Source organism: Somniosus microcephalus, chromosome 15 (assembly GCF_052327205.1).
Source record: "Somniosus microcephalus isolate GS21.2 chromosome 15, FLI_Smic_1.0, whole genome shotgun sequence".
In the NCBI taxonomy this organism is placed as follows: Eukaryota; Metazoa; Chordata; class Chondrichthyes; order Squaliformes; family Somniosidae; genus Somniosus; species Somniosus microcephalus.
Window position 1 is genome coordinate 106,648,104 of NC_141001.1, and position 144,179 is coordinate 106,792,282.

The 144,179-nt window shown below is 46.1% G+C and overlaps 1 protein-coding gene across 1 annotated transcript; it reads right to left on the minus strand.

Moving 5' to 3' along the window:
- Positions 1 to 10,287: 10,287 nt before the first annotated feature.
- On the minus strand, positions 10,288 to 88,129 carry chst1 (carbohydrate (keratan sulfate Gal-6) sulfotransferase 1). Its single transcript, XM_086008234.1, has 2 exons — positions 87,930 to 88,129; positions 10,288 to 12,836 (listed from the first exon to the last, which is right to left on the minus strand). The coding sequence occupies exon 2, from the start codon at positions 12,814 to 12,816 to the stop codon at positions 11,509 to 11,511; it is 1,308 nt and encodes a 435-aa protein (XP_085864360.1). The 5' UTR covers positions 12,817 to 12,836; positions 87,930 to 88,129; the 3' UTR covers positions 10,288 to 11,508.
- Between the last annotated feature and the right edge of the window lie 56,050 nt (positions 88,130 to 144,179).

Genomic DNA, 144,179 nt, shown 5'->3' on the forward strand with positions numbered 1-144,179 from the left:
ATTGCTCAGTTTCACCAGCCTCTTGAGTGAAGAAATTTCTCCTCCTCTCAGTCCTAAATGTCCTATCCTGAGACCGTGACCCCTCGTTCTAGGACCCCCCAGCCAGGGAAACATCCTCCCTGCATCCAGTCTGTCTAGCCCTGTCAGAATTTTATACGTCTGAGTATTGTATATTTGCGAATGGATCAATCGTTTCTTTTTTAAGAGGGCAGTTACACTGTCGGTTTGGTGTCACAGCTAAATGTGGCAGCATAACAGGAGGATCCAGAGAGTAGTGAATGAGATCCCCTTCATACCACACTATGTTTGACACAGCATGAAATATTATTGCATTGCAGTGTCAGACCTGGTGAAAATCTGTCCGGAAGTCTGTTACATTGCATAAGCTTTTTACATGCTTGTGGTGCAGAGTTGATTAAAATGTTTTTGAGAAACCTGGAACTCCTACGCATTCTATTTAAAAACAAAATTCCAAATTTACCGGCCAGGAACAGAGTTTCACGTCTGCATATGTCCAGGGCTCATCTCGCCAGGAGAGTCAGATTCGCAGCCAGGCGGTATAAATAATGTAGTGCCAACTGCAAATCCATACTGTAGTTAACAATCTGATCAGTAGCTCGAGCATAACTGCAGTCTAAAGGTATTAGATTTATTTTTAAACACACTATTTCATGGCAGGTGCTGGAAACCATAAACCGCCAAACTCCAGGGGCATCCTCCGGTTAACATAAATTATTTTCAATTTCCCATCTAGAATGATTAGCATCATTAAATCACCGACTAAATTTAGCAATTAAGGTACTGGCAGAATTCAATAATCAGCTTACTAAACGCAACAACAAAAAATCAATGTACTGATTATGTTATGAATTTCTCACTATATAATAATAAAACTTCTGTTCCTTTTATAAACCAGAAATATCTTGTTTCTGAAAAATGACATGGAGGAAGGTAGATAAAATAGTTTATATTTAAAAACATATGAGCTGTTGATGATTCTGCCATCGCCATTCACACCTCATCTAGAGTCACCTTTTGTTCCTTAAAACTTGTCCCATTACCTCTCTTTATAACAACAGAAAACGCTGGAAAAACTCAGCAGGCCAGGCAGCATCCGTGGAGAGAGAAACAGAGTTAACGTTTCAAGTCGAAGACCTTTCGTCAGAACTGGAAAAAAGCAGGAAATGGAAAGCAAGTTTAGGGGCTGGGAAAAGGGGGAGGGGATGAAAGAACAAAAGGGAAGGTGAGTGATAGGATAGAAAGCAGGAGAGATTAAGAGACATTGAGATATTCAAGGCAAGAGGAGGTGGTAATGGGACAGGTTAAGAAACAAAGGATGGCTCTAGATGAAGTGTGAATGGCACTGGCAGAATGAAGGGCAGCTGCCATGTGGGAGGGAAGAAAAAAAGGCCAAACAAAAGTGTGGATTAAAAAAAGGAAAATATATATGTGATAGGGGCCGAGGTTATGATCTGAAATTGTTGAACTCTATGTTGAGTCCAGAGGGCTGTAAAGTGCCTAATCGAAAGATGAGGTGCTGTTCCTCGAGCTTCCGTGGAACAATGCAAGAGGCCGAGGACGGTGAGGTCTGAGTGGGAATGGGGCAGTGAATTAAAGTGACAGGCCACCGGGAGCTCGGGGTCCCCCTTACGGTCCTCCTCTCTTTATGCCTTGCACCATGATCTCTTCTGTCAATCGCTCCTGCCCCCCAGCCTGTCACAGACCTTCCCTTTGTTAACATAAGAAGTAGGAGCAGGAGTAGGCCATACGGCCCCTCGGGCCTGCTCCGCCATTCAATAAGATCATGGCTGATCTGAACTTAGACTCAAGTCCACTTCCCTGCCCTCTCCCCGTAACCCCTTATTCCCTTATCAGCTAGGAAACTGTCTATCTCTGTTTTAAATTTATTTAATGTCGCAGCTTCCACAGCTCTCTTGAGGTAGCAAATTCCATAGATTTACTACCCTCTGAGTGAAGAAGTTTCTCCTCATCTCAGTTTTGAAAGGGCAGCCCCTTATTCTAAGATTATGCCCCCTAGTTCTAGTCTCACCCATCAGTGGAAACATCCTCACCGCATCCACCCGATCAAGCCCCCTCACAATCTTATATGTTTCGATAAGATCGCCTCTCATTCTTCTGAATTCCAATGAGTAGAGGCCCAACCTACTCAACCTTTCCTCATAAGTCAACCCCCTCATCTCCGGAATCAACCGAGTGAACCTTCTCTGAACTGCCTCGAGAGCAAGTATATCTTTTCTTAAATTTGGAAACCAAAACTGTACGCAGTATTCCAGGTGTGGCCTCACCAGTACCCTGTATAACTGCAGCAAGACTTCCCTGTTTTTATACTCCATCCCCCTTGCAATAAAAGCCAGGATTCCATTGGCCTTCCTGATCACCTGCTGTACCTGCATACTAACCTTCTGTGTTTCATGCACCAGGACCCCCAGATCCCTTTGTACTGTTGCACTTTGCAGTTTCCCTCCATTTAGATAATAACTTGCTCTTTGACTTTTTCTGCCAAAGTGCTTTCCTCCCCTTCTCCCTGCCCCTGCTTAAAAATCTCTCTTCTCCAACCTTTTTCAGTTCTGACGAAGGGGCCTCGACCCGAAACGTTAACTCTGTTTCTCTCTTCTACTAATGCTGCCTGACCTGCTGAGTGTTTCCAGCATTTTCTGTTGTTATTTCAGCTGAATTCTCATTCGAAGATGCTATTTTGGTCAGCGTAAGGAACAACTGCATTTACAACTCGTAAGCACAAGTGGTTTGAAGCACTCAGCAAGCCTTCTACCACAAGCATTATGATGTTTTCATTACATTTACTGAGAACATGGTGATTGGTTCCGCTCACTGATCATAGCTGCGTGTTGGTTTCTTCTAGTGTATTTCAGTCCCTTTTATCTCACTCTTTCACTTCCTTCCTTTTTGTTTTAAAACATTGCATTTCAATTTTCATTAGTATTGTACTTATGCTTCTGTCTTAACTTTAACCAGTAAAGCACCAATGGCCCACATTCCAGGGATCCTGGGCTTTATAAATAGAGGCACAGAGTACAAAAACCGGAAGTTATACTAAACTTTTATAAAACATTAGTTTGGCCCCAGCTGGAGTATTATGTCCAATTCTGGGCATCACACTTTGGGAAGGACGTGAAGGCCTTGGGAGAGGGTACAGAAGATTAGAATGGTTCCAGGAATGAGGGAATACAGTTACGTGGATAGACTGGAGAAGCTGGGGTTGCTCTCCATGGAGCAGGGAAGGGATAATGTGAGATTTGATAGAGGTGTTTAAAATCATGAAAGGTTTAGATGGAGTAAATAAAGAGAAACTATTTCCAATGGCCGAAGGGTGGATAACCAGCGGGCACAGATTTAAGGTGATTGGCAAAAGAACCAGAGGCGACATGAGGAAAAACTTTTTTACACAACGAGTGGTTAGGATCTGGAATGCACTGCCTGATAGGGCGGTGGATACAGATTCAATAATAGCCTCCAGAAAGGGAATTGGATAAATACTTGAAGGATATGGGGGAAGAGCGGGGGGAGTGCGACTAACTGGATTGCTCTTCAAAAGAGCCAGCGCAGACTCGATAGGCCGAATGGCCTCCTTCTGTGTTGTACTTGTCTATGATTCTAATCTGTACTGAGGTTTAGTTCCCCCCTTCATTTAGTTTTATTCACTTTTGTGCTTCTCTATATATTTTCTGTTGTATTATATTTTGAATTGTAAATATTAGCGAGTATAAAAATAGGATGCATGCTGCAGAACAGAAAATAAACAACTTTTTAAGAATGGCCTCTCCTGTGCTGTACGATTCTATCGGGATCTGGGGTGCGCTACCTGAAAAGATGGTGGAAGCTGATTCCATAAATAATATTAAATTGGAGTTGGTGACAGGCACTCGAGGATAAGGAACATACAATGTTACGGACAAAAAGCAGGGGATGTGGGACTGAGCACCACTGCTCTTTCAAAGAGCCAGCACAGGCAACGACGGGCCGAATGGCCTCCTTCCGTGCTGTAAGTTTCTGTAAGTCACAAATGTTACTAAATTAAATGATTTCATTGTGGCAGAACCACTGAATGACTCTGGCTAACTGTATATAATTCTCTTTAACGAGGTTCTAACACCAGCCTAAACCTGTACCATTGTGTTAGGCGTTACTGTGTTTTGTATATAGAGTTTGCATGTACGGGGCATGGCCCCTTTAAGAGCGTGGGAAAATGCGGGTAAACGCGATGACGTCATGTCGCAAACCACGGGACTGCCCAGTCAGTCCTCGTGGCATCTCCATTGAGTAAAGACCTGTTTAATTGTTCTCTGGTGTCGATCTCAGTTATTCGTAGGAATTCGTTAATTCCTGCATCATCACCTTCTTGCGGGCCATGACTAGAACTTTAATCATAGCATCCTCATTCAACACTCTCTGAGACAAAACAATGGCGGCATTGCAAAGCACCATAAAGCCCGGACCCGACTTCATATCAACTTTTTTTTGAGAAGAGTTGGAACACTATAAATGCCAGAGAATTAACTAATTGTGCGACATGCGCGTAAGCAGAAAGCACTTGAACAAGAAAAATAATGCCATTAAAAAAGGCGATTCATTCTGAAATGAAAGCAATCTTTTATGGATTGTTTTGAAAAGGTTTTTATGAATTGAGATGCACAATATAAAATGCCACTTTCCCCCCCATAATTTTGCTTCTAATTTCCAAGACGGGGAGCCATCTACTCCTTGAAGAAAGTTTAGCTACATACCTGCCACAAAGATTGTAATCAGTAAAACATTATTTCTTTCATCACTCAGTGAGATTATTCCGGCCTCTGCAGATAAATAGGCACAGCAGCATCTAAAATTTAAGTTCTGAAATCTTCTCTTGCAGATTTGCTTTTTTTCAAAACCCAGGGAAAAGTACAAGAAAACAGCTGATTAATTCATAATAAATATTAAATGCTGGCCTTGCTAGCGATGCCCACATCCCATGAATGAATGAAAAAAATATTTGTTGTATTCAGATACACCTTTGATGAATAATCAGCATATATTTTCAAGAAATGCAAAAAGCAAAATACTGCAGATGCTGGAAATCTGAAACATAAAAAGAAAATGCTGGAAATACTCTGCAGTTGACCTCCAACAACCACAACCACCTTCCTTTCTACGGGTTAGAGTCATACCTAGCACAAAGGAAGATGGTTGTGGTGGTTGGAGACCAATCATCTCAGCCCCAGGACATCGCTGCAAGAGTTCCTCAGGGCAGTTTCCTAGGCCCAACCATCTTCAGCTGCTTCATCAATGACCTTCCCTCCATCATAAGGTCAGAAATGGGGATGTTCGCTGATGATTGTACAGTGTTCAGTTCCATTCGCAGCTCCTCAGATAATGAAGCAGCCCTTGCCCGAATGCAACAAGACCTGGACGACATACAGGCTTGGGCTGATAAGTGGCAGATAACATTCGCGCCACAGAAGTGCCAGGCAATGACTGTCTCCAACAAGCGAGAGTCTAAACACCACCCTTTGACAACAACACTCAAGAAGCTCGACACCATCCATGACAAAGCAGCCCCCTTGATTGGCACCCCATCCACCACCTTAAACATTCACTTCCTCCACCACCGGTGTATCGTGGCTGCAGTGTGAACTATCTACAAGATGCGCTGCAGCAACTCACCAAGGCTTCTTCGACAGCACCTCCCAAACCTGTGACCTCTACCGCCTAGAAAGACAAGGGCAGCAGGCATATGGAAACACCACCACCTCCAAGTTCCCTTCCAAGTCACACACCATCGCTTGGATGTCAAGGGATATACGAGAATGTATTAGGAAAAAAAGGGGGGCTTTTGGCAGATACAAAAGGACTAAAGACAGAGGAAGCCCTAGAAGAGTATAAAGTGCAGGGGGATACTTAAAAAAGAAATTAGGATAGCGAGGAGGGGCCATGAAATAACACTGGCGAGCAAAATAAAGGAAAATCCTAAGGTGTTTTATAAGTATATTAAGGGCAAGAGGATAACTAGGGAAAGAGTAGGGCCTATTAGGGACCAAAGTGGCAATCTGTGTGTGGAGCCAGAAGATGTAGGTGGGGTTTTCAATGAATTTTTTGCATCTGTGTTCACTATGGAGAAGGACGATGTAGACATAGAAATCGGGCAGGGGGACTGTGATATACCTGAACATATTAGCATCGAGAGGGAGGAGGTACTAGCGGTTTTAGCAGGCTTAAAAGTGGATAAATCCCCAGGCCCGGACGAGATGTATCCCAGGCTGCTGTGTGAGGCAAAGGAGGAGATTGCAGGGGCTCTGACACAAATTTTCAGAACCTCTCTGGCCACAAGGGATGTACCTGAGGACTGGAGAACAGCTAACGTAGTACCATTATTCAAGAAGGGTAGTAGGGATAAACCAGAGAATTACAGGCCAGTGAGCCTAACATCAGTGGTAGGGTAATTATTGGAAAAAATTCTGAGGGACAGAATTAGTCTCCACTTGGAGAGGCAAGGATTAATTAGGGATAGCCAGCATGGCTTTGTCAAGGGAAGATCATGTCTGACTAATTTGATTGAATTTTTCGAGGGGGTGACTAGGTGTGTGGATGAGGGTAGTGCAGTGGATGTGGTATACATGGATTTCAGGAAGGCTTTCGGTAAAGTCCCGCATAGGAGACTGGTCAAGAAGGTAAGAGCCCATGGGATCCAGGGTGACTTGGCACATTGGATCCAAAACATGCTTAGTGGCAGAAGGCAGCGGGTGATGGTCGAAGGTTGTTTTTGTGACTGGAAGCCTGTGTCCAGTGGGGTACCGCAGGGATTGGTGCTGGGTCCCTTGCTGTATGTGGTCTACATTAATGATTTGGATGTGAATGTAAAAGGTGTGATCAGTAAGTTTGCAGATGACACGAAAATTGGTGGGGTGGTAAATAGCGAGGAGGGTAACCTCAGTCTGCAGGACGATATAGATGGGTTGGTCAGATGGGCGGAACAGTGGCAAATGGAATTTAACCCTGAAAAGTGTGAGGTGATGCATTTTGGAGCGACTAACAAGGCAAGAGAATACACAATGAATGGTAAGACCCTAGGAAAGACAGAGGATCAGAGGGACCTTGGTGTGCATGTATATAGATCCCTGAAGGCAGCAGAACAGGTGGATAAGGTGGTTAAAAAGGCATATGGGATACTTGCCTTCATTAGCCGAGGCATAGAATATAAGAGCAGGGAGGTTATGATGGAGCTGTACAAAACGCTGGTTAGGCCACAGCTGGAATACTGTGTGCAGTTCTAGTCGCCACACTATAGGAAGGATGTGATTGCTTTGGAGAGGGTGCAGAGGAGATTCACCAGGATGTTACCTGGGCTGGAGCGCTTCAGCTATGAAGAAAGACTGGACAGGCTGGGGTTGTTTTCCTTGGAGCAGAGAAGGCTGAGAGGGGACCTGATTGAGGTGTACAAAATTATGAGGGGCCTAGATAGGGTAGATAGAAAGGAACTTTTCCCTTAGTCGAGGGGTCAATAACAAGGGGGCATAGATTCAAGGTAAGGGGCAGGAGGTTTAGAGGGGATTTGAGGAAGAACTTTTTCACCCAGAGCGTGGTTGGAATCTGGAACTCACTGCCTGAAAGGGTGGTAGAGGCAGGAACCCTCACAACATTCAAGAAGCATTTGGATGAGCACTTGAAATGCCATAGCATACAAGGCTACGGACCAAATGCTGGAAAATGGGATTAGATTAGACAGGGCCTGATGGCCGGCGCGGACGCGATGGGCCGAAGGGCCTCTTTCTGTGCTGTGTAACTCTATGACTATGACTCTATGACCATCCTGACTTGTCAGAACAGCCACAGACGAAGGGTCACAGACCTAAAACGTTAACTCTCTTTCTCTCTCCACAAATACTGCCTGACCGGCTGAGTATTTTCAGCATTTTTCTGTTTATATTTTATTATTTTCACAAGTTTTGGTAATTGGTAATTATTTTTCAAGTCAACCTTTATTATTTTTCCACAATCTTTTTGGATTATGGAAGATAATCATTGACAGTGATCACAGTCTCTAGCAGCCTTGAGAGGTAAGTCAGAATGATATTTAGTGCTAATGAGTAACTAAACACTATATGAGAGATGGAGGATGAACAATGGGAAGAGAATAAGTGTAGTGGGCAGAAGGGAGGACAGGACATACAGGATCATCCACAACTAGCAATGTACACACAAAGAAAGACTTGCATTTATATAACACCTTCCATGACCACCGGACGTCCCAAAGCTCTTTACAGCCAATGAAGTACTTGTTGAAGTGTAGTCACTGTTGCAATGTAGGAAAAGTGACTGTGGAGGTGCTGGTTTCACACACCAGTCCAGGGGTAGAGTGAAAATCCACACCAGCAGCAGGCAGCGAAGACAATTGTGTTTTAATCCTAAAAGGGACTGGTACAGTTTTGCTTACATTATGTTCCCATTAAGTGTATCACTGACTTCCGGAATTTCTATAAACGTATCAGAAGTATACACTTAAGGAGTATGTGAAATACAGTGTACACAAAACTTTATTTAGAAATGGCTGTTCCATTCACAATAATCAGTTTTGAAATCCATGGCAATGCCCTTCCATTCGTTTCCCCCCTGTACACTGGTGTAAGTTGAAGACGTCTATCTGTTGAAAGAAATGCACTTTTCAGCTTGATCTATTTTAAACCTTTCAATGACATGGGATGTTGTCAAGCTCCAAAGGCTGGTATACTACTGGTCACTCGTGGTACATGAGTTGGGGCTTTAATTGGCTGGAAAACTGCCCTTTAAAAGCAGTTTCCAGCCAATGAGAACTGTTCTAAACAAGCTCCAGTATGGACGGTGCAACCCATATAATGATGCAAAAAGTTTTTAAATTAATATTTTGGGGGGAGGAGGTTAGGAAACATGGGATAAGTGTTCAACCTATTTAGCTTACTTTATTTCCCTAAAGGAGTCACACTTGTATTCCAAACATCCTGGCTGTCGCCTGGTTTCTGTTCAATTCCGGAGCCTGCCTAGTACCTGGGGCAAAAAGTAAATTCAGCAGAAGTACTTTTGTATGTAGTCACTGTTGTAAGGTAGGAATTGTGCACAGGACGATCCCACAAACGGCAATGTGATACTGACTGGATAATTTGTTTCTAATGATGTTGGTTGAGGGATAAATATTGGCCAGGATGCTGGGGATAACTCCCCTGCTCTTCGAAATATTGCCGGGAGGGCGGACAGGTCCTCGGTTTAATGTCACATCTGAAAGACGGCACCTCCGACAGTGCAGCACTCCCTCAGCACTGCACTGGGGCATCAGCCTAGATTTTGTGCTCAAGTCTCTGGAGTGGGACTTGAACCCACAACCTTCTGACTCAGAGGCGAGAGTGCTGCCCACTGAGCCACATAGCCTTGAAAAGTATAGTTTTGAAGTAGACTGTATTTGAGTCAATGTAGGCATTCACAAGTTGATTTCTTTAGCTATCTGATATTATGGGGACATTTAATGCTTTAATGCACAGGAGCCACAAGGTTATTCTGGACAGTCTGTGTTGTCAACATGTTTCTCCCTCTCATTGAAATGTATAAAATTCTGACAGACTGGATGCAGGGAGGATGTTTCCCCTGGCTGGGGGGGTCGAGAACGAGTGGTCACAGTCTCAGGATACGGGGTAGGACATTTAGGACTGAGATGAGGAGAAATGTCTTCACTCAGAGGGTGGTGAACCTGTGGAATTCTCTACTACAGAAGGCTGTGGAGGCCAAGTCACTGAATATATTTAAGAAGGAGATAGATAGATTTCTAGACACAAAAGGCATCAAGGGGTATGGGGAGAGAGCGGGAATATGGTATTGAGATAGAGGATCAGCCCTGATCATATCGAATGGCGGAGCAGGCTCGAAGGGCCGAATGGCCTACTCCTGCTCCTATTTTTCTATGTTTCTATGTCATCTGCTTTTTGTATGTTTATCAATAGGTGTTCAGTTCCTGGCACATTATTTCTGTTGTTGTATACCAATTAACACATGCTCTGTAGTGATGGCAGTGGGCAGATGACCCCATCTTTCAGAAGTTCAGGGCAAGTTCTCCTGGAGCACGTCGATCTGTGCAGGAACTCCTCCATGTAGAAAGGTTTGCACACAGCTGCTCTGAAGACTCTCCAACTAGAATTAGCCGGAGCAAATGCTGGTTTTCATAGGAGTCGTCCCGGCAGAGCTGTGCTTGCTTTTCAACAGGGGGCAGTCTAGTCCAGTGTTGGCAAATAGAAATCGCTGACAAGCCACAAGGCGACACCGTTTTATCCACATGCACTAATTGTAGTTATAAAACATCTTACACACAATACAGGTAAATGTACTATCACATCATGTGTATTTACTTAACAAACCTCTAGCACCATTCAGTAACAAAGGAAGTAAAGCACCCACAACGATCAAAGAACACTTGCCCACTCTCCTTTTTGTCTTATCATTTTACTAACAAACGCATCAAAAAGGTTAAAGTTCACATGCGTCTGCCGTGCGGATGAGTTATCGAGGTCACACGCCCAACGACGGTGTCTGTTACTCATTTTTAATTTGCTAATCAGAGATGCAGCTCGCCACATCTGGAATCCCAATTAGCCCCCTGTGGCTCATGGCTAAGTTATTGGACAACACTGGTCTAGTCTGATCTCCTTTCCCCTATCCATTTTATATTCTTGCTTTTCACTACTTGGTTCTTGAACCAAGTGCCTCAAACACAAACAGTGACAGTGAAACTCTGGTACTCTGTCACAATATACAAACAAGATTAGAAGAGAGGTGGGGGGTGGGAGAAATGGAAAATTGAGCAATTTGCAAAAGTATGAAAAATACTTCAATACAGAAATGTTGGTTCCTTTTAAGATCATTTGACATTTTAGAAAGATACAGTGCATTTAAAAAATATTCAAATATTTAACTTTTTAATAAACATTTTCACCTACATTAAAATATATTTTGGTTGGGAAGCTTTGTAAAATCTTTTGAACTTCCACCTTGGCCAACCAGCCAGCTTGAAAACTTGCGCAACTCCAGGACTTAGTAGTATCAGCGAAGATTATTTGAGAATTTGTGTGTATGTTAGGGGTTGCCAACCCTCCAGGATTGGCCTGGAGTCTCCAGGAATTGAAGATTCATCTCCAGGGCACTCATTGCGAGCAACACCCGGGAGAAAAATCATAGAGGCATTAAAATAAATTGTGTTTTTTTTTTCATTTTCTCTTTGAACACTTCTGTTAATGAGTTATAAAAGTATTGGAGACGGGGGAAAAAAGACCGAGAATCAAGCATCATCCAATAGGGTAATGAAGAGTCTTTTCGCCTTCCAAATGGCGTGATTCAAACCTCCAGGAATACAGTCAACCAGAGTTGGTAACCCTAGTGTGAGTGTGCGTAGGGGGAAAACTAAAATCCAACAATTTAAAAACACTTTTTTTATATATATATATCAAAAATATATAACTAAATGGCACAAACTATTTCTAATTACAAAAAGGGTAGAAAGGTCTTGTCTTCAGCTAAACTTACAGACACGTTTCTGAGTTCTTCGGGAGAGTTGACCATTTTGTAACCCAGCTGGGCCAGAGTCAAGTTGCAAATGTTCTGCACCAACTCGACCATGTCATAGTTAAGTTTGAACCTCCAGCCCTCGGCCGTGGCGGCTGAATCCCGCACCGTGGCGTACTTGTGGTTGCCCGAGGCGCCGGCCCCGCGGGTGTTGTTGAGGATCCACCGCTGCACGTTGCCGTCCACCGCGACCCCCAGGAACCGGTAGATCTCCTCCGTCTTCTTCTCGGGCTCCCTGGCCAGGTCCTCGTAGCGGACCAGCATGTACCTGCCCTTCAGCCAGCCGGGCCGGGCGAGCCCGGTGCCCGCCGAGTTGAGGAAGTCCTCGCAGGTGGCACTGAGGTGGGACGTGTCCAGGTTGTACGGTTTGCGGCCACTGTTCCGCCAGATCTTCCAGGCTCGGAAGCTCTCGGGGAAGGTGTCGATGCGGGAGGCCAGGATGCCCCGGGGGTCCCTCACCAGCTGGATGACCTTGAGGTTGAGCCGGGGGTCTTCCACCAGAGTGCGGAGGTCGCCGATCTCCGGGATCCTCACCGTCTTGATGGCGACGTGGTGCCGTCGGCCGCAGACCTGGGCGGCCAGGGTCAGGTTGAGGGCGCCGCACCTCCGGACGCACTCGCCTTCCTCCCAGCGCTCCACCGCCGCCTCCTGCTCCTGGTCTGGCTCCCCGCCGGGAGCGGGCGGCCGGGCGGCGCAGAGGGGTGGCGAGCACAGCGCCTTGCTGGCCCCCCGGCGGAAGAGCCGCTGGGTGCGGTGGTTGTCTGGCGCCGGCTTGACGTAGGTCTCCAGGTCGTGCAGCTGGCAGCCGAAGAGGCTGCGGAGCAGGTCGCGGTAGGCGCCCAGCAGCAGGCGCCGGCCGTCGCCAGCGGGGGAGGCGGGGTGTCGGATCCGCAGGCTGGTGTTGATGAGCGTGGTCTGCACGTGGTAGAGCGGCTCAAACAGGTAAAAGATGTCCGAGTGCTGGTTGAGCAGCTGCCCGATGAAGGAGGAGCCACTGCGGGTGGTGGCCAGGATTAAGATGTGGGTGACCGGTTGGGGTCGGGGTCGGGGGTCACAGGAGGCGGCTAGCCCCGGACCGCAGCCCGTGTGCTTGGGGATGCGGCAGATGGTGAAGGGTTTGGCGATGAATGTTCGGATCGCCGTGTACTGAACGGCCAGCGAGGCCACAACCAGCAGGAGTACCGCCTTCCAGGAGCACTCCATGGCTGTAGGCTTGAGTCCAGTCATTCAGTGTCCTGTGCTGTACCCTGCAACAACACAAAACCCAAAGGAAGTCATTGGCACAACCAACAGTCATTTAATTCTTCCGTCGAATATTACCCTCCCCTCCCCCAGCACTTTCTCCACCTTTAAATATTCTTCTTTCACATTTACAGGTTTTATTTTCCACCCCTTTTTTGCTGGACATAGGAACAGGAGTGGACCATTCAGCCCATCGAGCCTGTTCCGCCATTCAATCAGATCATGGCTGAGCTGTAAGCTCAACTTCATTTGCCCGCCTTTGCTCCATATCTCTCGATATCCTTGGCTGACAAAAATCTAGCGATCTGAGACTTTAAATGTAATCTAACCTGTGCCATCAAAGTTCGGCCATTGAAAACAGAACATGCTGCAAACAGGTTAACTAGGTTCTGATGAAGAGGTCCACACCTGAAAGCTTAACTCACTTCTTCTTTCTACAGATGCCGAGTGTTTCCAGCATCTTTTGTTTTATTTCAGAATTCCAGCATCCGCAGTTGTTTTTTTGGGGGGTTTTTTCTTTGAAAATGAAGAAAACAAGATCGGCCTAAATTCGACTGATTACAAGCTCCCAGCTTTGCAAGGCCAGCCTGCCATAGCCACCCAAGTAAAGTTATAATATTTGGCCAAATCTTGCTGGAAAAGTAACGGCGAGTTCGCAACGCATGCCGTTAGTAACGTGCAAATCGGCCAGCAAGTTCAGCGGATTAACATAGAAGATAGGAGCAGGAGTAGGCCATTCGGCCCCTCGAGCCTGCTCCGCCATTCAATGAGATCATGGCTGATCATCCAAATTCAGTACCCTGTCCCTGCCTTTTCCCCATATCCCTTGATCCCTTTAGCCTTAAGAAATATATCTAACTCCTTCTTGAATATATTTAATGAATTGGCCTCAACTGCCTTTTGTGGTAGAGAATTCCACAGGTTCACCACTCTCTGGGTGAAGAAATTCCTCCTCATCTCTGTCCTAAATGGCTTACCCCTTATCTTTAGACTGTGGCCCCTGGTTCTGGACTCCCCCGCCATCGGGAACATCCTTCCTGCATCTAGTCTGTCTAGTCCTGTTGGAATTTTATAAGTTTCAATGAGATCCCCTCTCATTCTTCTAAACGCCAGCGAGTATAAGCCCAATCGACCCAATCTCTCCTCATATGTCATTCCTGCCATCCCAGGTATCAGTCTGAATCTTCGCTGCACTCCCTCCATGGCAAGAACGTCCTTCCTCAGATAAGGCGACCAAAACTGCACACAATACTCAAGGTGCGGTCTCACCAAGGCCCTGTACAATTGCAGCAAGACATCCTTGTTCCTGTACTCGAACCCTCTTGCTACGCAGGCCAACATACCATTTGCCTTCTTAACCGCCTGCTGCACCTGCATGCTTACCTTCAGCGACTGGTGCACAAGAACACCCAGGTCGCTTTGCACTTCCCCTTCTCCCAATCTATTGCCATTCAAATAATAATCTGCCTTCCTGTTTTTGCCACCAAAGTGGATAGCCTCACATTTATCCACATTATAGTGCATTTGCCATGCTTCTGCCCAATCACCCAACCTGTCCAAATCATACTGGAGTTTCACGACATCCTCCTCACAGCATACCCTCCCACCCAGCTTTGTGTCGTCTGCAAATTTGGAGATATTACATCCAATTCCCTCGTCCAGATCATTAATATATATTGTGAACAGCTGGGGTCCTAGGACCGATCCTTGCGGTACCCCACTAGTCACTGCATGCCACTCGGAAAACGACCCGTTTATTCCAACTCTTTGCTTCCTGTCTGCCAACCAGTTCTCTATCCAAGTCAGTACCTTGCCCCCAATCCCATGTGCCTTAATTTTGCACGCTAATCTTGTATGCGGGACCTTATCGAAAGCCTTCTGAAAGTCCAAATACACCACATCCACTGGTTCTCCCTTATCTCTTTTACCAGTTACATCCTCAAAAAATTCCAGTAGATTAGTCAAGCACAATTTACCTTTTGTAAATCCATGTTGACTTTGTCCAATCCTGTCACTGTTTTCCAAGTGCTCTGCTATTACATCTTTTATAATGGACTCCAGCATTTTCCCCACTACCGATGTTAGGCTTACCAGTCTATAATTCCCCGCTTTTTCTCTACCACCTTTTTTGAATAGAGGGGCAACATTAGCTACCCTCCAATCTATGGGAACTGTTCCAGAGTCCATCGAATTCTGGAAGATGACCAGCAATGCATCTACTATTTCTAGGGCCACTTCCTTAAGTACCCTAGGATGTAGATTATCAGGCCCTGGGGATTTATTGGCCTTCAATCCCGTCAACTTCCCTAACATCATTTCCCTACAAATACTGATTTCATTCAGTTCCACCCTTTCATCAGACCCTATGTTCCCCGGCATCTCTGGGAGGTTATTTGTGTCCTCCTTTGTGAAGACAGAACCAAAGTATGTATTTAGTTGGTCTGCCATTTCTTTGTTCCCCATTATAAATTCCCCTGATTCTGACTGCTAGGGACCTATGCTTGACTTCACCAATCTTTTTCTCTTCACATATCTATTAAAGCTTTTACAGTCAGTTTTTATGTTCCCTGCAAGTTTACTCTCATATTCTATTTTCCTCTTCTTAATTAATCCCTTTGTCCTACTTTTTTGAATCCTAAACTGCTCCCAATCCTCAGGTTTACTGCTTTTTCTGGCCAATTTATATGTCCTCTCCTTGGTTCTTATGCTATCCCTAATTTCCCTTGTTAGCCATGGTTGAGTCACGTTTTTTGTTTTATTTTTATGCGAAACTGGGATGAACAAATTCTGTAGTTCATCCATTCGGTCTTTGAATGTTTGCCATTGCCTATCCACCGTTAACCCTTTGAGTGACGTTCCCCAATCAATCCTACCCAACTCGCGCCTCAGACCATCGTAGTTTCCTTTATTTAAATTTAGGACCCTAGTCTCTGAGTCAACGACTTCATTCTCCATCTTAATGAAGAATTCGATCATATTATGATCGCTCCGACCCAAGGGACCTCGTACAACAAGATTGCTAATTAATCCTTTCTCGTTACATAATTCCCAGTCTAAGATGGCCTGATCTCTGGTTGGTTCCTCGACATATTGTCCCAGGAAACCATCCCGTAAACACTCCAGGAATTCCTCCTCCACAGTATTGTTGCTAATTTGGTTAGACCAATCTATATGTAGATTAAAGTCACCCATGATGACTGCTGTGCCCTTATTGCACGCTTCTTTAATTTCCCATTTAATGCCATCCCCAACCTCTGCATTACTGTTTGGAGGTCTATATACCACTCCCACTAACGTTTTCTGCCCCTTAGTATTTCTCAATTCTACCCATACAGATTCCACATCATCAGAGCTAATATCCTTCGTTACAATTGTGTTAATCCCGTCTTTAACCAGTAATGCTACCCCACCTCTCTTTCCTTTTTGTCTATCATTCCTGAATATCAAATACCCCTGGATGTTGAGTTCCCAGCCTTGGCCATCCTTGAGCCACGTTTCAGTAATCCCAACCAAATCATATTCGTTTACCTCTATTTGCGCAGCCAATTCATCCACCTTATTACGAATGCTCCTCGCATTAAGACACAAAGCCTTCAGGCTTGTCTTTTTAATGCTCTTAGACCTATTAGAATTATTATTTACTGTGGCCACGTTTGATTTAAACCATTGATTTCTCTGACTGCCACTTTTGTTTTTCTCCTTCCTATCTTTTGCTTTTATCCTTGTTTTCCTTTCCTCTGTCTCCCTGCTCAGGTTCCCAACCCCCTGCCATTTTAGTTTAAACCCTCCCCCAGAGCACTAGCAAACGCCCCCCCTAGGACATCGGTTCCAGCCCTGCCCAGGTGCAAACTGTCCAGTTTGAACTGGTCCCACCTCCCCCAGAACCGGTTCCAATGTCCTAGGAACTTGAATCCCTCCCCGTTGCACCATTCCTCTAGCCACGTATTCATCTGAAATATCCTTCTATTTCTACTCTGACTAGCACGTGGCACTGGTAGTAATCCTGAGATTACTACCTTTGAGGTCCTATTTTTTAATTTACCTCCTAATTCCCTATATTCAGCTTTTAGGACCTCATCCTGTTTTTTACCTATATCGTTGGTACCTATATGCACCATGACAACTGGCTGTTCACCCTCCCTCTCCAGAATCCCCTGCAGCCGCTCTGAGACATCCTTGACCCTTGCACCAGGGAGGCAACACACCATCCTGGAGTCTCGTTTGCAGCTGCAGAAACGCCTATCTATTCCCATTACAATAGAATCCCCTATTACTATAGCTCTACCCCTCTTTTTCCTCCCCTCCTGTGCCGCAGAACCACCCCTGGTGCCAGGAAGTTGGCTGCTGCTGCTTTCCTCTGATAAGCCATCCCAACCAACAGCACTCAAAGTGGTGTATCTGTTTGAGAGGGGGATGTCCACAGGGGACCCCTGCACTACCTGCCTGCACCTAGTAGTCTGCCTGTTGGACACCCCTTCCCTTTCTGCCTGTCCAACCTCTACCTGCGGTGTGTCCAACTCCGTAAACGTGCTATTCACGATGTCCCGAGCACCGTGAACGCTCCAGTATGTATCCAGTCGCAGCTCCAGTGCCGCAATGCGGTCTGTCAGTAGCTGCAGCTGGATGCACTTCCTGCACATGTAGTTGTCAGGGACACAGGAAGTTTCCCTGAGTTCCCACATATCGCAGGAGGAACATACCACGTGGCCGGGCTGTCGTGCCATGATTACCCTTTAATTAATTGCAATTAAATTAAATCAATCGATCAATCTATCCCACTAATTACACTACATCACTGGGGCAGTAACTGGCTGTTTATCACTGGGACAGTAACTGGGCTGATTGTCACCGGGACAATAACTGGGGTGTTTATCACTGGGACAGTGACTGGACTGTTCATCACTGGGACAGTAACTGGGCTGTTCATCACTGGGACAGTAACTGGGCTAATTATGACACTGGCACAAAAACTCGGCTGTTTATTACACTGGCACTGTAACTCGGAGGTTGATCACTGACAAAGTAACTGGACTGTTTATGACTGGGACAGTAACTGGGCTGTTTATCACTGGGACAGTAACTGGGCTGTTCATCACTGGGACAGTAACTGGACTGTTTGATAGGCCATTGTCGGGAGCGGTGAGCGTGGAGTTTCAGTGAGCATTTAAACTCACTTTCGCGGGCTTCTTTACAGAAGCCAGTGTCGGGAGAGGTGAGACCGGAGATTCAGTGAGTATTTAAATCCACTTTCGTGGGCTTTTTTACAGAAGCCAGTGTCGGGAGCGGTGAAAGTGGAGTTTCAGTGAGTATTTAAACTCACTTTCGCGGGCTTTTTTTCACAGCCTTACCAATCTCACAGACCAGCGGCAGCGTTCCAGAGCCACGTCATGATTCAGAACTTGACGCGGACAGGAGGAAGCAGCTGATTGGGTGAGTGCGGCCAAGTGAGTATTTATACTACTCTATAGTTTGACAGTTAAGGTTCATAGTTTATAAAGTTTAGAAGGTCTTAATTTTGTGGTTATAGTTTCTAAGGTCTCTGTTGTGTAGCGGGGAGTGCTAGGAAACAAGGGCCCTTGAGTATATCATTTAGTTGTAGTATAATTGGTGGTACTGATTTAATTTAAATTAATTAAAGGGTAAGTCATGGCAGCAAAGCTCAGCCCCGTGGCATGCTCCTCCTGCACTATGTGGGAAATCAGGGACACTTCCTGTGTCCCTGACGACCATGTGTGTGGGAAGTGTATCCATCTGTAGCTACTGGCAGACCGCATTGTGGTGCTGGAGCTGCGAATGGATACATACTGGAGCATTCGCGATGCTGAGGACATCATGGATATCACGTTTAATCAGTTGGTCACACCGCAGGTAAAGGCTGCACAGGCAGGAAGGGAATGGGTGACCGCCAGGCAGAGTAGTAGGCGCAGGCAGGTAGTGCAGGGGTCCCCTGTGGCCATCCCCCTCTCAAACAGAAATACCGCTTTGGATATTGTTGGCTTATCGGGGGAAGGCAGCAGCAACCAACTTCCTGGCACCATGGGTGGTTCTGCTGCACGGGACAGGAGGAAAGAGAGCGGGAGTGCTATAGTGGTAGGTGATTCTATTGTAAGGGGAATAGATAGGCGTTTCTGCGGCCGCAAATGAGACTCTAGGATGGTATGTTGCCTCCCTGGTGCAAGGGTCGAGGATGTCTCGGAGCGGTTGCAGGGTATTCTGGAGGGGGAGGGTGAACAGCCAGTTGTCATGGTGCATATAGGTACCAACGGTATAGGTAAAAAATGGGATGAGGTCCTAAAAGCTGAATATAGGGAGTTAAGAGGTAAATTAAAAAATAGGACCTCAAAGGTAGTAATCTCAGCATTGCTACCAGTGCCACGTGCTAGTCAGAGTAGAAATAGGAGGATATTTCAGATGAGTACGTGGCTAGAAGAATGGTGCAAGGGGGAGGGATTCAAATTCCTGGGACATTGGAACCGGTTCTGCGGGAGGTGGGAGCAGTACAAACTGGACGGTTTGCACCTGGGCAGGACCGGGACCGATGTTCTAGGGGGGAGTGTTTTCTGGTGCTGTTGGGGAGGGTTTAAACTAAAATGGCAGAGGGTTGGGAACCTGTGCAGGGAGACAGTGGAAAGGAAAGCAAGGATAGAAGCAAAAGACAGGAAGGAGATAAGCAAAAGTGGAAGTCAGAGAAATCAAGGGTGTAAATCAAACATGGCCGCAGTAAACAGTAATTCTAAAAGTTCTAAGAGTGTTTAAAAAACAAGCCTGAAGGCTTTTTGTGTCTTAATGCGAGGAGCATTCGTAATAAGGTGGATGAATTAGCTGTGCAAATAGATGTAAACGGATATGATATAATTGGGATTACGGAGACATGGCTCTAGGGTGACCAAGGCTGGAAACTCAGCATCCAGGGGTATCCAATATTCAGGAAGGACAGGCCAAAAGGAAAAGGCGGTGGGGTAGCATTGCTGGTTAAAGAGATTAACACAATAGTAAGGAAGGATATTAGCTCTGATGATGTGGAATCTGTATGGGTAGAGCTGGGAAATACCAAGGGGCAGAAAACGTTAGTGGGACTTGTACACAGACCCCCAAACAGTAATGCTGAGGTTGGGGATGGCATTAAATGGGAAATTAGAGATGCATGCAATAAGGGCACAGCAGTTATCATGGGTGACTTTAATCTACATATAGATTGGTCTAACCAAATTAGTAACAATACTGTGGAAGAGGAATTCCTAGAGTGTATACGGGATGGTTTCCTGGACCAATATGTCGAGGAACCAACTAGAGATCAGGCCATCTTAGACTGGGTATTATGTAATGAGAAAGGATTAATTAGCAATTTTGTTGTGCGAGGCCCCTTGGGGAGGAGCGATCATAATATGATAGAATTCTTTATTAAGATGGAGAGTGAAGTAGTTGATTCAGAGACTTGGGTGCTGAATTTAAATAAAGGAAACTACGATGGTATGAGGCGCAAGTTGGCTTGGATGGATTGGGGAATGTTACTTAAAGGGTTGATGGTGAATAGTCAATGGCAAACATTTAAAGATCGCATGGATGAACTACAGAATTTGTTCATCCCTGTTTGGCATAAAAATAAAACAAAAAAGGTGACTCAACCGTGGCTAACAAGGGAAATTAGGGAAAGTATAAGATCCAAGGGGAGGACATATAAATTGGCCAGAAAAAGCAGCAAACCTGAGGATTGGGAGCAGTTTAGGATTCAGCAAAGGAGGACAAAGGGATTAATTAAGAGGGGGAAAATAGAGTAAGTTTGCTGGGAACATAAAAACTGACTGTAAAAGCTTCTATAGATATGTGAAGAGAAAAGGATTGGTAAAGTCAAGCGTACGTCCCTTGCAGTCAGAATCAGGGGAATTTATAATGGGAAACAAAGACATGGCAGACCAATTAAATACATACTTTGCTTCTGTCTTCATAAAGGAGGACACAAATAAACTCCCAGAGATGTCGGGGAACATAGGGTCTAATGAGAGTGAGGAACTGAATGAAATCAGTATTTGTAGGGAAATAGTGTTAGGGAAAGTGATGGGGTTGAAGGCCGATAAATCCCCAGGGCCTGATAATCTACATCCTAGGGTAATTAAGGAAGTGGCTCTAGAAATAGTAGATGCATTGCTGGTCATCTTCCAGAATTCTATAGACTCTGGAACAGTTCCCATGGATTGGAGGGTAGCTAATGTAACCCCACTGTTCAAAAACGGCGGTAGAGAGAAAATGGGGAATTATAGACCGGTAAGCCTGACATCGGCAGTGGGGAAAATGCTAGAGTCCATTATAAAAGATGTAATAGCAGAGCACTTGGAAAACAGTGACAGGATCGGACAAAGTCAACATGGATTTACAAAAGGTAAATCATGCTTGACTAATCTACTGGAATTTTTTGAGGATGTAACTGGTAGAATAGATAAGGGAGAACCAGTGGATGTGGTGTATTTGGACATTCAGAAGGCTTTCGATAAGGTCCCGCATAAGAGACTAGCGTGCAAAGTTAAAGCACATGGGATTGGGGGTAAGGTACTGACTTGGATAGAAAACTGGTTGGCAGACAGGAAGCAAAGAGTTGGAATAAACGGGTCTTTTTCTGAGTGGAAGACTGACTAGTGGGGTACCGCAGGGATCGGTCCTTGGACCTGAGTTATTCACAATATATATTAATGATCTAGACGAGGGAACTAGATGTAATATTTCCAAGTTTGCAGATGACACAAAGCTGGGTGGGCGTGTGTGCAGTGAGGAAGATGCAGAGAAACTCCAGTAAGATTTGGACAGGTTGGGCGATTGGGCAGATGCATGGCAGATGCAGTATAATCTGGATAAATGCGAGGTTATCCACTTTGGTGGCAAAAACAGGAAGGCAGATTATTATCTGAATGGCAATAGATTCAGACAATGGAAAGTGCAACGAGACCTGGGTGTCCTTGTGCACCAGTTACTGAAGGTAAGCATGCAGGTGCAACAGACGGTTAAGACAGTACATGGTATGCTGGCCTTCATAGCGAGAGGATTCGAGTACGGGAGCAAGGATGTCTTGCTGCAGTTGTACAGGACCTTGGTGAGACCACACCTTGAGTATTGTGTGCAGTTTTGGTCGCCTTTTCTGAGGAAGGATGTTCTTGCCATGAAGGGAGTGCAGCAAAGATTCACCAGACTGATACCTGGGATGGCAGGAATGACGTATGAAGAGAGATTGGGTCGATTAGTCTAACATTTGCTAGAGTTTAGAAGAATGAGAGGGGGTCTCATTGAAACTTATAAAATTCTAACAGGACTAGACAGACTAGATGCAGGAAGGCTGTTCCCGATGGCGAGGGAGTCCAGAACCATGGGTCACAGTCTAAGGATAAGGGGTAAGCCATTTAGGACTGAGATGAGGAGGAATTTCTTCACCCAGAGAGTGGTGAACCTGTGGAATTCTCTACCACAGAAGACAGGTGAGGCCAATTCATTAAATATATTCAAGAAGGAGTTAGATATATTTCTTAAGACTAAGGGGATCAAGGGATATGGGGAGAAAGCAGCAACAGTGTACTGAATTTGGATGATCAGCCATGATTACATTGAATTGCGGAGCAGGCTCGAGGGGCCGAATGGCCTACTCCTGCTCCTATCTTCTATGTTTCTATGGGCTGTTTATCTCTGGGACAGTAACTGGGCTGTTTATCTCTGGGACAGTAACAGTGCCGTTTATCACTGGGCAGTTTATCACCGGGACAGTAAGTGTGCTGTTTATCACTGGGACAGTAACTAGGCTAATTATCACTGGGACAGTAACTGGACTGTTTGTCACCGGGAGAGTAAGTGTGCTGCTTATCTCTGGGACAGTAACTGGGTTGATTATCACTGGGAAATTAACTGGGCTGTTTATCACACTGGCATTGTAACTGAGAATTTGATCACTGGCACAGTAATTGGGATGTTTATCACTGGGACAGTAACTGGGTTGATTATCACTGGGAAATTAACTGGGCTGTTTATCTCTGGGACAGTAACTGGACTGATTATCACCGGGATACCAACTGGGCTGTTTATCACTGGGAGAGTAACTGGGCTGTTTATCTCTGGGACAGTAACTGGGCTGATAATCACTGGGACAGTAACTGGGCTAATTATCACTGGGAGAGTAACGGGGCAGTTTATCACTGGGACAGTAACTGGGCTGATTATCACACTGGGACAGTAACTGGGCTGTTTATTACTGGGACAGTAACTTGGCTAATTATCACTGGAACAGTAATGGGGCTAATAATCACCAGGACAGTAACTGGGCTGATTATCACTGGGACAGTAACTGGGCTATTTATCACTGGGACAGTAACTGGGCTGTTTATCACTGGGACAGGAACTGGTCTGTTTATCACTGGGACAGCAACTGGGCTATTTATCACTGGGACAGTAACTGGGCTGTTTATCACTGGGACAGGAACTGGTCTGTTTATCACTGGGACAGTAACTGGGCTGTTTTTTACTGGGACAGTAACTGGACTGGTTATCACTGGAACAGTAACTGGGCTGTTTATCACTGGGACAATAACTGGGCTGTTTATCACTGGGACAGTAAGTGGGCGGTTTATCACTGGGACAGTAAGTGGGCTGTTTATCACTGGGACAGTAACTAGGCCGTTTATCGCACTGCCACATTAACTGGCGGTTTATCACTGGGGCAGTAACTGGGCTGTTGATCACCGACACAGTAACTGGGTTGTTTATCACTGGGACAGTATCTGGGCTGATTAACATTTGGACAGTAACTGGGCTGTTTATCTCTGAGACAGTAACTTGGCTGTTCTTCACACTGGCACAGTAACTGGGCTGTTTGTCACTGGGACAGTAACTGGGCTTTTAATCACTGGGACAATAACTGGGCTGTTTATTACTGGGACAGTAACTGGTCTGTTTATCACTGGGACTGTAACTGGTCTGTTTATCACTGGGGCAGTAACTGGGCTATTTATCAGTGGAAAAGTAACTGGGCTGTTTATCACTGGAACAGTAACTGGGCTGTTTATCACTGGAACAGTAACTGGGCTATTTATCACTGGAACAATAACTGGGCTGTTTATTACTGCAACAGTAACTGGGCTGTTTATCACTGGGAGAGTGGTCTGTTTATCACTGGGACAGTAACCGGGCTGTTTATTACTGGGACAGTAACTGGACTGGTTATCACTGGGACAGTAACTAGGCCGTTTATCGCACTGCCACATTAACTGGCGGTTTATCACTGGGGCAGTAACTGGGCTGTTGATCACCGACACAGTAACTGGGTTGTTTATCACTGGGACAGTATCTGGGCTGATTAACATTTGGACAGTAACTGGGCTGTTTATCTCTGAGACAGTAACTTGGCTGTTCTTCACACTGGCACAGTAACTGGGCTGTTTGTCACTGGGACAGTAACTGGGCTTTTAATCACTGGGACAATAACTGGTCTGTTTATCACTGGGACTGTAACTGGTCTGTTTATCACTGGGACAGTAACTGATCTGTTTATCACTGGGACAGTAACTGGTCTGTTTATCACTGGGGCAGTAACTGGGCTATTTATCAGTGGAAAAGTAACTGGGCTGTTTATCACTGGAACAGTAACTGGGCTGTTTATCACTGGAACAGTAACTGGGCTATTTATCACTGGAACAATAACTGGGCTGTTTATTACTGCAACAGTAACTGGGCTGTTTATCACTGGGAGAGTGGTCTGTTTATCACTGGGACAGTAACCGGGCTGTTTATTACTGGGACAGTAACCGGGCTGTTTATTACTGGGACAGTAACTGGACTGGTTATCACTGGAACAGTAACTGGGCTGTTTATCACTGGGACAATAACAGGGCTGTTTATCACTGGGACAGTAACTGGGCTGATTATCACTGGGACAGTAAGTGGGCTGTTTATCACTGGGACAGTAACTAGGCTGTTTATCGCACTGCCACATTAACTGGCGGTTTATCACTGGGGCAGTAACTGGGCTGTTGATCACTGACACAGTAACTGGGTTGTTTATCACTGGGACAGTATCTGGGCTGATTAACATTCGGACAGTAACTGGGCTGTTTATCTCTGAGACAGTAACTTGGCTGTTCATCACACTGGCACAGTAACTGGGCTGTTTATCACTGGGACAGTAACTGGTCTGTTTGTCACTAGGACAGTAACTGGGCTGTTTATTACTGGGACAGTAACTGGGCTGTTTATCACTGGGACAATAACTGGGCTGTTTATCAGTGGAAAAGTAACTGGGCTGTTTATCAGTGGAAAAGTAACTGGGCTGTTTATCACTGGAACAGTAACTGGGCTGTTTATCACTGGAACAGTAACTGGGCTGTTTATCACAGGAACAGTAACTGGGCTGGTTATCACTGGGACAGTAACTGGGCTGTTTATCTCTGGGACAGTAACTTGGCTGTTCATCACACTCGCACAGTAACATAAGAACATAAGAAATAGGAGCAGGAGTAGGCCAATCGGCCCCTTGAGCCTGCTTCGCCATTCAATAAGATCATGGCTGATCTGATCCTAACCGCCAATCTACTATCACAGAACCATCTCCTGAATCTAACAGAATTAGACACATGAAATAGGAGCAGGATCAGGCTACACAGCCCCTGGGCCCGCTCCGCTACCCACAGGGCCATGACCGATCCGAACTTAGACTCATGTCCAAATTCCTGCCCGCTTCCCGTAACCCTTAATTCCCTTTACTTCTAGGAAACTGTCTATTTCTGTTTTAAATTTATGTAATGATGTAGCTTCTACAGCTTTTTGGGGCAGCATATTCCATGGACCTACCACCCTCTGAGTGAAGTAGTTCCTCCTCATCTCAGTTTTGAAAGAGCAGCCCCTTATTCTAAGACTATGCCCCCTAGTTCTAGTTTCACCCATCATCGGGAACATCCTCCCCGCATCCACCCGATCCAACCCCTTCACAATCTTATATGTTTCAATAAGATCGCCTCTCATTCTTCTGAACTCCAATGAGTAGAGTCCCAATCTACTCAACCTCTCCTCATATGTCCATCCCCTCATCCCCGGGATTAACCGAGTGAACCTTCTTTGTACTGACTCGAGAGCAAGTATGTCTTTTCTTAAGTATGGACACCAAAACTGTATGCAGTATTCCAGGTGCGGTCTCACCAATACCTTGTACAACTGAAGCACTACCTCCCTATTTTTATATTCTATCCCCCTAGCAATGAAAGCCAACATTCCATTGGCCTTCTTAATCACTTGCTGCACCTGTATACTAACCTTTTGAGTTTCGTGCACCAGGACCCCCAGATCCCTTTGTACTTCAGTACTTTGCAGTTTCTTGCCATTAAGATAATAACTTGCTCTACGATTTTTCCTGCCAAAGTGCATAACCTCACACTTTCCAGTATTGTTTTCCATCTGCCAAATCTCTGCCCACTTACTTAGCCTGTCTATGTCCCCTTGCAGGTTTTTTATGTCCTCCTCACTCACTAGTGATAAACTGGGCTGTTTATCACTGGAACAGTAACTGGGCTGTTTATCACTGGGACAATAGCTGGACTGTTTATCACTGGAACAGTAACTGGGCTGTTTATCACCGGGACAATAACAGGGCTGTTTATCACTAGGACAATAATTGGGCTGTACATTGCTGCGACAGTAACTGGGCTGTTTATTACTGGGACAGTAACTGGGCTGTTTATTACTGGGACGGTAACTGGACTAATTATCACTGGGACAGTAACTGTGATGTTTATCACTGGAAAAGTAACTTGTCTGTTTATCACTGGGACAGTAACTGGGCTGTTTATCACTGGAACAGTAACTGGGCTGTTTATCACTGGGACAGTAACTGGACTATTCATCTCTGGGACAGTAACTGGGCTGCTTATCGCTGGGAAAATAATTGCGCTGTTTATCACTGGGACAGTAACTGGGCTAATTATCTCTGGGACAGTAACTGGGCTGTTTATCACTGGGACATTAACTGGGCTGTTTATCACTGGGACAGTAACTGGGCTGTTTATCACTGGGACAGTAAGTGTGCTGGTTATCTCTGGGACAGTAACTGGGCCGTTTATCACTGGGACATTAACTGGCTGTTTATCTCTGGGACAGTAAGTGTGCTGTTTATCACTGGGACAATAACTGGTCTGTTAATCATTTTCTTCTTAGGCAGTCCCTCGGAACCGAGGATGACTTGCTTCCACATTAAAAATGAGTTCGCAGGTGACTGATGAGTCCAATGCGCACCTATAGTCTCTGTCACAGGTGGGGCAGACGGTGGTCGAAGGGGCGGTTGGGTGGGGTGCTTGGGTTGATGTGTGCTCCTTGTGCTGCCTGCGTATCACTTCCGCTTGCTCCCGGCGAAGAGGCTCGAGCTGTTCGGCGCCTTCCTGGATGCTTCTCCTCCACGTTGTGCGGTATTGGGCCAGGGATTCCCAGGTGTCAGTGGGGATATTACACTTTTTCAAGGAGGCTTTGAGGGTGTCCTTGAAGCATTTCCTCTGCCCACCTGGGGCTCTCTTGCCGTGCCGGAGCTCCGAGTAGAGCGCTTGTTTTGGGAGTCTCGTATCGGGCATGTGGACAATGTGACCCGTCCATCAGAGTTGATCGAGCGTGGTCCAAGCTTCGATGCTGGGGATGTTGGCTGAGCAAGAACACTGACGTTGGTGCGCCTATCCTGCCAATGGATTTGCAGGATCTTGCGGAGGCAGCGTTGGTTGTACCTCTCCAGTGCTTTGAGGTGCCTGCTGTACATGGTCCATGTCTCTGAGGCATACATGGGTGGATATCACTGCTGCTCTGTAGACCATGAGCTTAGTGCCGGGTTTGAGGTCCTGGTCTTCAAACACTCTCTTCCTCAGGCGACCGAAGGCTACACTGGCACACTGAAGGCGGTGTTGGACTTCGTCGTCGACGTCTGCCCTTGTTGACAGTAGGCTCCCAAGGTATGGAAAATGGTCCACGTTGTCCAAGGCCTTGTCGTGGATTTTGATAATTGGTGGGCAGTACTGTGTGGCGGGGGCAGGTTGGTAGAGGACCTTTGTCTTACGGATGTTTAGTGTAAGGCCCATGCTCTCGGTGAAGGTGTTGATGACGGTTTGGAGTTCAACCTCTGAGTGAGCGCAGATGCGAGCGTCGTCTGCATACTGTAATTTGACGATGATGGGACGACCTTGGATCTCGACTGGAGACGATGGAGGTTGAACAGTTTCCCGTTTGTTCTGTAAATTAGCGCCACTCCAGTGGGGAGCTTACTGAGGGTGAGATGGAGCATTGCAGCCAGGAAGATCGAGAAGAGCACTGGTGCGATGACACAGCCTTGCTTGACCCCGGTTTGTACGTGAATTGGGTCTGTGGTAGAACCGTTGGTCAGGATCACGGCTTGCATGTCATCGTGAAGCAGGTGGAGGATGGTGACAACTTTTGAGGGCAGCCGAATTTGAGGAGGACACTCCATAATCCCTCACGGTTGACAGTGTCGAAGGCCTTTGTGAGATCAAAGAAGGCCATGTACAGCTGTTGGTGCTGTTCCCTGCTTTTCTCTTGTAATTGACGTGCGGTGACAATCATGTACATTGTGCCCCTTAGTGGGCAGAATTCGCATTGCGACTCTGGGAGGAGCTCTTCGGCCACTGAGAGAAGGCGATTGAGGAGGATTCTTGCGATGACTTTCCCTGTGGCAGACAGTAGGGAAACTCCTCTGTAATTACCACAATCGGACTTGTCACCTTTCTTGAAGATGGTCACAATTACGGCACCTCTGAGATCCCTTGGCATGCTCTCCTCCTTCCAGATAAGAGAAAGGAGTTCATGAATTCACGCCAGTAGTGCGTCTCTGCCATGCGTTAGTGCTTCGGTGGGGATTCCATCTGCTCCTGAGGCCTTGTTGTTCTTCAGTTGTCCCAGTCTCTTAATCACCGGGACAGTAACTGGGCGTATTATCACTGGAAATATAACTGGGCCGTTTATCACACTGCCACAATAACTGGGCTGTTAGTCACTGGGAGAGTAAGTGTGCTGTTTATCACTGGGACAGTAACTGGGCTGTTTATCACTGGGACAGTAACTGGGCTGTTTGTCCCTGGGTCTATTACTGGTGTATTCATGACTGGGACAGTAACTTGGCTGTTTATCACTGGGACAGTAACTGGGCTGTTTAGCACTGGGACAGTGAAAGTGTGCTGTTTTTCACTATCAGTAACTGGGCTATTTATCACCAGGAAAGTAACTGGGCTGTATATCACACTGGGACAGTAACTGGGTTGTTTATCACTGGGACAGTAACTGGGCTATTGATCACTAGGACTGCAACTGAGCTGTTTAACACTGGGACAATAACTGGGTCATTTATCACTGGCACAGTAACTGGGCTGTTTATCACTGGGACAGTAACTATGCTATTTATCACTGGGACAGTAACAGAGCTGTTTATCACTGGCACAGTAACTGGGCAGTTTATCACTGGGTCTATAACGGGTCTGTTCATCACTGGGACGGTAACAGAGCTGATTATCACTGGGACCGTAACTGGGCTGATTATCACTGGGACAGTAACTGGGCTGATTATCACTGGGACAGTAACTTGACGGTTCATTACTGGGACAGTAACTGGGCTGTTTATGACACTGGCACTGTAACTCGGAGGCTGATCACTGGCACTGTAACTCAGAGGTTGATCACTGACACAGTAACTGGGCTGTTTATCACTGGGACAGTAACACTGCTGTTTATCACTGGGACAGTAACTGGGCTGTTTATGACACTGGCACAAAAACTGGGCTGTTTATTACACTGGCACTGTAACTCAGAGGTTGATCACTGGCACAGTAACTGGGATGTTTATCACTGGGACAGTAACTGGGCTGTTGATCACTGACATAGTAACTGGGCTGTTTATCACTGGGATAATAACTGGGCTGATTATCACGGGGACAGTGTCTGGGCTGATTATCATTGGGAAAGTAACTGGGCTGATTATCACTGGCACAGTAAATGGGATGATGATCACTGGAACACTAACTGGGCTGTTTATCACACTGGGACATTAACTGGACTGTTTATCACTGGGACAGTAAGTATGCTGTTTATCACTGGGACAGTAACTGGACTGTTACTCACTGGGACAGCAACTGGGCTGTGTATCACACTGGCACAGTAACTTGTCTGTTTATGACTGGCACAGTAACTGGGCTGTTTATCACACTGGCACTGTAGCTGGGCTGTGTATCCCACTGGCAGAGTAACTGAGCTGTTTATCACTGGGACAGTAACTGGTCTGTTTATCTGGGATGGTAACTAGGCTGTATATCACTGGTACAGTAACTGGGCTGTATATCATAGGGGCATTGTAACTTTGAAGTTCATCACTGGCACAGTAACTTGGCTAATTATCACTGAGACAGTAACTGGGCTGTTGATCACTGACTCAGTAACTGGGCTGTTTATCACCAGGACAGTAACTGGGCCATTTATCGCACTGCCACATTAACTGGCTGTTTGTCACTGACACAGTAACTGGGCTGATTTTCACCGGGAAAGTAACTGGGCTGTTTATCAATGGAACAGCAACTGGTCTGTTTATCACACTGGCACAGTATATTGGCTGTTTATCACTGGGTCTAAAATTGGGCTGTTTATCACTGGCACAGTAAATGGAATGATGATCACTGGGATACTAACTGGGCTGTTTATCACACTGGGACAGTAACTGGGCTGTTTATCACTGGGACAGTAACTGGGCTGTTTATCACTGGGACAGTAACTGGTCTGTTAATCACTGGGACAGTAACTGGGCTGATTATCACCGTGACAGTAACTGGGCTGTTTATCACACTGGGCCAGTAACTGGGCTGTTTATCACTGGGACAGTAACTGAGCTGTTACTCACTGGGACAGGAACTGGGCTGTTTATCACACTCCAATAGTAACTGGGTTGTTTATCACTGGAATAGTAACTGGGCTTTTCATCACTACGACAGTAACTAGGCTGTTTATCACCAGGACAGTAACTGGGCTGTTTATCACTGGGACAGTAACTGAACTGTTCATCACTGGGACAGTAACTGGGCTGTTTATGACACTGGCACAAAAACTGGGCTGTTTATTACTCTGGCACTGTAACTCGGAGGTTGATCACTGGCACAGTAACTCAGAGGTTTATCACTGGGACAGTAACTGGGCCATTTATCGCACTGCCACATTAACTGGCTGTTTGTCACTGACACAGTAACTGGGCTGATTTTCACCGGGAACGTAACTGGGCTGTTTATCACTGGGACAGCAACTGGTCTGTTTATCACACTGGCACAGTATATTGGCTGTTTATCACTGGGTCTAAAATTGGGCTGTTTATCACTGGTGCAGTAAATGGGATGATGATCATTGGGACACTAACTGGGCTGTTTATCACAATGGGACAATAACTGGGCTGTTTATCACTGGGACAGTAAGTATGCTGTTTATCACTCGGACAGTAACTGGGCTGTTACTCACTGGGACAGCAATTGGGCTGTGTATCATATTGGCACAGTAACTTGTCTGTTTATGACTGGCACAGTAACTGGGCTGTTTATCACACTGGGACAGTAGCTGGACTGTGTATCCCACTGGCAGAGTAACTGAGCTGTTTATCACTGAGACAGTAACTGGTCTGTTTATCACTGGGACGGTAACTGGGCTGTATATCATAGTGGCACTGTAACTTTGAAGTTGATCACTGGCACAGTAACTTGGCTAATTATCACTGGGACAGTAACTGGGCGGTTGATCACTGACTCAGTAACTGGGCTGTTTATCACTGGGACAGTAACTGGACTATTCATCACTGGGACAGTAACTGGGCTCTTTATGACTCTGGCACAAAAACTGGGCTATTCATTACACTGGCGCTCGGAGGTTGATCACTGGCACAGTAACTGGGCTGTTTATCACTAGGACAGTAACTAGGTTGCTTATCACTGGTACAGTAACTGGGCTGTATAGCATAGTGGCACTGTAACTTTGAAGTTGATCGCTGGCACAGTCACTGGGCTAATTATCACTGACACAGTAACTGGGCTGTTTATCACAGTTACAATAACTGGGCTCTTTATCACTGGGACAGCAACTGGGCTGGTTATCACTGGGACAGTAACTGAGCTGTTTATCACTGGGACAGTAACTGGGCTGTTTATCACTGGGACTGCAACTGGGCTGATTATCACCAGGACAGTAACTGGGCTATTTATCACCGGGACAGTAACTGGGCTGTTTATCACTTGGGCAGTAACTGGACTGTTCATCACTGGGACAGTAACTGGGCTGTTTATGACACTGGCACAAAAACTGGGCTGTTTATTACTCTGGCACTGTAACTCGGCGGTTGATCACTGGCACAGTAACTGGGATGTTTATCACTGGGACAGTGACTGAGCTGTTTATCGCACTGCCACATTAACTGGCTGTTTGTCACTGACAGAGTAACTGGGCTGACTTTCACCGGGAAAGTAACTGGGCTGTTTATCACTGGGACAGCAACTGGTCTGTTTATCACACTGGCACAGTATATTGGCTGTTTATCACTGGGTCTAAAATTGGGCTGTTTATCACTGGCACAGTAAATGGGATGATGATCACTGGGACATTAACTGGGCTGTTTATCACAATGGGACAATAACTGGGCTGTTTACCACACTGGGACAGTAACTGGGCTGATTATCACCGTGACAGTAACTGGGCTGTTTATCAGACTGGGACAGTAACTGGGCTCTTTATCACTGGGACTACAACTGGGCTGTTTATCACTGGGACAGTAACTGGTCTGTTAATCACTGGGACAATAACTGGGCTGATTATCACCGTGACAGTAACTGGGCTGTTTATCACACTGGGACAGTAGCTGGGCTGTGTATCCCACTGGCAGAGTAACTGAGCTGTTTATCACTGAGACAGTAACTGGTCTGTTTATCACTGGGACAGTAACTGAGCTGTTACTCACTGGGACAGGAACTGGGCTGTTTATCACTGGGACAGTAACTGGTCTGTTAATCACTGGGACAGTAACTGGGCTATTTATCACCAGGACAGTAACTGGGCTGTTTATCACTGGGACAGTAACTGGACTGTTCATCACTGGGACAGTAACTGGGCTGTTTATGACACTGGCACAAAAACTGGGCTGTTTATTACTCTGGCACTGTAACTCGGAGGTTGATCACTGGCACAGTAACTGGGATGTTTATCACTGGGACAGTAACTGGGCCGTTTATCGCACTGCCACATTAACTGGCTGTTTGTCACTGACACAGTAAGTGGGCTGATTTTCACCGGGAAAGTAACTGGGCTGTTTATCACTGGGACAGCAACTGGTCTGTTTATCACACTGGCACAGTATATTGGCTGTTTATCACTGGGTCTAAAATTGGGCTGTTTATCACTGGCACAGTAAATGGGATGATGATCACTGGGACACTAACTGGGCTGTTTATCACAATGGGACAATAACTGGGCTGTTTATCACTGGGACAGTAAGTATGCTGTTTATCACTGGGACAGTAACTGGGCTGTTACTCACTGGGACAGCAATTGGGCTGTGTATCACACTGGCACAGTAACTTGTCTGTTTATGACTGGCACAGTAACTGGGCTGTTTATCACACTGGGACAGTAGCTGGGCTGTGTATCCCACTGGCAGAGTAACTGAGCTGTTTATCACTGAGACAGTAACTGGTCTGTTTATCACTGGGACGGTAACTAGGCTGTATATCACTGGTACAGTAACTGGGCTGTATATCATAGTGGCACTGTAACTTTGAAGTTGATCACTGGCACAGTAACTTGGCTAATTATCACTGGGACAGTAACTGGGCTGTTGATCACTGACTCAGTAACTGGGCTGTTTATCACTGGGACAATAACCGGGCTGATTTTCCCCGAGACAGTAACTGGGCTGTTTATCACTGGGACAGTAACTGGACTATTCATCACTGGGAAAGTAACTGGCCTCTTTATGACTCTGGCACAAAAACTGGGCTATTCATTACACTGGCACTGTAACTCGGAGGTTGATCACTGGCACAGTAACTGGGCTGTTTATCACTAGGACAGTAACTAGGCTGCTTATCACTGGTACAGTAACTGGGCTGTATAGCATAGTGGCACTGTAACTTTGAAGTTGATCACTGGCACAGTAACTTGGCTAATTATCACTGACACAGTAACTGGGCTGTTTATCACAGTTACAATAACTTGGCTGTTTATCACTGGGACAGCAACTGAGCTGATTATCACTGGGACAGTAACTGGGCTGTTTATCACTGGGACAGTAACTGGGCTGTTTATCACTGGGACAGCAATTGGGCTGATTATCACCAGGACAGTAACTGGGCTATTTATCACTGGGACAGTAACTGGGCTGTTTATGACACTGGCACAAAAACTGGGCTGTTTATTACTCTGGCACTGTAACTCGGAGGTTCATCACTGGCACAGTAACTGGGATGTTTATCACTGGGACAGCAACTGGTCTGTTTATAACACTGGCACAGTATATTGGCTGTTTATCACTGGGTCTAAAATTGGGCTGTTTATCACTGGCACAGTAAATGGGATGATGATCAATGGGGCACTAACTGGGCTGTTTATCACAATGGGACAATAACTGGGCTGTTTACCACACTGGGACAGTAACTGGGCTGTTTATCACTGGGACTACAACTGGGCTGTTTATCACTGGGACAGTAACTGGTCTGTTAATCACTGGGACAGTAACTGGGCTGATTATCACCATGACAGTAACTGGGCTGTTTATCACACTGGGACAGTAACTGGGCTGTTTATCACTGGGACAGTAACTAGGCTGCTTATCACTGGTACAGTAACAGGGCTGTATAGCATAGTGGCACTGTAACTTTGAAGTTGATCACTGGCACAGTAACTTGGCTAATTATCACTGACTCAGTAACTGGGCTGTTTATCACTGGGACAATAACTGGGCTGATTTTCACTGGGACAGTAACTGGGCCGTTTATCACTGGCACAGTAACTGGGCTGTTTATCACTGGGACAGTAACTGGGCTGATTATCACTGGGACAGCAACTGGGCTGATTATCACCGGGACAGTAACTGGGCTATTTATCACCAGGACTGTAACTGGGCTGTTTATCACTGGGACAGTAGCTGGACTGTTCATCACTGGGACAGTAACTGGACTGTTTATCACTGACACAGTAACTGGGCTGTTTATCACTGGGACATTAACTGGGCTGTTTATGACACTGGCACAAAAACTGGGCTGTTTATTACTCTGGCACTGTAACTCGGAGGTTGATAACTGGCACAGTAACTGGGATGTTTATCACTGGGACAGTAACTGGGCCGTTTATCGCACTGCCAGATTAACTGGCTGTTTGTCACTGACACAGTAACTGGGCTGATTTTCACCGGGAAAGTAACTGGGCTGATTATCACTGGGACAGCAACTGGTCTGTTTATCACACTGACATAGTATATGGGCTGTTTATCACTGGGTCTAAAATTGGGTTGTTTATCACTGGCGCAGTAAATGGGATGATGATCACTGGGACACTAACTGGGCTGTTTATCACAATGGGACAATAACTGGGCTGTTTATCACACTAAGACAGTAACTGGGCTGTTTACCACTGGGACTACAACTGGGCTGTTTATCACTGGGACAGTAACTGGTCTGTTAATCACTGGGACAGTAACTGGGCTGATTATCACCATGACAGTAACTGGGCTGTTTATCACACTAAGACAGTAACTGGGCTGTTTGTCACTGGGACAGGAACTGGGCTGTTTATCACACTGGGATAGTAACTGGGTTGTTTATCACTGGAATAGTAACTGGGCTTTTCATCACTACGATAGTAACTGGGCTGTTTATCACTGGAACAATAACTGGTCTGTTAATCACTGGGACAGTAACTGGGCTATTTATCACCGGGACAGTAACTGGGCTGTTTAATCACCGGCACAGTAGCTTGGATGATTATCACTGGGACAGTAAGTGTGCTGCTTATCACTGGGACAGTAACTGGGCTGTTTAACACTGGTACAGTAACTGGGAGGTTTATCACACTGGCACATTAACTGGGCTTTTTATCACACTGGTACAGTAACTGGGCTGTTGATCACTGACACAGTAACTGGGCTGTTTATCACTGGGACAGTAACACTGCTGTTTATCACTGGGACAGTAACTGGGCTGTTTATGACACTGGCACAAAAACTGGGCTGTTTATTACACTGGCACTGTAACTCGGAGGTCACTGGGACAGTAAGTGTGCTGTTTATCACTGGGACAGTAACTGGGCTGTTTAACACTGGTACAGTAACTGGCAGGTTTATCACACTGGCACATTAACTGGGCTTTTTATCACATTGGTACAGTAACTGGGCTGTTTATGACACTGGCACAGTAACTTGTCTGTTTATGACTGGCACAGTAACTGGGCTGTTTATCACACTGGCACTGTAACTGGGCTGTTTATCACTGGGACAATAACTGGGCAGGTTATCACACTGGGACAATAACTAAGCTGTTTATCACTGGGACAGTTACTGGTCTGTTAATCACTGGGACAGTAACTGGACTGTTTAGCACGGGGGCAGTAACTGGGCTGTTTATCACAGTGGGACAATAACTCGGCTGTTTATCACTGGGAATATATCTGGGCTGTTTATCACACTGGTCTAATAACTGGGCAGATTATCACTCCGACAGTAACTGGACTGTTTATCACTGGGACAGTAACTGGGCTGTTTATCACGGGGACAGTAACTGTGCTGTTTATCACGGGGACAGTAACTGGGTTGATTATCACCGGGACAGTAACTGGACTGTTTATCACTCGGACAGTAACTGGGCTGTTTATCACCGGGACAGTAACTGGGCTGTTTACCACTATGACAGTAAGTGTGCTGTTTATCACTGGGACAGTAACTGTCCTGTTTATCATTGGGACAGTAACTGGGCTGTTTATCACTGGGTCAGTAACTGGGCTGTTTATCACTGGGACAGTAACTGGGCTGTTTACCACTGGGACAGTAACTGGGCTGTTTATCACTGGGACATTAACTTGGCTGTTTATCACTGGGACAGTAACTGGGCTGTTTATGACACTGGCACAGTAACTGGGCAGGTTATCACAGTAGCACTGTAACTGGGCTGTTTATCACCGGGACAGTAACTGGGCTGTTTATGACTGGGACAATAACTGGGCTGTTTATCACTGGGACAGTAACTGGGCTGTTAAAACTGGGACAGTAACTGGGCTGATTATCACTGGGACATTAACTGAACTGTTTGTTACTGGCACAGTAACTAGAATGTTTATCACTGGTACAGTAACTGGGCTGTTTATGACACTGGGACAGTAACTGGGCTGATTATCACTGGGGCAGTAACAGAGCTGTTTATCACTGGGACAGTAACTGGCCTTATTATCCCTGGGGTCAGTAACTGGGCTTTTTATCACTGGGACAGTAACTGGGCTGTATAAAACTGGGACAGTAACTGGGCTGTTTATCACTGGGACATTAACTGGACTGTTTATTACTGGCACAGTAACTGGAATGTTTATCACTGGCACAGTAACTGGGCTGTTTATGACACTGGCACAGTAACTGGGCTGTTTATGACACTGGGACAGTAACTGGGCTGATTATCACTGGGACAGTACATGTGCTGTTTATCACTGGCACAGTAACTGGCCTTTATATGACACTGACACAAAAACTGGGCTGTTGATTACACTGCCCCAGTAACTCGGAGGTTGACCACTGGCACAGTAACTGGGATGTTTATCACTGGGAAATTAACTGGGTTGTTTCTCACACTGGCACAGTAACTGGGCTGTTGATCACTGACTCAGTAACTGGGCTGCTTATCACTGGGACAGTAACTGGGCTGATTATCACTGGGACAGTATCTGGGCTGATTATCACTGGGAGAGTAAATGTACTGTTTATCACTGGGACAGTAACTGGGCTGTTGATCATTGTGTAGTGTATGTGCCTTTAAGAGCCCCATGTGTACTGTAATGCCGGTAATGGCCACTCGGGCTACATAAGCCTGTATATTGTGTTGTATCCGTTAGTTCCCCTCCAGACTTTGTTTAGTAAACACATATGAAACCAACTCCTGTCTTCAGTGTCTCTATCAACACACAGACACAACAGTGGCGACGAAGTGGAAACGGACTCACCTGCAATTCGGCAGCACCTCAAGGACATTGATTCCTCTGGCGTCCAGAAGAATCAAGAAAGTGAAAGAAGCTGTGGTATCACCAGCTGGCCAAGTTGGTGGCAGGTACTGCACTAATCCTTCCTGGGCGTCAGGCTGGGGCTCCAGCGGCTGGGCCAAGCAGCGAAAGCGGAGGCAAGCAGTAACAGATGGGGAGGGAGCACTCGGGAGATGGCCGGCGCTGCAAGCAGGTCGGCGTTCAGACCTAGAGAGAAAGTCCGGCGGGAACGAGTCTCCAACTGTAAATAAATAAATAAAAAAAGAACGGAAACCGCGGGAAACAGCGTTGTCATCGGCAGCAGCGGCGGGAAAGCACGGGAAGCGCCATATCTTTTCTGCAGAAAAGAAAGAAAAGCACGGGAAGCGCCATATCTTTTCTAAGATGCCTAAGTCTGGCAATATTGATGCTTTTGATAATGAGATAGAGGATTGGACCACATATGTGGAAAGAGTGGAGGTATATTGCACCGCAAATGGAATAGAAGATGAAAAAAAAGCTTCAGTACTGCTACATCTAATGGGCGCAAAGACATACGGGCTGTTACGAAATTTAATCACTCCAGCCAAACCAAAGGACAAGAATTTTAAAGAAATTGTTGATACCCTACAGGAGCACTTAAACCCAACACCGCTGCTGATAGCGGAACGATTCAAATTCTTCAATAGAAATCAACACAAGAATGAAAGTAACGCTGATTACCTCACCAAATTAAGGAAGCTATCAAAACACTGCCAATTCAGGGCAGGACTAGCAGATTATCTTCGAGATAAATTCGTCTGCGGTCTCTTAAGTGAAGGAACACAGAAAAGGCTGCTTTCTGAAAAAGATTTAACACTGGACAAGGCTTTCAGTATGGCTGTATCATATGAAGCAGCTGCAAGAGGAGCTGCAGAGATACAACAAAAGACACAGGACTTCGACACCCATGAAATGACACAGGATTTCGAGAGATGTTATCGCTGCAGCAGATCCACCCATGACCAGAGGGACTGCTGGTTCAAGGACAAAGCATGCAGGCAATGCGGAAAGATTGGACACATTGCACGGGTATGCCGATCTGGACAAAATAAATCCACAGACAGGAAAAAAAAAATCAATAAAGAAAAGTACAGAAAGGTACAAATGATGACGGACAGTAGCTCCGAAGACCAGAAGAGCGATAGCGACTCCGAAAACAAGAGACTAAGCTGTCTCAAATTACATAATGTAATTGCCAAAGATGATTACCAGACCATTTGGGTTACCCTCACGATAGCAGGGTCCCCAGTTAAAATGGAGCTAGATACAGGATGAGCTCTGACCGTCATAAATCGATGGGATTACGAGCGGCTATTTCCGCATATACCTTTAAAAGACACATCCATTATCTTGAAAACATATACGGGGCAGAAAGTATACCCCAAAGGAAAAATAAGGGTGCCTGTTGTATACAACGGCAAGGAAATACAAAAGTTGTATTTATACATTCTACAAGATGGTGGCCCACCGCTGTTGGGACGTGAATGGATCAGGAAAATACGTTTAGACTGGCACTCCATTCAGGCACTGACGGTGACCAGTAAGAAAAAAAACGATGATGACGTCATACCTGAACGATTAAAAGACATCTTGGCCAACGCCAAAGAAGTGTTTCAAGAGAAACTAGGAACCTTGAAAGGCATCACCGCCTCAATAAAAGTGGAAGATGCAGCAATTCCCAAGTTTTTTAAAGCAAGACCGGTGCCATACGCAATTCGTCCAGCAGTCGAGGCAGAGCTGGAGAATTTGGAAAATGCAGGCGTATTATCCAAAATAGATTGGAGCGAGTGGGTAACACCCATCGTTCCAGTCATGAAGTAAGCATTGAATAATGATAAATCTGAAGAACAGAGAAAAATTCGCATCTGTGGAGACTTCAAGGTGACGGTAAACCCGGTCCTTCACACGGTACAGTATCCTCTTCCGAGGATAGAAGATATTTTCGCCTCACTATCCGGAGGGAAACATTTCACCAAAATTGACTTGGCACAGGCATATCTATAAATGGAGGTTGAAGAGGCCTCTAAAAAATATCTCACGATAAATACACACAAAGGTCTGTACCAGTACAATCGACTGGTTTTCGGAGTAGCATCCGCTCCAGCTATCTGGCAAAGAGCTATGGAGCAAGTCCTCCAAGGGATTCCGGGGACTCAATGCTACCTAGACGACATCCTTGTAACAGGAGAAAACGACAACGAGCACCTTGCCAATTTGGAGCAGGTGCTCACTAGGCTGAGAGAACAGGGCCTACGAGCAAATCGCCCCAAGTGCGAATTTTTCCAAAATCAAATATCATATTGTGGCCACATAATTAATAAGGAAGGGTTGCATAAGTCACCTGAAAAAATTGAAGCGGTCATAAAAGCCCCAGCACCTGAAAATGTTTCACAATTAAGGTCGTTCCTGGGATTAATAAATTACTATCATAAATTTTTAACGAACTTATCAACTCTTCTACACCCTCTTAATGAACTGCTACAAACAGGAGTAATTTGGAAATGGAGCGAAGAGTGTAAACGTGCCTTCCATAAATGCAAAAACTTAATCACGTCCAAAGAAGTTTTGGCTCATTGCAACCCATCACTGCCAATCAGACTGGCGTGCAATGCATCCCCTTACGGCATAGGAGCAGTATTATCGCATAAATTCCCTGATGGCTCGGAACGGCCGGATAGCTTTTGCATCACGCTCATTGAACTCAGCTGAGCGTAACTATGCCCAAATCGACAGGGAAGCACTCAGCCTGGTATGGGGAGTGAAGGAATTCAACCATTACCTACACGGACAAAAATTTACCTTGTTGACTGACCATCAACCCCTCATCTCCATATTCAACCCTAAAAAGGGTGTTCCCATTATGACAGCGCAAAGGCTACAGAGGTGGTCCCTTTTTCTAGGGGCACACCAATACAACATAGAATACAAAGGATCAAAACAGCATGGGAATGCTGACGGTTTATCGCGCCTACTGTTGCCAACGGTAGAAGAGGCACCTACAGTAGACCCAGTGGAGATGTTCCACTCAACCATAGTGGAATGTCTACCAGTAACAAATTCTGCCATTGAAAAGGAAACGAGAAATGACCCGACTCTCTCACGAGTCTACGACTTAATGGTGAAGGGATAGCCAGCACATGGCGAACCACTGTTGCCAGCATTCTCGCAAAGAAGAGAACAGCTGTCAGTATGCCGAGGAACCTTGATGTGTGGATCCAGAGTGGTGATTCCACCCAAACTCCAGGATAAAGTGCTAAAGGAGCTTCACGAGGGGCATCTGGGTGGAGTGAAAATGAAGAACCTAGCCAGAGCGTTTGTATGGTGGCCAGGTATCGATGGAGACATCGAAGAAATGACCAAGAGCTGCCTAGGATGCCAGAAGGTCCAAAGCGCTCCACCCCAAGCCCCTCTACATCCATGGGAGTGGCCCTCATCTCCCTGGCAAAGGGTACACATCGATTTTGCTGGTCCATTTATGGACTCAATGTTCTTAATCGCGGTTGATGCACACTCCAAGTGGCTGGAGGTAATAAAGATGTCCTCCACCACCACGGAAAAAACCATCACAGCATTAAGGACCATATTTGCCAGGAATGGGCTGCCGGAATAGATCTGTTCTGATAATGGACCGCAATTTGTGTCCGAAGAATTCAGGAAGTTCTTAAAAAACAATGGGGTTAAGCACTACACATCCGCCCCATACCATCCCGCCACCAATGAATTGGCTGAAAGGTTTGTCCAGACCTTCAAGAAGGCAATAAAGGCCATGGGTAATGAAGACATAAAACTTCAGCACAAGGTGGATAACTTCTTGTTCGCATACAGGAATGCAACACATATGGTTACAAACCAAACTCCCGCCATGATGTTCTTCAAAAGAAGCCTAAGATACCGGCTGGATTTGATCAAGCCCAACATCAGAAGGGACGTGGAGAACCGGCAATTTAAAGGCATGAACAAGTTTTGGCCCGGGACTACCGTACCGAGAAATGGAGCCTGGAACTATCTGCACACGACTAGGACCGCTGATGTATACCGTGGACATCGGAGAAAGCATAATAAGGCGCCATGCTGACCAAATCATAGAGTCATCCGAAAAGGGACAACCTACACCACAACTCTATACGCCTAACGATGAAGTAGAGATACCCATATCTACCTCCGATCCGGTGATACTGGAACCCGATGAACCCAACACTGGCATTCAAGCTGAATCAGCCTTGCCAAAAGAACCTACTACACCACCAGAAACTAATACACCACCGAGGCGTTATCCGGACCGAGTCAGGAAGCCTCCAGAGAGACTGACTTATAATTAATTAACTGCAGCAATGTGTATATTATTTTTCTTGTAACATGTAATTAATAATTACTTAAAATATTATGTACTAATTATCTAAAAGGGGAGGAATTGTAGTGTATGTGCCTTTAAGAGCCCCATGTGTACTGTAATGCCGGTAATGGCCACTCGGGCTATATAAGCCTGTATATTGTGTTGTATCCGTTAGTTCCCCTCCAGACTTTGTTTAGTAAACACCTATGAAACCAATTCCTGTCTTCAGTGTCTCTATCAACACACAGACACAACACATTGGGAGAGTAACAGAACTGTTTATCACTGGGACAGTAACAGAGCTGTTTATCACTGGGACAGTAACTGGGCTGTTTAAAACTGGGACAGTAACTGGGCTGTTTATCACTGGGACATTATCTGGACTGTTTATTACTGGGACAGTAACTGGAATGTTTATCACTGGTACAGTAACTGGGCTGTTTATGACACTGGCACAGTAACTGGGCTGTTTATGACACTGGGACAGTAACTGGGCTATTTATCACTGGCACAATAACTGGGCTGTTTACCACTGGGCGGGTAACTGCTGTTTATCACTGGGACAGTAACAGGGCTGTTTATCACTGGGACAGTAACTGGAATGTTCATCACTGTGACACTAACTGGGCTGTTTATCACACTGGGACAATAACTGCTCTGTTGATGACTGGGACAGTAACTGGGCTGTTTATCACACTGGGAGATTAACTGGGCTGTTTATCACTCGGCCGGTAACTGCTGTTAATCACTGGGACAGTAACAATGCTGCTTATCACTGGGACAGCAACTGGTCTGTTCATGACTGGGACAGTAACTGGTCTGTTTATCACACTGGGAGAGTAACTGTACTGTTTATCACACTGTCACACTGACTGGCCCTTTTATCACATTGGCCAATAATTGGGCTGTGTATACACTGGCACAGTAACTGGTCTGTTTATGACCGGCACAGTATCTGGGCTGTTTATCACACTGGGACAGTAGCTGGGCTATTTATCACACTTGCACAGTAACTGGGCTGTTTAAAACTGGGACAGTAACTGGGCTGTTTTTCACACTGGGACAGTAACTGTGATGTTTATCGCACTGTCACACTGACTGGCCCTTTCATCACATTGGCCAATAATTGGGCTGTGTATACACTGGCACAGTAACTAGTCTGTTTATGACTGGCACAGAATCTGGGCTGTTTATCACACTGGGACAGTAACTGGTCTGTTAATCAGTGGGACAGCAACTTGGCTGATTATCACCGGGACAGTAACTGGGCTGTTTATCACTGGACAGTAAGTGTGCTGTTTATCACTGGGACAGTAACTGGCCTGTTTATGACATTGGCACAAAAACTGGGCTGTTTATTACACTGGCACTGTAACTCAGAGGTTGGTCACTGACTCAGTAACTGGGCTGTTTAAAACTGGGACAGTAACTGGACTGTTTATTACTGGGATAGTAACTGGAATGTTTATCACTGGTACAGTAACTGGGCTGTTTATGACACTGGGATAGTAACTGGGCTGATAATCATTGGGACAGTAACTGGGCTGTTTATCACTGGGACAATAACTGGGTTATTTATCACTGGCACAGTAACTGGGCTGTTTACCACTAGGCGGGTAACTGTGCTGTTTATCACTGGGACAGTAACAGGGCTGTTTATCACTGGTACAGTAACTGGGCAGTTTATCACTGGGTCTATAACTGGACTGTTCATCACTGGGAGAGTAACTGGACTGTTTATCACTGGCACAGTATCTGGGCTGTTTATCACTGGAACAGTAACTGGGCTGTTTATCACTGGCACAGTATCTGGGCTGTTTATCACTGTGACACTAACTGGGCTGTTTATCACACTGGGATAATAACTGGGCTGTTTATCACTGGGCCTATAACTGGTCTGTTGATGACTGGGACAGTAACTGGGCTGTTTATCACTGGGCCTATAACTGGTCTGTTGATGACTGGGACAGTAACTGGGCTGTTTATCACTGGCCCTATAACTGGTCTGTTGATGACTGGGACAGTAACTGGGCTGTTTATCACATGTTTACAAGAACAATAATCTACACATTTGCTGCAGTTAATCCCTTATAAGTCAGTCTCTCTGGAGGCTTCCTGACTCGGTCCGGATAACGCCTCGGTGGTGTAGTAGTTTTCGGTGGTGTAGTAGGTTCTTTTGGCAAGGTTGATTCGGCTTGAATGCCAGTGTCGGGTTCATCTGGTTCCAGTATCACCGGATCGGAGGTAGATACTATGGGTATCTCTGCTTCATCATTAGGCGTAGAGAGTTGTGGTGTAGGTTGTCCCTTTTCGGATGACTCTATGATCTGGTCAGCATGGCGCCTTATTATGCTTTCTCCAATGTCCACGGTATACATCAGCGGTCCTAGTCGTGTGCAAATAGTTCCAGGCTGCCATTTCTCGGTACGGTAGTCCCGGGCCAAAACTTGTTGACCTATCTGGAAGGTTCTAGTTGGCCTTTCATTCATGCCTTGAAATTGCCGGTTCTCTACGTCCCTTCTGATGTTTGGCTTGATCAAATCCAGCCGGCATCTTAGTCTTCTATTGAAAAACTTCATGGCGGGAGTTTGGTTTGTAACCACATGTGTTGCATTCCTGTACGCAAACAAAAAGTGGTCTGTTAATCACTGGGACATTAACTAGGCTGTTTAGCACTGGAACACTAACTTGGCTGTTTATCACTGGAACAGTAAATGGGCTGTTTATTATTGGGACTTTGACTGGACTGTTCATCACTGGGACAGTACCTGGGTTGTCCATCACTGACACATTAACTGGGCTGATTATCATTGGGACAGTAACTGGGCTGTTTATTACACTGGCACAGTAACTGGACGGATTATCACTGGGAAAGTAACTGGGCTGTTTATCACACTGGCAATGTTATTGGGCTGGTTATCACTGGAACAATAACTGGGATGTTTATCACTGGCATTGTAACTGGGAAGTTGATCACTGGCACAGTAACTGGGAGGTTGATCACTGGCACAGTAACTGGGATGTTTGTCACTGGGACAGTTACTGGACTGTTACTCACTGGGACAGTAACTAAGCTGTTACCCACTGGGACAGTAACTGGGCTGTTTATCACTGGGGCAGTAACTGTCCTATTAATCACTGGGACAGTAACTGTGCTATTAATCACTGGGACAGTAACTGGGCTGTTTATCACTGGGACAGTAACTGGTCTGTTACTCACTGGGACAGTAACTAAGCTGTTACTCACTGGGACAGTAACTGGGCTGTTTATCACTGGGACAGTACCTGGGCTGCTTATCACTGGGACAGTAACTGTCCTATTAATCACTGGGACAGTAACTGTGCTATGAATTACTGGGACAGTAACTGGGCTGTTTATCACTGGGACAGTAACTGGACGGTTTATCACTGGGACAGTAAATTGGCTGTTGATCACTGGATCTAAAACTGGGCTGTTTATCACTGGCACAGTAACTGGGCTTTTAATCACTGGGACAATAACTGCGCTGTTTATCACTGGGACAGTAACTGGGGTTTTTATCACTGGGACAGTAACTGCACTGTTTATCACTGGGACAGTAACTGGGATGCTTATCACTGGGACAGTAACTAAGCTGTTACTCAATGGAACAGTAACTAAGCTGTTACTCACTGGGACAGTAACTGGGCTGTTTATCACTGGGACAGTAACTGGGCTGTTTATTACTGGGACAGTACCTGGGCTGTTTATCATATTTGCACAGTAACTGTTCTGTTTATCACACTGGGACAGTACATGGGCTGTTTATCACACTGGGACAGTACCTGGGCTGTTTATCACTCTGACAGTAACTTGGCTGTTTATCACTGGGACAGTAACTGGTCTGTTACTCACTGAGACAGTAACTAAGCTGTTACTCACTGGGACAGTAACTGGGCTGTTTATCAGTGGGACAGTACCTGGGCTGTTTATCATACTTGCACAGTAACTGTTCTGTTTATCACACTGGGACAGTACATGGGCTGTTTATCACTCTGACAGTAACTTGGCTGTTTATCACTGGGACAGTAATTGGGCAGTTTATCACTAGGGCAGTAACTGGGCTGTTTATCACTGGGACTATTATTGGACTGGTTATCACTGGGACAGTAACTGGGCTGTTTATCACTAGGGCAGTAACTGGGCTGTTTATCACTGGGTCTATTATTGGACTGGTTATCACTGGGACAGTAACTGGGCTGTTTATCACACTGGCACTGTTACTCAGATGTTTAGAACATAAGAACATAAGAAATAGGAGCAGGAGTAGGCCATACGGCCCCTCGGGCCTGCTCCGCCATTCAATAGGATCATGGCTGATCTGAATCTAGACTCACGTCCACTTCCCTGCCCTCTCCCCGTAACCCCTAATTCCCTTATCTGCTGGGAAAATGTCTATCTCCATTTTAGATTTATTTAATGTTGCAGCTTCCACAGCTTTCTGGGGTGGCAAGTTCCATAGATTTACTACCCTCTGAGTGAAGAAGTTTCTCCTCATCTCAGTTTTGAAAGGGCAGCCTCTTATTATAAGATTATGCCCCGTTAGTTCTCGTCTCACCCATCAGTGGAAACATCCTCACCGCATCCACCCGATCAAGCCCCCTCACAATCTTATATGTTTTGATAAGATCGCCTCTCATTCTTCTGAACTCCAATGAGTAGAGTCCCAACATACTCAACCTTTCCTCATACGTCAACCCCCTCATCTCTGGAATCAACCGAGTGAACCTTCTCTGAACCGCCTCGAGAGCAAGTATATCTTTTCTTAAATATGGAAACCAAAACTGCATGCAGTATTCCAGGTGTGGCCTCACTGGGACAATAACTGGGCTGCTTGTCACACTGGCACAGTAACTGGGATGTTTATCACTGGGTCTAAAATTGGGCTGTTGATCACTGGGACAGTAACTGTGCTGTTTATTACTGGAATTGTAATTGGGCTGTTCATCACTGGGCCAGTGACTGGGCTGTTTATCACTCTGACAGTAACTGGGCTGTTTATCACTGGGAAAGTAACTGGGCTGTTTATCACTAGTACATTAACTGGGCTGTTTATCACTGGGACAGTAACTGGGCTGGTTATCACTGGAACAGTAACTGGGCTGTTTATCACACTGGGCTAGTAACTGGGATGTTTACCACTGGGTCTAAAATTGGGCTATTTATCACTGGGACTTTATCATTGGGACAGTAACTGGGCTGTTTATCACTGGGACAGTAACTGTCCTGTTTATCACTGGGACAGTAACTGTCCTGTTTATCACTGGGACAGTAACTGGGCTGTTTATGACACTGGCACAGTAACTGGGCAGGTTATCACACTAGCACTGTAACTGGGCTGTTTATCACTGGGACAGTAACTGGGCTGTTTAAAACTGGGACAGTAACTGGGCTGATTATCACTGGGACATTAACTGGACTGTTTATTACTGGCACAGTAACTGGGCTGTTTATGACACTGGCACAGTAACTGGGCTGTTTATGACACTGGGACAGTAACTGGGCTGATTATCACTGGGACAGTAACAGAGCTGTTTATCACTGGGACAGTAACTGGGGTTATTATCCCCGGGGTCAGTAACTGGGCTTTTTCTCACTAGGACAGTAACTGGGCTGTTTAAAACTGGGACAGTAACTGGGCTGTTTATCACTGGGACATTAAGTGGACTGTTTATTACTGGCACAGTAACTGGAATGTTTATCACTGGTACAGTAACTGGGCTGTTTATGACACTGGCACAGTAACTGGGCTGTTTATAACACTGGGACAGTAACTGGGCTGATTATCACTGGGACAGTACGTGTGCTGTTTATCACTGGGACAATAACTGGCCTTTATATGACACTGGCACAAAAACTGGGCTGTTGATTACACTGCCCCAGTAACTCGGAGGTTGATCACTGGCACAGCAACTGGGATGTTTATCACTGGGAAATTAACTGGGTTGTTTCTCACACTGGCACAGTAACTGGGCTGTTGATCACTGACTCAGTAACTGGGCTGCTTATCACTGGGACAGTAACTGGGCTGATTATCACTGGGACAGTATCTGGGCTGATTATCACTGGGACAGTAAATGTACTGTTTATCACTGGGACAGTAACAGAGCTGTTTATCACTGGGACAGTAACTGGGCTGATTATCCCCGGGGTCAGTAACTGGGCTGTTTATCACTATGACAGTAACTGGACTTTTTATCACTGGTACAGTAACTGGGCTTTTTATCACTGGGACAGTAACTGGGCTGTTTAAAACTGGGACAGTAACTGGGCTGTTTATCACTGGGACATTAACTGGACTGTTTATTACTGGGACAGTAACTGGAATGTTTATCACTGGTACAGTAACTGGGCTGTTTATGACACTGGCACAGTAACTGGGCTGATAATCACTGGGACAATAACTGGGCTATTTATCACTGGCACAGTAACTGGGCTGTTTACCACTGGGCGGTTAACTCTGCTGTTTATCACTCGGACAGTAACAGGGCTGTTTATCACTGGGACAGTAACAAATCTGTTTGTCACTGGCACAGTAACTGGGCCGTTTATCACTGGGTCTATAACTGGAATGTTCATCACTGGGCAGTAACTGGGCTGTTTATCACTGGGACAGTAACTGGGCTGTTTATCACACTGGGACAATAATTGGTCTGTTGAAGACTAGGACAGTAACTGGGCTGTTTATCACTAGGCCGGTAACTGCTGTTAATCACTGGAACAGTAACAATGCTGCTTATCACTGGGACAGCAACTGGTCTGTTCATGACTGGGACAGTAACTGGGCTGTTTATCACACTGGGACAGTAACTGTACTGTTTATCACACTGTCACACTGACTGGCCATTTTATCACATTGGCCAATAATTGGGCTGTGTATACACTGGCACAGTAACTAGTCTGTTTATGACTGGCACAGTATCTGGTCTGTTTATCACACTGGGACAGTAGCTGGGCTATTTATCACACTTGCACAGTAACTGGGCTGTTTATCACTGGGACAGTAACTTGGCTGCTTATCACTCTGGGACAGTAACTGGTCTGTTAATCACTGGGACTGTAACTGGGCTGATTATCACCGGGACAGTAACTGGGCTGTTTATCACTGGGACAGTAAGTGTACTGTTTATTACTGGGACAGTAACTGGCCTGTTTATGACACTGGCACAAAAACTGGGCTGTTTATTACACTGGGACTGTAACTCGGAGGTTGATCACTGACTCAGTAACTGGGCTGTTTAAAACTGGGACAGTAACTGGGCTGTTTATCACTGGGATTACAACTGGGCTGTTTATCACTGGGACGTTAACTGGACTGTTTATTACTGGGATAGTAACTGGAATGTTTATCACTGGTACAGTAACTGGGCTGTTTATGACACTGGGATAGTAACTGGGCTGATAATCATTGGGACAGTAACTGGGCTGTTTATCACTGGGACAATAACTGGGTTATTTATCATTGGCACAGTAACTGGGCTGTTTACCACTAGACGGGTAACTGTGCTGTTTATCACTGGGACAGTATCTGGGCTGTTTATCACTGGAACAGTAACTGGGCTGTTTATCACTGGCACAGTATCTGGGCTGTTTATCACTGGAACAGTAACTGGGCTGTTTATCACTGGGACAGTATCTGGGCTGTTTATCACTGGAACAGTAACTGGGCTGTTTATCACTGGGACAGTAACTGGGGTGTTTATCACTGGGGCAGCAACTGGTCTGTTCATGACTGGGACAGTAACTGGGCTGCTTATCCCACTGGGACAGTAACTGTGATGTTTATCACACTGTCACACTAACTGGCCTTTTTATCACATTGGCCAATAACTGGGCTGTGTATACACTGGCACAGTAACTAGTCTGTTTATGACTGGCACAGTAACTGGGATGTTTATCACACTGGGACAGTAGCTGGGCTGTTAATCACTGGGACAGTAACTGGGCTGATTATCACCGGGACAGTAACTGGGCTGATTATCACCGGGACAGTAACTGGGCTGTTTATCACTGGACAGTAAGTGTGCTGTTTATCACTGGGACAGTAACTGGCCTGTTTATGACACTGGCACAAAAACTGAGCTGTTTATTACACTGGCAATGTAACTCGGAGGTTGATCACTGACTCAGTAACTGGACTGTTTAAAACTGGGACAGTAACTGGGCTGTTTATCACTGGGATTACAAGTGGGCTGTTTTTTACTGGGACATTAACTGACTGTTTATTACTGGGCCAGTAACTGGAATGTTTATCACTGGTACAGTAACTGGGCTGTTTATGACACTGGCAAAGTAACTGGGCTGTTTCTGACACTGGGACAGTAACTGGGCTGTGCATCACTATGTCAGTAACTGGGCTGTTTATCACTGAGACAGTAACTTGGCTGTTTATCACTGGAACAGTAAATGGGCTGTTTATTATTGGGACTTTAACTGGACTGTTCATCACTGGGACAGTACCTGGGTTGTCCATCACTGACACATTAACTGGACTGATTATCATTGGGACAGTAACTGGGCTGTTTATTACACTGGCACAGTAACTGGGCTGATTATCACTGGGGAAGTAACTGGGCTGTTTATCACACTGGCAATGTTATTGGGCTGGTTATCACTGGAACAATAACTGGGATGTTTAGCACTGGCATTGTAACTGGGAGGTTGATCACTGGCACAGTAACTGGGAGGTTGATCACTGGCACAGTAACTGGGATGTTTGTCACTGGGACAGTAACTGGACTGTTAATCACTGGGACAGTAACTGGTCTGTTACTCACTGGGACAGTAACTAAGCTGTTACTCACTGGGACAGTAACTGGCTGTTTATCATTGGGACAGTAACTGGGCTATTTATCACTGGGACAGTAACTGTCCTATTAATCACTGGGACAGTAACTGTGCTATTAATCACTGGGACAGTACCTGGGCTGCTTATCACTGGGACAGTAACTGTCCTATTAATCACTGGGACAGTAACTGTGCTATGAATTACTGGGACAGTAACTGGGCTGTTTATCACTGGGACAGTAAATTGGCTGTTGATCACTGGATCTGAAACTGGGCTGTTTATCACTGGCACAGTAACTGGGCTTTTAATCACTGGGACAATAACTGCGCTGTTTATCACTGGGACAGTAACTGGGGTTTTTATCACTGGGACAATAACTGCACTGTTTATCACTGGGACAGTAACTGGGATGCTTATCACTGGGACAGTAACTAAGCTGTTACTCAATGGAACAGTAACTAAGCTGTTACTCACTGGGACAGTAACTGGGCTGTTTATCACTGGGACAGTAACTGGGCTGTTTATTACTGGGACAGTACCTGGGCTGTTTATCATACTTGCACAGTAACTGTTCTGTTTATCACACTGGGACAGCACATGGGCTGTTTAGCACACTGGGACAGTACCTGGGCTGTTTATCACTCTGACAGTAACTTGGCTGTTTATCACTGGGACAGTAATTGGGCTGTTTATCACTAGGGCAGTAACTGGGCTGTTTATCACTGGGACTATTATTGGACTGGTTATCACTGGGACAGTAACTGGGCTGTTTATCACTGGGACAGTAACTGGGCTGTTTATCACACTGGCACTGCCACAGAAGCTGGGGGTTCCCTGTGCGATGGGTTTCAGGATGCCCTCGACGTATCCAGAGAGGTTCTCACACAGGGTTCCGTTGCCTGATACGATAGGACGTCCGGGTGTGTTGGCTTTGTGTATCTTTGGGAGGCAGTAGAAGTCTCCCACGCGGGGAGTACGTGGGATGAGAGCGCGTAGGATGCTTTGAAGGTCTGGATTGAAGGTCTTGATCAGTCTGTTGAGTTGGCGGGTGTGTTCTTTGGTCGGATCTGCGGTTAACTGTCTGTAGTGTTCCTGGTTGTCCAGTTGTCGGTATGCTTCTTTGCATAGTCCGTTCTGTTCTGTATGACGATGGCTCCTCCTTTGTCTCCTGGTTTGATGACGATGTTGCGGTTGGTCTTGAGAGCGTGGATGGCGTTGCGTTGTGCTCGGGTGACATTCTGGACTGTCTTGTGAGTGTGGCTGATGAATCTGGCGTTGATGCATCTCCTGACAGCTTGAGCATACATGTCAAGCTTAGGGCAGCGACCCTCCGGAGGGGTCCAATTTGACTCTTTCTTCTTCGGTTGCTGCACTGCAGATCCCTCTGTCTGCTGTTCCGGATCATTGGTTGTCTCATTGGGTTTGCTGCTGACATCTTGGGATTTGTGGAAGAATTCCCGGAGCCTCATTCTCCTGATGCATTCCTCTGTGTCTGCCGCGAGACCGATGGGGTCCATTTTGGTGGTGGGGCAGAAATTGAGCCCTGGGCTGAGAACTTCAATTTCGTCTGGTTGAAGGGTGTGGTCGGACAAGTTGACGATGGACTTCCCTGTGGTTTCAACCGTGAATTCTTCCACAAATCCCAAGATGTCAGCAGCGAACCCAATGGGACTATGCTGAGAGACTCTGCCGTCGTACCTCTCGCACACTCCTCAACCATCTCGTACACCAGCTCTACAGCAGACGCCGCAACCTCGAAACCGAGATAGAGTCCATATTCTCAGCCTGTGCTCAGGACACAGCAGACCAGCTACGAGACACCGTCAAACAGACGAGGCAACGGAACTACACTGCCTACATGCACACCAAGAACAGGAAGCTTGAGAAACTCGGCATCACCACCAACAGCAACCAAGCCTCCCCCGGTACCACGGTTGAAACCACAGGGAAGTCCATCGTCAACTTGTCCGACTACACCCTTCAACCAGACGAAATTGAAGTTCTCAGCCCAGGGCTCAATTTCTGCCCCACCACCAAAATGGACCCCATCGGTCTCGCGGCAGACACAGAGGAATTCATCAGGAGAATGAGGCTCCGGGAATTCTTCCACAAATCCCAAGATGTCAGCAGTGAACCCAATGAGACAACCAATGATCCGGAACAGCAGACAGAGGGATCTGCAGTGCAGCAACCGAAGAAGAAAGAGTCAAATTGGACCCCTCCAGAGGGTCGCTGCCCTAAGCTTGACATGTATGCTCAAGCTGTCAGGAGATGCATCAACGCCAGATTCATCAGCCGCACTCACAAGACAGTCCAGAATGTCACCCGAGCACAACGCAATGCCATCCACGCTCTCAAGACCAACCGCAACATCGTCATCAAACCAGGAGACAAAGGAGGAGCCATCGTCATACAGAACAGAACGGACTATTGCAAAGAAGCATACCGACAACTGGACAACCAGGAACACTACAGACAGTTACCCGCAGATCCGACCAAAGAACACACCCGCCAACTCAACAGACTGATCAAGACCTTCGATCCAGACCTTCAAAGCATCTTACGCGCTCTCATCCCACGTACTCCCCGCGTGGGAGACTTCTACTGCCTCCCAAAGATACACAAAGCCAACACACCCGGACGTCCTATCGTATCAGGCAACAGAACCCTGTGTGAGAACCTCTCTGGATACGTCGAGGGCATCCTGAAACCCATCGTACAGGGAACCCCCAGCTTCTGTCGCGACGCTACAGACTTCTTACAGAAACTCAGCACCCACGGACCAATTGAACCAGGAACACTCCTCGCCACGATGGACGTCTCGGCACTCTACACCAGTATCCCCCATGATGACGGCATCGCTGCGACAACCTCAGTACTCAACACCAACAACAGCCAATCTCCAGACGCCATCCTACAACTCATCTGCTTCATCCTTGACCACAATGTCTTCACCTTCGACAACCAGTTCTTCACCCAAACACACGGAACAGCCATGGGGACCAAATTCGCACCCCAATACGCCAACATCTTCATGCACAAGTTCGAGCAAGACTTCTTCGCTGCACAGGACCTCCAACCAACGCTATACACCAGATACATCGACGACATTTTCTTCCTATGGACCCACGGCGAAGAATCACTGAAAAGACTACACGATAACATCAACAAGTTCCATCCCACCATCAAACTCACCATGGACTACTCCTCAGAATAAGTTTCATTCTTGGACACACGAATCTCCATCAAAGACGGACACCTCAGCACTTCACTCTACCGCAAGCTCACGGACAACCTCACGATGCTTCACTTCTCCAGCTTCCACCCTAACCACGTTAAAGAAGCTATCCCCTATGGACAAGCCCTGCGAATACACAGGATCTGCTCAGACGAGGAGGAACGCGATGGACACCTACAGACGCTGAAAGATGCCCTCGTAAGAACGGGATATGACGCTCGACTCGTCGGTCGACAGTTCCGACGGGCCACAGCAAAAAATCACATAGACCTCCTCAGAAGACAAACACGGGACACAACCAACAGAGTACCCTTCGTCGTCCAGTACTTCCCCGGAGCGGAGAAACTACGCCATGTTCTTCGCAACCTTCAACATGTCATCGATGACGATGAACACCTCGCTAAGGCCATCCCCACGCCTCCACTACTCGCCTTCAAACAGCCGCCTAACCTCAAACAGACCATCGTTCGCAGCAAATTACCCAGCTGTCAGGAGAACAGCGACCACGACACCACACAACCCTGCCACAGCAACCTCTGCCAGACATGCCAGATCATCAACACAGATACCATCATCACACGTGAGGACACCACCCACCAGGTACATGGTACATACTCATGTGACTCGGCCAACGTTGTCTACCTCATACGTTGCAGGAAAGGATGCCCCGGAGCATGGTACATCGGCGAGACCATGCAGACACTGCGACAACGGATGAACGGACACCGCGCAACAATCGCCAGGCAGGAGTGTTCCCTCCCAGTCGGGGAACATTTCAGCAGTCAAGGACATTCAGCCTCCGATCTCCGGGTAAGCATTCTCCAAGGTGGCCTTCGAGACACACGACAACGCAAAATTGTCGAGCAGAAACTGATAGCCAAGTTCCGCACTCGTGAGGACGGCCTCGACCGCAATCTTGAGTTCATGTCACGCTACATGTAACCCCACCTGACGTAGGGTCACCCAGACTCGAGTCGTCGTTGGCTTGTTCTCTCTACACAGATGCGGCCGGACCTGCTGTGATTTCCAGCAAAAAAAAAAAAAAAATTTTTTTGGTCTTTTTTTTGTTTTTCATACAGACCCCAGCATCTGCAACATTTGACCCCTTGTGACCCCACCTCATTGTTCTTTGATGTAATGTTTTCCTGACTAACCTGTTTGGACACCATTCACACCTTTGAGCGCTGTGATTATCTCTCTGCTGAGGTGTGATAAATGGCAGTTAGAAAGATTACCTGTAATCATCTGGCATTATTCTCTGACTATATAAGCTGTGTCTTTATGCATCTCTCCACTTCACCTGACAAAGGAGCAGCGCTCCGAAAGCTTGTGATTTCAAATAAAACTGTTGGACTATAACCTGGTGTTGTGTGACTGGGACAGTTACTGGGCTGTTTATCACTGGGACAGTTACTGGGCTGTTTTTCACTGGGACAGTTACTGGGCTGTTTCTCACTGGGACAGTTACTGGGCTGTTTATCACTGGGACAGTTACTGGGCTATTTATCACTGGGACAGTTACTGGGCTGTTTATCACTGGCACAGTAACTGGGATGTTTATCACTGCGACAGTAACTGGGCTGTTTATCACACTGGCACAATACCTGGGCTGTTTATCACAGTGGCACAATACCTGGGCTGTTCATCACTGGGGCAGTAATTGGGCTGTTTATCACTGGGACTGTAACTTGGCTATTTATCACTGGGACAGTATCTGGGATTTTCATCATTGGGACAGTAACTGGGCTGTTTATCACTGCGACTGTACTTGGCATATTTATCACTGGGACAGTAAATGGGCTGTTTATCACTGGGACAGTAACTGGGCTGTTGATCACACTGGCACAATAACTGGGCTGTTTATCATTCTGGCACAATAACTGGGCTGTTTATCACTGGTACGGTAACTGGGCTGTTTATCACTAGGATAGTAATTGGGCTGTTTATCACACTGGGACAGTAACTGGGCTGTTTATCACTGGGAAAGTAACTGGCCTTTATATGACACTGGCACAGAAACTGGGCTGTTTATTACACTGCCACTGTAACTGGGAGGTTGATCACTGGCAATGTAACTGGGATGTTTATCACTGGGACATTAACTGGGCCATTTATCACACTGGCACTGTAACTGGGAGGTTGATCACTGGCACAGTAACTGGGCTGTTTATCTATGGGACAGTAACTGGACTGTTCATCACTGGGACAGTAACTGGGCTGTTTATCACTGGGACAGTAATTGGGCTGTTGATCACTGGCAACGTAACTGGGATGTTTAATATTGGGACATTAACTAGGCTGTTTATCACACTGCCACAGTAACTGGGCTGTTTATCACTGGGACAGTAACTGGGCTGTTTATCAGTGGGACAGTAGCTGGGCTGTTCATCACTGGGACAGTAACTGGGCTGTTTATCACTGGAACAGTAACTGTGCTGTTTATCCATGCTGGAACAGTAACTGGGCTGTTTATCACTGAGGCAGTAACTGGGCTGTTTATCACTGAGACAGTAACAGGGCTATTTATCACTGGGACTTTAACTGGGCTGCTTATCACTGGGAAAGTAACTGGGCTGTTTATCCACACTGGAACAGTAACTAGGCTGTTTATCACTGGCACAGTAACTGGGCTGTTTATCACTGCGACAGTAACTGGGCTGTTTATCACAGTGGCACAATACCTGGGCTGTTCATCACTGGGGCAGGAATTGGGCTGTTTATCACTGGGACTGTAACTTGGCTATTTATCACTGGGACAGTATCTGGGATTTTCATCATTGAGACAGTAACTGGGCTGTTTATCACTGGGACTGTATCTGGCATGTTTATCACTGGGACAGTAAATGGGCTGTTGATCACACTGGCACAATAACTGGGCTGTTTATCACTGGTACGGTAACTGGGCTGTTTATCACTAGGATAGTAATTGGGCTGTTTATCACATTGGGACAGTAACTGGGCTGTTTATCACTGGGAAAGTAACTGGCCTTTATATGACACTGGCACAAAAACTGGGCTGTTTATTACACTGCCACTGTAAGTGGGAGGTTGATCACTGGCAATGTAACTGGGATGTTTATCACTGGGACATTAACTGGGCTGTTTATCACACTGGCACTGTAACTGGGAGGTTGATCACTGGCACAGTAACTGGGCTGTTTATCTATGGGACAATAACTGGACTGTTTATCACTGGGACAGTAATTAGGGCTGTTTATCACTGGGACAGTAACTGGGCTGTTTATCACTGGGACAGTAACTGGACTGTTTATCACACTGGCACTGTAACTGGGAGGTTGATCGCTGGCACAGTAACTGGGCTGTTTATCCCTGGCACAGTAACTGGGCTGTTTATCACTGGGACAGTAATTAGGGCTGTTTATCACTGGGACAGTAACTGGGCTGTTTATCACTGGGACAGTAACTGGACTGTTTATCACACTGGCACTGTAACTGGGAGGTTGATCGCTGGCACAGTAACTGGGCTGTTTATCCCTGGCACAGTAACTGGGCTGTTTATCACTGGGACAGTAATTGGGCTGTTTATCACTGGGACAGTAACTGGGCTAAGTTCACCGGGACAGTAACTGGGCTGTTTATCACTGGGACAGTAACTGGGCTGATTATCACACTGGGACAGTATCTCAGCTGTTTTTCACTAGGACAGGAACTGTACTGTTTATCACTGGATCTATAACTGGGCAGTTTATCACTGGAACAGTAACTGGGCTGTTTGTCACTGGAACAGTAACTGGGCTGTTTGTCCCTGGGACTATAACTGGCCTGTTTATCACTGGAACAGTAAATGGGCTGTTTATTACTGGGAGTTTAACTGGGCTGTTTATCCACACTGGAACAGTAAATGGGCTGTTTAAGCAGCCCAGTTACTGTCCGATAGATAAACAGCCCAGTTACTGTCACAATGTGATAAGCAGCCCAGTTACTGTTTATCATACTGGGACAATAACTGGGCTGTTTATCACTGGGCTAGTAACTGGGCAGTTTATCACACTGGGACAGTAACTGGGTTGTTTATCACTGGGACTTTAACTGGGCTGTTTATCACTGGAACTGTAACTGAGCTGTTTATCTATGGGACAGTAAATGGGCTGTTTATCACTGGAACAGTAAATGGGTTGTTTATTACTGGGACTTTAACTGGGCTGTTGATCCACACTGGAACAGTAACTGGGCTGTTTATCACTGGACAGTTACTGAGCTGTTTATTACTGGGACTTTAACTGGGCTCTTTATCACTGGGACTTTAACTGGGCTGCTTATCACTGGGAAAGTAACTGGGCTGTTTATCCACACTGGAACAGTAACTGGGCTGTTTATCACTGGGAAAGTAACTGGGCTGTTTATCACCGGGACTTTAACTGAGCTCTTTATCACTGGGACAGTAACTGGGTTGTTTTTCACTGGGACAGTATCTAGGCTGTTTATCACTAGGACAGCAACTGGGCTAATTATCACTGGGACTATAACTGGGCTATTTTATCACACTGGCACATTTTTTAACTATTTATCATACTGGAACAGTAACTGGGCTGTTTATCACTGGGACAGTAACTGGGCTATTTTATCACACTGGCACATTTTTGATCTATTTATCATACTGGAACAGTAACTGGGCTGTTTATCACTGGGATAGTAACTGGGCTGTTTATCACTGGGACAGTAACTGGGCTGTTTATCACTGGGACTATAATGGGGCTAGTATTCACTGAGACAGAAAGTGTACTGTTTATCACTGGGACAGTAACTGGGCTGTTTTCACTGGAACAGTAACTGGGGTGTTTATCATAGGGGCTATAACTGGGCTATTTTTCTATGGGGCAGTAACTGGGGTGTTTATCACTGGGACATTAACTGGGCTAATTGTCACTGGAACAGTAACTGAGCTGTTTATCACTGGTACGGTAACTGGGCTGTTTATCACAGAGACAGTAACTGGGCTGTTTACCACACTGCCACAATAACTGGGCTGTTTAACACTGGGACAGTTACTGGGCTGTTTATCACATTGGGGCAATAACTGGGCTATTTATCACTGAGACAGTGACTGGGCTAATTTCACCGGGACAGTAACTGGGCTGTTTATCAGTCGGAGAGTAACTGGGCTGTTTATCACTCTGCCACAGTAACTTAGCTGTTTACGACACTGGGACAGTTACTGGACTGTTTATCACTGGGACAGTAACTCGGCTAATTTCACCGGGACAGTAGCTGGGCTGTTTATCACTGGGACAGTAACTGAGCTGTTTATCACTAGGACTGCAACTGAGCTATTTCTCACTGGGACAGTAACTGGGCTGATTATCACACTGGCACAGTAACTGGGCTGTTTATCACTGGGAGAGTAACTGGGCTGTTTATCACTGGGACAGTATCTGGGCTGTTTATCACTGGGACAGTAACTCGGCCATTTATCACTGGGACCGTATCTGGGCTGTTTATCACTGGGACAGGAACTGCACTGATTATCTGATTAACTGGGTTAATTATCACTGGGACAGTAACTGGGCTGTTTATCACACTGGCACTGTAACTGGGAGGTTGATCACTGGCACAGTAACTGTGCTGTTTATGACACTGGGACAGTTACTGGGATCTTTATTGCTGCGTCAGTATAACTGGGTTGTTTAACACTGGGACAGTTCCTGGGCTGTTTATCACATTGGGGCAATAACTGGGCTATTTATCACTGGGACAGTAACTGGGCTAATTTCACCGGGACAGTAACTGGGCTGTTTATCACTGGGACAGTAATTGGGCTGTTTATCACTGGGACAGTAACTGGGCTAAGTTCACCAGGACAGTAACTGGGCTGTTTATCACTGGCACAGTAATTGGGTTGTTTATCACTGGGTCTATAACTGGGCTGTTTATCACTAGCACAGTCATTGGGTTATTTATCACTGGGTCTATAACTGGGCTGTTTAGCACTGGGACAGTAACTGTGCTGTTTATCACTGGGGCAGTAACTGGGCTCTTTATCAATGGTATGGTAACTGGGCTGTTTATCACTGGGATAGTAACTGGGCTGTTTATCACACTGGGACAGTAACTGGGCTGTTTATCACTGAGACTTTAACTGGGCTGTTTAACACTGGAACAGTAACTGGGCTGTTGACCACTGGCAACGTAATTGGGATGTTTATCGCTGGGACATTAACTGGGCTGTTTATCACACTGGCACTGTAACTGGGAGGTTGATCACTGGCGCAGTAACTCGGATGTTCATCACTGCGACAGTAACTGGGCTGTTTGTCACACTGTCAGATTAACTGGGCTGTTTATCACTGGCACAGTAACTGGGCTGTTTATCACTGGGACAGTAACTGGGGTTTTTATCACTGGGTCTATAACTGGGCTGTTTATCACTGGGATAGTAACTGGCCTGTTTCTCAGTGGGACAGTACCTGGGCTAATTTCACCGGGACAGTAACTGGGCTGTTTATGACACTGGCACTGTAACTGGGAGGTTGATCACTGGCACAGTACCTGGGCTGTTTATCACTGGAACTATAACAGGGCTGTTTATCACTGGGACTGTAACTCAGCTATTTATCACTGGGACTGTATCTGGGCTGTTTATCAGTTGTGCAGTACCTGGGTTGTTTATTACTGTCATAGTAACTGGGCTGTTTATCACTGGGACAGTTACTGGGCTTTTTATCACTGGGACTATAACTGGGCAGTTTATCACTGGGACAGTAATTGGGCTGTTTATCACTGGGACAGTAACTGGGCTAAGTTCACCAGGACAGTAACTGGGCTGTTTATCACTGGCACAGTAATTGGGTTGTTTATCACTGGGTCTATAACTGGGCTGTTTATCACTAGCACAGTCATTGGGTTATTTATCACTGGGTCTATAACTGGGCTGTTTAGCACTGGGACAGTAACTGTGCTGTTTATCACTGGGGCAGTAACTGGGCTCTTTATCAATGGTATGGTAACTGGGCTGTTTATCACTGGGATAGTAACTGGGCTGTTTATCACACTGGGACAGTAACTGGGCTGTTTATCACTGAGACTTTAACTGGGCTGTTTAACACTGGAACAGTAACTGGGCTGTTGACCACTGGCAACGTAATTGGGATGTTTATCGCTGGGACATTAACTGGGCTGTTTATCACACTGGCACTGTAACTGGGAGGTTGATCACTGGCGCAGTAACTCGGATGTTCATCACTGCGACAGTAACTGGGCTGTTTGTCACACTGTCAGATTAACTGGGCTGTTTATCACTGGCACAGTAACTGGGCTGTTTATCACTGGGACAGTAACTGGGGTTTTTATCACTGGGTCTATAACTGGGCTGTTTATCACTGGGATAGTAACTGGCCTGTTTCTCAGTGGGACAGTACCTGGGCTAATTTCACCGGGACAGTAACTGGGCTGTTTATGACACTGGCACTGTAACTGGGAGGTTGATCACTGGCACAGTACCTGGGCTGTTTATCACTGGAACTATAACAGGGCTGTTTATCACTGGGACTGTAACTCAGCTATTTATCACTGGGACTGTATCTGGGCTGTTTATCAGTTGTGCAGTACCTGGGTTGTTTATTACTGTCATAGTAACTGGGCTGTTTATCACTGGGACAGTTACTGGGCTTTTTATCACTGGGACTATAACTGGGCAGTTTATCACTGGGAGAGTAACTGGGCTGTTTGTCACTGGAACGGTAACTGGTCTGTTTGTCACTGGAACAGTAACTGGGCTCTTTATCACACTGCCACTGTAACTGGAAGGTTGATCACTGGCACTGTACCTGGGTTGTTTATTACTGTCATAGTAACTGGGCTGTTTATCACTGGGACATTAACTGGGCTGTTTTTCACTGGGACAGTAATTGGGCTGTTGATCACACTGGCACAATAACTGGGCTGTTTATCACTGGTACGGTAACTGGGCTGTTTATCACTAGGATAGTAATTGGGCTGTTAATCACACTGGGACAGTAACTGGGCTGTTTATCACTGGGAAAGTAACTGGCCTTTATATGACACTGGCACAAAAACTGGGCTGTTTATTACACTGCCACTGTAACTGGGAGGTTGATCACTGGCAATGTAACTGGGATGTTTATCACTGGGACATTAACTGGGCCGTTTATCACACTGGCACTGTAACTGGGAGGTTGATCACTGGCACAGTAACTGGGCTGTTTATCTATGGGACAGTAACTGGACTGTTTATCACTGTGAGAGTTACTGGGCTGTTTGTCACTGGGACAGTAACTGGGTGGTTCATCACTGGGACAGTAACTGGGCTGTTTTTCACTGGGACAGTAACTGGGATGTTTATCACTGGGACATTAACTGGACTGTTTATCACACTGGGGCAAAAACTGATCTGTTTGTCACATAGGCACAGTAACTGGGCTGTTTATCACACTGCCACAGTAACTGGGCTGTTTGTGGCACTGGGACAGTTACTGGGCTGTTTATCACTGTGACACACTAACTGGGTTGTTCATCACATTGGGGCAATAACTGGGCTATTTATCACCGTGACAGTAACTGGGCTGCTTATCATTGGGACAGTAACTGGGCTGTTTATGACACTGGGACAGTTCCTGGTCTGTTTATCACTGGAACAGTAACTGGGCTGTTTATCACTGGGACAGTAACTGGGCTGTTTATCACTGGGACAGTAACTGGGCTGTTTATCACTGGAACTATAACAGGGCTGTTTATTACTGGAATTATAACAGAGCTGTTTATCACTGGGACTGTAACTCAGCTATTTATCACTGGGACTGTATCTGGACTGTTTATCAGTTGTGCAGTACCTGGGTTGTTTATTACTGTCACAGTAACTGGGCTGTTTATCACTGGGACAGTTACTGGGCTTTTTATCACTGGGGCTATAACTGGGAGGTTGATCACTGGCACAGTAACTGCACTGTTTATGACACTGGGACAGTTACTGGGGCCTTTATTGCTGTGTCAGTATAACTGGGCTGTTTAACACTGGGACAGTTCCTGGGCTGTTTATCACATTGGGGCAATAACTGAGCTATTTATCACTGGGACAGTAACTGGACTAATTTCACCAGGACAGTAACTGGGCTGTTTATCACTGGCACAGTAATTGGGTTGTTTATCACTGGGTCTATAACTGGGCTGTTTATCACTGGCACAGTAAGTGGGTTATTTATCACTGGGTCTATAACTGGGCTGTTTAGCACTGGGACAGTAACTGTGCTGTTTATCACTGGGGCAGTAACTGGGCTCTTTATCAATGGTACGGTAACTGGGCTGTTTATCACTGGGATAGTAACTGGGCTGTTTATCACACTGGGACAGTAACTGGGCTGTTTATCACTGAGACTTTAACTGGGCTGTTTATCACTGGCACAGTAACTGGGCTGTTTATCACTGGGACAGTAACTGGGGTTTTTATCACTGCGTCTATAACTGGGCTGTTTATCACTGGGATAGTAACTGGCCTGTTTCTCAGTGGGACAGTACCTGGGATAATTTCACCGGGACAGTAACTGGGCTGTTTATCACTCGGACAGTAAATGGGCTGTTTTTCACTCTGCCACAGTAACTGGGCTGTTTATGACACTGGGACAGTTACTGGGCTGTTTCACTAGGACTGCAACTGAGCTGTTTCTCACTGGGACAGTAACTGGGCTGATTATCACACTGGCACAGTAACTCGGCAATTTATCACTGGGACAGTAAATGGGCTGTTTATCACTGGGACAGGAACTGCACTGATTATTACTGGGACAGTAACTGGGTTAATTATCACTGGAACAGTAACTGGGCTGTTTATCACTGGGACAGCACCTGGGCTAATTTCACCGGGACAGTAACTGGGCTGTTTATCCCTGGCACATTAATTGGGCTGTTTATCACTGGGACTGTAACTCAGGTATTTATCACTGGGACAGTATTTGGGGTTTTTATCACTGGGACTATAACTGGGTGGTTTATCACTGGGACAGTAACTGGGGTTTTTATCACTGGGACTATAACTGGGCGGTTTATCACTGGCATAGTAACTGGGCTGTTTATCACTGGGACAGTAACTGGGGTTTTTATCACTGGCTATAACTGGGCTGTTTATCACTGGGACAGTAACTGGGCTGTTTATCACACTGCCACTGTAACTGGGAGATTGATCACTGGCACAGTAACTGGGATGTTTATCACTGGGACATTAATTGGACTATTTATCACACTGGGGCAATAAATTGTCTGTTTGTCACATGGGCACAGTGACTGGGCTGTTTATCACACTGCCACAGTAACTGGGCTGTTTATCATTGCGACAGTACCTGGGTTGTTTATCACATTGGGGCAATAACTGGGCTATTTATCACTGGGACAGCAACTGGGCTGTTTATCACTGGGACAGTAACTGGGCCATTTCTCATTGGGACAGTAACTGGGCTCATTATCACACTGGCACATTAACTGGGCTGTTTATCACACTGGCACTGTAACTGGGAGGTTGATCACTGGCGCAGTAACTAGGATGTTTATCACTGCGACAATAACTGGGCTGTTCATCACTGGGACAGTAACTGGGCTGTTTATGACACTGGGACAGTTACTGGGATCTTTATCGCAGTGTCAATGTAACTGGGCTGTTTATCACTGGGACAGTTCCTGGTCTGTTTATCACTGGGACAGTAACTGGGTTGTTTATCACATTGGGGCAATAACTGGGCTATTTATCACTGGGATAGTAACTGGGCTAATTTCACCGGGACAGTAACTGGGCTGTTTATCACTGGGACAGTAACTGGGCTGTTTATCACTGTGACAGTAACTGGGCTGTTTATCACTGGATCTGTAACTCAGCTATTTATCACTGGGACGGTATCTGGGCTGTTTATCAATTGTGCAGTAACTGGGCTGTTTATTACTGGCATAGTAACTGGGCTGATTTTCACTGGGACAGTTACTGGGCTTTTTATTACTGGGACTATAACTGGGCGGTTTATCACTGGGACAGTAACTGGGCTGTTTATCACACTACCACTGTAACTGGGAGGTTGATCACTGGCACTGTAACTGTGATGTTTTTCACTGGGACATTAACTGGGCTGTTTATCACATTGGTACTGTAACTGGGAGGTTGATCACTGGCACAGTAACTGGGATGTTTATCACTGGGACATTAACAGGGCTATTTATCACGCTGGGGCAATAACTGGTCTGTTTGTCACATAGGCACAGTAACTGGGCTGTTTATCACACTGCCACAGTAACTGGGCTGTTTGTGACACTGGGACAGTTACTGGGCTGTTTATACTGGGACAGTAACTGGGTTGTTCATCACATTGGGGCAGTAACTGGGCTATTTATCACTGGGACAGTAACTGGGCTGATTATCACACTGGCACAGTAACTGGGCTGTTTATCATTGGGTCTATAACTGGGCTGTTTATCACTGGGACAGTAACTGAGCTGTTTATCACTGGGACAGTAACTGGGCTGTTTATCACTGTGACAGTAACTGGGCTGTTTATCACTGGGACAGTAACTGGGCTGATTATCACACTGGCACGGTAACTGGGCTGTTTATCACTGGGTCTATAACTGGGCTGTTTCTCACTAGGACAGTAACTGGGCTGATTATCACACTGGCACAGTAACTGGGCTGTTTCTCACTGGGATAGTAACTGGGCTGATTATCACACTGGCAGAGTAACTGGGCTGTTTATCACTGGGTCTATAACTGGGCTGTTTATCACTGGGACAGTAACTGGGCTGTTTATCACTGGGACAGTATCTGGGCTGTTTCTCACTGGGACAGTAACTGGGATGTTTATCACTGGGACAGTAACTGGGCTGTTTATCACTGGGACAGTAACTGGGCTGTTTATCACTGGGACAGTAACTGGGCTGATTGCCACTTGTACTTTTATTCTTTATTACTGGCATAGTAACTGAGCTGTTTATCTCTGGGACAGTAACTGTGTTGCTTATCACTGGGACAGTAACTGGGCTGTTTTTTTCACACTGGCACTGTAACTGGGAGGTTGATCACTGGCACAGTAACTGGGAGGTTGATCACTGGCACAGTAACTGGGATGTTTATCACTGGGACATTAACTGGGCTGATTATCATAATGGGGCAATAGCTGCCCTGACTGTCACATAGGCACAGTAACTGGACTGTTTATCACACTGCCACAGTAACTGGGCTGTTTGTGACACTGGGACAGTTACTGGGCTGTTTATACTGGGACAGTAACTGGGTTGTTCATCACATTGGGGCAGTAACTGGGCTGTTTATCACTCGGACAGTAAGTCGGCTAATTTCACCGGGACAGGAACTGGGCTGTTTATCACTAGGACTGCAACTGAGCGGTTTCTCACTGGGACAGTAACTGGGCTGATTATCACACTGGCACACTATCTGGGCTGTTTATCACTGGGATAGGAACTGCACTGATTATCACTGGGACAGCAACTGGGTTAATTATCACTGGAACAGTAACTGGGCTGTTTATCACTGGGACAATAACTGGGCTGATTATCACTTGTACATTTATTCTTTATTACTGGCATATTAACTGGGCTGTTTATCACTGGGACAGTAACTGGGCTGTTTATCACTGTGCCACAAACTGGGCTTTTTTCCCACACCTGCACTGTAACTGGGAGGTTGATCACTGGCACAGTAACTGGGCTGTTTATCACTGGGTCTATAATTGGGCTGTTTCTCACTAGGACAGTAACTGGGCTGATTATCACACTGGCACAGTAACTAGGCTGTTTCTCACTGGGATAGTAACTGGGCTGATTATCACACTGTAGGAGTAACTGGGCTGTTTATCATTGGGTCTATAACTGGGCTGTTTATCACTGGGACAGTAACTGGGCTGTTTATCACTGGGACAGTAACTGGGCTGTTTACCACTGGGACAGTAACTGGGCTGTTTCTCACTGGGACAGTAACTGGGATGTTTATCACTGGGACAGTAACTGGGCTATTTATCACTGGGACAGTAACTGGGCTGTTTATCACTGGGACAGTAACTGGGCTGTTTATCACTGGGAATATAACTGGGCTGTTTATCACTGGGACAGTAACTGGGCTGTTTATCACTGGGACAGTATCTGGGCTGTTTATCACTGGGACAGTAACTCGGCCATTTATCACTGGGACCGTATCTGGGCTGTTTATCACTGGGACAGGAACTGCACTGATTATCTGATTAACTGGGTTAATTATCACTGGGACAGTAACTGGGCTGTTTATCACACTGGCACTGTAACTGGGAGGTTGATCACTGGCACAGTAACTGTGCTGTTTATGACACTGGGACAGTTACTGGGATCTTTATTGCTGCGTCAGTATAACTGGGTTGTTTAACACTGGGACAGTTCCTGGGCTGTTTATCACATTGGGGCAATAACTGGGCTATTTATCACTGGGACAGTAACTGGGCTAATTTCACCGGGACAGTAACTGGGCTGTTTATCACTGGGACAGTAATTGGGCTGTTTATCACTGGGACAGTAACTGGGCTAAGTTCACCAGGACAGTAACTGGGCTGTTTATCACTGGCACAGTAATTGGGTTGTTTATCACTGGGTCTATAACTGGGCTGTTTATCACTAGCACAGTCATTGGGTTATTTATCACTGGGTCTATAACTGGGCTGTTTAGCACTGGGACAGTAACTGTGCTGTTTATCACTGGGGCAGTAACTGGGCTCTTTATCAATGGTATGGTAACTGGGCTGTTTATCACTGGGATAGTAACTGGGCTGTTTATCACACTGGGACAGTAACTGGGCTGTTTATCACTGAGACTTTAACTGGGCTGTTTAACACTGGAACAGTAACTGGGCTGTTGACCACTGGCAACGTAATTGGGATGTTTATCGCTGGGACATTAACTGGGCTGTTTATCACACTGGCACTGTAACTGGGAGGTTGATCACTGGCGCAGTAACTCGGATGTTCATCACTGCGACAGTAACTGGGCTGTTTATCACTGGCACAGTAACTGGGCTGTTTATCACTGGGACAGTAACTGGGGTTTTTATCACTGGGTCTATAACTGGGCTGTTTATCACTGGGATAGTAACTGGCCTGTTTCTCAGTGGGACAGTACCTGGGCTAATTTCACCGGGACAGTAACTGGGCTGTTTATGACACTGGCACTGTAACTGGGAGGTTGATCACTGGCACAGTACCTGGGCTGTTTATCACTGGAACTATAACAGGGCTGTTTATCACTGGGACTGTAACTCAGCTATTTATCACTGGGACTGTATCTGGGCTGTTTATCAGTTGTGCAGTACCTGGGTTGTTTATTACTGTCATAGTAACTGGGCTGTTTATCACTGGGACAGTTACTGGGCTTTTTATCACTGGGACTATAACTGGGCAGTTTATCACTGGGAGAGTAACTGGGCTGTTTGTCACTGGAACGGTAACTGGTCTGTTTGTCACTGGAACAGTAACTGGGCTCTTTATCACACTGCCACTGTAACTGGAAGGTTGATCACTGGCACTGTACCTGGGTTGTTTATTACTGTCATAGTAACTGGGCTGTTTATCACTGGGACATTAACTGGGCTGTTTTTCACTGGGACAGTAATTGGGCTGTTGATCACACTGGCACAATAACTGGGCTGTTTATCACTGGTACGGTAACTGGGCTGTTTATCACTAGGATAGTAATTGGGCTGTTAATCACACTGGGACAGTAACTGGGCTGTTTATCACTGGGAAAGTAACTGGCCTTTATATGACACTGGCACAAAAACTGGGCTGTTTATTACACTGCCACTGTAACTGGGAGGTTGATCACTGGCAATGTAACTGGGATGTTTATCACTGGGACATTAACTGGGCCGTTTATCACACTGGCACTGTAACTGGGAGGTTGATCACTGGCACAGTAACTGGGCTGTTTATCTATGGGACAGTAACTGGACTGTTTATCACTGTGAGAGTTACTGGGCTGTTTGTCACTGGGACAGTAACTGGGTGGTTCATCACTGGGACAGTAACTGGGCTGTTTTTCACTGGGACAGTAACTGGGATGTTTATCACTGGGACATTAACTGGACTGTTTATCACACTGGGGCAAAAACTGATCTGTTTGTCACATAGGCACAGTAACTGGGCTGTTTATCACACTGCCACAGTAACTGGGCTGTTTGTGGCACTGGGACAGTTACTGGGCTGTTTATCACTGTGACACACTAACTGGGTTGTTCATCACATTGGGGCAATAACTGGGCTATTTATCACCGTGACAGTAACTGGGCTGCTTATCATTGGGACAGTAACTGGGCTGTTTATGACACTGGGACAGTTCCTGGTCTGTTTATCACTGGAACAGTAACTGGGCTGTTTATCACTGGGACAGTAACTGGGCTGTTTATCACTGGGACAGTAACTGGGCTGTTTATCACTGGAACTATAACAGGGCTGTTTATTACTGGAATTATAACAGAGCTGTTTATCACTGGGACTGTAACTCAGCTATTTATCACTGGGACTGTATCTGGACTGTTTATCAGTTGTGCAGTACCTGGGTTGTTTATTACTGTCACAGTAACTGGGCTGTTTATCACTGGGACAGTTACTGGGCTTTTTATCACTGGGGCTATAACTGGGAGGTTGATCACTGGCACAGTAACTGCACTGTTTATGACACTGGGACAGTTACTGGGGCCTTTATTGCTGTGTCAGTATAACTGGGCTGTTTAACACTGGGACAGTTCCTGGGCTGTTTATCACATTGGGGCAATAACTGAGCTATTTATCACTGGGACAGTAACTGGACTAATTTCACCAGGACAGTAACTGGGCTGTTTATCACTGGCACAGTAATTGGGTTGTTTATCACTGGGTCTATAACTGGGCTGTTTATCACTGGCACAGTAAGTGGGTTATTTATCACTGGGTCTATAACTGGGCTGTTTAGCACTGGGACAGTAACTGTGCTGTTTATCACTGGGGCAGTAACTGGGCTCTTTATCAATGGTACGGTAACTGGGCTGTTTATCACTGGGATAGTAACTGGGCTGTTTATCACACTGGGACAGTAACTGGGCTGTTTATCACTGAGACTTTAACTGGGCTGTTTATCACTGGCACAGTAACTGGGCTGTTTATCACTGGGACAGTAACTGGGGTTTTTATCACTGCGTCTATAACTGGGCTGTTTATCACTGGGATAGTAACTGGCCTGTTTCTCAGTGGGACAGTACCTGGGATAATTTCACCGGGACAGTAACTGGGCTGTTTATCACTCGGACAGTAAATGGGCTGTTTTTCACTCTGCCACAGTAACTGGGCTGTTTATGACACTGGGACAGTTACTGGGCTGTTTCACTAGGACTGCAACTGAGCTGTTTCTCACTGGGACAGTAACTGGGCTGATTATCACACTGGCACAGTAACTCGGCAATTTATCACTGGGACAGTAAATGGGCTGTTTATCACTGGGACAGGAACTGCACTGATTATTACTGGGACAGTAACTGGGTTAATTATCACTGGAACAGTAACTGGGCTGTTTATCACTGGGACAGCACCTGGGCTAATTTCACCGGGACAGTAACTGGGCTGTTTATCCCTGGCACATTAATTAGGCTGTTTATCACTGGGACTGTAACTCAGGTATTTATCACTGGGACAGTATTTGGGGTTTTTATCACTGGGACTATAACTGGGTGGTTTATCACTGGGACAGTAACTGGGGTTTTTATCACTGGGACTATAACTGGGCGGTTTATCACTGGCATAGTAACTGGGCTGTTTATCACTGGGACAGTAACTGGGGTTTTTATCACTGGCTATAACTGGGCTGTTTATCACTGGGACAGTAACTGGGCTGTTTATCACACTGCCACTGTAACTGGGAGATTGATCACTGGCACAGTAACTGGGATGTTTATCACTGGGACATTAATTGGACTATTTATCACACTGGGGCAATAAATTGTCTGTTTGTCACATGGGCACAGTGACTGGGCTGTTTATCACACTGCCACAGTAACTGGGCTGTTTATCATTGCGACAGTACCTGGGTTGTTTATCACATTGGGGCAATAACTGGGCTATTTATCACTGGGACAGCAACTGGGCTGTTTATCACTGGGACAGTAACTGGGCCATTTCTCATTGGGACAGTAACTGGGCTCATTATCACACTGGCACATTAACTGGGCTGTTTATCACACTGGCACTGTAACTGGGAGGTTGATCACTGGCGCAGTAACTAGGATGTTTATCACTGCGACAATAACTGGGCTGTTCATCACTGGGACAGTAACTGGGCTGTTTATGACACTGGGACAGTTACTGGGATCTTTATCGCAGTGTCAATGTAACTGGGCTGTTTATCACTGGGACAGTTCCTGGTCTGTTTATCACTGGGACAGTAACTGGGTTGTTTATCACATTGGGGCAATAACTGGGCTATTTATCACTGGGATAGTAACTGGGCTAATTTCACCGGGACAGTAACTGGGCTGTTTATCACTGGGACAGTAACTGGGCTGTTTATCACTGTGACAGTAACTGGGCTGTTTATCACTGGATCTGTAACTCAGCTATTTATCACTGGGACGGTATCTGGGCTGTTTATCAATTGTGCAGTAACTGGGCTGTTTATTACTGGCATAGTAACTGGGCTGATTTTCACTGGGACAGTTACTGGGCTTTTTATTACTGGGACTATAACTGGGCGGTTTATCACTGGGACAGTAACTGGGCTGTTTATCACACTACCACTGTAACTGGGAGGTTGATCACTGGCACTGTAACTGTGATGTTTTTCACTGGGACATTAACTGGGCTGTTTATCACATTGGTACTGTAACTGGGAGGTTGATCACTGGCACAGTAACTGGGATGTTTATCACTGGGACATTAACAGGGCTATTTATCACGCTGGGGCAATAACTGGTCTGTTTGTCACATAGGCACAGTAACTGGGCTGTTTATCACACTGACACAGTAACTGGGCTGTTTGTGACACTGGGACAGTTACTGGGCTGTTTATACTGGGACAGTAACTGGGTTGTTCATCACATTGGGGCAGTAACTGGGCTATTTATCACTGGGACAGTAACTGGGCTGATTATCACACTGGCACAGTAACTGGGCTGTTTATCATTGGGTCTATAACTGGGCTGTTTATCACTGGGACAGTAACTGAGCTGTTTATCACTGGGACAGTAACTGGGCTGTTTATCACTGGGACAGTAACTGGGCTGATTATCACACTGGCACGGTAACTGGGCTGTTTATCACTGGGTCTATAACTGGGCTGTTTCTCACTAGGACAGTAACTGGGCTGATTATCACACTGGCACAGTAACTGGGCTGTTTCTCACTGGGATAGTAACTGGGCTGATTATCACACTGGCAGAGTAACTGGGCTGTTTATCACTGGGTCTATAACTGGGCTGTTTATCACTGGGACAGTAACTGGGCTGTTTATCACTGGGACAGTATCTGGGCTGTTTCTCACTGGGACAGTAACTGGGATGTTTATCACTGGGACAGTAACTGGGCTGTTTATCACTGGGACAGTAACTGGGCTGTTTATCACTGGGACAGTAACTGGGCTGATTGCCACTTGTACTTTTATTCTTTATTACTGGCATAGTAACTGGGCTGTTTATCTCTGGGACAGTAACTGTGTTGCTTATCACTGGGACAGTAACTGGGCTGTTTTTTTCACACTGGCACTGTAACTGGGAGGTTGATCACTGGCACAGTAACTGGGAGGTTGATCACTGGCACAGTAACTGGGATGTTTATCACTGGGACATTAACTGGGCTGATTATCATAATGGGGCAATAGCTGCCCTGACTGTCACATAGGCACAGTAACTGGACTGTTTATCACACTGCCACAGTAACTGGGCTGTTTGTGACACTGGGACAGTTACTGGGCTGTTTATACTGGGACAGTAACTGGGTTGTTCATCACATTGGGGCAGTAACTGGGCTGTTTATCACTCGGACAGTAAGTCGGCTAATTTCACCGGGACAGGAACTGGGCTGTTTATCACTAGGACTGCAACTGAGCGGTTTCTCACTGGGACAGTAACTGGGCTGATTATCACACTGGCACACTATCTGGGCTGTTTATCACTGGGATAGGAACTGCACTGATTATCACTGGGACAGCAACTGGGTTAATTATCACTGGAACAGTAACTGGGCTGTTTATCACTGGGACAATAACTGGGCTGATTATCACTTGTACATTTATTCTTTATTACTGGCATATTAACTGGGCTGTTTATCACTGGGACAGTAACTGGGCTGTTTATCACTGTGCCACAAACTGGGCTTTTTTCCCACACCTGCACTGTAACTGGGAGGTTGATCACTGGCACAGTAACTGGGCTGTTTATCACTGGGTCTATAATTGGGCTGTTTCTCACTAGGACAGTAACTGGGCTGATTATCACACTGGCACAGTAACTAGGCTGTTTCTCACTGGGATAGTAACTGGGCTGATTATCACACTGTAGGAGTAACTGGGCTGTTTATCATTGGGTCTATAACTGGGCTGTTTATCACTGGGACAGTAACTGGGCTGTTTATCACTGGGACAGTAACTGGGCTGTTTACCACTGGGACAGTAACTGGGCTGTTTCTCACTGGGACAGTAACTGGGATGTTTATCACTGGGACAGTAACTGGGCTATTTATCACTGGGACAGTAACTGGGCTGTTTATCACTGGGACAGTAACTGGGCTGTTTATCACTGGGAATATAACTGGGCTGTTTATCACTGGGACAGTAACTGGGCTGTTTATCACTGGGACAGTAACTGGGCTGTTTCTCACTGGGACAGTGACTGGGATGTTTATCACTGGGACAGTAACTGGGCTGTTTATCACTGGGAATGTAACTGGGCTGTTTATCACTGGGACAGTAACTGGGCTGTTTATCACTGGGACAGTAACTCGGCTATTTATCACTGGGACAGTATCTGGGCTGTTTATCACTGGGACAGGAACTGCACTGCTTATCACTGGAATAGTAACTGTGTTAATTATCACTGGAACAGTAACTGGGCTGTTTATCACTGGGACAGTAACTGGGCTGATTATCACTTGTACTTTTATTCTTTATTACTGGCATAGTAACTGGGCTGTTTATCACTGGGACAGTAACTGGGTTGTTTATCACACTGTGGCTATAACTGGGCGGTTTATCACTGGGACAGTAACTGGGCTGTTTTTTTCACACTGGCACTGTAACTGGGAGGTTGATCACTGGCACAGTAACTGGGAGGTTGCTCACTGGCACAGTAACTGGGATATTTATCACTGGGACATTAACTGGGCTGATTATCACAATGGGGCAATAACTGCCCTGATTGTCACATAGGCACGGTAACTGGGCTGTTTAGCACACTGCCACAGTAACTGGGCTGTTTGTGACACTGGGACAGTTACTGGGCTGTTTATCACTCGGACAGTAACTGGGCTGTTTATCACTGGGACACTAACTCGGCTAATTTCACTGTGACAGTATCTGGGCTGTTTGTGACACTGTGACAGTATCTGGGCTGTTTATCACTGGGACAGGAACTGCACTGATTATCACTGGGACAGTAACTGGGTTAATTATCACTGGAACAGTAACTGGGCTGTTTATCACTGGGACAGTAACTGGGCTGATTATCACTTGTACATTTATTCTTTATTACTGGCATATTAACTGGGCTGTTTATCACTGGGACAGTAACTGGGCTGTTTATCACTGTGCCACAAACTGGGCTTTTTTCCCACACCTGCACTGTAACTGGGAGGTTGATCACTGGCACAGTAACTGGGCTGTTTATCACTGGGTCTATAATTGGGCTGTTTCTCACTAGGACAGTAACTGGGCTGATTATCACACTGGCACAGTAACTAGGCTGTTTCTCACTGGGATAGTAACTGGGCTGATTATCACACTGTAGGAGTAACTGGGCTGTTTATCGTTGGGTCTATAACTGGGCTGTTTATCACTGGGACAGTAACTGGGCTGTTTATCACTGGGACAGTAACTGGGCTGTTTATCACTGGGACAGTAACTGGGCTGTTTACCACTGGGACAGTAACTGGGCTGTTTCTCACTGGGACAGTAACTGGGCTGTTTATCACTGGGACAGTAACTGGGCTGTTTTTTTCACACTGGCACTGTAACTGGGAGGTTGATCACTGGCACAGTAACTGGGAGGTTGCTCACTGGCACAGTAACTGGGATATTTATCACTGGGACATTAACTGGGCTGATTATCACAATGGGGCAATAACTGCCCTGATTGTCACATAGGCACGGTAACTGGGCTGTTTAGCACACTGCCACAGTAACTGGGCTGTTTGTGACACTGGGACAGTTACTGGGCTGTTTATCACTCGGACAGTAACTGGGCTGTTTATCACTGGGACACTAACTCGGCTAATTTCACTGTGACAGTATCTGGGCTGTTTGTGACACTGTGACAGTATCTGGGCTGTTTATCACTGGGACAGGAACTGCACTGATTATCACTGGGACAGTAACTGGGTTAATTATCACTGGAACAGTAACTGGGCTGTTTATCACTGGGACAGTATCTGGGCTGTTTATCACTGGGACAGGAACTGCACTGATTATCACTGGGACAGTAACTGGGTTAATTATCACTGGAACAGTAACTGGGCTGATTATCACTTGTACATTTATTCTTTATTACTGGCATATTAACTGGCCTGTTTATCACTGTGACACAAACTGGGCTTTTTTTCCACACTGTCACTGTAACTGGGAGGTTGATCACTGGCACAGTAACTGGGAGGATTATCACTGGCACAGTAACTGGGATGTTTATCACTGGGACATTAACTGGGCTGTGACGTAATAAAGACTCACTACGCACTTGGTTGAACATAAAGCAAGGCTTTAATCGACTTGTAACAAAACATGGCGGTCTAGTTAGTAGTCACTAGCTTCCTGTTTCCAGATTGTCTCTGGCCAAGTTGGGCCCACGCCCGAGTATTTATACTCCTCGGACAGCGCCCTCAGCTGGCCGTCCAGTAGTACTTCCTGAGTTACTTCTTGTAGAAGTTGCGATTTATGACAGGCTGTTTATCACACTGGGGCAATAACTGGTCTGTTTGTCACACTGCCACAGTAACTGGGCTGTTTGTGACACTGGGTCAGTTACTGGGCTGTTTATCACTGGGACAATAACTGGGTTGTTTATCAGATTGGGGCAATAACTGGGGTGTTATTCAGCCCAGTTACGTCCCAGTGATAAACAGCCCAGTTACTGTCCCGGTGAAATTAGCCCAGTTACTGTCTTGGTGATAAACAGCCCAGTAACTGTCCCAGTGATTAACAGCCCAGTTACTGTCCCAATGATAATCACTGGGACAGTAACTGGGCTAATTTCACCGGGACAGTAACTGGGCTGTTTATCACTGGGTCTATAACTGGGCTGTTTATCACTGGGACAGTAACTGGGCTGTTTCTCACTAGGACAGTAACTGGGCTGATTATCACACTGGCAGAGTAACTGGGCTGTTTATCACTGGGTCTATAACTGGCCTGTTTATCACTGGGACAGTAACTGGGCTGTTTATCACTGGGACAGTAACTGGGCTGTTTATCACTGGGTGGTTATGCGTCACACAGTTCACATTCCAATTCTGTTCCTGCTCTTTTACTAAGGTATGTTACCCTGAACTGCTGTTACCTAAATCGTTTACAGATACAAGCTGCTGCAGCAGGAACAAACGTTTAACTGTGTGCCTGCAGTGGAACAAGGACATTGGCCTGGATTTTCATGGTAACATCTGCTTGGGAGTGGGTCGGGGGAGGGTGCGGTGGCTCCAATGTAGTCGGGAAACCCAGGCGGCTGGGTTTCCCACAGGCCCTGTTGACTTTAACAGCATGGCCTGATTGGCATCTGAAGCCTCTGTTTCCCACCCGCAGCCAGCCTGATGAAGAGGCTGGCTGGCTCAGGACCGGTAGGCCTGTGGCTCTAGGCCAGACAGAGGAGTAAGGGAGGGATCGGGTGGGGGCCGGTGCCGGCCTCCGCAGGATCGGGGGTGGGGAGAAGGAAGATCGGGGTGGAGGAGGGAGGGCCAAGGAAGATCGGGGCCTCTGCAGGATTGGGGCGGGCGAGGGGGTTCATAGGATTACATCGGATATCCGGCACAGAAACAGGCCATTCGGCCCAACCAGTCCATGCCAGCGTTTATGCTCCACATGAGCCTCCTCCCATTTTTCCTCAAGTCAAGTCAAGGAAGATCAAGGCCTCCGCAGGATTCGGGCGAGGGAGGGTGGTCAAGGAAGATCGGGGGCTCTGTAGGGTTGGTGGGGGGCAACAAGGAAGGTCAGGGCCTCCGGAGGATCATGGGAGGGAAGTGCAGATCGGGGCCGGCCTCAGGATCATCGGTGGGAGGGATCCAGTAAGTTCGGAAGTGTGTAAAACCCGACCAGTTAGAGTTGAAAACAAGATGGAGTTTAAAGAAGAGGCTTCCAGCCTGATTATAATATTTAACTTGACGTCCCACACCCTGGCAGCGGGTTGGCTGCCCGCCCGCGTTAAAACTGGAAGTGGGTTGGAGGTGGTATCAGGTCGGGAATTCCATCTTTAACACATTAACTGCCCCCATGCTCCAAACCCACGCATTTTTTTTAAGGTTAAAATGCGCCCCATTATTTCACTTGACAGCTGAGGGGGAAAGTGGTTGGACCATAAATTATCCAAATTCGACAAAAATGAATTGAATGATCAATATTTCACCATTGACTGTACAAAAAGAAAAAGACTTGCATTTATACAACGCTTTTCACGACCACCGGACGTCCCAAAGCGCTTTACAGCAAATTAAGTACTTTTTGAAGTGTAGTCACTGTTGTAATGTGGGAAACGCGGCAGCCAATTTGCGCACAGCAAGGCCCCACAAACAGCAATGTGATAATCAGCAGATAATCTGTTTTTAGTGATGTTGATTGAGGGATAAATATTGGTCCCAGGACACCGGGGATAAATCCCCTGCTCTTCTTCAAAATAGTGGCCATGGGATCTTTTACATCCACCTGAGAGGGCAGACAGGGCCTCGGTTTAACATCTCATCTGAAAGACGGCACCTCGCCGCGTTTCCCACAACCCGCTGCCAGGATGTGAGACGTCAAGTTAAATATTATAATCAGGCTGGAAGCCTCTTCTTTAAACTCCATCTTGTTTTCAACTCTAACTGGTCGGGTTTTACACACTTCCGAACTTACTGGACCCCTCCCACCGATGATCCTGAGGCTGGCCCTGATCTGCTCTTCCCCCCCCATGATCCTCCGGAGGCCCTGACCTTCCTTGTTGCCCCCCACCAACCCTACAGAGCCCCCGATCTTCCTTGACCACCCTCCCTCAGTACTGCACTGGAGTGTCAGCCTAGATTTTGTGCTCAAGTCCCCGGAGTGGGTCTTGATCCCACAGCCCTCTGACTCAGTGGCGAGAGTGCTACCCACTGAGCTGGACCTGAGTGGAGGTGGCAGGAGTATAGGCAGCAGCAGAATAGAGCGGGAGAGAAGGCCCAGGACAGAGCATGGACTTCAGCGGAGGTGGCAGTATCTGTTCAGTGAATCCAAAAACAACAAAAATCAAGGAGTGACATCACAGGACAGCAGGTAGGTGATTGGTTGGTGAGCATTACCGTTGTCTTTTTCTAAGTTAGGGCAATGGGTTAAACTAAGAAGTTTATTTAGTAATATCATAAATGGCAGGGCACCTCAGTCCCATCGAATGCACATCCTGTGCCATGTGGGAACTCCAGGACGCTTCTTGTGTCCTGGACAACTACGTGTGCAGGAGGCTGAGAGCTACGTGGATAGCACGTTTCTGGAGGTGGTCACCCCGCAGCATAAGAGTTTGCACGCAGAGAGGGAATAGGTGGCTGCCAGACAGACAAGGAGACCCAGGCAGGTAATGCAGGAGTCCCCTGAGTGCATCTCGCTCTCCAAACGGTATTGGTGGGGGCAATGGTTCCTCTGGGGAGTGCAGCCAGAGTCAAGTCCATGGCACCATGGGTGGCTCAGCTGTACAGGAGGGGAGGAGGAAGGTCAGGAAAGCAATAGTATTTGGGGATTCAATAGTTAGGGGAACAGACAGGCGTTTCTGTGGCCGCAGACGTGACTCCAGGATGGTAAGTTGCCTCCCTGGTGCCAGGGTCAAGAATGTCAATGAGCGGCTGTAGGACATTCTGAGGGGGGAGGGTGACCAGCCAGAGGTCGTTGTCCATATCGGTACCAATGACATAGGCAGATAGAGGGATGAGGTCCTGCAGGCAGAATTTAGGGAGCTAGAAAAAAGATTAGTGAGCAGGACCTCAAAGGTAGTAATCTCCGGATTATTCCCGGTGCCACGCACGAGTGAGTACAGGGATAGGAGGATAGAGCAGATGAATGTGTGGCTGGAGAGATGGTGCAGGAAGGAGGCCGTTAGATTCGTGAGGCATTGGGACCGGTTCTGGGGGAGGTGGGACTTGTTCAAACAAGACAGGTTGCACCTCAACAGGGCTGGGGTTTGCTAGTGCTGTTGGGGAGGGTTTAAACTAGCTTGGCAGGGGTAGTGATTTAGATTTAGTAGGGAGAGAAGCAAAGCTGGAAATGGAAGGCAGAAAATTAGTAAGTGAGTTTGGAAGGCAGAGGAACCAAAGGCTAGAAAATAGACAACAAAGGAGTTTGGCAGTGCTTAATGGTATATACTTCAATGCAAGGAGTCTAGTGAACAAGGCAGATGAGCTGAAGACACAGATACACACGTGGAAGTATGATATCATAGCTATTACCGAAACATGGCATAAAGAAGGGCAGGAATGGCAGCTCAACATTCCTGGTTACAGGGTTTTCAGATGAGATAGAGAGGGGGATAAAAAGGGAGGGGGGTCACAGTATTGATTAAAGAAACAGTTATAGCTGTGAGGAGGGACGATATGTTGGAGGGATCATCAAATGAGGCCATATGGGTTGAACTGAAGAACAAAAAAGGGGCGATCACACTGCTGGGAGTGTACTATAGACCCCCAAATAGTCAGAGGGAGATAAAAGAGCAAATATGTAGGCAAATTTCTGAGAAGTGTAAAAATAATAGGGCAGTAATAATAGGGGATTTCAACTACCCTAATATTAACTGGGATAGAATCGGTGTAAAAGGTATAGAGGGTGCAGGATTCTTAAAATGCATTCAGAAGAACTTTTTTAGACAGAATGTAGCAAGCCCAACAAGAGGGGGTGGGGGTAGTTCTGGACTTAGTTTAGGGAATGAAGCTGGGCAGGTGGATAGTAGTGGTAGTGATCATAATTCAGTTAGCTTTAGCGTAGTTATGGAAAAGGACATAGATAGGCCAGATGTAAAAGTTCTCAATTGGGGAAAGGCCAATTTTACTAAGCTGAGATATGATTTAGCAAAAGTGGACTGGAAACAGCTACTTGAAGGCAAATCAGTAAGTCAAAGAAGTGGGAGGCATTTAAGGAGGAGATAGTGAGGGTCCAGGGCAAATATGTTCCCACAAAGGAAAAGGGTGGGACTCCCAAATCTAGAGCCCCCTGGATGTCAAGAAGAATACAGGGTAGGATAAGGAAAAAAAGGGAAGCTTATGTCAGATACCGAGAGCGAAATACTGCAGCAAGCCTCGAAGAATATAGAAAGTGCAGGGGTGAAATTATAAAGGAAATTAGGAAAGCAAAGAGAGGGCATGAAAATATATTGGCAAGCAAAATCAAGGAAAACCCAAAGATGTTTTATAAATACATAAAGAGCAAGAGAATAACTAAGGAAAGAGTAAGGCCTATTAGAGACCCAAAAGGTAACCTGTGTGTGGAGGTGGAAGATGTGGGTATGGTTCTTAATGAATACTTTGCATCTGTCTTCACAGAACAGAGGGACAATGCAGACATTGTAGTTAAGGAGGAGGAGTGTGAAATATTAGATGGGATAAACATAGAGAAGAAATATTAAGAGGTTTAGGGGGACAAATTCAGTAGCACCCCCTTTGGGGCGCTAACTTCGTTGGGGTGCTACTTTTAGCGCCCTGTAAATGTTAGCGCCCCTGCACCATAAATTGAATGGTAGTGCCCAAGCAGGAGGCGGGGCGTAACTGGAGGCACTCCCCCCTCCTTCCTGGGGCGCTACCATTGAATATCACGGCGTTACGTGCAATAGCGCTACGCATGTTGGCACATAGCGCCGCGGTATTGGAGACCTCCCCCCCTCATTAAAGGGGAGGGGCCTATCGCTGCGTGCACCGGGGCCCTGCCGGACCACCGGGGAGCGGGGTGCTGGGAAAATAGCCCGGCACTCAAGAGGAGCACCGGGCTGACCGATCGCAGCCAGCACCCCACATAAGAAAGCGAAAGGGGGCAGGTGCTGGCAGGCAGCTCAAATAAAATGGCCGCCTGATGGCCGCAAAATCACCACCCTGACCTTGTCGGACATATTGTCCGGCAGTAGTTCAGGGGGCGTGGCCGGGACGCAAGCAGGCCGCTGCGCACGGCGATGACATCATTGCCAGAGGCGCAGCGCTGCGGGGCGCGACCAACTACTGCCGCCACTAACCTCCCGCTGAATTTTGCGGGAGGCGTTAGCGACGCCGTGCCCAGGCGCTAGCAGCTTTGCGCAAAGCAACACAATTTTTTGCCCTTAGCATCTTTGAAAGTAGATATATCGCCAGGCCCAGATGAAATGTATCCCAGCCTGTTGAGAGAGGCAAGGGAGGAAATAGCGGAGGCTCTGACCATCATTTTCCAATTCTCTCTGGCTACAGGCATGGTGCCAGAGGACTGGAGGACTGCTAATGTTATGTCGTTGTTTAAAAAGGGAGCAAGGGATAGACCGAGTAATTACGGGACTCAGCCTAGCCTCAGTCATGGGAAAATAATTGGAAACAATTCTGAGGTATAGTATTAATCGTCATTTAGAAGGGCACGGATTAATCAAGGACAGTCAGCATGGATCTGTTAAGGGAAGGTCATGTCTGACTAACTTGATTGAATTTTTTGAGGAGGTAACGAGGAGGTAATGAGGAGAGTCGATGAGGTTAGTGCATATGATGTAGTCTACATGGATTTTAGCAAGGCTTTTGACAAGGTCCCACATGGCAGGTTGGTCAAAAAGGTAAAAGCCTATGGGATCCAAGGGAAAGTGGCAAGTTGGATGCAAAATTGGCTCAGTGGCAGGAAGCAAAGGGTAATGGTCGATGGGTGTTTTTATTACTGGAAGGCTGTTTCCAGTGGGGTTCCACAGGACTCAGTACGAGGTCCCTTGCTTTTTGTGGTATATAAGAACATAAGAACATAAGACATAGGAGCAGGAGTAGGCCAATCGGGCCCTCGAGCCTGCTCCGCCATTCAATAAGATCATGGCTGATCTGATCCTAACCGCCAATCTACTATCACAGAACCATCTCCTGAATCTAACAGAATTAGACACATGAAATAGGAGCAGGATCAGGCTACACGGCCCCTGGGCCCACTCCGCTGCCCACAGGGCCATGTCCGATCCGAACCTAGACTCATGTCCAAATTCCTGCCCGCTCCCCGTAACCCTTAATTCCCTTTACTTCTAGGAAACTGTCTATTCCTGTTTTAAATTTATGTAATGATGTAGCTTCTACAGCTTTTTGGGGCAGCATATTCCATGGACCTACCACCCTCTGAGTGAAGTAGTTCCTCCTCATCTCAGTTTTGAAAGAGCAGCCCCTTATTCTAAGACTATGCCCCCTAGTTCTAGTTTCACCCATCATCGGGAACATCCTCCCCGCATCCACCCAATCCAACCCTTCACAATCTTATATGTTTCAATAAGATCGCCTCTCATTCTTCTGAACTCCAATGAGTAGAGTCCCAATCTACTCAACCTCTCCTCATATGTCCATCCCCTCATCCCCGGGATTAACCGAGTGAACCTTCTTTGTACTGACTCGAGAGCAAGTATGTCTTTTCTTAAGTATGGACACCAAAACTGTATGCAGTATTCCAGGTGCGGTCTCACCAATACCTTGTACAACTGAAGCAATACCTCCCTATTTTTATATTCTATCCCCCTAGCAATGAAAGCCAACATTCCATTGGCCTTCTTAATCAATGACTGAGACTTCAATGTAGCGGGCATGAATAAGAAGTTTGCAGATGATACAAAAATTGGCCATGTAGTTGATAGTGAGGAAGAAAGCTGTAGACTGCAGGAAGATATCAATAAATTGGTCAGGTGGGCAGAAAAGTGGCAAATGGAATTCAATCCGGAGAAGTGTGAGGTAATGCATTTGGGGAGGGCTAACAAGGCAAGGGAATACACAGTAAATGGTAGGACACTGAGAAGTGTAGAGGAACAGAGGGACCTTGGAGTGCATGTCCACAGATCCCTGAAGGTAGCAGGACAGGTAGATAAGGTGGTTAAGAAGGCATATGGGATACTTTCTTTCATTAGCCGAAGCATAGAATATAAGAGCAGGGAGGTTATGCTTGAACTGTATAAAACACTAGTTATGCCTCAGCTAGAATACTGCGTGCAGTTCTAGTCACCACATTACAGGAAGGATGTGATTGCACTAGAGGGGGTGCAGAGGAGATTTACGAGGATGTTGCCAAGACTGGAGAATTTTAGCTATGAGGAAAGATTGGATAGGCTGGGGTTGTTTTCTTTGGAACAGAGGAGGCTGAGGGGAGACTTAATTGAGGGGTATAAAATTATGAGGGGCCTAGATAGAGTCAATAGGAAGGACCTGTTTCCCTTAGCAGAGAGGTCAGTAACCAGGGGGCAAGATTTAAAGTAATTGGTAGAAGGATTAGAGGGGATTTGAGGAGAAACTTTTTCCGCCAGAGGGTGGTGGGGCTCTGGAACTCACTGCCTGAAAGGGTGGTAGAGGCAGAAACCCTCATCACATTAAAAAAGTTCTTGGATATGCGCTTGAAGTGCTGTAACCTACAGGGCTACGGACCAAGAGCTGGAAAGTGGGATTAGGCTGGATAGCACTTTTGGGGGGGAAAATTCAGTATCGCCCCATTTGGGGCGCCATTATCGGCCGTGCACAAAGTTTAGCGCCTGGCGCTAATTATCGCCTCCGACGGCAAACTTGGCTTTTATCGCCCCGGGAGGTGATTGGAGCGCTAAATCAGGCGCTTCACACCTGTCTTAAGGCACAAAGGCCGAGGAACGAGGCGCTACCTCAGAGCGCTGGCGAAGCAAGGAAAGGCAAATCAAAATAAACCTGCAAAGTGCTGCTCAGTACTCAAAACTCCTTCACACAGCATTGACTCTCTCCAGAAGTCTCTCTCTCTCTCTCAGAATGCGTGGTGCAAAAATGTCACCAACAAAAAAAGGCAGGAAGCGGTCACCTTTAAATAGCGCGCCCCCAGTCCCTTCCTGACTGCAAAACGCTCCCCTCAACCTGTCGTTGCTAGCGGCAGGCGGTAAGGCAGGGGGTGCCACTCAATATCCGGTCCCGGGTGCTACCGCGGTGTTGCGCACTCGACTGACGTCACGATCTGCCGGCGCAGGAGATCCTGGCGGTAGTGTTTAGCGCCGCCACAAAATGTTAATTTCGCGAGCGGTGCAAACATCGCCGTGCCCGGGCGTTAGTTGCTTTGCGCCCCAATTAGCGCCCTCTTAAGGCACTAACGGGAGGCGCAAACAACTGAATGTTTCCCCCTTGGTCTCCTTCTGGGGCGTAAAGTTCTCGGACTCTATTCTGTGAGCCACGGCTGACACTGACAGTCACACTGGCTAGGAACCTTTTTAGTCCGATCCAGAATTATGACCATTTACCATACCAGCTTTAAACCAGCGTGGGGTCTGAGAGGCGCAGTGGGCTTTAGTTATAATCAGGAGCAGCCTGACGTGAACTGTTCCTATTGCGGTGCTGCAGGGGGCTCCAGGGGAAGGTGTGAGCTCCCAGTAACTCTCCGGAATAGATTCTGAAACTGCACGTTTGGCAAGCTGCGGATAAAATGACGACTCCTCGCTATAAAGAATATTTACTGCTGCATATTAAAGTGACATTTAATTATAAGCAACTCAACACATTTGTACCGACTCTACAAATTAGGACTAATGATAAATTCACAATTATTTAAATGAACAATTTATTTTTTTGCCAGACCTGAGCTCGGTACAGTACCTGAAGCGGCCGGTGGAGAGAGACTGACTTCACTGGCCACCTGTTCCTTGACAGCTTCGAATTGATGGGAAATAACCGGAGGCTGGAACACTCTGCCGGTGAGCGAGGACTTTAATTATTGCCAACGTGTTGGAGGAGCCTTTGCTATTGATTTAATAAATGCAAATCATTTTATCTTTTGCATTGCGAGCGGCGTTGGTCTCCAACTATCGTTACAAATGCATAAATGATAATCCAGGTAAAATCATTTACACCCCCACCCCAAAAAAAAAACTATCTTGGACACTAAGTACAGGAGTTTTAAATACAGGTTAAACAGGGGCTCAGAGATCTCGACTCCCAGTCGGAGCCACACTCCCAGTTTAGTACTTTGATGGGAAGATGCTTTCGTTAACTCGCCTAGAATCTGTTGAGTAAAATATTCCACCGGTTTCTCACTGCTGGCCACCAGCTCCTGTCTGGGTCGGTATATCATGGGGACAATTTAGTGGGGGAGGCCACAGTAATTTTTTTCCCCTATTGGCTTAAACCCACGGCAGGTGCGGTCTCCTCCGAGGTGTTTAATGGTTGGGCTCTGCTCCCTGTTTGTTCCAGGGACGAGGAGGTTTTTAGCGGTGGGACCGGGACACGAACCGCCCTCTAGCGAGCAGAGCGCCTCATTCTCCGGCTGACACTCTCAACACATGCTGTTATTATTATATATATATATATATATATATATATAGATATATATACACACACACATATACACACGCAAAATACTGCGGATGCTGGAAATCTGAAACAACAACAGAAAATGCTGGAAACACTCAGCAGGTCAGACAGCATCGTGGAGAGAAACAAGAGTTAACGTTTCAGGTCGATGACCCTTCGTCAGATATATATATATATATCATAATTTAAAACCCTACCTTCGCAGCATTAAACTGGCACGGGTTGGTTTTCACGTCCCTCGCCGCGTCAGGACGAATGAACAATGTTATCAAACCGTGGGTTGTTCTCAGTTTCACTCTTTCTCCAGCCGCAGACACAGCGGGAGTGTGAGTTACTTCATTCAGAGGGTCTGAATGTGGATTCGACCATCTCCCCGCTTCCTGTGACTCCTGCTCTGTGCCAGTCATTTCATCTCATCTCTCTGGCTGTCTATCTCTATCTCCTTTATCTATCGATCTATCTATCCATCCATCGCCTTTATCTATCTATCTCCTTTATCTAACCACCTTTAACTATATCTATCCATCTCTTCCATCTGTCTATCTCGCCACCCATCGTCTTTATTATTTATAGATACTATCCGACTATCTACCTCTCTATTGTCTATCTATTTATCTATCTCTATCTACCCATCCCTCTCTATATATATATTATATATATCTCTCACTATCTATCCATCTCTCTCACTATCTCTCATTATCTCTCTATCTCTCTCATTATCTCTCACTATCTTTCTCTATCTCTATCTCTCTTTCTCTCTCACTATCTCTCTTTCCCTCACTATCTCTTTCCCTCACTATCATTCTATCTCTCTCACTATCTATCTCTCCCCCTCATTATCTCTCTTTCTCTCTCTCACACACTACCTCTCCCTCTCTCTCTAACTCTCGCTCAATATCTCTCTCACTATCTCTTTCTCGCTCTCTCTATCGCTCTCGGTGTGGATTTGACATTCCGGCCACTAACAGACCAACTTTCCCGCAGACTCCGGATTCCGGATTCCGGTAAATCCGGTGCGGACCCGGGTTAGTGGGGCTCTAACCCGATGTGGACCCGGGTTAGTGGGGCTCTAACCCGATGTGGACCCGGGTTAGTGGGGCTCTAACCCGATGTGGACCCGGGTTAGTGGGGCTCTAACCCGATGTGGACCCGGGTTAGTGGGGCTCTAACCCGATGTAAACCCGGACTCCGCAGCGCGCCTCTCCACAAGCGGCTCGTTTCCTGATCATTCTTTGCATTAAATGCAAAACCCAAATGATATTGAAAGCCCCTCTTCCCTCCCAGGAAAGTCACATTTGCGGTCAAACTACTGCCTCGGACCCGGCGAGCCGGTCAGTGCGGACACTCCGGCCCCCCTGAGCCCGGCCCCGGGGTCTGCCTGCAGCCGGTGCCCCCTCCCTGTGTGTGCTGGTCCCGGCTCAGCCCGTCCTGGGACAAGCTCAGCCCCCAAACTCTCACTCCATCCCACCCCATCCCTGCCCTCCATCCCAATCCTAAATCCACAGCCCGCCCCTGTAACTCAGCACAGCCCCATTTAGACTAGTTTACCAGGCAGCAGTGCTCCTCTCCTCTCCCCAACACTTCGCAACATGCCAACCCCTCTCACCTTCCCGGTCCTTGCACACCCGGCATCGTATCGAGCCGAAGGGCGTCTCTCCCCAATGCATCTCTCCCCTCGTCAATGTTTGCAGCCCCTCTGCCCGCTCCGCTCCGCTCTCGGTGCCGAGTGACCCAGCGAGCGTGCGAGACGCCGACCGATTCCGTGTGACAGTGAAGCTGAGAGGGATGTGTTGGAGCCGGCGCCTCGCTGCCTGTGTGCGAGAGAGAGTGGAGGGATTAGCAATGTGGACATCTGCAACCAAACTCCCTCCCCTCCCACTCACACTCACACACAGACACATACAAACACAGGCACACAATTATTCACACACACTCACAGACACACACACTCATTTACACTCACACTCATTCACACTGACAGATATACACACTGACAGACACACACACACTCATTCACACTCACTCATACACACTGACATATACACACTCAGACACACACACACTCATTTACACTCGCTCATTCACACTCACTCATTCACACTGACAGATATACACACACTCAGAGACACACACACATACAAACACATACACACACTCATTCACACTCACAGACATACACACACATTCACACACAGATATACACACACTCAGACACACACGCTCATTCACACTCACATTCATTCACACTCAGATATACACACATTCAGACACACATACAAACACATACACACACAGATATACACACACACTCAGACACACACGCTCATTCACACTCACATTCATTCACACTCAGATATACACACACTCAGACACACATACAAACATACACACACTCATTCACACACACTCACACACACAGACACACTCATTCACACACACACTAATTCACACACACACACTAATTCACACACACTCACACGCAGACACACTCATTCACACACACATCCTCATTCACACACACACACTCATTCACACACACACACACTAATTCACACACACTAATTCACACACACTCATTCACACACACTCATTCACACACACTCATTCACACACACACACTCATTCACACACACACACACTAATTCACACACACACACACTAATTCACACACACATCCTCATTCACACACACACTAATTCACACACACATCCTCATTCACACACACACACACACTCATTCACACACACACTCATTCACACACACACTCATTCACACACACACACACTAATTCACACACACACTAATTCACACACACACACTCATTCACACACACACACACACACACTAATTCACACACACATCCTCATTCACACACACACACACACACACACACACTAATTCACACACACATCCTCATTCACACACACACACACACACACACTAATTCACACACACATCCTCATTCACACACACTAATTCACACACACATCCTCATTCACACACACTAATTCACACACACATCCTCATTCACACACACACACACTCATTCACACACACACACACACACACTCATTCATACACACACTCATTCACACACACACTCATTCACACACACAGGCAACTGCTCCTTGCAGTTACTCTGTGAGACCTGGTAATGTTTCTTCCCAATAGTATCAGTAAATATTTGTCACTGCGGTCATTCATTCCTTTCAAACGTGTAATAGGGCTTTGGATACTAAATACCTTCTTGAATCTTACTCTTTGATTTATTTTCAAAGGGAGAGGGAGAGGAGAAAGTGATTTATTCAATTAAAGCAGGTAAAGAGAAGAAAGACACAAGAGCAAAATTGTTATTTTCCAACTCAGGAAGGGAAGTTCGCTAACGTGAACTGTGAAACTAGATTAAAATGTAAGATGGTAGATAAGCAGTGACAGACTTTTAAGGAGATATTTCATAACTCTCAACAAAGATATATTCCAGTGAGAAAGAAAGATTCTACGAGAAGGATGAACCATCCGTGGCTTGCTAAGAAAGTTAAGGATGGTATCAAATTGAAAGAAAAGACATACAATGTTGAGAAGATTAGTGGTAGTCCAGAAGATGGGGAAATGTTTAGAAACTTGCAAAGGATGACTAAAAAAAATAGAGGGAGAAAATAGATTATGAGAGTAAACTAGCAAGAAATATAAAAACAGTAAGAGCTTCTACAAGTATATAAAAAGGAAGAGTGTAGCTAAAGTAAACATTGGCCCCTTAGAGGATGAGACTGGGGAATTAATAATGGGAAACAAGGAAATGGCAGAGACTTTGAACAAATATTTTGTATCTGTCTTCATGGTAGAAGACACTAAAAGCATTCCAATAATAATGGAAAATCAAGGGGCAAAAGGGAGAGAGGAACTTAAAACAATCACTATCACAAGAGGAAAAAGTACTAGGCAAACTAATGGGACTAAAGGCTGACAAGTCCCCTGGACCTGATGGCCTGACTCTTAGGGTCTTAAAAGAAGTGGCTGCAGAGATAGTGGATGCATTGGTTGTAATCTTCCAAAATTCCCTAGACTCTGGAAAGGTCCCAGCGGATTGGAAAACTGCAAATGTAATGCCCCTATTCAAGAAAGGAGGGAGACAGAAAGCAGGTAACTATAGGCCAGTTAGCCTAACATCTGTCATTGGGAAAATGCTGGAATCCATTATTAAGGAAGTAATAGCAGGACATTTAGAAAATCATAATACAATCAAGCAGAGTCAGCATGGTTTTATGAAAGGGAAATCGTGTTTGACAAATGTATTAGAGTTCTTTGAGGATGTAACAAGCAGGGTGGATAAAGGTGAACCAGTAGATGTAGTGTATTTGGATTTCTAAAAGGCATTCGATAAGGTGCCACATAAAAGGTTACTGCACAAGGTAAGAGCTCATGGTGTTGGGGGTAATATATTAGCATGTAGGCACAGCAAGTAATTAGGAAGGCAAATGGAATGTTGGCCTTTATTGTAAGGGGGTTGGAGTATAAAAGTAGGGAAGGCTTGCTACAACTGTACAGGGCGTTGGTGAGACCACACCTAGAGTAATGTGTACAGTAGTTACTTCCTTCAATTCTCTTGAAAGGGTAAAAACCCAACCCGTACAAATCAATCACTAATTCCATTGCATATACATGTATTATTTAACAGTACATTGTGTTCCACACACTATACCGTGCCTGTCATTATAAAATGGTGTACTCTCTGACTGCCCATCAGCAATGCCATGGGGGGTCCACTAGCAATATATTAAAAGTACCGGGGGTAATGTCAATTTTAGGCGAAAGTGTAAAACAGGCGCTATTGGCCGTACGTTATGCACCCTTTCGACTGCAACAACGGTAGCATAGTGGTTATGTTACTGGACTAGTAATCCCAAGGCTTGGACGAATAATCTGTAGACTGTGAGTTCAAATCCCACCATGGCGGCATTTGAATTCAGTGAATTAAATAAATCTGGAATAAAAAGCTAGTATCAGTAATGGTGACCATGAAGCTACCAGATTGTCATAAAACCCATCTGGTTCACTAATGTCCTTTAGGGAAGGAAATCTGCCGTCCCTACCTGGCCTGGCCTATATGTGATTCTAGACCCAAAGCAATGTGGTTGACTCTTAACTGCCCTCTGAGCGAGCCACTCAAATGCCACAACCACCTTCTCAAGGGCAATTAGGGATTGGTAATAAATGCTGGCCTACGTCCCATGAATTAATAAATTACAAAAAAGTGAAAGGATCGGGAGAGATATATAACTCTTGCTCAGCGTTAAATTTACCCCCATTGGCACTTCCCATCATGCTTAATGATTCCCAAATTTATTCTAATGATCCCTGCATCAATGGAAATGATTTCTATTTCACCTCTGATTGGCTGATTCTAATACTTGATGGACTCTCAGCCCCGACCCTCAACTCCCATTTTCTCGATGGCAAATCACAGGAAGACTTTGCAGCTGAAACTCTCAACAACATCCTTACCGTTCTGTTGAGATTTTGTTTAAAATTTCTCAACATCTGCTATTCTTCGAAGAAGCTTAAATTTAGTTTCCTTTAATTTAGCCAAATCTTTTAAATTATTTACTTCACTTCACTGCGCTGCCTTGGACTCCCTGCTGCTGCTGTCTCTCCCATTCTCTGATGCTGTTTTATTTATTAATTTCCATGTCACTGTTTTCTCACTCCGCTCTGGTCCTTTTCTCCCATTTTGGGATGAGCCTCCTGCTTTTCTTGAAAATCAACACCACCCTATACTGCTCCTTTTTTCCCCAATATCGGCCCCGACCTCCACCATCGAGAAGGACAAGGGCAGAAGGTTCATGGAAACACCGTCACCTCCAAGTTCCCCTTCGAGTCACACACCATCCTGACTTGGAAATATCTCATCGTTCCTTTATCGTCGCTGGGTCAAAATCCTGGAACTCCCTGTGGGAGTACCCTCACCACACGGACTGCAGCGGTTCAAGAAGGTGGCCCACCACCACCTTCTGAGGACGACTAGGGATGGGCAATAAATGCCGGTCTTAATAGCGATGCCTACATCCCACGATTTAAAATGTAAAAAATTCCCCCCTCCCCATGAAAATAAATGTAGAACAAAGAAAATCCAAACTATCTCCTTTAAGAGCTAGAGGCTTCTTCTGCCTGACCAGTGTTGAGGAAATCTCAGCAAATCCCTCACCCACCCGCCCTTTGAGCAGCTCCCCATGCCTCACAGCCCTCCTCCACTGCCCAACGTGAACTATAACCTCATGTCCTCAAGCAAAATCAAAACCTTCCTCCGCTAATTCTCTTAACATTTACCCCTGGAAATTAGAGCTAGGCCGTTCAGGGGTGATGTCAGGAAGCAGTTCTTCGCACAAAGCATAAGTGGAAATCTGTAAATCTTGCCCCCAAAAAGCTGTGGATGCTGGTCAATTGAAAAGTTCGAAACTCCGATCGATAGATTTTTGTTGGGTAAGGGTATCAAGAGATATGGAGCAAAGGCGGGTAAATGGACTTGAGGTACAGATCGGCCATGGTCTAATTGAATGGTGGAACAGGCTCGAGGGGCTGAACGGCCTGCTCCTGTTCCTAATTTTCCTTGACAATTCCTCCTCTGCTGATTGGAAAATCGCTACAAAAGCTGCCCCGGCAATCTCTGTCCCCCAATAAACAATATAACCAACAATTACTCCCCCCACCATTCCAAGTGAAAAATCAACTCATCTGATACCTTTTCTTACGAGCCACCGGATGCCTCCGGCATAGATCCCCTTTTGTTATTTTCAATTCTTTAAAAATATTTCTAAACTTTATTTTTTAAAATGGAACAAAACTTAGTACTTATTAAAAATTCCTTTTGTGTTTTTAAAGGACCAAAAAATAAATGCTGAATGATGTGTTTCACACCTGTCTCCGATAACAGATTCCCAGGACATTTGGATATCACCACCAAATTTCTTTATAGTTACTTAAGACATCGCCCACTGCTTCATTTTACTATCATAAAAACAGTCAAAATTAAAAATCCAGTTAAATAACATTAAATAGTCAGAAGGTCATGGGTTCAAGCCCATTCCCTTCTCTGTCACCATTTCTAGGGATAGGCTGTCGACAAACATCCATTATAAGCCCACTGACTCCCACAGCTGACTACACTTCCTCCCACCGCGTTCCCTGTAAGGACTCTATCCCATTTTCCCAGTTTCTCCGTCTCATCTGCTCTGACGATGCCACCTTCCATACTAATGCTTCTGATATGTCTTCCTTTTTCCTCAACCAAGGATTCCCCTCTACCGTGGTTGACACGGCCCTCGACCGTGTCCGTTCCATTTCCTGCACTTCTGCTCTCACCCCTTCCCCTCCCTCCCAGAACCACGATAGGGCTCCCCTTGTACTCACATTTCATCCCACCAGCCTCCACATTCAATGGATCATCCTCCGCCATTTCGCCACCACCAGCGTGATCCCACCACGAAACACATCTTCCTCTCCCCTCCCCTTTCAGCATTTCGAAGGGACCGCTCCCTCCGTGAAACCCTGGTCCACTCCTCAATCACACCCAACATGCCCTCCCTTTCCCATGGCACCTTCCCTTGCAAGCGCAGGAGATGCAACACCTGTCCTTTTACCTCCTCCCTTCCCACTGTCCAGGGCCCCAAACACTCCTTCCAAGCGAAACAGCGATTTACTTATATTTCTTGCAATTTAGTATACTGTATCTGCTGCTCATAGAAACATAGAAACATAGAAGATAGGAGCAGGAGTAGGCCATTCGGCCCCTCGAGCCTGCTCCACCATTCAATGTGATCATGGCTGATCATCCAAATTCAGTACCTTTCTGCTTTCTCCCCATACCCCTTGATCCCTTTAGCCTTAAGAAATATATCCAACTCCTTCTTGAATATATTTAATGAACTGGCCTCCACCGGCTTCTGTGGTAGAGAGTTCCACAGGTTCACCACTCTCTGGGTGAAGAAATTCCTCCTAATTTCTGTCCTAAATGGCCTACCCTTTATCCTTAGACTGTGTCCCCTGGTTCTGGACTCCCCGACCACTGGGAACATCCTTCCTGCATCTAGTCTGTCCAGTCCTGTCAGAATTTTATAAGTTTCAATGAGATCACCTCTCATTCTTCTAAACTCCAGCGAGTACAAGCCCAATCGACCCAATCTCTCCTCATACGCCATCCCAGGTATCAGCCTGGTGAATCTTCGCTGAACTCCTTCCATGGCAAGAACATCCTTCCTCAGATAAGGCGACCAAAACTGCACACAATACTCAAGGTGTGGTCTCACCAAGGCCCTGTACAACTGCAGCAAGACATCCTTGTTCCTGTACTCAAACCCTCTCGCTACGAAGGCCAACATACCATTTGCCTTCTTAACCGCCTGCTGCACCTGCATGCTTACCTTCAGCGACTGGTGCACAAGGATACCCAGGTCTCGTTGCACTTCCCCTTCTCCCAATCTATTGCCATTTAGATAATAATCTGCCTTCCTGTTTTTGCCACCAAAGTGGATAACCTCACATTTATCCACATTATATTATATCTGCCATGTTTTTGCCCAATCACCCAACATGTCCAAATCATCCTGGAGTTTCTCGATATCCTCCTCATGGCACACACGCCCACCCAGCTTTGTGTCATCTGCAAATTTGGAGATATTACATCTATTTCCCTTGTCTAGATCATTTATATATATTGTGAATAGCTGGGGTCCAAGGACCGATCCCTGCGGTACCCCAGTAGTCACTGCCTGCCACTCGGAAAAAGACCCGTTTATTCCAACTCTTTGCTTTCTGTCTGCCAACCAGTTCTCTATCCAAGTCAATACCTTGCCCCCAATTCCATGTGCCTTAACTTTACACGCTAATCTCTTATGCGGGACCTTATCAAAGGCCTTCATCCACTGGTTCTCCCTTATCTATTTTACCAGTAACATCCTCAAAAAATTCCAGTAGATTAGTCAAGCACGATTTACCTTTTGTGAATCCATGTTGACTTTGTCCGATCCTGTCACTGTTTTCCAAGTGCTTTGCTATTACATCTTTTATAATGGACTCCAGCATTTTCCCCACTGCCGATGTCAGGCTTACCATTCTATAATTCCCCGTTTTCTCTCTACCACCTTTTTTGAATAGTGGGGTAACATTAGCTACCCTCCAATCCATGGGTACTGTTCCAGATTCCATCGAACGTTGGAAGATGATCAGCAATGCATCTACTATTTCTAGGGCCACTTCCTTAAGTATCCTAGGATGTAGATTATCAGGCCCTGGGGATTTATCGGCCTTCAATCCCATCAATTTGCCTAACACCATTTCCCTACAAATGCTCATGATGCGGTCTCCTCTACATTGGGGCGAGCAAATGCAGATTGAGTGATTGCTTTGCAGTACACTGCCATTCAGTCCATAAGCGTGACCCCGAGCTTCCGGTCGCCTGTCACTTTAATTCTCCGCTCCACTCCCACTCTGACCTCACCGTCCTCAACACCTCTTACACTGTTCCAATGAAGCTCAACGTAAGCTCGAGGAACAACACCTCATCTTTCGATTAGGCACTTTACAGCCTTCTGGACTCAACATCGAGTTCAACAATTTCAGACAATAACCTCGGCCCCTATTTTTTCAGATGGCAGCTGTTGATGATTCTGCTATACTTATTTACACCTCTTATAGGCCCATCTTTTGTTTCTTTATCTGTCCCATTACCATCTCCCTTTGCTTTGTACAATCATACCTTTAGTCATTTAATCTCTCCTGCCTTCCACCCTATCACAGACCTTCCCCTTTTGTTCTTTCCTCCCCTCCCCCTTTCCCTGCCCCTACACTTGCTTAAAATCTGTTACATTTCTAACTTTTTCCAGTTCTGATGAAAGGTCATCAACCTGAAACGTTAACTCTGTTTCTCTCTCCACAGATGCTGCCTGACCTGCTGAGTATTTCCAGCATTTTCTGTTTTTATTTCAGATTTCCAGCAGTATTTTGCTTTTGTATTATCAATTAATTAAATGTCTGTTAAGGACCTTTGTTGAGCAACTGAATCAATTATTTTTTTAAGTAAAGAAAGACTTGCATTTATATAGCACCTTTCACAACCTCAGGACGTCCCAAAGCACTTTACAGCCAATGAAATACTTTTGAAGTGTAGTTGTTGCTGCAATGTAAGAAACGCGGCAGCCAATTCGTGCACAGCAAGGTCCCACAAACAGCAATGTGATAAATGACCAGATAATCTGTTTTTAGTGAAGTTGGTTGAGGGATAAATATTGGCCAGGACACCAGGGAGAAGTCACCTGCTTTTCTTTGAGTAGTGCCATGGGATCTTTTACATCCACCTGAGTGGTTTAACGTCTCACCTGAAAGACAACATCTCCAACAGCGCAGCACTCTTTCAGGACTGCATTGAGGTGTCAGCCTAGATTTTATCACAGCTTGTTTTGTGATGGTACCTCCATAAAATAAATACTTTGAGCCTGCTACTTGTTTTGCCTTTGGCAGTGGAGATTCACAACCAACATTCCCCAATACAGTAATAAATGGCAGTAGACGGGTATAAAAACGCTCTTTATGTTTAGCTATTGGTCTCCAAACCAATCATCTACTTCTCCATGGCACAATAAGTGATTGATGAGCATGACTGGCTCGCTGTGTTTAAAGGTGATGAAGGCAGGAGCATAGCTCGAGTTATGTGGGACTTGGCCCAGCTTTCCAAAACCACTGGATACTCAAAGGCTCGAGGTATTTCACTGTTAATGGCAGCCCACAGATGAAGACTTTTACAAGGTCAATCTCACCTCTGACTCCAGGCAGTTCACAGTGACCTCGCAGCTGGCTTCCTCTAATTCAGCGGCTGGCCGTAACTGATGAGAATGCCGCTAAGCGTTGGATGATTCTCCTCGGCAATGTGATTGCTAGTTTTCCATGGGTTGGGGAAAGCAGCAAGTTTAGATTACAACTATCGTCCAGCTAAAATCGCTGAATGAAGGAGTGTGTGTGTGTGTGAGCGTGCACCCATGCGTGTGTCTATGTGTGTGCATGTGTGTATGTGTGTGTGTGTCCGTGTGTGTGTATTGCATGTGTGTGTCTTTGCATGTGTGTGTGTAAATGTCATATTATAAAAAGGGTATAGAGGCACTGGAGAGGATACAGAGAAGATTTACAAGGATGATACCAGAAATGCGAGGGTATACCTATCAGGAAAGGACGAACAGGCTGGGTCTCTTTTCTCTTGAAAAGAGAAGGCTGAGGGGTGACCTAATAGAGGTCTTTAAAATTATGAAAGGTTTTGATAGAGTAGACACAGAGAGAGTGTTTTCACTTGTGGGGAAGAGCATAACTAGAGGCCATCAATATAAGATAGTTACCAAGAAATCCAATAGGGAATTCAGAAGAAACTTCTTTACCCAGAGAGTGGTGAGAATGTGGAACTCGCTACCACAGGGAGGACAGGATATGCTCTCACTGCAGTCAGGGAGTGGTGGAGACAGAGATGCACTTCCTCACAGCTTGTAGAAAATATCAGGGCATAAGGGAGAATTTCTACCCAAAATTCACAAAAATATGCCCGGAATTCAGAAATTTGAATGACGACCAAAAACTCCCATACCTACTAGGGGAAGAGAGAAGTTGTGTAACACTAGCAGCACACTATGTTACAGCTTGCCATAAACAGAGGACAACCACTAAATATAAGAAAAGAGTATATATAAATTATATGAAAGTATATTTATACACTCAGGGATATATCTGTTTATACACTGTATGGATAGATCTGTATTTTTGTGTACAAACATGAATGTTTTTCGATGCTTTGGCAACATAAGATGTAACTTGTCATGCCAATAAAGCGATTTGAATTGAATTGAATTGAATTGAATTGAGTGGTTGAAGCGAATAGTATAGATGTATTTAAGGGGAGGCTAGACAAGCATATGAGGGAGAAGGGAATAGAGGGTTATGCTGATAGACTAAGATGAGGAAAGACGGGAGGAGGTTCGAGTGGAGGATAATGCCGGCATGGACTGGTTGGGCCGAATGGCCTGTTTCTGTGCCGTATATCCTATGAATGTGTTTGTGTACATGTGATTGTCTGTGTGTGTGTGTTTGTATGTAAGTGGCTGATTGTTCTACCACTCAAAAGATTTTTGTACACTTCCGCTGGACCAGAGCTGAGGCAAGAAATAACTGGAGCAGATGTTCCATGATTGACTCTCGTTGTAATACTTGCCTTCTGGGAACGATATGTCAGTAGTTTATAAAATAATATTCGGCACTGCTGAAGCTTCAAGAGCTGTGTGGCAAATTATCTAAAAGTCTCTGGATTCACAAGCAGATTAGGCCCAACAATGTCCAGGAGAATTTTGCATCAAGCAGTAAGGAAGCCAATGATCCAGAGTTGGGAGGTGGAACCATCGTTAGCTGGAGTTGGTGTTGAGCAGTGTTGGCTGTGCATTGATGTGGAAGTGGCAGCATAATGCCCCACGCTGATCTAACTCTCGAGGGTACAAATCCAAGAGTTTGAGAGTCCTTCCTCCAGGACCTCCTGGGAACATTGTGTATGGAATACTTTTATTAATTTGAGGAAGTGGGGACTCCCAGCAACTTTCTCCTAACATTAAAAATTAGCTACCGGAGGTGGTGGTGGGGAAAGCAGAGCTCAGTGCGCAAGTCCAAGCACACAGGTTGACAACTGGATTCTCCCCCTCCCACTCCAAGTTCTTCTCCAGCCGCGAGGAGATATCCTTAACCCTGGCACCGGGCAGGCAACACAGCCTTCGGAACTCTCATTCGCGGCTGCAGAGAACAGTATCTATCCCCCTGACTATACTGTCCCCTACTACTACCATATTTCTTCCTTCTCCCCTGACTTGGATGGCCCCCTGTACCACAGTGCCGTGGTCAGTTTGCCCATCCTCCCTGCAGTCCTTTTCCTCATCCATACAGGTAGAAAGTACCTCGTACCTGTTGGACAAGGTCCAGGGCTGAGGCTCCTCCATCACTACATCCTGGGTCTCCATACATTCCTGACTCGCGGTCACACCCTCCTGTCCCTGACCACTGACGAACTCTAAAGTACTACTTAACCTAAAGGGTGTGACTGCCTCCAGGAACAAAGTGTCCAGGTAACTCTCCCCCTCCCTGATGCATCGCATTGTCTGCAGCTTGTACTCCAGCTCAACAATTCTGAACCGAAGTTCCTCGAGTTGCAGACATTTACTGCAGATGTGGTTGCTCGGGTTCGCAGTGCTCTCCACAAACTCCCACATGCTGCAGTCACAACACACCACCTGCCCTGCCATCTCTAACCTTGTTTTGTTTTATTTATTAATTAATTAGTTAAAGCTTTTATTCAATCGACATTTTAGTTTTGTTTGATTATTTTAACTAGTTTAAGTTACTAATTTAATAAGTACTAGCAAGTTACACTTTCTCAGCTCTTAATTTAACCCCCTTCCCTAACTTAGAGAGCAAAAAAAAGCTGTAACACTCACCGACCTGCTCTCCTGTTACATCACTCTGATTTTGTTGTTGTTTCTGAATCAGAGCCTCGCCGCTGCCGCTGCTTTAATTCAGGTCTGCTCTCGGGCCGCTCTTTATCCTCTCGCCGCTGCCGCTGCTTTAATTCAGGTCCGCTCTCTGGCCGCTCTTTACCCTCTCGCCGCTGCCGCTGCTTTAATTCAGGTCTGCTCTCGGGCTGCTCTTTATCCCCTTGCCGCTGCCGCTGCTTTAATTCAACTCTGCTCTCAGGCCGCTCTTTACCCTCTCGCCGCTGCCGCTGCTTTAATTCAGGCCTGCTCTCGGGCCACTCTTTACCCTCTCGCCGCTGCCGCTGCTTTAATTCAGGTCTGCTCTCGGGCCGCTCTTTATCCTCTCGCCGCTGCCGCTGCTTTAATTCAGGTCCGCTCTCTGGCCGCTCTTTACCCTCTCGCCGCTGCCGCTGCTTTAATTCAGGTCTGCTCTCGGGCTGCTCTTTACCCTCTCGCCGCTGCCGCTGCTTTAATTCAGGTCTGCTCTCGGGCCACTCTTTACCCTCTCGCCGCTGCCGCTGCTTTAATTCAGGCCTGCTCTCGGGCCGCTCCTTATCCTCTCGCCGTTGCCGCTGCTTTAATTCAGGTCTGCTCTCCGGCTGCTCTTTATCCTCTCGCCGCTGCCGCTGCTTTAATTCAGGTCTGCTCTCCAGCTGCTCTTTATCCTCTCGCCGCTGCCGCTGCTTTAATTCAGGTCTGCTCTCGGGCCGCTCTTTATCCTCTCCCCACTGCCGCTGCTTTAATTCAGGTCCTCTCTCGGGCCACTCTTTATCCTCTCGCCGCTGCCGCTGCTTTAATTCAGGTCCTCTCTCGGGCTGCTCTTTACCCCTCGCCGCTGCCGCTGCTTTAATTCAGGTCCTCTCTCGGGCCACTCTTTATCCTCTCGCCGCTGCTTTGTCCTGATGTCCTCGCCAACATTTGTCTTTTCTTCAAAACAGATTAACTGGTCATTTATGTCGTTAGTGTTTGTGGGACCTTACTGTATGCAAACTGTACACGTAACAACAGTGACTGCACATCGAAAGTAATTCATTGACTGTGAAGCACTTTGTCCTGTCCCCAGGGACGGGAAAGGCTCTATATAAATGTAAGTTCCTTTGTTTTGCAACCTCTCCACTGATGCTAATTCACCTCCTCACACTGCCAGGATCAGTAACCCTTCCAAAATAACTCCTCCAATAATGTCATGAGAACTCAGTGTTACAAAGTATTTACAGCACAGAAACAGGCCATTTGGTGTTTATGCACCACACAAACCTCCTCCCACCCTATTTCATCTAATTCGATCAGCATAACCTTCTATTCCATTATCCCTCATGGGTTTATCTAGCTTACTCTTAAATGCATCAATGCTATTCACCTCAACCAATCCCTGTGGTAGCAGGTTCCACATTCTCACTGTTGAAAGAAATCCATTCAAGAATGTCACCAGCCCCAGGCAGGAACAAACAAGAGGGTGTAGAGACATAGAGGGGGCAATCTTCAACAGTATAGTCAGAGGGATAGATACTGTTCTCTGCAGCCGCGAAAGTGAGTCCCGAAGGCTGTGCTACCTGCCCGGTGCCAGGGTTAAGGATATCTCCTCGCGGCTGGAGAAGAACTTGGAGTGAGAGGGGGAGGATCCAATTGTCGTGGTCCATGTAGCAACCAACGACATAGGTAGAACTAAGAATGAGGTTCTGCTGAGGGAGTTTGAGGAGCTAGGGTCTAAATTAATAAGCAGAACCTCAAAGGTAATAATCTCTGGATTACTACCTGAGCCCATGCGCAAATTGGCATAGGGTCAAGCAGATCAGAGAGTTAAATGTGTGGCTCAAAGAGTAGTATGGGAAGAAGGGGTTTCAATTCATGGGGCACTGGCACCAGTACTGGGGAAAGCGGGAGCTGTTCCGTCGGGACGGGCTCCACTTAAACCGGGCTGGGACCATCGCCCTGGCGAATCGAATAACTAGGGCTGTAGACAAGGCTTTAAACTCCACTTTCCCGCTCTATCCTCATATCTCTTGATTCCCTTAGTATCCAAAAATCTATCGATCGCTGTCTTGAATTTACTCAACGACTGAGCAACCACAGCCCTCTGGGGTAGAGAATTCCAAAGATTCACAACCCTTTTAGTGAATTCAGTCACTGTTTATTCACAAGGTATTCATTCTGACGACTTAGTACAAATGCTCTGATGTTGCTAATTACCAAGATTCAGGCTTCACGTCTTCATCCAGCTCATCTTCCGTCCTCTCGGTCTAATTGTTTTAACCTGTGGAGAAATAAATCTGGTTGTGACAGACAGTAACACCTGCAAAAACAAAATTGCTATCGGTGAAAGATTTAAATTGGAGATCTGATTTATACCGCTGTCGTCAACAATCTCTCCCGCCCCACACACACCCACCCTTCTGCCTCCAGACCCCACCCCGAGTGCGTATGTAAAATTGTCAGTAATTGTTCAGATCAGATTTGTTTGATCTGTAATCACGATCAAGTAAGTTCCCTATCAGGGTAAATGATCCGCTGCACATGGGAAAAGGGGACAGTGACACTAATGGACCAGTAAAACAATTGGGTATTGCAGACTTGCAGAGTGATTGCTTGTCTTGTTTTATAATCAGGTTTATTTCAAAGTAGCCAATTACCAAAAATAAATTCTCTAGATAATTACAAGTTGCTTGTACGAGATGAAGGCAGATGTGGTACGGACAGGCTGTTTGATTAGGACGGGCTGTTGTAAGTACCTGCCATTATTGCTCTGGGCTTTTGACACGTAATGAAAAATAACAGAGGCTGCGACTGATTTTCCAAGATCTGATTGAGCAGCTTCAACAGCAGCTGTTCGCTGGAATAGGCGTGAAAAAGCTGGTTAAAGCTCAAGGGAAATAGGACCAGCTCACAACTTTCTGGTTCAGGATCCAGCTATTCCGTGTCGCCCATATCATAGAATCATGGAATGATACAGCACCGAAGGAGGCCATTTGCCCCAATCATGCCTGTGCCGGCTCTTTGGCAGAGCTAGCCAGAGAGCTCCACTCCGCCTGCTCTTTCCCCCATCGCCCTGCAAATTTTTCCCCTTCAAGTATTTATTCAATGCCCTTTTAAATGTTATTATTGAATCTGCTTCCACCACCCTTTCAGGCAGTGTATTCCAGATCACAGCAACTCGCTGCGTAAAAAAGATTCTCTGCATTTCCCTCTGGTTCTTTTGCCAATTACCTTAAATCTGTGTCCTCTGGTTATCAACTCTTCTAACACTAAAAACAGTTTATCCTGATTTACTCTAGCAAAACCATTCATTATTTTGAACACCTCTATTAATTCTCCCCTTGACCTTCTCAGCTCTAAGCAGGACAACCCCAGTTTCTCTAGTCTCACTACGTAACTGAAGCCCTGCACCCCTGGTACCATTCTAGTAAATCTCCTCGGCACCCTCTCCAAGGCCTTGACATCCTTCCTAAAGTGTGGTGTCCAGAATTGAACACAATTCTAACCAGTGATTTATGAAAGTTTAGCACGGTGGTGTTCTCATGTGCCTGCTGCCCTTGTCCTTCTAGGTGGAAGAGGTCGCGGGTTTGGGAGGTGCTGCTGAAGAAACCTTGGCGAGCTGCTGCAGTGCATCTTGTCGATGGTACACACTGCAGCCACGGTACGCCGGTGGTGGAGGGAGTGAATGTTTAAGGTGGTGGATGGGGTACCAATCAAGCGGGCTGCTTTATCTTGGATGGTGTCGAGTTTCTTGAGTGTTGTTGGAGCTGCACTCATCCAGGCAAGTGGAGAGTATTCCATCGCACTCCTGACTTGTGCCTTGTAGATGGTGGAAAGGCTTTGGGGAGTCAGGAGGTGAGACACTCGCCACAGAATACCCAGCTTCTGACCTGCTCTTGTTGCCACAGTATTTATGTGGCTGGTCCAGTTAAGTTTCTGGTCAATGGTGACCCCCAGGATATTGATGGTGGAGGATTCGGTGATGGTAATGCCATTGAATGTCAAGGGGCGGTTGTTAGACGCTCGCTTGTTGGAGATGGTCATTGCCTGGCACTTGTGTGGCATGAATGTTACCTGCCACTTATCAGCCTAAGCCTGAATGCTGTTCAGGTCTTGCTGCAGGCGGGCATGGACTGCTTCATTATCTGGGGAGTTGCGAATGGCACTGAACACTGTGCAGCCATCAGCAAACATCCCCACTTCTGACCTTATGTTGGAGGCAAGGCCATTGATGAAGCAGCTGGAGATGGTTGGGCCTAGGACATTGCCCTGAGGAACTCCTGCAGCGATGTCCTGGGGCTGTGATGATTGACCTTCAACCACCACAATCATCTTCCTTTGTGCTAGGCATGACTCCAGCCAGTGGAGCGTTTTCCCCGATTCCCATTGACTTCAGTTTTACTAGTGCTCCTTGATGCCTTGGTCCTTGGTCAAATGTTGCCATGATGTCAAGGGCAGTCATTCTCACCTCACCTCTGGAGATCAGCTCTGTTGTCCATGTTTCGACCAAGGCTGTAAACATTGTATACATACACCCCCAGGTTGTCGGGGGTGGCCTGGGTGCGGGTGGTGTCGCTTGCCGCATGCGTGCGCCCAGTCAGTTATGCCTCTGACTGTTTTGTGAGCGGTTCGAATCGCTCCCACGCCCCTGGGTTCTAGACACTGGACTTAGGTACAAGGCGGCGGTACAGAGAAGACTCGAGTAGACAGGTGGTTGGATGTAAACAAAACCGAGATTTTATTGAAGAGGAAAAACTTACTTAATGCAATCTCATGGGAAAGAATTACTAGTGTACACTTCTACAGGCAAAAATTACAAGAGAATCATAACAATACTTATATACTTATACAGGGAATGGGGAACACACGGCACATCGAGGGAAAACAACTATCTTAACAATCCCCTTATCCTTATCCCACCCCCTATACCTAACTAGATTAAGCTATGAGGGGTCAGAACTTCATGCTCACCAATAAAAAGGGTTTGTTAGGTTCAAAACAGCGGTTGGGTTCGGGGTTCGCTCTTGGTGCTCTCTGGAGCTTGTTGTCATCACGTGGCTTCCAGGCGCTGCAAGGGCGTTGTCCAGGTTTGTGTACCCCAAAGTTACAGTCTCTGTTTGGGTACTTTACCTTGCAGGGATGGTTCTTCGTCGACAGCCGCCCGATTGAGTTAGTGTGCAGTTATTCGAAGGTCGGCTGAGGCTGAAGGCCCGATGATCCGAAGCCTCCCCTCGTTTGGTCTTCTTCCACCAGTATGCCCCTTGGTGGTTTTCCCTTCTCCACTCGTCTCGTCCCGCCTCGCCTGGCCTGAATTTGTCCATGCCCGCCCGACCCGGTGCCGGGGCAGTTCCAGATGGAGTGGAAAAGGGCACGGGCAAAGGCCAGGGGGTAAACGTGGGACGAGGAAAGAGCAGCAGCCACGAGGGCGAGGAGCAGCACCAGCACACCAACCACCGAACGCACCTGACGATCTTGGACACCAACTCTCCGTCTTCACGAACCTCTACGAACCTACCCAATGCTACCCGGGGCCTTCAATTATACCTTCGTTGAAAACCCTTATCTGCCTGCCAAATCAGGTTAGTTCTTTCTTTAATCTTGGCGGGCTAGTTTAAACTAATGGCAGCAATACATATTAACTGGTTTTGGATGGCCGGTAATCGCATCTACCGGCCCGATAATTGACTTGTATTGTCCTAAAAGTTCCTTGATGGGCCTTGTCCGGCCTCGATGGCTCGGTTAATCTGTTTCCGATAATGTATGCAGACTGTTTGATGGCCTTAACTATAGGCCTAAACTGAATTTGGGTTTTGTCTCCAATTCGGTCTAATGCATAATTCAGAGTCCTGTCTGGTTCCAAAATACAAAGTTTCTCTTCACAGAAAGCCTGCAGCCTTAGTTTTGATTTCTCCCAAGCTGTCTGCGTTGCAGAATCCATTTTGGAATCCCACAGGCTTTCTGCCATGAGGCAGGGACGCCATCTTGGGTACCTTTTTTAACTTTAAAATGTCCACGCAGGGTCCCATTTATTAATAACAGCCTTCGGGGAAATGCAGAAATTTTGCGAATCTTACAAGGTCTCTCTGTTCCTGCACCTCCTTTAAAATTGCACCATTTAGTTTATATTGCCTCTCCTCATTCTTCCTACTAAAATGTACCACTTGACACTTCTCTCTGTTGAATTTCATCTGCCAATTCACCATGCATAGAACAACACAATATCAGCCCTGGCTCAGGTAGCACACTCACATCTGAGTCATAAGGTGGTGGGTTCACGTCCCACTCCAGAGACTTGAGCACAAAACCTAGGATAACACGTTAGTGCAGTACTGGGGGAGTGCTGCACTGTCAGAGGTGCCGTCTTTCGGCTGAGATGTTAAGCCGAAGCCCCATCTGCCCTCTCAGGAGGACATAAAAAAAACCATGGCACTATTTCGAAGAAGAGCAGTGGAGTTCTCCCCGGAGTCCTGGCCAATATTTATCCCTCAACCAACTTCACTAAAAACAGATTATCTGGTCATTAATCGCATTGCTGTTTGTGGGAGCTTGCTGTGCGCAAATTGGCTGCCGCATTTCCCACATTACAACAGTGACTACACTTCGAAAGTACTTCATTTGCTGTAAATCCTGAGATCATAAATGCAAGTCTTTCTTTTTCTACAGTCCCAATATATTCCCTCTTTTTTGGTAGTTTATTTTTGTCCTCCCTTGTAATTCTCCACTGCAGACACCTTCTCTAGTTTGGAGACTAAAATAAAACCAGAAAATGCTGGAAATACTCAGCAGGTCAGGCAGCATCTGTGGAGAGAGTTAACGTTTCAGGTCAATGACTTTTTGTAAGTCTGGAAACTGTTCCCTAGCCTTGGTTGATTTTGTTTTATGGATGACCACTAGGAAATGCATGATCGTGGCATAGGGCAATGGTCTATCTGACTTTCTCTCCACACGAGGATGTGGCTGCTCTTCACGAGATGCCTTCCCTGTGGCAGAGGTGAGATCAGAGACTTACCATGCCGGCCACATTCCCACTTGCTATCACTCCATGGTGCAGCATGTTGGAGCCGCAATATACTGTTCTGCCAAGCTGATGTTAACAACAACAACAACAACTTGTATTTATATAGCGCATTTAACGTAGTAAAACGTCCCAAGGTGCTGCACAGGAGTATTTTAAGACAACAAATTTGACACTGATCAACATAAGGATAAATTAGGGCCGGTGACCAAAAGCTTGGTCAAAGAGGTAGGTTTTAAGGAGTGTCTTAATGGAGGAAAGAGAGGTAGAGAGGCGGACAGGTTTAGGGAGGGAATTCCAGAGCTTAGGGCCTTGGCAGCTGAAGGCACGGCCATCAATGGTGGAGTGATTATAATCAGCGATGCTCAAGAGGGCAGAATTAGAGGAGTGCAGATATCTCGGGGGGGTTGTGGGGTTGAAGAAGATTACAGAGATAGGGAGGGGTGAGGCCATGGAGGGATTGGAAAACAAAGATGAGAATTTTGAAATCAAGGCCCTGCTTAACCGGGAGCCAATGTAGGTCAGCGAGCACAGGGGTGATGGGTGAACGGGACTTGGTGCGAGTTAGGACACGGGCAGCAAAGTTTTGGATGACCTCAAGTTTACGTCGGGTGGAATGTGGGAGGCCAGTCAGGAGTGCATTGGAATAGTCAAGTCTAGAGGTAACAAAGGAGTTACTCATCCAACTCATCATGGTGTTTTGAGCTGAGCTTTCGACCCCATATCTTCACCAAGACCGCCTACTTCCACCTCCGTAACATCGCCCGTCTCCGCCCCTGCCTCAGCTCATCTGCTGCTGTAACCCTCATCCATGCCTTGTTACCTTTAGATTCAACTATTCTAATGCTCTCCTGGCCGCCCACCCACATTACAACCTCCGTAAACTTGAGCTAATCCAGAACTCTGCTGCCCGTATCCTAAATCACACTGTACCATTCACCCAGCACCCCTGTTCTCGCTGACCTACATTGACTCCCGGTCCAGCAACACCTCGATTTAAAAATTCTCATCCTTGTTTTCAAATCCCTCCGTGGCCTTGCCCCTCCCAATCTCTGTAGCCTCCTGCAGCCCTACTACCCTCCGAGATCTCTGCACTTCTCCAATTCTGGCCTCTTCCGCATCCCCGATTTTCTTTGCTCCACCATCGGCGGCCGTGCCTTCAGCTTCTTAAGCCCTAAGCTCTGGAATTCTCTCCCTAAACCTCTCCGCCTCTTCCTCCTCCTTTATGACGCTCTTTAAAACCGACTTCTTTGATCAAGCTTTTGGCCACCTGTCCTAATATCGCCTTATGTGGCTCGGAGTCAAATTTTATTTGCTAACGCTCCTGTGAACCACCTTGGGATGTTTTACTACATTGGGCAACGGTGGACAACCATCAACCGCCTCAGACCCAGTCATGGTAGATGCCATCTTCTCCATCGATGGAAGATTAAAGCATCCCCATCATGCGACTGTGGAGCTCCTAATCAGACCCTGGAGCACATCATTGAGCACTGCCCTCAGAGGAAATTCGCAGGCAGCCTACAAGATATCCACGCTGTTACCCCGGAAGCTTTGGCCTGGATATCTGACTTAGATATTGATAACTAATTTGTTTTTTGCCGCTACCATACAAAAGAGGAAGAAGGCTACATTGAAGGCACTATACAAATGCAAGTTGTTGTTGGTGGATAAGCCTACAGGTTTACATGCAATGTTCACTCTAAGTGGGAAAGGTCCCGCTCACCGGCTCCTCCATTGTAAATACCGGGCAGGTGCGGAAATTAAAAGGGACCGCGCACTAAAAGAAACAGGCCATGCAGAACGAAGCGCTGCTCACAGGGAATATAAACAGAAAATGATGGAAACGCTCAGCGGGTCAGGCAGGATCTGTGGAGAGAGAAACAGAGTCAACATTTCAGGTCGATGACCTTTCGTCAGAACTGGAAAAAGTTAGAGATGTACCAGGTTTTAAGCGAGTGCAGGGGCAGGGAAAGGAGGGGAGGGGGGAAAAAACAAAAGGGAAGGTCTGTGATAGGGTGGAGGACAGGAGAGATTAAATGACAAAAGGGATGATGGAGTGAGGCTAAAGGAGATGGTAATGGGACAAGTAAAGAAACAAAAGAGGAGGTGTGAATGGGAATGGCAGAATCATCAACAGCTGCCATGTGAAAAAATAGGGGCCGAGGTTATTGTCTGAAATTGTTGAACTCGATGTTGAGTCCAGAAGGCTGTAAAGTGCCAAATTGAAAGATGGGGTGTTGTTCCTCGAGCTTGGGTGTAGCTTCGCTGGAACAGTGTAAGAGGCTGAGGACGGAAAGGTCAGAGTGGGAGTGGAGCGGAGAATTAAAGTGACAGGCGACCGAAAGCTCGGGGTCACGCTTACGGACTGAACGGAGGTGTTCCGCAAAGCGGTCACCCAATCTGCCTTTGGTCTCCCCAGTGTAGAGGAGACTGCATTGCGAGCTGCTAATACAGTATACTAAATTGCAAGAAGTACAAGTAAATCGCTGTTTCATCTGGAAGGAGTGTTGAGCTCTCAGGGAACACTGGTTATATGGATAAATTTGTTCATGAAAAAAACCCACATTAAGTGGAAATTACGAACAAATTTAGTTAAACAAGTGCAACAAGCCCTTGAGGACCGTGCCAGATTCAAAGAATAAACCTGTGGGGGTCAGCAGTGTGGCGGAGCGATATCATATGGCATGCTATTGAGATAAGAGGTTTTCTTGGCAGAAGCTTGGAGGACTGTTCCCAACAACACATGTTTCAACTGTGAGTAGAAAAAATTAACTCAGTTGACTGGTCACAGTATCATGGGACCAAACAGGTAAGAATGATAGCAGTGACGAACAAGGCAACCTTGTCCTTGGAAATGAGAAGTAGTATTTCTAAGCCTCGGACTCTTGTTCGCAGGGCAAACTAATCGCTGTCCCCACCCGCCACCCCCGCCCCCGCCAAAAAAATAATTATTTCTCTGTTCCTGTAGGTAAAGGATATATTATGAGTGACAATGAAATACAGATTAGGTTCTCACTCATAAATCAGTCAGAAATTCAGCAATTCACTAAGCCACTCTCAAGCTGTGTGCCTCCTTTATGCCGTTAATTAGTTCCCTTATTATCTGCGGAGGAACTGCCAAAACTAAAAGTGCAATCATTCACGCAGTAGGTCAGTGAAGGGACTTTTGCAGATCCCATGAACATATTAGCACACTAAAGCAAATCTTCCAACAAATATATTGATGAAGAGCTATAACTTCAGGTGCAGACTAAGTTTAGTTATTGATCATTTTAACTGTTTGTTACCTCTGGGCGACACCCAGAGGTCAGGAAAGGCTGATAGGAAGTCAAGTTTTTCTTCTTTCTTTCTAACTGAGACTCATGCGGTCCAAGTCCGGCACAGACACGGTGGTGAATGGCCTCATTCTGTGCCGTAGATTTCAATGATTCTACAGGGTTTTCCCTTAAATGTCAGCTGTGGCTCAGCTGGTAGCACACTCACCTCGGCGTCAGAAGGTTGTGGGTTCAATTCAAGTCCCACTCCAGGGACCTGAGCACATAAAGCTAGGCTGACACTCCCAGTGCAGTGCTGAGGGAGTGCCGCACTGTCGGAGGTGCCGTCTTTCGGATGAGACGTTAAACCGAGGCCCCGTCTGCTCTATCAAGTGGATATAAAAGATCCCATGGCACTATTTCAAAGAAGAGCAGCCAATTTGCACTCAGCAAGCGCCCACAAACAGCAATGTAATAATGACCAAATAATCTGTTTTTAGTGATGTTGGTTGAGGGATAAATATTGGCCAGCACACCAGGGATCACTCCCCTGCTTTTCTTCGAAATAGTGCCGTGGGATCTTTCACATCCACCTGAGAGAGCAGATGGGGTCTCATCTGAAAGATGGCACCTCCAACAGTGCAGCACTCCCTCAGTACTGCACTGGAGTGTCAGCCTAGATTTTTGTGCTCAAGTCCCACTGAGGGGGATTTGAACCCACTACCTTCTGACTCAGAGATGAGAGTGCTACCCACTTTCTTTTAATATATACTTTATTGAACATTAAGAACATTTACAACATCGTGATCATTTCATTGCATCATACAAATCAATTCCGCCGCTCTGCACAGCCATTCCGCCTCCACATTTTAACATCAAAACCTGAAGTTTAATTTGTCTCCTGTAACATATATTAATCGATTGTACTTTAGAAATTGATTGTAAAATACTATCTTTAAATTCCTTTCTGAATAAAACATCCACAGAGCCTTATAATGATCTTTTAGCTTATATTTAAAATACTCTTTTAGATTGATTCTCCTCCCCTTAAAAAACAGAGCATTCCTTCTTTGCACAATCACGAATCTAGCCAAACTGAACATTAAATTAATTGCCGCTCTGCTGGACTCGGGCAGACTCTCCTGCAATCCCCATCTCAAAATTGAGTCCCACGGGATTCCCATTCTCGCTCTTCGGTCCCCACCCAGCAAAAAAACTTCACACAACTGTTGAACATAGTACTTAAAATCATTTAACTGTGGACATAACACCAGTAAATGGGACAGAGTCTCATCCCGTGTCCCACACACTGGGCAAGTTGCCCCCTCCACTCGTCCAATCTTGCACAAGACCATCATGGTAAAAATCCAGATATGAGCCAATTTGAAATCCAGTTCAATCCACTCTGGACATTTAAAATTTGCCCACACTCCCTTCCAAATCCTGTTGAAGTCCAGCTGTGGGTATATACACTGCCAAAACTCCTGACCAGCAGATGTCTTGAATCTCCATTCTCTAAATACCTCATAGAAGTCTCGAGTACAGGTAGACTATCCTTTATCCGAAAACCTCGGGACCAGCCGTGTTTCGGTTTTCGGAAAATTTCGGATTTCAGAAGGTATTTTATAAGACTGGGAAATTTGTCGGGGGTGGGGGTCGGCGGGGGTCGGTGTCGGCGGGGGGGGGTCGGCGGGGGTCGGGTCGGCGGGGGGGGCGGCGTCGGCGGGGGGGTCGGCGGGGGTCGGGGTCGTGCGCACAACTTACGCTGAACGAAAAAACTTTCGGTTTTCAGAGGATTTCGGTTTTCGGAAGTGCGGATAAAGGATACACTATCCCTTATCCGAAAGGGTGGGGGTCGGGGGTCGGGGGGGGTGAGAAAAGAATATCGGACAGGCCGCTGCAGCTATCGGACGGGCCACTGTATTGTTGGGTTCACTCTCCCGGTATACCTCCTTCACACTGCCCGGCTCGGCCTGCAATCTCCTACCCAGGAGGGAACTCAGTGACCCTCTGCCCTGCTCAGCGTAAGTCGTGCGCCACTCTGGTCATGTCGTGCGCACGACTTACGCTGAACGAAAAAACTTTCGGTTTTTAGAGGGTTTCGGTTTTCGGAAGTTCGGATAAAGGATAGTCTACCTGTATTACAGTTGTCCAATTGGACCAACTCTCCCCCTTTCTCCAGCAGAAAGCTTGGAAAAGCAGGACGCATTTTACTTCCTTTGGAGATTTCCGCATTTATTTCTTCCATCCAATCCTGTGACATTGCCCTCACAATCTTCTCATACATGATCCCTATTGCTTTTTCCTCTACCTCCTGATCCTTCTCCCACACCATGTCCCTCACGATCGCTTCCGGCAACCAACCTGGAATTACCTCGTATAATACATCTTTCACACATATAATACCAGCTTTTATAAAAGCTTGATTAAATAAAACCTCTCCTTTGATGTTGACCCACCTGTTCAAAAATAAGGGCTGTTCTAAAAATTCCTCGGCCCGCTTGGGCATAAACTGCACACTTTTTAAAAATTGAGCTCAAGTCTCTACAACCCCCTTATAAAACCTAGGGAGAAGTTTAATCGATTTCAAAAACATATTATTGTATTCCATATAGAACATCCCCTGCCCTCCTATCCCACTTCGTTTAAAAAAATGCTCAAAACAACTCTTCCAAAAACTTGTATTTGACTTCTGAAGAAATCTCTTCACCCATTTGATTCTAAAGGATTTTTTCTTCAAATCAATATCTGGGAAATTGAGTCCTCCCTCATTTCTCCGTCCAATGATGGTATTGTAAGCCACCAAGGCTGGTTTCCCTTCCCATAAAAACCTCACACAAGCCTCTCGGATGGACTTTTCTGCCCACTCAGGAAGATCCTCCACCGTCAATAAGTACCATAGCTTAGATAGCAGGAGAGCAGACAACACTATCGCTCTTCCTTGCACTTTCAACCACCTTCTTTCCCATCTTCCCAAAATCTTTTTAATTTTCATAACCTTCGGTTCCCAATTTAAACGATCCACTTCATCCCTGTCTTTCTTGCACCCCATATGCACCCCCAGAACTTCCAAAACCTCCACCGTCTTTAAGGGACATTCCCCCAACCATTCCCCCCTACCCCTTACTGCAACCAGGCATTGGGACTTACTATAATTCACTCTGGCTCCTGAAGCTCTACAATATTCCTCCACTACATCCATAGCTTTCCTCACTGACTCCCCATTTCTCAATGTTAAGGTTGTGTCATCTGCATATTGGTGTATCACCGACACCAGCCCGGAACTGGGAACCACAATCCCAACTACACCTTGTTTCTTTCGCATCATGTAACCTAATGGTTCTGCTACCAATGTGTACAACAATGGGGACAGGGGACAACCCTGTCTCACTGATCTCTGTATTGGAAAATACTTGGATAAAAAACCATTACATTTAACACAGCTAAATATGTTTGAATAAAAAATCCTTATCCACTGAATGAAATTTTCCCCAAAACCAAATGCTTCCAAAACCTTCAATAAAAACTCATGAGAGACCCTGTCAAAGGCTTTCTCTTGATCTATCTTTAATACATAAGCCTCCCTCCCACTCTCTTCCATGAGCTCTATCGCATCTCGGATTGAGATCACAGAGTTTGCGATGTCCCGGCCTATGACTCCATAGGACTGAGACGGCAAAACTATCTGCGGCAACACCTCCTTCATACGATTTGCCATAACCCTCGCCAAGATCTTAAAATCCATATTTAATAATGTGATGAGCCTCCAATTCTTCAGATCCCTTCTATCCCTTTATTTTTATATAAGCTAAGCTTATGACACCTCTCCTCATAGATGGGGCCAGGCTTCCCTCAATTTTAATTTTCTTAAAAACTTCTAAGAGCAATGAACTTAAAATCTCAAAAAATTCTTTATAAAATTCTGCACTTAGTCCATCGGCTTTCATTCCACTTATTGCTACTTTTATTTCCGCTAATCCTACTTCTTTGTCACACATGCTTCTCTCATCCTCCTTTAAACCCTCTTCAATAAAAGCACTAACCTTCTCCATCGCCAATTTGGAAATGTCTTCTTTTGTATATAACTCTTGATAAAAGCTGCTAGCCGCCTCTAAAATCTCCCCACTTTCATGAATGATCTTCTCCCCAACCTTCAACTCTCCAATTAATGATAATCTCTGTCGCAGCTTCTCTTGCTCTAGAAAATATCTAGTGCATCTTTCGCCCTCCAATGCATCTCTAGCCTTTGCATGGAGAATGGCCTCCTTGCATTTTTCAGCTTGCAATAATTTCCAGTCTTCCTTTAGCACCCGGGACTTAGTCTCAGCTCCCTTATCCCCTCCATCAACTGCTTTACAGACATCCATAAACCTTTTGTTTATATTCTCTTCTCGACGCCGGTTAGCTGCCGCTCTTTTTCCCATAACGTACTGAAAAAACTTTTACCTCATATTTGAAATTGTCCCACCAAACTCTTCTTTCTTTCAAGAATAAAGGTTCCTTCCGAGCATTCTTTATTATATTTAAAATCCCTTCTTTATAAGCAATTTCTTTCAGGTATTGATTGTTTAAAATCCACAGCCCTGAACCAATCTTAACTCTGCTGTTCCTAATTCTAAGAACCAAAGCCGAGTGGTCACTAAAAAATACTTTTTTATAATAAATCTCCATCACCTCAGAACTTAACCCTTCCCACATTAACACAAAATCTATTCGGCTCTGTTTTAAAACATCATCCACCCAACCTGTTCTGGAGAACTCCCTTTTTTTATGGGGTTCCGGTCCCTCCATAAGTCTCTCAAATTTAAATTTGCCATAATTTTTACAATCATCCCTCTGCAGTTATCATCCTTAAAGGTCATCTGGGCTGAAATCCCCCACTATACAATGATTTTTCACCTCTGCCACTTCAGTGAATAACCCCCGAAAAAACTCGCAACGCTTGCAATGGTCATTTGGTGCATAGATATTAAAGAGATCGCAATTAAATTCCTCCATTTTTACCCTTAGCCATAAAAATCTCTCCTCAGTGTCCTTGTCCACCAAGGCAACATTCTCTTTTATGGACGGACTCACCAAAACAGTCAGCCCTCTACGGTTATTGTTTGCACAACTTGCAAACACCTCTCCCTTCCAAACCTTCTGAACTCTTTCTAGGATATCCTCATCCCAAAAGGTTTCTTGCAGACACTACAAGTCTGAACCTTTAAAATCCTGCAACAACTGCTGCAAATTCTTCTCACCCCTCAGTCCGGTCACATTAATCGAGACCAATGTAATCATGGCTCTGAAGAAGGGAAGTATGCCTGCTAATCTCCCCATCATTTAATCTCTGGCCCTTCCCTCCTCTCATGCTCCTTCCCAACTTTTCGGCCAGCTGTTGCTTTTTCCTGCAGCCTCCGACTCTTTTTCACTTCCTGTTTGAACCTTCCCTGCTGTTTCAGCCTCTTCCTTGCATTAAGTTTGGTCCAAGGAGCTACCCTTTCTCCCTCCTTCTGCCCCTCACTAACCTTTCCCTTTCCACGTGATGCCACCCCACCCCCCACTTCCATGTCTCTGTCCCCCTCTATTTCCTCACTCTCAAGCTCTTCTGTAATCCTCTGTGCCTGCTCCCCGTCAGATATGTAATCCTGCTCCCCATCAGATACATCATCTCCCATAGTCTTCCTGCTATCGTGGTTTCTCCAACAGTGCCGCTCCCTTCGACCTCATCTCCACCTCTGACCCTTGCTCCCTGATCCTTCTCTCTCTGGGACAATGGCGCACCTATATTGCTCCCTTCTGGCGTCTTTGATTGCCGCTCCTTTAAAGCTCCTGCCTCTTGCATCCTTTCCTTGTCTTGCCCCCTCCTGCTCACCGAGATGTCTGACTCCCCATCTTTCTTTGGAGTACTTACATTTACCACGTACCCCGCACCCGCCTCCTCTCCCCCCGCGGACACCAGATTCTTTAGGGAGAGCTGAACTGTATTAAGGCTCGAGCCTACACTCGACCCTTGCTGCCCTCTGCTGTCTTTGTTCTTTTCCACTGTACTTGGTGTGTTTGCCACCATCTCCATCCTGTTCTCTGCTCTGCAATTTTCTGCCTCTTCCTGTGCTCTTTTCTCCTTCAATTTACAGCTGTGTCCTCCGACTGCTCCGCTCCTCCGGCTGTTCCACTCACACCTCCTGCTCCTTCTCCCATCTCCTCGTCACTCATAGAGCTTCCTTCTGCCTCACACTCACAGTGGGTGGGGCCTCTGTGACACACCCCACAGCTCTCCACCTTGCAGCTCCGAGCGATGTGTCCAGACTCGCCGCAATTATAACAGTACAAGTCTGGACAGTTTCTTACAAGATTGTTATGTCCAAGACAATATTAACAAACCTTCACTTGGATATCATGCAGTACTCAGAAGTACTGCACTCCTTCCATTGTCTTGAATTTCATGCTGTATGGTAATGACTTCACCCCCTCTGGGAACTGCACCTTTACATAATGGGTTCCATCTGCTACCTGTGTTCCTGGATAGTATCTCCTCTTTATTGCTGAACAAATTTTAATGTCCCACAACTACAACTTTTTGATTAGCACATTGTCCTCAATATAAACTGACCACCACCTCTTCCGAATATAGCAGAGATACCTCCAAGAACTTATCGCCAACTTTCAAACTGAGTAAAAGTCTTTCCACCTCCTCTCGGCCACTGACCGTCACCTCGAACCCAACATTCGGCTTTGGTCGGCAGGCAAAGCAGCTTCCCTCACCACAGTCCTCATGTACCGCTTGGATAATATCCCAAGCTTGTATCTCCTCGCACTGAGCCACCACCGTGTTTTCTTTTCCAAACCTCCTGGGGTCCCGGCCCAAATCTTTGGGCCTTTTTCTTTCCCTTCCAACCACAGTTTCTCCCCTAATTAAATTAATCTTGGGAACACTGTCCTCTGAGGGGTCCGGCACTCGGACCCCTCAGCAGCCATCTGGCTGTTGTTTATGGGCCAAAAAGGCCCTAAAACCTGAAAAAAAAAACACCACCAACTTTTTACAAACTCACTCCAACTCCCTGTAGCAATCAGGCAACCAGTAACACCTGCTCACTCCTAGCCCCTCCCACCTAGAGAGTGCTACCCACTGAGCCACTGGCTGTCACTTTTTCAGGTGAGGAAAGGAATGGTCGGCAGTTGAAAATTCCCCCCTTGATGTCTGGTGCCTAAAGTATAACAAATACTCTCAAAACTAGCAGATCGCCCGTGTCATTGTTTACAGAAGATTGGGCGATATAGCTGCTTTATAATGACACGAGCGTTATATCATGTACACAATTCTACTGCTAATGCGTATCTGTGTGTAATGTCAACAGAAAATGCTGGAAAAACTCCACATCCGTGGAGAGTTGCCTGGCCTGCTGAGTTTTTCCAGCATTTTCTGTTGTTATTTCGGATTTCCAGCATCTGCAGTATTTTGCTATCATCTGTGTGTAATGTGCCTGTTCCTTTAAGGCCGTAATAGAAGGTAAGTGGTTGTACAGATAACACATGGTCCGGGGGATCTTCTGGACTGGTTTTGATTGTCTGAGGGAGGGAGGTCGGAGAGGAATTTTCCACAATATCTTTGTTCCTGGGTTTTCCTCTTTTTTTTGCCTCTCCCAGGAGAGGGGAAGGGGAGAAGTGTTTAGTCCTGATGCTCCGGCCATGAGTGTGGGGCAGGCTTGATAGACCAGCTGGTCTTTACCTGCCCGTCAGTTTCGTATGTTCGTATAACGTCTTATGCTGTAAATAGGGACATTCAGAGGATAATTCTGACGCTTTGAAGTGTGATGTCTGGCATGTAAAGAACACAAATTTTATATACATATATAATAGTGTGTGTATGTATATATATATATTTTTATCATAATGAATGAAGTGTTAGATTTTCAGATCATTGTACGTCCCACGGGTATGCAACAAAGCACCTTGTAGATTTTCGGAGGTGTATCATTTACATTCACAGAAACCTCACAGTGCAGATAGAGGCCATTTCGGCCCATCGAGCCTGCACCGACACATATCCCACCCGATCCCCGTAACCCCTACACCAACACGTATCCCACCCTATCCCTGTAACCCCACGTATTTAATCCCCCTAACACTAAGGGTCAATTTATCATAGCCAATCAACCTAACCTGCACATCTTTGGACTGTGGGAGGAAACCAGAGCACCCGGAGAAAACCCACGCAAACATGGGGAGAATGTGCAAACTCCACACAGACAGTCACCCGAGGCTGGATTCGAACCCGGGTCTCTGGCGCTGTGAGGCAACAGTGCTAACCACTATGCCACCGTGGGTTATGTGGGTTAACAGTTTTCTTTAGCATTTGTAATTAATTTGTAATTAAATGATGGTGTGGGTCAGGTTGATATATAGAACACTACAACTTCACTGTTGAAGCGACTGAGTTCCTTCCATATCATTGTTATCTGTCCCTTCAAAGGTTACCTGTGATTCCATATATTCTGCGTTGGATTGGACAGCAGAAAAGGGGCGGAACACTTGCTGAGCTGCATCATTCTCGCTAATGTTCAAGCAGGCTTGCTGCCAGATGGTTCAAAGCCCGGCACTGATGGCGTCCTTGGCGATACCTGCGGGCTGCAGCATTTAAGGATAACACGAAGTTAACCTTGAGTTGGAAAGTGGAGAAAGGTTTCATTTACAAAATTGGGATGTAGCAATTTTGGTCTCTAAATAGAACATTGACACGTCAGTATTTAGTCGGGACAATAATTAAAATCTCCGCTAATGCTGCGATTTGGAGCATGCTGTCGCAATACTGCATAATACTAATGCTTACTGTGGAAGAGCTTCTATTAAATGAGGATAATATTTCATTATAAAACCAAGTGTAGAAAAAGCCATTTAACAGCAGGGCTGCTAAGGGGAATAACTCACTTCTTTAACCCTGGACCTCCAAAGTGCACCACAAACTGCACCAATGAGAAATTTCCAATTCCCACATTTCATTCTTGTAGTCTGTCTGAGTGAGGTTGTCCATTAATTGTCACCTCATGCTGAAATCTGACTAGGTTTGCTCCTTTGGGCTTGTTCTCCGCAGCAGTGGGGATTTTGAATGCCCCAATCTCATTTTCAGACAGGACGCTTGCCATCAACAGACAGACGAACCTTCAATCAATCTCTGCTGGTTCAAATGTCGATAAGGAGCTCAGGGTATACGACCCAGAACGCTAACCTTCAGATTGTTGATTAATTTACTCAAGCTTGCAAACAGCAACTCGCTTTTTTTTCCCCATTTTGTTTCCGTTTTTAAATTTCAAAGCTGCAATCATGACTTCGTAACTTGGAGGTGGTGCTAAACCCGATGTGATCTCCGGGACTGGTTTCAATCACCTGAGGAGGGTCGGAGAGGACTTTTCCAGAACCCCCCCCCTTTTGGCCCAGTTTTTCCCCCGGGTTTTCTGCCTCTCCCAGGAGATCACATGGCTGCTGTGGTGGAGGGGAGGGCAGGGGTGGGGTTTGGTTAGGAATAGGAACATAAGAACATAAGAAATAGGAGCAGGAGTAGGCCAATTGGCCCCTCGGAGCCTGCTCCACCATTCAATAAGATCATGACTGATCTGATCCTAACCTCAAATCTACTATCACTCTACATCCCTCCCGAACCCATGTGGTCTCCTGGGAGAGGTGAAACTAATCACGATACTCCAGCCATCATGAGTGTGGGCCAGGTTTGATGAACCAGCTATTTTGTTCCTGCTGCACGTCAATGTTGTTTGTTCACAGATAACCCAAGCTGCTGAACTAGCTTTAGTGTCATCGTGTTCATTTCATCTGCTCACCTCAATTTGGTACAGCAGATCATGGCCCAGAAATTCGGGTCGGGGGCTTCCCGCGGGTGTAAGCTCCCGACCTGCACTCACCTAGCGCGCCGGCCGTTGAGCTGTGGGCCCGCGTGGTATTCCAATCCTGGGCCTCCTCCAACGGCCGGCGCGCAGTGCTCGCATATCCCAGGAGCGCAGCTAGTTCGATGCGTCCCCTGGGATCACGTGGGCCATGGGGAGCCAATGGTAGCAGGGAATGCTTCATTCATAAATTTGACAGGAAGAGCTGTCAAACCTATAAATACCATAAGCCCCAAAACATCACTAAAACTTCAAATAATTTTTTTTTAAAACATCACATTTTAAAAATAAACTATAAATTACACGAAATAACTATTTTAAACAATAATTTAAAATTTTGAAAAAATTGATTACATTTTCTAACAGGGCTAAAAATAAACTTACCTTTCTTTAAAGTATTTAAAAATAATAAACCTGTGGAAAAAATGTTTTAATTTTAATGAATTCACCACTTACCTTGTTAAAAGCAGGCCTTGCGTCTGCTTTTTAAAAGTGTAACTGCTGGTGACTTACCCTCCCGGAAAAACCTGGAAAAAAAACGTAAGTTCAAAGTGCATGCGCAGCCTCTCCGGCGCACGCGTTCGATTTCTGAACCCCTTCTTTCAGGGGAACGGAAGTGCCGGTTTCCCGCGCATGCGCAGTGCATGCACGAAACCGGCACTTCCATTGGGCCTACGCGTGAGTACCCCGTGCGTACTCACGTGTTGGGACCCAAATTTCTGGGCCATTAATGGCTCAGTAAGGTGCTTTGCAGCAGGTGCTCCTAAGAGTTAAAGTTGCTACGTGGGTTTTGGCCTGGGAAGGGTTGGACATAAAGGCCCGGAATTTGCGGTCAGCAGCAAAGCTGGTCCCCGAAGTCCGCTCTTCACAAGGATCTCACAGTCCCTGTGCCGAGAACTTCGGGTTTTCCGACCTTCAATTCAATTCAACGGAACTTGTTTGAGCTGCTGTCTAAGCAGCCAATCAAAATGCAGAATTCTCACAGACAGCGAACAAGAAGTGAGTAAGCTCTTAAAATTCGAACTTTTAAAAACTGTTAGAGAGAACAAAGCAAAGATTGGGGCTCTCACATGGGGAAAAGACAAACCCGAAATAAAGATGGACAAACTTAAAAAAAAAGTAAGACTTTTTTTTGGAAAAGTTTCTTAAACATTTAAATTTTTATTAAAATGGACAAATTTCACACTGCACAAAATTAAAATTAGTTTTCCAGGCCCTTAACCTTTGTTTAGCAGTAATAACGCTGTCAAAACCCCAGTTACACCTAATCCCTCTGGGTCTAACTTTTAGTGGGGAATTTAACAATGCAATTACTGCAGAAGAGTTTTTGTGATTTGGATGATTACACTGATTGCCTGCTCTGTGGGCAGGGGGGGAGCGCACAGCGAGGCCTGTTTCGGAGTTGTCAATGATTGACCGCAACTTCAGGAATTCCACATGCGCTAAATCCCGAAGTTGCGGTCAGTTTCAAAGGCGGAATGATGGCGGACGCTGCCAGTTTTCCGTCATCCCGACTGCAAATTCCAGGTCAAAATCTTACACGGGGGGGGGGGGTTTAGGACATGAAATGTCCCACCAGGAAGAGCAGTGGAAGCAGAATCCATCATAGATTTTGAAACGGAAATGGATAAATACGAAAAGAAAAATGGGACGGGGTGAAGCTGATGGCTCTTTCGGTGAGCCATCACAGGACCTACTTGCCTCCTTCTCGGCTGTGGAATTCCATCATTCTACATGCATTAGACTACGTTTAATAGTGTAGTGAAGGGAGGGCATGATCAAATTTTAAAAACTAGCAAAGAACTCTTTCTTTTGTTGTCGGAAGTTGCAATAAAACTTTGCAAAAGCAAAATTAAATCTTGACATTTCCAAAAATGTGAAATTGCCCAATTTGTGGTTTGACTTGTGGAGAGTTAGGTGGGAATGTAAGTTGTGAGGAGGATGCAAGGAGACTTCAAGGGGATATAGATAGGCTAAGTGAGTGGGCAAGAATATGGCAAATGGAATGTAATGTGGAGAAATGTGAAGTTATCCACTTTGGTAGTAAAAATAGAAAAGCAGAGTATTTTTTAAATGGTGAGAGATTGGGAAATGTTGGTGTTCAGACGGACCTGGGTGTCCTTGTACACAAATCACTGAAAGTTAACTTGCAGGTACAGCAAGCAATTAGGAAAGCAAATGGTATGTTGGCCTTTATTACAAGAGGATTTGAGTATAAGAGTAAAGATATCTTACTGCAATTATATAGGGCCCTGGTGAGACCACACCTGGAGTATTGTGTACAGTTTTGGTCTCCTTACCTAAGGAAGGATATACTTGCCATAGAGTGCAACAAAAGTTCACCAGACTGGTTCCTGGGTTGGGGGGTTGTCCTATGAGGCGAGATTGAGTAGACTAGGTCTATATTCTCTAGAGTTTAGAAAAATGAGAGGTGATCTCATTGAAACATACAAAATTCTTACAGGGCTTGACAGGGTAGATGCAGGGAGGATGTTTCCCCTGGCTGGGGGGTCTAGGACCAGGGGTCACAGTCTCAGAATAAGGGGTCGGCCATTTAGGACTGAGATGAGGGGAAATTTCTTCACTCAGAGGGTGGTGAATCTTTGGAATTCTCTACCCCAGAGGGCTGTGGAGGCTCAGTCATTGAGTATATTCAAGACAAAGATCAATAGATTTTTGAATGTTAAGGGAATCAAGGGATATGGGGATCGGGCAGGAAGGTGGAGTTGAGGTAGAAGATCAGCCATGATCTTATTGAATGGCGGAGCAGGCTTGAGGGGCCGAATGGCCTACTCCTGCTCCTATTTCTTATGTTCTTATGAGTCATCAGGTTCACTTTACAGTCATCAGAGAAAGTATCTTTTATATTTCACCTAGTAAGAACCTAAAATTTCCCAACTGAAAACAAATCGCATTAGTTGTGTTCACTCAGGTAGAGAATAGGTAGCGTATCATATATCTGGGTTAACTCTGTCATTTGCTACGAAGACTTAATTTAAAAATGGGGGAAACACACAATGAAGGGAATGTAAGACAAAGAATGGCCGTATGTTGGAGTTTATCCTGTCTTATTTATCCTTTTATATACAGTGGGATTTGCAATATCTTTTTCACAGGCACTAGCCTTGGTCCCATCTATCATACTCTGTGTTTAGATTTCTACTTTTCAGTGACCACCTGGTGTGTTTATATATAACTCAATCAATCTTCACTGCAACTTTTTTTCCACCAGAAATGAATAACCCACTGAAAGAAAAAGAAAAGTTTCTTTTTTATTTTGAAAGTTTTTCTCCCCCTCCCCAATTTGCTTTTCACATGAACGTTCTGGACATAATACAAAAATCCAACCAGTGCACATTCTGTCCTGCCCCCCTCTGTGCTTCAGGACTTGGATTGTGTTTCTCCAATCATCCTCCTCCCCTAGGATGGAATTCTAAGTTCTTTCATTTTAACCTCATTACACAGAGCCAGTCAAGGCTTCTCTGTACTCTTTCCAAAGGACCCGATATCCCTTTTGGAGATTCGGTAACTAGAACTGGCCGCAACACTCAATATAGTGTATTGTCTAATCAGTGCCTTTAGAGAGAGTGAATATCACCACTGCAATTTTATACTCTGCATTGGATTAAACAAGCTAATGTTTGATTTAGGTTAAACAAGTAATGTTTGATTTAGCTTGTTAATTGCTGTCCTATATCGTGCAAATGGTTTTAATAAATGGCCCTCGATTATTGTCAAATCCTCTTTGTGTTCTGGTTGCTGCGGTGCTGCATGGCTGCAGTTAATGTTTTGGGGGATTTGTATCAAATGCTATTTGCCCATCACCTGCCCAAGCGCTAAGCCTCTCTAAATCCCTTAAGATAACCTCCATCTTTCCCACACAGAAAGTCATTCCGTACATTTTTTGTATCAGCAGTGAACCTGCTGATAATCCTTTCATCAAGGTCGCCACTGAAGATGACATAAGCCAGAATGAACAAGAAATGATCTCTGAGGAACTTCACTGGTCACTGCTCCCCGACATGAAAAATATGCTCGTTTACAAAACCGCCCTCTGCTTTATTTTGCCTGACCAATTGCGTATCAAACTTAAGAAAATAAAGAACACAGATTTAAGATAATTGGTAAAAAAAAAAGAGGGGAGATGAGAATTTTTTTTACGGAAAGCACTGCCTGAAAGGGTGAAATAAAAACAGTAAATGCTGGAAATACTCAGCAGGTCAGGCAGCATCTGTGGAGAGAGAAAGAGAGTTAACGTTTCAGGTCGATGACCTTTCGTCAGAACTGGAAAAAGTTGGAGATGGAACAGGTTTTTAAGCAAGTGTAGGGGCTGGGAAAGGGGGGAGGGGAGGAAAGAACAAAAGGAAAGGTCTGTGATAGGATGGAAGGCAGGAGAGATTAAATGACAAAAGGGATGATGGTGCAAGGCAAAAGGAGCTGGTAATGGGACAAGTAAAGAAACATAAGTTGGGTCTAGAGGAGGTGTGAATGGGAATGGCAGAATCATCAACAGCTGCCATGTGAAAAAATAGGGGCCGAGGTTATTGTCTGAAATTGTTGCACTCGATGTTGAGTCCAGAAGGCTGTAAAGTGCCTAAGGGTGGTGGAGGCAAATTCAATAGTAACTTTCAAAAGGGAATTGGATAAATACTTGAAATGGAAAAAAATTTGTAGGGCTGTGGGGAAAGAGCAGCGGGGAGTGGGACTAAACTTTCAAAGAGCCAGCACGGATACGATGGGCCGAATGGCCTTCTGTGCTGTACGATTTTATGATTCTAACTAGAAAAGCCTGTCGAGCCAGCTTATTTTTTTACCTTTGAATCCAACAAACAGTGGCCTTTTCCACAAGCAGCTTGTAGGGGACTTTAACAAATGTTTTCTGAAAGTTCATTTCAAAAATATCAATTGCGACGTGTTTGAGGCGACGTGCCGACATAATCCAGGCTGCGGCTGGTAGCGCTGCGGTTCCTCACGTACTGGGTCTGCAGCCTCAGCCGTGGCAAGTGGGGGCTTCCACCACCCCCCCCCCCACCCCCCTGCCACCCCAACCCGGTTACCAACCCACCAGGATTGCCCTGGAGTCTCCGGCAATAAAAAGATCAATCTCCACGGGACTGCTGTGAGCAACACACAGGAGCAAAATCATAGCGGCCTCAAAAAAACTGTGTTTCCTTCATTTTCTTTGGACAGATTTGCTTCTTCTTTACAAAAAAAAATTGGAGAGGGGGGGCAATTGCTGTTTGACTGGGTGATTACATCGGATATACGGCACAGGAACAAGCCATTCGGCCCAACCAGCCCATGCCGGCATTCATGCTCCACTCGAGTCTCCTCCCGTCTTTCCTCATCTAAATCTATCAGCGTAACCCTCTATTCCCTTCTCCCTCATATGCTTGTCCAGCCTCCCCTTAAATGCATCTATACTATTCACTTCAACCACTCCCTGTGGTAGCGAGTTCCACATTCTCACCACTCTTTGGGTAAAGAAGTTTCTTCTGAATTCCCTATTGGATTTCTCGGTGACTATCTTATATTGATGGCCTCTAGTTATGCTCTTCCCCACAAGTGGAAACATTTTCTCTGTATCTACTCTATCAAAGCCTTTCATTATTAGGTCACCCCTCAGCCTTTTTTCAAGAGAAAAGAGACCCAGCCTGTTCATCCTTTCCTGATATGTATATCCTCGCACTTCTGGTATCATCCTTGTAAATCTTCTCTGCACCCTTGCAAATGTCTCTATATCCTTTTTATAATATGGCGACCAGAACTGCACGCAGTACTCTTAGTGTGGTCTAACCAAGGTTCGATACAGGTTTAGCATAACTTCCCTACTTTTCAATTCTATCCCTCTAGAAATAAACCCTAGTGCTTGGTTTGCATTTTTAATGGCCTTGCTAACCCATGTCGCAACTTTTAGTGATTGTGTATTTGTACTCTGAGATCCCTTTGTTCCTCGACCCCACCTAGACTCGCACCCTCCAAGTGATAATTGATCTCCCTATTCTTCCTACCAAAATGTAATACCTCATATTTATCTGTGTTGAACCTCATTTGCCAATTATATGCCCATTCTGCAAGTTTATTAATGTCCTCCTGTAATTTGTTGCCGTCCTCCTCAGTGTTGACTATCCCCCCCTAATTTGGTATCATCCGCAAATTTAGAATTATGTTTTTGATTCCAAAGTCTAAATCGTTAATGTAAATTGTGAATAGCAGTGGTCCCAGCACTGATCCTTGTGGAACACCACTACCCACCTTCTGCCACTGTGAATAGCTACCCTTTTACCCCTACTCTCTGCTTTCTGTCTTGAAGACAGCTAGCGATACATTCTGTTACTTGTCCCCTGACTCCGCCTTATTCTGACCTTATTCATTAGTCTATTTTGGGGTACCTTATCAAAGGCCTTTTGAAAATCTAGATAAATTATATCTACTGCATTACCCTTGTCTACTCTCTCTGTTATCTCTTCAAAAATTTCAATAAGGTTGGTCAAGCAAGATTTTCCCTTTTGAAATCCATGCTGACTATTCATTATTATACTTTTCATTTCTAGATGTTCTTCTATTCTCTCTTAGTAGGGATCCCATTATTTTTCCTACCACCGATGTTAAGCTGACTGGTCTATAATTCCCTGGACATGTTCTATCCCCCTTCTTAAATATCAGTATTACGTTAGCTATCTGCCAGTCCTCTGGCACTACACCTTTTTCTAATGAATTATTAAATATGTGTAGTAATGCCTCTGCTATCTCTTCCCTAGATTCTTTTAAAATGCATGGATGCAATCCATCCGGACCAGGGGGTTTATCCTCTTTGAGTTTGATTAGTTTATTTAATATATCCCCTTTTTTCATTTTAAATGCATTTATCTCATTGCTAATCTCATCATCCAATGTCATGTCCACCTGTCCTATCTCCCTGGTAAATACCAAAGTGAAATAATGATTTAATATTTCTGCCATCTCTCTATTGTTACCTGTGGTATTGTCATGTCCATCCCTTAATGACCCTATTCCCATCCCAACCTTCCTTTTTTTTTATTGATGTGCCTGTAAAATATTTTACTATTTTGTTTTATGTTCCTTGATAATTTAATTTCATAGTTCCTCTATGCCTTCCTAATTGTTTTCTTGACTTTTCTCCTAATCCCTTCATATTCTCTCTTATCATGAACTCCTCTGCTGTCTATGTACTTAATGTATGCCTCTTTCCTTACCCTCAATTGTTTCCTTATGGTTTTATTCATCCATGGAGTCTCATTAGTGTTTAGTTTGTTCTTTCCTTTTAGTGGAATATATTTTTTCTGCACTCTTGAACACTGTTTTAAATGTTTCCCATTGTCGTTCTACATTGTTGTTTGCCAATATTGTTGCCCATTTTATCTTCCCAAGTTCTATTCTCAGCCCCTCAAAATCAGCTTTTCTCCAACCTATTAACTTGGTTTTTGTCATTCTTATGTCCTTCTCTATTGTCATCTTAAACCATATTATATTATGGTCACTATTGCCTATATGTTCCCCTATTTTTACTTCTCTTATCTGCTCTGGCTCATTCCCCATAACTAGATCCAATAGCGAATCCTCCCTTGTTGGGCTTTTTACATATTGGGTTAGAAAGGAGTCCTGTAGAAATTGTAGGAACTCCATTCCCTTATCCCCTTTACCTACCTCTTCTGTCCAATTAATATCGGGGTAGTTGAAATCTCCCATCATTATTATTCTATGTTTTTTACTAATTTCTCTAATTTGTCTGTATACTTCTTCCGCCACCTCCCTTCCACTATTAGGTGGTCCAAAGACCATGCCTATTAGTGTGATTGATCCTTTATTATTTTTTATCTCTATCCATATGGATTAGGGATAGCATAAGATCCAAGGAGAGGACATATAAATTGGCCAGAAAAAGCAGTAAACCTGAGGATTGGGAGCAGTTTACGATTCAACAAAGGAGGACAAAGGGATTAATTAAGAAGGGGAAAATTGAATATGAGAGTAAGCTTTCAGGGAACATAAAAACTGACTGTAAAAGCTTTTATAGATATATGAAGAGATAAAGATTGGTGAAGTCAAGCGTGGGTCCCTTGCAGTCAGAATCAGGGGAATTTATAATGGGGAACAAAGAAATGGCAGACCAATTAAATACATACTTTGGTTCTGTCTTCACAAAGGACGACACAAATAACCTCCCAGAGATGTCGGGGAACATAAGGTCTGATGAAAGGGAAGAACTGAAAGAAATCAGTATTTGTAGGGAAATGGTGTTAGGGAAATTGATGGGATTGAAGGTGGATAAATCCTCAGGGCCTGATAATCTACATCCCAGGGTACTTAAGGAAGTGGCCCTAGAAATAGTAGATGCATTGCTGATCATCTTCCAACATTCGATGGAATCTGGAACAGTACCCATGGATTGGAGGGTAGCTAATGTTACCCCACTATTCAAAAAAGGTGGTAGAGCGAAAACGGGGAATTGCAGACCGGTAAGCCTGACATTGGTAGTGGGGAAAATGCTAGAGTCCATTATAAAAGATGTAATAGCAGAGCACTTGGAAAACAGTGACAGGATCGGACAAAGTCAACATGGATTTACAAAAGGTAAATCGTGCTTGACTAATCTACTGGAATTTTTTGAGGATGTAACTGGTAAAATAGATAAGGGAGAACCAGTGGATGTGGTGTATTTGGACTTTCAGAAGGCTTTTGATAAGGTCCCGCATAAGAGATTAGCGTGTAAAGTTAAGGCACATGGGATTGGGGGCAAGGTATTGACTTGGATAGAGAACTGGTTGGCAGACAGAAAGCAAAGAGTTGGAATAAACGGGTCTTTTTCTGAGTGGCAGGCAGTGACTAGTGGGGTACCGCAGGGATCGGTCCTTGGACCCCAGCTATTCACAATATATATTAATGATCTAGGCAAGGGAACTAGATGTAATATCTCCAAATTTGCAGACGACACAAAGCTGGGTGGGCGTGTGTGCTGTGAGGAGGATGCCGAGAAACTCCAGTATGATTTGGACAGGTTGGCTGATTGGGCAAAAGCATGGCAGATGCAATATACCGTGGATAAATGTGAGGTTATCCACTTTGGTGGCAAAAACAGGAAGGCAGATTATTATCTGAATGGCAATAGATCTGGAGAAGGAGAAGTGCAACGAGACCTGGGTGTCCTTGTGCACCAGTCGCTGAAGGTAAGCATGCAGGTGCAGCAGGTGGTTAAGAAGGCAAATGGTATGTTGGCCTTCGTAGCGAGAGGGTTTGAGTACAGGAACAAGGATGTCTTGCTGCAGTTGTACAGGGCCTTGGTGAGACCACATCTTGAGTTTTGTGTGCAGTTTTGGTCGCCTTATCTGAGGAAGGATGTTCTTGCCATGGAAGGAGTTCAGCGAAGATTCACCAGGCTGATACCTGGGATGGCAGGAATGACATATGAGTAGAGATTGGGACGATTGGGCTTGTACTCGCTGGAGTTTAGAAGAATGAGAGGGGATCTCATTGAAACTTATAAAATTCTGACAGGACTGGACAGACTAGATGCAGGAAGGATGTTCCCGATGGTTGGGGAGTCCAGAACCAGGGGTCACAGTCTAAGGATAAGGGGTAGGCCATTTAGGACAGAAATGAGGAGGAATTTCTTCACCCAGAGAGTGGTGAACCTGTGGAATTCTCTACCACAGAAGGCAGTAGAAGCCAATTCATTAAATATATTCAAGAAGGAGTTGGATATATTTCTTAAGGCTAAAGCGATCCAGGGGTATGGGGAGAAAGCAGGGACCGGGTACTGAAATTGGATGATCAGCCATGATCGCATTGAATGGCGGAGCAGGCGCAAAGGGCCGAATGGCCTACTCCTGCTCCTATCTTCTATGTTTCTATTTTTGTCTTGCTGTTATCTAAGTCCCTTTTTTCTACTGCCATTATGTTATCCCTAATAAGTACAGCTACTCCACCTTCCCTTTTTCCCTCTCTATCTTTTCTAAATATGATATACCCTGCAGTGTTTAATTCCCAGTCCTGATTTTTCTGTAGCCATGTCTCAGTAATCCCTACTATGTCTGGTTCCTCGCAATGCATGATTACATCCAGCTCCCCTGTTTTGTTACGAACACTGTTGCATTGCTGTACAGACAGTTTAACTAATTTTTAATAGGATTTCCTCTCTCTTTATGTTTAACCATCATTTAGACTCCTGTTCTATAACTCTATTTGCTCCCTTGCCATCAATGTCCTCCCTTACTTTATTCCTTCCTATGCTCACTTTTCCTGCTTTGTTTATATTTAGGCTGCTTACGTTTCTTGTAGATTCCTCCCCCATTCTTACTAGTTTAAAGCCTTTGCCACCTCCCTGTTTACCGTTTCTGCTAGGACAATGGTCCCATCCTGGTTCAGGTGGAGCCCAGGGTGAGGCAGCTGGAGGCAGGCGGTCATGTGATGAAAACTTCAGAAATACGTCCAACCAATGTTGGCAACCCTTCCCCACCCTCCTCTCCCTCCCCTCCACACAGGGAGAGAGGGAGAATCACCCTGGGTCAGTTTCATGTACATTCTTGTGGTCAGTTTCACGGTGTAGGGTTGTCGGCGGTCTGGGAGTAGGTGACCCGTTCACTCTCTCAACTGAATATGGTGCCACACGAGAGACCCAGGAGAAGGGCGGTGGGGAAAATACATTAACAATAGAGAGGGAGGTTCAGTGTCAAAAAAAAAATCTACTGCTCTTGTGGCAGGAGGGTCGGTAACCAGAGGACACAGGTTTAAAGTGGTTGGCAAAAGAACCAGAGGGGAGATGAGAATTTTTTTTTTTACACATTGAGTTGTTATGATCTGGAATGCACTGCCTGAAAGGGCGGTGGAAGCAGATTCAATAGTAACTTTCAAAAGGGAATTGTATAAATACTTGAAAAGGAAAAATTTATAGGGCTATGGGGAAATTTATAGTGGGACTAATTGGATAGCTCTTTCAAAGAGCCGGCACAGGCACGATGGGCCCAATGGCCTCCTTCTGTGCTGCATCATTCCATGATTGTGTGCTCTTATTCCCAAATCCATGATGTTCTCCAATATTCTGAGTAAATTCACGAGACTTGAGCTTCCTTTACTAAAAGCAGGTTGACATTTCTCAAGGTTTTGTAGCTGTTCCGATGACATGCCGGCTATAATGGTCTGTAGATGCTGTTTCAAAGGCTTGCAGGTAATTTCATGACTCCTTTTCTACACAGACACAGCATTGCTATTTCTGACCAAGCTCTCTGATGAGAGAACACTTTATAAGTTTCTGCACCGCTTCCCTTTTTTGAGATCCAACTTAAAAAAAAAAAAAAAAAGTTATCAGGCACCCACAAGCAGTGGTTTTAAACAGCAAAATTATTTCCCTCAGCCTAGCTTTGCTGCATCAAACATACTCCTAATAATCGTAAAGAAAAACAGAAAATGCTGGAAGTATTCAGCAGCTGTGAAGTAGGGAAACAGAGTTAGCGTTTCATGTCGGTGACCTTTCACCTCTCGTGTATCTCCACTCGCTTCGCCCCACCATTGGTGGCCGCACCTTCAGCCGTCTAGGCCCTAAGCTCTGGAATTCCCTCCTTAATAATCATAAGTTGGTTGAAAAAGAACGGTAAAGTAACTGAAAGTAGTGTCACAGACAAGTTAAGATGAAAGCTGTACCATTAATGCTCGACCTTTTTGATCAATAATAAAAGCTAATTAAGCCAAAGCATAAGACTTTTGAATGGGCAGCACCTTCTCGCATGATTAGATGTATCATGGGCCAGTGTCAGTGGTGCTTCCATAGCTGTCAAGTCATGTGTCCAGAGACCGTCTCCGTGTGCCCCATTGCCATGTTATGTGAGATCAGCAGTAACGCCTACGGACATTACGGCGCGGCCAGGGGGAGACTTTCAACTGGCGGCCGTCTGATTGTCACCTGAGAAAGGGGCGATTGGCAGCCGAAAGTCCGGTGAGGACCTTGCGCACCCATTTGCCCGCCTGATTCAACTTTTAGGCTGGTCTTTATTTGGGTGCCCAGCGCCCCCCGCTCAAAACGGGCGGGAGCCTGCTTTGTTAGCGGGGTCCTACGCCTGTTGTGGGGCCGTGACTTGCAACTTTCAAAGAGAAGTAGGCGAAGGTTGCATGGCGGATGCCAATCCCATTTCGCCAGGCATTGGCGGCCATGAAAGAAAGAAAGAAAGAAAGAAAGGACTTGCATTTCTACCGCACCTTTCACGGCCGCAGGATGTCCCAAAGCGCTTTACCGCCAATGAAATACTTTTTGAAGTGTAGTCACTGTTGTGATTACATAGTAATATGGCACAGAAACAGGCCTTTTGGCCCAACCAATCCATGCCGGCATTTATGCTCCAATGTAGGAAGTGCGGCAGCCAATTTACACACAGCACAAGCAGCAATGTGATAACAACCAGATAATCTGTTTTTTGTTATGTTAGTTGAGGGATAAATATTGGCCAGGACACCGGGGGTATCTCCCCTGCTCTTCTTCGAAATAGTGCCGTGGGATCTTTTACATCCACCTGAGAGGGCAGACAGGGCCTCGGTTTAACGTCTCATCTGAAAGACGGCACCTCCGATAGTGCAGCACTCCCTCAGCACTGCACTGGAGGCCTCTGCACAAAGGTAGCTTTATTTTCCCTAAGATGTTTGTGCTCCTCCTGGCCCGACAAAAATCTTCTGGCCTGCTGCCGGCCCGTTCTTCCACCCCTCCTGCTCCCCCTCCCCGGCTTGCCTGCCGCGGCTGGCCGCACGTTACAGTCGGCTGATTTTCCGTCATGGGAAACCGGTGAGCTAAGGTGGGGCGCCCACAGCGTGCCAAGACAAAATGTTAATCGGGCGCAAACCTCAAGTGGTTGCCCAACCTCCCCCCCCCCCCCCCCCCCGGCTTGCTGGATCGGGTGGGTGCTGCGGGTGCGTCACCGACATTACGCCCGCTTAGTGCCCAAATCAAAAGTCTCTTCACCGCCCCACAGCTTTTAAAAACATTTGTTTATGGGATGTGGGCATTGCTGAGAAGGCCAGCTTTTATTGCCCATCCCTAATTGCCCTTGAGAAGGTGGTGGTGAGCCGCCTTCTTGAACTGCTGCAGTCCGTGTGGTGATTATACTCCCACAGTGCTGTGAGGGAGGGAGTTCCAGGATTTTGACCCAGTGACAATGAAGGATCGGCGATGTACTTCCAAGTCAGGATGGTGTGTGACTTGGAGGGGAACTTGGAGGTGGTGGTGTTCCCATGCGCCTGCTGCCCTTGTCCTTTTAGGTGGAAGAGGTCGCAGATTTGGGAGGTGCTGCCGAAGAAACCTTGGCGAGTTGCTGCAGTGCATCTTGTAGATGGTACACACTGCAGCCACGGTGCGCCGGTGGTGGAGGGAGTGAATGTTTAAGGTGGTAGAGGGGGTGCCAATCAAGTGGGCTGCTTTGTCCTGGAAGGTGTCGAGCTTCTTGAGTTGGAGCTGCACTCATCCAGGCAAGTGGAGAGTATTCCATCACACGCCTTACTTGTGCCTTGTAGATGGTGGAAAGGCTTTGGGGAGTCAGGAGGTGAGACACTCGTGGCTGAATATCCAACCTCTGACCTGCTCTTGCTGCCACAGTATTTATGTGGCTGGTCCAGTTAAGTTTCTGGTCAATGGTGACCCCCAGGATGTTGAAGGGGGGTGGAATTCGATGGTGGTAATGCCGTTGAAGGTCAAGGGGAGGTGGTTAGACTCTCGCTTGTTGGAGATAGTCATTGCCTGGCACTTCTGTGGCGCGAATGTTACCTGCCACTTATCAGCCCAAGCCTGAGCATCATCCAGGTCTTGTTGCATGTGGGCGTGGACAGCTTCATTATCTGAAGAGTTGTGAATGGCGCTGAGCACTGTGCAGTCATCAGCGAACATCCCCATTTCTGACCTTATGTTGGAGGGAAGGTCATTGATGAAGCAGCTGACGATGGTTGGGCCTAGGACACTGCCCTCAGGAACTCCTGCAGCAATGTTCTGGGGCTGTGATGATTGACCTTCAACCACCACAACCATCTTCCTTTGTGCTAGGTATGACTCCAGCCAGTGGAGCGTTTTCCCCCCGATTCCCATTGACTTCAGTTTTATTAGGGCTCCTTGATGCCACACTCGGTCAAATGCTGCCTTGATGTCAAGGGCAGTCACTCTCACCTCACCTCTGGAATTCAGCTCCTTTTTCCATGTTTGGACCAAGGCTGTAATGAGGTCTGGAGCTGAGTGGTCTTGGCGGAACCCAAACTGGGCATCATAACATAAGAACATAACATAAGAACATAAGAAGTAGGAGCAGAAGTAGGCCATACGGCCCCTCGGGCCTGCTCCGCCATTCAATAGGATCATGGCTGATCCGAACTTAGACTCACGTCCACTTCCCTGCCCTCTCCCCGTAACCCCTTATTCCCTTATCAGCTAGGAAACTGTCTATCTCCGTTTTAAATTTATTCAATGTCGCAGCTTCCACAGCTATCTGAGGTAGCAAATTCCATAGATTTACTACCCTCTGAGTGAAGAAGTTTCTCCTCATCTCAGTTTTGAAAGGGCAGCCCCTTATTCTAAGATTGTGCCCCCTAGTTCTAGTCTCACCCATCAGTGGAAACATCCTCACCGCATCCACCCGATCAAGCCCCCTCACAATCTTATATGTTTCGATAAGATCGCCTCTCGTTCTTCTGAATTCCAATGAGTAGAGGCCCAACCTACTCAACCTTTCCTCATAAGTCAACCCCCTCATCTCCGGAATCAACCGAGTGAACCGCCTCGAGAGCAAGTATATCTTTTCTTAAATATGGAAACCAAAACTGCACGCAGTATTCCAGGTGTGGCCTCACCAATACCCTGTATAACTGCAGCAAGACTTCCCTGCTTTTATACTCCATCCACCTTGCAATAAAAGCCAAGATTCCATAGGCCTTCCTGATCACCTGCTGTACCTGCATACTAACCTTCTGTGTTTCATGCACCAGGACCCCCAGATCCCTTTGTACTGTAGCACTTTGCAGTTTCTCTCCATTTAGATAATAACTTGCTCTTTGATTTTTTTCTGCCAAAGTGCATAACCTCCCACTTTCCAACATTATATTCCATCCTCACCGCACACACGCCCACCCAGCTTTGTGTCGTCTGCAAATTTGGAGATATTACATCTAGTTCCCTTGTCCAGATCATTTATATATATTGTGAATAGCTGGGGTCCAAGGACCGATCCCTGCGGTACCCCACTAGTCACTGCCTGTCATTCGGAAAAAGACCCGTTTATTCCAACTCTTTGCTTCCTGTCTGCCAACCAGTTCTTTATCGAAGTCAGTACCTTGCCCCCAATCCCATGTGCCTTAACTTTACACGCTAATCTCTTATGCGGGACCTTATCGAAGGCCTTCTGAAAGTCCAGATACACCACATCCACTGGTTCTCCCTTATCTATTTTACCAGTTACCACTATTTCCTTGTCTTACAAAATGTCCTTGGAAAGCTGGGCCCACGCCCGAGTATTTATACTCCTTGGACGGCGCCACCAGCTGGCCGTCCAGCGTTATTTCATGAGTAGTTTCTTGATGATGATGAGATTTATAACAGGCAGTTTTCCACATTGTCGGATAGAAGCCAGTGTTGTAGCTGTACTGGAACAGCTTGGCTAGAGGCGTGGCTAGTTCTGGAGCACAAGTCTTCAGCACGATAGCCGGGATGTTGTCGGGGCCCATAGACTTTGCTGTATCCAGTGCGCTCAGCCGTTTCTTGATATCACGTGGAGTGATTCAAATTGGCTGGAGACTGACTTCTGTGATGGTGGGGATCTCAGGAGTAGGCCGAGATGGATCATCCACTTGGCACTTCTAGCTAAAGATGGTTGCAATATCCCACGATTCCCCAGCAAAGCCAGTCAGCGCTCCAATGTCTAAACAACATCGCTAGTTTTTATTAACAGAGTCAGGATTTAAAAAAAACTTCAAGTGAGTATCAAAGTAAACTAAACATTTGCCTTATAGTTAAAAAACAAATGCGTTTTTTGCCTCGGAGATAATTGGCAAACTAGTCAACGGAATATCGTTTAAATAACATTCCTGTCCCTTTGTTTACAGGAGTAAGAAGAGGAGATTTTTTTTTCTTCATCTCACCAACTTGTCTTACTAACCACTTCACGTTTTAATTTACAATTTCTGACAAATGGATTTCTTGAGGTGAGTCAATAGCACAGTTTAACTTGTCCTCATTCACTTCCTTTAATCATTTCAGATACATGCAATCAGGACCTGATGCTTTCTCCACTTTCCCAGCCCGCAATCTTTTAATAACCAACCTACGTGCTAATCTTTATTTTCATTATGTACACTGTTGATGCCTTCGGAGAAGTGGTGGTTGGTCCTATTGTATTGCCATATATTTCTCCAGGGAGTAGGTAGCAAGAGGAAATCATTCTGAGGCTCCATCATACCCTGATCTCTCTTAACTATAGTGCCTACTTGCTGTATTAGTGCATTTGTTTTATGCCCTATCTATTGCAAATATGACAGCTTACAATGAGTAAATCTATCGCAGTTACTTGGCAGCGCACTTGCTTTAGTTGAAACTCCACATCACATATTCTTGGCTGCCGCTCCAGTGTAGTACTGAAGGAGTGCTGCACTGTCAAGAGGGCTGTGCTTTTGCTGAGATGCAAAGCTGCCTTATTTGTTTATTCATTCTTGGGATGTGGGCATCGCTGGCAAGGCCAGCATTCATTGCCCATATCCTAATTGCCCTTGAGAAGGTGGTGGTGAGCCGCCTTCTTGAACCGCTGCAGTCCGTGTGTGTGTTGAAATTACTCAGTGTTGTTAGGGAGGGAGTTCCAAGATTTTAACCTGTGAAGGAACAGCGATATGTGCCCAGGTCGGGATGGCACGTGATTTAGAGGGGAACTTGTAGCTGGTGGAGTTCCCATACCTGGACAACATTCAGACTTGGGCTGACAAGTGGCAAGTAACATTCGCACCACACAAGTGCCAGGCAATGACCATCTCCAACAATCGAGACTCTAACCATCTCCCCTTGACATTCAATGGCATTACCATCGCTGAATCCCTCACTATCAACATCCTGGGGGTTACCATTGATCAGAAACTGAACTGGACCAGCCATATGAATACTGTGGCTACAAGAGCAGGTCAGAGGCTGGGAATTCTGCAGCGAGTGTCTCACCTCCTGACTCCCCAAAGCCTTTCCACCATCTACAAGGCACAAGTCAGGAGTGTGATGGAATACTCTCCACTTGCCTGGATGAGTGCAGCTCCAATAACACTCAAGAAGCTCGACACCATTCAGGATAAAGCAGCCCGCTTGATTGGCACTCCATCTACCACCTTCAACATTCACTCCCTCCACCACCGGCGCACTGTGGCTGCAGTGTGTACCATCTACAAGATGCACTGCAGCAACTCGCCAAAGCTCCTTCAACAGCACCTTCCAAACCCGCGACCTCTACCACTTAGAAGGACAAGGGCAGCAGACGCATGGGAACATCACCACCTACAAGTTCCCCTCCAAGCCACACACCATCCTGACTTGGACCTGTATCGCCGTTCCTTCACTGTCGCTGGGCCAAAATCCAGGAACTCCCTTCCTAACAGCATTGTGGGTGTACCTACACCATATGGACTGCAGCGGTTCAAGAAGGCAGCTCACCACCATCTTCTCAAGGGCAATTAGGGATGGGCACTAAATGCAGGCCTAGCCAGCGACGCCCACATCCCATCAATGAATAAAAAAAAAATGCCTGCTGTCCTTGTCCTTGTAGGTGGTGGAGGTCACGGGTTCGGGAGGTGCTGTTGAAGAAGCCTTGGCGAGTTGCTGCAGTGCATCTTGTAGATGGTAAGATGGTACATATTGCAGCCACGGTGCACTGGTGGTGGAGGGAGAAACATAAGGAACAGAAGAAATAGGAGCAGGAGTCGGCCATTCAGCCCCTCGAGCCTGCTCCACCATTCAATAAGATCATGGCTGATCTGATCTTGGCCTCAACTGCACTTTCCCGCCCGCTCCCCATAACCCTTGACTCCCCTGTATCTCAAATGCTAGATGCAGGAAGGATGTTGTTCCCGATGGCGGGGGAGTCCAGAACCAGGGGTCAGAGTCTAAGGATAAGGGGTAAGCCATTTAGGACAGAGATGAGGAGGAATTTCTTCACCCAGAGAGTGGAGAACCTGTGGAATTCTCTACCACAGAAGGCAGTTGAGGCCAATTCATTAAATGTATCCTATCGTCTATTGTTAAGTCTGTGTGTTCTAATTGTATTTAAGATTAATTACTGACACAGACTACAAGAATAACGTTTCAACAGGTCTTTACTAGTTGGAGGTCAGGGCTATACTAACAGCAATATCACTACACAGTACTTATATACCAGTGGTCACCACCGGTATTACGTATACAGCAGCCAGAGAAAGTAGTACATCTCTTAAGGTGGAACAGGCTTAAGTTCTCTTAAGGTGGAACAGGTTACATACACCACAATCCTCCCTTTTTAGCTTAACAGTCATATCCCCATTTAACATAACATAATAACATATATACATATATAACTTCAGGTATAAACAGTTCAAAGTTTCAGTCTCTCAGGAGGCCTTCTGATTCAGGTTGGATAACGCCTTTCAGTGGTCTCTGATCCTTGTTGCTGAGCTGACTCCTCTAGTTGGTTTCCTATGTATTGGACGTCATCATCAGATACATTCCCTGCCGAGGTAGATGCTTCAGGTTCATTAACGTCTTCCACAGTTGTCTCTGTCGCAACCATGGGTTCGACCCTTGCTCTCGATTCTACCAGTTGATCCGCATGACGCCTTATCACATTGTTACCAATATCTACTGTGTACATCAGAGGTCCTTGTCTGGCCCGAATTGTTCCGGACTGCCATTTTTCGTTTCCATAGTCCCTTGCCAACACTGGTTGTCCTACGTCGAAACTTCGAGTGGTCTTGTTATTAATATGCCGGAACTGTTTGTTTTCCACTTCCCTCCGCACATTTGGTTTTAACAAGTCCAACCTGGACCGCAACCTCCTGTTATAAAACATCATGGCAGGACTTTGGTTAGTTACTGCATGAGCGGCGTTTCGATATGCCATTAGGAAATTGTCCACCTTGTGTTGTAGCGGAATCTGATCATCGTTCATGGCCTTTATTGCCTTTTTGAATGTTTGGACAAATCTCTCGGCCAACCCGTTTGTCGCCGGATGATATGGGGCAGAGATATAATGTTTCACCCCATTCTTCTTTAAGAATTTTTGGAATTCTTCCGACACGAACTGTGGTCCGTTGTCCGAACATATCTGTTCTGGCAATCCGTTCCTTGCGAATATTGTTCTTAACACCGCAATTGTCTTTTCTGAAGTAGTGGTATTCATCTTGATCACTTCTGGCCATTTGGAATGTGCGTCCACCGCAATTAGGAACATGGAGTCCATGAATGGACCAGCAAAGTCAATATGTACGCGTTGCCATGGGGCTGAAGGCCATTCCCATGGGTGTAGCGGTGCGATCGGAGGTGCATTTTGCACTTTTTGGCACCCAGCGCAGCTTTTCGTCAACTCCTCTATCTGTTGGTCAATACCCGGCCACCATACATAAGCCCTAGCAAGACTTTTCACCTTAACTCCCCCCAGATGACCTTCATGCAGTTCCTTTAGAACTCTTTCCCTTAACTTGGGAGGAATAATCACTCTTGTCCCGTACATCAAAGTACCATGGCAGACGGACAGCTGGTCTCGCCTTGCCGAGAATGCCGGTAACAGAGGATCACCATGTGTTGGCCATCCCTTCACTGTCACCTCGTAGACTCGGGACAGTGTCGGGTCGTTCCTGGTTTCTCTTTCAATACTTGCATTGGTGACTGGTAAACACTCGATGATGGTCGAATGAAATAACTCAACAGGGTCAACTTTCGTCGTCTCTTCTTCTTCAGGTAGTGGCAGGCGCGACAGCCCATCAGCATTGCCATGCTGCTTTGTACCTTTGAATTCTATTTGATATTGATGTGCCCCTAGGAAAAGGGACCATCTCTGGAGTCTCTGTGCTGTCATCACCGAAACACCCTTCTTAGGGTTAAAAATGGATACCAACGGCTGATGGTCTGTCAGAAGTGTGAATTTTTGGCCCTGCAGGTAATGATTAAACTTCTTCACTCCCCATACAAGGCTGAGAGCCTCCCTATCGATCTGCGCATAGTTGCGCTCAGCGGAGGTCAATGATCTGGATGCAAACGCGACTGGCCTTTCCGTGCCATTTGGCAACTTGTGAGAGAGTACTGCCCCAATACCATATGGAGAAGCATCACAAGCCAACCGAATAGGCAGTGTCGGGTTGAAGTGAGCCAACACTTCCTCTGAGGTGATCAATTCTTTGCTTTTGCGAAATGCCTTCTTACAGTTTTCGCTCCATTCCCATGGTACCCCCTTCTGTAAAAGAGCGTTCAGCGGGTGCAGTACCATGGATAGATTCGGTAGAAACTTATGGTAATAGTTAATCAATCCTAGAAACGACCTCAACTGAGAGACATTATCCGGAGCGGGAGCCTTTACAACTGCCTCTATCTTGTCAGGAGACTTATGAAGCCCCTCCCGGTCAATGACATGACCACAGTACGAGATCCACTTCTGAAAGAACTCACATTTCTGCCGATTAACTCGAAGTCCATACTCTTTCAGTCTGTTGAGCACCAGTTCCAAGTTTGCGAGGTGTTCTTCATCACCATCTCCTGTAATCAGAATATCGTCCAGGTAACATTGTGTGCCTGGAATTTCCTGTAATACCTGCTCCATGGTCCTCTGCCAAATTGCTGGAGCCGATGCCACTCCAAAAACCAGCCTATTGTACCGGTACAAACCTCTATGCGTGTTGATCGTGAGGTACTGGCGTGACTCTTCTTCAACCTCCATCTGCAAGTACGCCTGCGCCAGGTCTATCTTGGTGAAGTGTTTCCCGCCAGACAACGAAGCAAAAATATCCTCAATCCGCGGAAGCGGATACTGCACCGTGTGAAGCACCGGATTAACGGTGATCTTGAAGTCTCCACAGATGCGAACCTTCCCTGGTTCTCCTGGCTTGTTGCTCGAAGGACGTTTCATAACGGGAACAATGGGCGTAGTCCACTCACTCCAATCTACCTTAGACAGTACACCTGAACGTTCTAACGCTTCCAGTTCCGCTTCTACAGCAGGTCGTATTGCATAGGGTACCGGTCTGGCTTTGAAAAATTTTGGGTGTGCATGTTCATCAATCTTGATGTTTGCCGTAATTCCTCTCAGTGTTCCCAGTCCCTGCTGGAACACCTCTTTAGCATCATCCAATATTCTGGACAATCGTTTAGGTTTGACATCTGTTTCCCCGGAATCTACCGTTAGTGCCTTTAAGGAGTGCCAGTCCATATTCATTTTCCTAATCCACTCCCGTCCCAGTAGTGGTGGACCTCCTTCAGGTAGCACATATAAGTCCATTACTTGGCTTTCTTTGCCCTTGTGGACCACTTTTACCTCTATCTTTCCGATGGGGTACACTCTTTGCCCCGTGTATGTTTTCAATATAATCTCCGTATCCCGTAGGGGAATATGTTGGAATAACCTTTTGTAATCTTTCTTATTCATGACCGTCAATGCCGATCCAGTGTCCAATTCCATCTTTACTTGGACTCCTGCTATTTGAAGAGTGACCCAAATTGTCTGGAGATCTGCATCCTTACCAACGTTGTGTACTCTTAAGCTACCCAGTTCATTACTGCTGGCGTCTGAATCTGACTTCTGTTCGTTCAAACTGTTCTTTGTCACCTTGTGTACCTTTATGTATTTTCCTTGCGGTGACTTTTTGTTGCTGGTCTTCTTTCCTGACCGGCATACTTTAGCTACGTGGCCAAGCCTGCCACACGTTCTGCATTCTTGGTTTTTAAACCAACACTGGTTCTGATCGTGCGTTGTATTTCCACAACGATAACATTTTACAGTACTCAAAACCAATTGATTTGTACTGAGCTCCGGTGACCGTAGCTGCATTACTGCCGTGCCTCTCGCTGCGGCTTCGTGTGATGCTGCCATAGTGACCGCTTTCTCAAGCGTCAGCTCATTCTCCTCGAGCAGTCGCTTTTGTGTATCTTCTTTTGATAATCCACACACAAATTTATCTCTTAGCGCATCTGTTAGTCCCATTCCAAACTGACAGTACGTTGCTAGCTTACGCAATTCCATTAAATATTCAGCATTGCTTTCATCTTTCAGCTGCTTTCTGCTGTAAAATTTAAATCGTTCCGCTAGCATCAGCGGCGTGGGGTTTAGATGATTTCTCAGGACAGTAACAATCTCCTCGAACGTCTTCTCCGCCGGTTCATCTGGTGATAAAAGGTGTTTCAATTGCCAGTATGTCTTCGCACCCATTAAGTTTAATAACGTTAGTGCTTTCTCATCATCTGGGATTTTATTTGCTTTACAATAATTTTGTATGCGTTCTACATACGTGGCCCAATCTTCGATGTCGCTATCAAAGGTATTAATGTTCCCATGTTTAGGCATCGTTGCAATTTTTTTAGTGATTTCCCTTTTTCCAAGATGGCGGCTTCCCGCTCTTGTCTTCGTCCTCCGCCTACAAAATGGTGGTTTCCCGCGCTTGGCGGTCTTTCCCGCGCTCGCCTTCACCCGCTGGCTGCAATGGCGTTTGGCGTGCCGCTGCTGCTCCCCTTTCCCAGCGGTTAGTAACTCCCCCGACGCTGTCTCCGCTTCACCGCGGCTCCCTCGGGCATTCACGCTTCCCCGATGTCGCGCCTCGCAGCCCTTCTTGCAGCCCGGTTATTAGCACCGGCTGCATTCGCCTTCACCGCGGCTCTCGCGCCTTCAGTCGCCCCAGACGCTGCGCCTTTTTGGCCCGAATGCGGCCCAGCCCTTATCTCCGGTCGCGATCGATCTCACGGCCCTTATTCCTCCGTCTTCCCTCCCCGTCTGTACAGCCAACGCGGCCGACTTTCTGCTCGCGTCGCTGACCGGCTTACCCACCACCGAGGTAGAAGGAAGATAGCTGACTGCCGCTGATGGAGGCTTCGAGTTCAGGATATCTTCTGCACTCCGGGTTCTCGATGCCTGCCGCGCGACGTGTCTTCCAGCAGGGTGATGAGGGTGGATGCCTCTCTTCGACGCCCGTTCTGTGGACGAAGCCGCCATGGATATAAACTGCCGCAGGGTAAGAATCGGACTCGTCGCCACTGTTAAGTCTGTGTGTTCTAGTTGTATTTAAGATTAATTACTGACACAGACTACAAGAATAACGTTTCAACAGGTCTTTACTAGTTGGAGGTCAGGGCTATACTAACAGCAATATCACTACACAGTACTTATATACCGGTGGTCACCACCGGTATTACGTATACAGCAGCCAGAGAAAGTAGTACATCTCTTAAGGTGGAACAGGTTACATACACCACAGTCTATGTTTCTAAATATCTGTCTATCTCAGCCTTAAATATATTCAATGAATCGGCCTCCACAGCTCTCTAGGGTAGAGAATTCCAAAGATTCACGACCCTCTGAGAGAAGAAATTTCTCCTCATCTCCGTTTTAAATGGGCGACCCCTTATTCTGAAACTATGCCCCCTCGTTCTAGATTCCCCGACGAGGGGAAACATCCTCCCTGCATCGACTCTGTCAAGCCCCTCTCAGAATGTTTTATGTTTCAATAAGATCAGCTCTCATTCTTCTAAATTCCAAGGCGTATAGGCCCAACCTGCTCAACCTTTCTTCATAAGACAACCCCTTCAACTCAGGGATCAACCTAGTGAACCTTCTCTGACCTGCCGCCAATGCAAGTATATCCTTCCTTAAATAAGGAGACCAAAACTGTACGTAGTACTCCAGGTGTGGTCTCACCAACGCCCTGTACAGTTGTAGCAAGACTTCCCTACCTTTTATACTCCATCCTCCTTGCATAAAGGCATATATTCCATTTGACTTCTTAATTACTTGCTGTACCTGCATGCTAACTTTTTGTGTTTCATGTACGAGGACACCCAGATCCCTCTGAACCACAGCATTCTGTAGTCTCTCTCCATTTAAATAATATTTTGCTTTTTTATTCTTCCTACCAAAGTGGATAACCTCACATTTCCCCACATTATACTCCATCTGCCAAATTTTTGCCCAGTCATGTAACCCATCTATATATCCCTTTGCAGACTCTTTGTGCACTCCTCAT

Coding starts and splice junctions, on each gene's coding strand:
- chst1 (XM_086008234.1), bottom strand. CDS start 12,816: ATGACTGGACTCAAGCCTACAGCCATGGAGTGCTCCTGGAAGGCGGTA.